The 107,146-nt window shown below is 38.1% G+C and overlaps 7 protein-coding genes, 1 long non-coding RNA gene and 2 pseudogenes across 10 annotated transcripts in view; 5 read left to right on the forward strand and 5 right to left on the reverse strand.

The window, feature by feature from the left end:
• Window positions 1-350: 350 nt before the first annotated feature.
• Window positions 351-4,291, reverse strand: LOC132155058 (actin-related protein 2/3 complex subunit 5-A-like). The gene is made up of 4 exons (XM_059563831.1): window positions 4,049-4,291; window positions 3,437-3,508; window positions 1,633-1,809; window positions 351-894 (listed from the first exon to the last, which is right to left on the reverse strand). The coding sequence occupies exons 1-4, from the start codon at window positions 4,187-4,189 to the stop codon at window positions 832-834; spliced, it is 453 nt and encodes a 150-aa protein (XP_059419814.1). The 5' UTR covers window positions 4,190-4,291; the 3' UTR covers window positions 351-831.
• A 3,651-nt stretch (window positions 4,292-7,942) lies between these two features.
• On the reverse strand, window positions 7,943-18,567 carry LOC132155054 (cytosolic phospholipase A2). 2 transcript variants are annotated; one of them, XM_059563826.1, is made up of 18 exons: window positions 18,401-18,567; window positions 18,091-18,191; window positions 17,571-17,652; window positions 17,333-17,481; window positions 16,597-16,710; window positions 16,450-16,487; window positions 16,211-16,355; window positions 15,965-16,101; window positions 15,523-15,745; window positions 14,636-14,750; window positions 13,937-14,074; window positions 12,861-12,950; window positions 12,496-12,561; window positions 11,172-11,411; window positions 9,909-10,093; window positions 9,618-9,807; window positions 8,304-8,461; window positions 7,943-8,216 (listed from the first exon to the last, which is right to left on the reverse strand). In XM_059563826.1, exons 2-18 carry the CDS (start codon window positions 18,121-18,123, stop codon window positions 8,076-8,078), a joined length of 2,244 nt encoding a protein of 747 aa, XP_059419809.1. In that variant the 5' UTR covers window positions 18,124-18,191; window positions 18,401-18,567; the 3' UTR covers window positions 7,943-8,075. The 2 variants fall into 2 exon arrangements, with proteins under 2 accessions (XP_059419809.1, XP_059419810.1); XM_059563827.1 differs by having other exon boundaries at window positions 18,091-18,182; window positions 18,401-18,463.
• Window positions 18,568-20,067: 1,500 nt separating this feature from the next.
• LOC132155055 (prostaglandin G/H synthase 2-like) lies at window positions 20,068-23,440 on the forward strand. The gene is made up of 9 exons (XM_059563828.1): window positions 20,068-20,227; window positions 20,355-20,471; window positions 20,560-20,703; window positions 20,814-21,118; window positions 21,222-21,305; window positions 21,669-21,915; window positions 22,000-22,286; window positions 22,584-22,731; window positions 22,835-23,440. Exons 1-9 carry the CDS (start codon window positions 20,167-20,169, stop codon window positions 23,245-23,247), a joined length of 1,806 nt encoding a protein of 601 aa, XP_059419811.1. The 5' UTR covers window positions 20,068-20,166; the 3' UTR covers window positions 23,248-23,440.
• Window positions 23,441-36,912: 13,472 nt separating this feature from the next.
• On the forward strand, window positions 36,913-41,333 carry LOC132155056 (phosducin-like). 2 transcript variants are annotated; one of them, XM_059563829.1, is made up of 4 exons: window positions 36,958-37,051; window positions 38,135-38,200; window positions 39,558-39,706; window positions 40,529-41,333. In XM_059563829.1, exons 2-4 carry the CDS (start codon window positions 38,155-38,157, stop codon window positions 41,045-41,047), a joined length of 714 nt encoding a protein of 237 aa, XP_059419812.1. In that variant the 5' UTR covers window positions 36,958-37,051; window positions 38,135-38,154; the 3' UTR covers window positions 41,048-41,333. The 2 variants fall into 2 exon arrangements, with proteins under 2 accessions (XP_059419813.1, XP_059419812.1); XM_059563830.1 differs by lacking the exon at window positions 38,135-38,200 and having other exon boundaries at window positions 36,913-37,051.
• Window positions 41,334-43,403: 2,070 nt separating this feature from the next.
• On the reverse strand, window positions 43,404-48,165 carry LOC132154344 (protein odr-4 homolog; the record flags this gene model as incomplete). Its single annotated transcript, XM_059562885.1, has 14 exons — window positions 43,404-43,483; window positions 43,770-43,892; window positions 44,442-44,621; window positions 45,108-45,195; window positions 45,696-45,827; window positions 45,928-45,987; window positions 46,064-46,159; window positions 46,287-46,424; window positions 46,513-46,549; window positions 46,666-46,772; window positions 46,988-47,083; window positions 47,177-47,314; window positions 47,393-47,498; window positions 48,119-48,165. Coding segments are annotated over 14 exons (1,416 nt in total), but the record flags the coding sequence as incomplete, so codon positions are not given.
• An 80-nt stretch (window positions 48,166-48,245) lies between these two features.
• On the forward strand, window positions 48,246-69,592 carry LOC132155059 (nucleoprotein TPR-like). Its single transcript, XM_059563832.1, has 51 exons — window positions 48,246-48,455; window positions 48,956-49,060; window positions 49,148-49,203; window positions 49,299-49,395; window positions 50,199-50,302; window positions 50,424-50,588; window positions 50,685-50,777; window positions 50,870-50,950; window positions 51,036-51,123; window positions 51,607-51,747; window positions 51,892-51,986; window positions 52,074-52,271; window positions 52,368-52,475; window positions 53,049-53,269; window positions 53,391-53,551; window positions 53,643-53,770; window positions 53,930-54,078; window positions 55,056-55,218; window positions 55,298-55,432; window positions 55,518-55,658; window positions 55,754-55,925; window positions 56,012-56,178; window positions 56,270-56,422; window positions 56,509-56,625; window positions 56,730-56,933; window positions 57,333-57,523; window positions 57,629-57,776; window positions 58,085-58,222; window positions 59,003-59,134; window positions 59,290-59,420; window positions 59,524-59,734; window positions 59,836-59,982; window positions 60,906-61,104; window positions 62,315-62,511; window positions 62,748-62,821; window positions 62,951-63,141; window positions 63,228-63,476; window positions 64,712-64,860; window positions 65,218-65,298; window positions 65,373-65,558; window positions 65,630-65,764; window positions 65,973-66,063; window positions 66,717-66,910; window positions 67,029-67,100; window positions 67,201-67,292; window positions 67,360-67,469; window positions 67,947-68,045; window positions 68,135-68,294; window positions 68,370-68,479; window positions 68,935-69,024; window positions 69,341-69,592. Exons 1-51 carry the CDS (start codon window positions 48,305-48,307, stop codon window positions 69,397-69,399), a joined length of 7,029 nt encoding a protein of 2,342 aa, XP_059419815.1. The 5' UTR covers window positions 48,246-48,304; the 3' UTR covers window positions 69,400-69,592.
• A 42-nt stretch (window positions 69,593-69,634) lies between these two features.
• On the reverse strand, window positions 69,635-74,341 carry LOC132154345 (proteoglycan 4-like; annotated as a pseudogene).
• Window positions 74,342-83,364: 9,023 nt separating this feature from the next.
• Window positions 83,365-107,146, reverse strand: part of LOC132155060 (retinoic acid receptor RXR-gamma-A-like) — a 27,435-nt gene continuing 3,653 nt past the window's right edge. Inside the window, exons 2-10 of the mRNA XM_059563833.1 lie at window positions 89,561-89,766; window positions 87,063-87,201; window positions 86,417-86,596; window positions 86,154-86,314; window positions 85,151-85,280; window positions 84,928-85,060; window positions 84,545-84,636; window positions 83,974-84,079; window positions 83,365-83,839 (exon numbers count right to left, since the gene is read on the reverse strand). Coding sequence (XP_059419816.1) covers window positions 83,692-83,839; window positions 83,974-84,079; window positions 84,545-84,636; window positions 84,928-85,060; window positions 85,151-85,280; window positions 86,154-86,314; window positions 86,417-86,596; window positions 87,063-87,201; window positions 89,561-89,766 — 1,295 coding nt within the window. The 3' untranslated portion in view covers window positions 83,365-83,691. The remainder of the gene's footprint in view (window positions 83,840-83,973; window positions 84,080-84,544; window positions 84,637-84,927; window positions 85,061-85,150; window positions 85,281-86,153; window positions 86,315-86,416; window positions 86,597-87,062; window positions 87,202-89,560; window positions 89,767-107,146) is intronic.
• LOC132154231 (uncharacterized) lies at window positions 95,314-96,783 on the forward strand. The gene is made up of 3 exons (XR_009437116.1): window positions 95,314-95,434; window positions 96,022-96,133; window positions 96,575-96,783. It is a non-coding gene; the product is annotated as an uncharacterized LOC132154231 (long non-coding RNA).
• Window positions 100,127-104,152, forward strand: LOC132155338 (uncharacterized protein K02A2.6-like; annotated as a pseudogene).

The following is a 107,146-nucleotide window of genomic DNA, read 5'->3' on the forward strand; positions in this document are numbered from 1 at the left end:
CAGGAGTTCATATAAGGTTAGATTCATCATCCAGCTCTGAACTTATATATAACGCAATGCATGCAAGTAGGATAAAGCAAATACTGATGCTGCATGTTCCACAGAGCAACTGAAAAGAAGCAGATGAAGAAAAGAGTGGAAAGTAAAAATCCTGTGAACGAAAAGTTGATCACCTTCTTAAAGCGATAGTTCATACAAACAATTTAAATACGGTCATCATTTATTCACCTTCATCCAAATCTGTTTGACACAAAAGAAAACCAAGATGTTGTTTGGATCCCAAAGTTCTTCAAGATATCTTCTTATGTTCCACAGTCAAACTGTCTTATGTTCCACAGTCAAAACAAAAAAAATGTGGGTGAGTAAATGATGGCATAATTTTGGGTGGACTATCCCTTTAAGTAAAAAAAAAAAAACAACAACTCCAGAGTACGATCACATGCCACTGTAATAACAAGACTAAAGATTTAGTCATGTGATTACATGTACTGTTTATTCTGTTCGCTTGAGACTTTGCATCAGGACAGGTATGAGAATGTGAAGTATGTGAAGTAGACGAGCAAAGAGACGTTTCCTTTGAAAATAGCTAAAATGTCTGTGCTTAATAACTACTGAGGTCAACAATAACATTTTCTCGTCACCGTTCTGTGAACATGGATCCAAGGTGCTTAACTTCATCGCAAGAAATCCAAATGGGACTGTGATGTTTGATCGTTTTAAAAAAAGGTGAGTGACTGGATATCCTCCAGAGTTTGGCAGTGTGGGCAGAAACCAGGCCATGAGGGGTTGTGCCAGCCAGTCCCTCCGCCAACCCTGCCACGGTGCTGAAGATTACACAGTCTTCCTGGCCGTGAGCACTCTGACAATGGAGCCCACACCACCTGCTGAGAGAGCCTGTACAGACAGAGACCGACACTTAAAGGGGGTAGATCACCCCAAAATTCAAAACAAATTATCAATGAACCACTGAATATATCTGCTGAGGTAATTGCAACAAGAGTTTTCACATTCACATCATCTGAAACTGGTTAGTTCCTGTCATATAAGATATATTTAAGTCATTGTGTACACAGACACTTTTTTGGGAGTTATAGACATTAACCAAACCCTGTCATATACCCCAGAACACTTGGAGTATATTGGACACCATTCAGTGATACTTTTGTGTCTTAAAAAAATTATACTAGTCACTTTTCACTGCCATTGTATGGACGAGTGCAAGTATTTCTTTGAATTTCAACTTTTGTAGTCTGGAAAGGAAAGAAGGGCATATGGCATTAAAACAACACCAGGGCCAGTAAACAATGAGTTAATTTATTCATTTTTAGGTGAACTACCCCTTTAAAAACAATCTATGGTTCCACAAAGAACCTTTAACATCAACAAACCTTTACAGATAGTTCTTTTTATAGTTGAAAAGGGTTCTTTAGATCTTTTAAATGTTCATTAGACTAAGAAAACATGGTTCTTTTAAGTAGTTTTCACTGAAAGGCACATAAAATGGTTCTTTATGGCATAGCTGTGAAAAAGCCCTTTTGGAACCTTTTTTTTAAGAGTGCTGTATTGCCTGAATTCTCATATTTAAGGGAACTATTCCTTTAAATGTATTTTATTAATTGTAAAAAAAGGTACCTTTTCATGCCACTGCAGTAGGATGGCACTACTGTTGTCTGAGGGTTTTTCAAAGCCTTTGTAGATGTATTTCATCAGGAGATCAACTCCAGTCTTATCCAGAGACTGGACAGCCTTTTCTATATCGCTAGTCTTGAAAGAGCTGAGCACTTTCAACACGAGGCCTTCAGCCCGGTCCTGCACACACACACACACACACACACACACACACACACACACACACACACACACACACACACACACACACACACACACAATGAACTATCCTTTAAAAGATATGAATCATGACTCCATTCATTTGAGATTTTTATTAACCTCCAATCCTAAATGTGCATCTAAATAAGCTGTTTACTGTTGTATCTGTAAAGTACTGGTCATCTTATCTTGTTCTACATAAATAAAATTGTCATAGGTGTAACATTTTATCCATGTCATTTCACCATGTGCAATAGTCTTATTCAAAGCCTTAAAATATATTTTATGTTTCTTGTATATAAATGTAAAGAAATTAAGCTTTTTTTTTTTTTGCATTAAGCTTACACTGTAACCGCCAATTAAATTAACGACAAAATATTTACTTTTTTTAAATTAATTTCCAAGATTTTTAAAGGCCAGGAAATGTAAAGGTAAACCCAGTGTTGCCAAGTCTGTGGTTTTCCCGTGGAATTGGGCTATTTTAAAGGGATACTCCACCCCAACATGAAAATTGTGTCATTAATCACTTACCCCCATGTCGTTCCAAACCCGTAAAAGCTTTGTTCGTCTTCAGAACACAATTTAAGATAATTTGGATGAAAACCAGCAGGCTTGTGACCATCCCATTAACTGCCAAGAAAGTTATACTATCAAAGTCCAGAAAACTATGAAAGACGTCATCAGAATAGTTCATCTGCCATCAGTGGTTCAACCCTAATGTTATGAAGCAACAAGAATACTTTTTATACACAAAGAAAAAAAAAGTATTTATTCAACAATTCCTCTCCTCTGCTTCTCTCTACATCACCATAGTGCCCTTTTTGGAGATTATGAGCTGAACGCAGTGAACGTACGCTTTGATTTTAAAGAAAACAGCGCAACCTTGTGGCGCGGCTGACTCAGAAGAGCGTACGCTGCCTGCGTTCAGCTCATAATCTCCAAAATGGAAAACAGAAACAGAGGAGAGGAATTGTTGAATAAAGTCGGTAATTTTGTTTTCTTCATGTACAAAAAGTATTCTTGTCACTTCATAACATTAGGGTTGAACCACTGATGGCAGATTGACTACTCCGATGACGTCTTTGAAACTTTTCTGGACTTTGACAGTGTAACTTACTTGGAAGTCTATGGGACAGTCATAAGCCTCCCGGTTTTCATCCAAAATATCATGAATTGTGTTCCGAAGATGAACGAACCTTTAACGGGTTTGGAACGACATGGGGTTAAGTGATTAATGACAAAATGTTCATTTTGGTGTGGAGTATCCCTTTAACACTGTTGCCGCGGATTGAAGCAATAACAATAACACGATATCTAGCCCCTGAGATGCTAATTTTATCCAGGAGCCATGCCAAAAACATGTATTTTACCCCCCCCCAACACGATTTTTAGCAGGGAACCCCTTCAAATGCGACTGGGCTAGTTTTCAGCAGCAATTGGACGGATTGGAATTGGAATTCTGATGTAATGTGGATTTCTGGTAACCTATAACCACTAGGGGACCTCAGAAAGGACCTTGGAGGCAAAAAGGGTGAGAACGATTGGTAGAATATGATCAAGCTAGAAGTTTTACATAATTGATACTTTGAGAAACTTAGCAGTAACTCACCTTCACATTCTGGTTCTTGGTGTTGATGGGTGGATTCTTCAGTACTGCCTGCAGAGCTCCCATCAGGTTCCCTGTATCACGCGCTAAGGAAAGCACCGCAGGGCGCATGAAAACACGTCTAGCCACGAATAAAATTCACTTTTTAAATACCATTTTACATAAACTATTGAAAGTGGTCGGAAAGTACATATTAGAAGGTGTGAGGAATTGTAAAGCGCCCTCACACATTGCAGTCTTGCAACCGGAAGTCGGTGGCATCCTGAAGTGTTTCTACAGCAAGCTCATTCTAAGTAATTGCCACATCCATAAAATACAGCTTAACGTGTCGCACTTCAAACATTACTGCTGTAATTCTGCAGTTTTAAAAGAGCTGGATCCGCAGTGGAAATTTATGATGAGCATATGAAATGTGCACGTCCTAAATGAATGAAGCGACTGACTAACGTTACCACACCCACGTCTGGACGAGAGGACAGAAATATAACCCATTATAGCAACAGCACACCAGAATATCAAGTGCTTTCATAAAACGACAAATCAAATGATATATTGCAAGAAAGCAGGAAGTCTGAAAAATGGCAATAAAAGTCATGGGTCTGGACTGAAAGGATATGATCTGATGAGAGAATCCACCTCAGCCTCATCCGGACCCAGCTGATTTTCTCCGCCTTCCTCCTCGTCGACAAACTTGTTTTCGTCGTACTCGTCTACATCAACTTTTCTGAATCGATCGGACACTGTGTTCTTCGACATGGCTGGTTCGATTAATCAATCAGAAGATGTCAGTTCATGCAAAATAGTCCCAGCACTTTCAGGAAGCAGCTCGGTGATTGTTGACTTCCGCGTATAAAGCCCCCTGGTGTCAGTGGCATAAATGAAAACTTACAATTGTTATCTCAAGTCTAACTCTAGGTGGCGCCATAGATTGTATAAAAACAGGGTGGCACCCAATCAATCCGTTTTAAGACTTAATTTTAAGATTAATTTAATTTTTTATTAGTTATTGCAATAAATTTGTCATTGGTTCCGAACAGTAGCAAAAGTGCGAAAACTATTATATTATATTATATTATATTATATTATATTATATTATATTATATTATATTATATTATATATTTTTTTACAGGTTAGGTTGTACCAAATGTATTTAATTAAGTTGCTTAAGAAACATAAATGAATGGCAACACTGAAATACGTTTCTGAATATATATACTGCTCTCAATGTGTAGGCAAATGAATTTAAATGAAAGTAATTTCAGTTTAGTTTTTCACTTTATGAATTGGGTGGGACGAAAAACGAATCTATTCCAAATATAACCTTTTGTTATTCGACTTGTTTGATCTGTGAAATTAAAGGAGGTATCTCTTGCATGAGCTTAATTATTCATGCATGAGCATTGAGCAACTGAGTCAGTCTTATACAACCTGACTGTCCTCTACTCATACTCACATTCCTCCAGCAGCCCAGCAGATGGCTATGTATGCTAAATCAAAACCTTTTCAAAGGCGAAAAGAGGCCATGCTATCAAAGTTGCATTTAGCAAGCAATGCCATGTCCTACCAACGTATTAGTGGGGATAATAATCCATACAGGTACATGTGAAACAAAACATCTCCTGCACCTCAGAGCTTACAAGCATTAACACATTATCACATTGTTTTATTCGAATGAGGTGTCATAGACAATGTGTGAAATTCCCTGATAGCACCGAGTTTGGATTCCAGCCTCTAACAGATGAGCAAAACACTTCAAACCATTACATTATTTTCTAAAAGAAGAACCAGTCTCCCTAAACTTTATAGCCTATATGAGAGATACGCTGGACCATTCAGTGCTTGAAACAGAGGAAGAGCATGAGGAAGTGATGAAGGAAGACCAGTAATAACACTTATATCTGATGAGATCTGTTACTATGATTGACAATAGCCCATTCATGAAATATAAGGGGGATAAGAAACACATTTCAACATGAATAATTTCTTTGGCCTGTGAGAAATGTCAGCCCTGCAAAGGCACAAGATGCCAAGATACAATAGATTTGATTTTACATACTATTTAACCATTTCCGTAGTAGTACTAAAAGCTCTACTTTGCTTTTCAGTTAGGGAATTTCTTATTTTCGGTTTACTGTAAGGTACTTTGCAGGAAATTCCCAACAACTACAGTTTTTCCCAACACACGCACATTTCCTCAAATGAGGCACCTTTTTGCAAAACCTATGAAAACAAAATTGTGAAAAAAAAAACAAATCCACAATAAAGTGCGCTTTGTTAGTAGTACTGACAAATGTGTCAGTATCCTGATCCTGATCCAGCTTCTTAAAGTAAACACTGTGTATAATTCCAGTAAAAAATCCTCAAACCATTCATTGGTATAAATATCCTTTTATTACGTTTATGCACGACACTACACTACACAGGCTGGTAACATCACTTAAATGTACATGACACAGATAACTGTTGTGTATACATGATTCATACATTCATACAGAACATGCCCACTTTTAAAGGATCTGATACTTGTGCTGTTCGCAACACAAACAGGAAAGAATGTATAAAAGTAGACATTTATTTTGGACTTAAAGTGCACTCTAAAGCTTAGGTCTATTTTTACCCCACAACCAGTCTTTCTGGTATCTACCTGCCACCTTTATCCTACTGACCTCAGTTCAGTTTTATGAAAAACGTTACCTGCTCTGCTTTAAGCACTTTTTCCCCCCATTTACATTCATTTCAAATGTTTAATTTTGAGATGTCCAAATCTTAAAATGAATTATAAAACACAATAAGCATTCAAATAAATAATCTTGCATACACTTTCATCATAAAGAATGTAAACCAGAGGAATGATTATCTGTGAAGTTAGATCTGTATGTGCCAGTCTGCCACCAATATATGTATTCACAACATGTCCCATCATGTGACACCTCACAAGGAGGTGGAGTCCTGCGTGGGAGGAATAAGATGGCATTTTACCTTCTTCCTTTCAACCCTTGGGCGGGAGACGTCATTTGTAAGCGAAATAAATAAAAGCAGCTGAATCCAGTTCCTAAGCAATGAATCTTTGCTCGCTGAAATATGAGATGAATCCTGTCCTGAAGGCAAGGCTATTGGTCATAGATGCGTCACAGTAGAACCGAATGGAGAGCATTCATTGTTTTCTTATCACATCGGCAGAAACGCATGAAGAACAACGAGTCCTAAGGCTCAGGCCGCCACTGAGACCATAAATTACTCCCAGAACAGTATTTACTGCTAAAATGTCAAGTGAAAACAAAGCTGCCAGTACTTGGCTCCTTGCAACCCGTAGAGAAGTACACAGACAGATTTGCAAGCAATTTAACATGAAGAATTTGCCCACATGGTAATTCAAGAATCGTTTTGAAATTAAGTTGGGAAAAGGTCCTGAATGTTGTAAAGTTCTTTACGTCCCCTGCCCATTGTGTGTCTGTTTATTAAATATTCTGGCTAATTTGATTATGTTTTCAGTGACCAATGAGAGTGTAGTACTCTCGTCTCGCCATACACAAAAACATTTGACCATTTTCAAATCTATTCCATTCCACTCCTTAACATTAATAACCCTGGTTGGTATGAATTGGAAGTCTGACCTCGAGTGCCTTTATCTTTCAGTGGGAGCTGGGGAAATTTAAAGTGGTCTGGAATGCAGCATAAAAAATGAGCGTGTAAAAATATGGAGCCAAAAGAGTCTCAATAAAGATAAATGCACACACTACATTGACATATGCACACACAGGATTCATACATGCACACACATGATTCATAAATACAAACACAGGATACACAAATGCGCACAAAATTTACAAATGCACACACAAAATTTAAAAAGCACAGGAGTTTCACAAATGCATACACAATTCAGAAATGCACACAAAATTCAGAAATACACAATTCAGAAATGCAAACAACATTTACAAATGCACTCAAGATTCACAAATGCACAGGACAAGATTCACAAATGTATTTCTGATGCACACACACATATATCTTGATTTACAAACTGCTTGCGGTCTGTGAACTTCACTGCATTTTTGTGTGTGAATTTTGAGACTCCCCTGACTTGGCTCTACACACAAATGATCCCCCACGTGGAGTGCGTTCTTGTGATTGGCTAAAACAAGGGAGATATCTGATTGGTTGCAGATCATTCCCTGTTTAAAAAAAGGCAGTGAAGTTCACAGACCGCAAGCAGTTTGTAAATCAAGATATATATGTGTGCATCAGAAATACATTTCTGAATCTTGTCCTGTGCATTTGTGAATCTTGAGCGCATTTGTAAATGTTGTTTGCATTTCTGAATTTTGTGTGCATTTCTGAATTTTGTGTGCATTTCTGAATTTTGTGTGCATTTCTGAATTTTGTATGCATTTGTGAATCTTCTGTGCTTTTTAAATTTTGTGTGTGCATTTGTGAATTTTGTGCGCATTTGTGTATCCTGTGTGTGTATATGTGAATGTTGTGTGTGCATTTATCTTTATTGAGACTCTTTTGGCTCCATATAATAAGGTCAGTCCAGTCTTGTCTGATGAATCTGCTCAGTGATTCTCATGAAATGAGAAATCAGCACCAGTGGACCAACACAGTCTCAGCTTTTGCATAGCTTTTTGCAGCTATCTGTTAGGTGTGTCGTTTTGCATTGCTGGTATCTCGTTTCAGGAACTTCTTGTTTTCAATTTCATTGAGTAACAGGGAAACGGAGCAGCGTGAGGGGTTCTCTCGTCGCTGCAGAATGCTGTCTTTAATTGCTTCTTTTATAACCTGCAAAACAAAAGAGTCATGTAGAATGAAGACCAAAAACTAATTGCAAAAACTGTATGAATTAGAGTTTGAAGGAGGAGAACTGACCTCGATGTTGTTCAGCGTGTTGAACTCCATGAGGTCATGAAGCCTCCTGAAGGCCTGGTTGGAGTATTGGAAGTTGAAAGTGGAGAAGGGAGAGGCTGGATCGTCGAAAATGTCAAAGTCTGCAAACTCTATCTCCTTGTCTGTGTCTCTAGGAACTCCTTCAAGAAAACAGAAGAGAGAAAATGATTAAATCTGACCATTTTCCCAAAGAAGTTCACTTGTCAATAACACATTTTTGATAAGTGACCTAAAAATAGTACAGCATCTGATTCACTTTACATCATAACATTTCTTCATTTGAAAAAAATCCCAGCATCCTAAAACATTATTTATTTTTGGGTTTAAATGAGCCTGAATCCCTGCATTTCAATGCTGTCTCAGTCATGTGGACCCCTCTGTATACAGTACAATACAAAAGATAGTTTGGGGATGGCTGACCAAGGCTGCATTTATTTGATCAAAAATACAGTTAAAACTTTTTTTTTTTTGTGAATCTGTAAACACAACTGATGAATCAGATTGAACTGAACATACAGTAGGAGCCATAGAGTCTGGATCATAGACTGAATTAGTCACTACTTCGAAGAATAGGCTGGAATGACTCACTCACTATTTTAACCTTAAAGGGTTAGTTCAGCCAAAAATGAAAATTAAGCCATAAATGACTCACCCTGAAGTCATCTCAGGTGTATATGACTTTCTCCTTTCAGACGAATTAAGTTGGAGTTTTTAAAAAATTGTCTTTGATCTTTCAAGATGTTTGATGTCACTCAGCGGATGTTGCACTCCATCGGTCCATGAGAAGTTTAATTTAATTTCACAGTGGGTGAACAAATGCCTCCTGGATCGAATCTATGTGTTTTTGCTAGAAAAATATCCATATTCAAAACGCAATAATCAGTTTAATCTAGCTTGCGCTTAAAGTTGCAAACGAAGCAGTTCCGGGCGAATGATGTATGAGGTCAGCGTTGCGCATGCGGCGCTCAGAAGTGACGCACGTGGAAACACAGTGGAGAGATCAAAACAAAACAACTGTCACTAATTAGAAGTACAATATGAGGATTTGTAAAGAAGAATGTAGAATGATTTCCATATAAGCCGATATAAGCCATGCGTGACACACTTTTTTATAATGGATGAGCTTTCTATTAAACTTATTATGGACTGATGGAGTGCAACACCCGCTAAGTTACATCAAACGGTTCGAAAGATCAAAGAAATGTTTTAAATAACTCCAACTGAAGTCGTCTGTAAAAAGAAAGTCATATACACCTAGGATGACTTCAGGGTGAGTAATTAATAACCTGCTCTCACCTGGGGCTTTAAAGTTCCGAAAGTTGATGTTGGCCAAGACAAAATGAATGACAGTGGGGCAGCTCTTTTCTCCCTTGTTGGGTTTGAACACATAGCACTCTTTCAGACCCTCTCGGTCAAATACTTTCGAATCGATCTTAGGGAATGGCAGCTTATTCATACGGGCCCATTTTTCAGCTAACAGTAGCTCCTAACAGACAAACAAGTACGCAAGTGGATGATATTAAAGACATTTATAATGATATTCTTAATATGTACATGTCATGCATACGCTTCATGTCAGACATTTACTTTGAATGGTGGGCTGGAGTCACTGGGCCTGGCTGAGAAGTCGAAGGAAATGATGAGGTCAACTCCTCGCTGTGGCCGCAGAATGAGAGGATAGGGCAGGTTAAAGGTCAGACCGCTGTCCACTATGTGGATTTTCTTACTCTTCACATCTAAGGGCTCATAGATTCGCTCAAACTCGTCAGGATCTGCAGGAAAGATTCATCTTTTATCACTGTGGTTTGCCAATGACATATAAATGTACTACTGGATGAATGCCATCTCCAAATTTCACCGAGTTGTTTCTGAGTAAAGACAATTCTATGCAACAGTGTCATCATTTATTAAACATTACTTATCTCTTATCTTTTCTCCCACACCCAAGTGTGAACAGGAAGTAGACATGCAGTGCCATTATTTTCAATAATGATAAATGAGAGTCTGCCTTCATTATCAGTGTGATTAACAGAATGACACATAAATGTAAAAAAGCACTCAAAACTGTCTTATCACGATCACTAATCTTGCTGCGACATGTTCTGCTTCCTGTGTGATGCTTCTGTATATTTAACCTCTTGGAGAAAATTCAATTTGCAGTGGGTGTGTTGGTATTTCTTAGATGTATGTAGTTTTGAGAGTTGACTAACTAACTTCCTCCCACTCAGACACCAATAACGTTTGAAAGCCCTTCATCAAGTCAAGTGGCACCTGACCAAATATCAGCCTATTGTTCCACCTACAGACCGTCACACCCATTTCTTTTAACTGCATACTTCACAAGACCAGGTTAAGTAGAGCTTTTAGGCACTAAGAAATATACAGAGTACGATTCTGCTTGTAGGTTTGAATCCTGTGAAGGGCGATCCTTGAATTCTCACTACTGTGCCCTGGATCAAGGCTCCTTACGTTTGGTTGTACTGTGAGTCAGGGGTTTTTAAAATGGGGTGTGAAGACCCCTAGTAGGTGTAGGAAAAATATTTTAACTGTTAAAAAAAAAAAAAAAAAAAAAAACCAGAGTGAGTTTTTATAAATAAAATTGAAAAACTATAATTTTTCTATAATAATATTTCATAATCTAGATTAAAAATGAAAAGCTAAATTAACAATAATATATATATATTTTTATAAAATCACTTTTATAATTTCAGTTTTCCTCATACTGTATAATAATAATAAATTATATATATATATATATATATATATATGCAACTTTTCTAATTATAATAGCTTTTCTTTTTAAGGAGGTTGCCTTGACATCCAAATGTATCGAAATCGGCTAATTAGTACCTGTAACAGCATCAACCTCTTCATCCACTGAGTTCTGGTGCATGAGGCCACTGAAGGGAGAGAAGGGCAGGGTAGAGTTTAGGTTGAGTCCCAGCATGAAATTGTGCACCTTGCCGGCACGGCCCTCACGTGTGGTGAACAGGGTAGTGTCTCCCATTATGGAGGTCAGCATGCGCTGAACCCAGCTCGCCTGGGCATGACGCTGCCGCTCATCTTCTGCCTCTGCGCTCTCTGTGCCTCCTGGATGAAAGAGACAGAGACAATCAGTGATTCCCTGGCTCCTTTCCCCCCAGATTTTTACATACTCTGCTAATATTTTTTTACTTATTAAGAAATGTATTTTCAGTAATGTATCAGAAAAACATACTTATTTATCTTTAGTGTATACAGTTGTTTTTTTTACCACTATACATTTATTAGGTTTTTAATCTGCAATAATAGCTGGAAATTGTGCAACTATGATGTAACGTAATGAAGCTTATGAATACTGTACATACACACAATTTTACTGGAAAATGATGGGATATGGTGTAAAACATTAGAGAGTTAAACATGTTACCTTAGTAACAATTTATATAAATAAACCATTAGACAACTACATAATGTTTCCTTGGTAACAATTAAACAAACAAATAAATTCATTAATAAAAAGACAAAATCTTGGAGACGTTGCCACAGTTCTTCTGGATTGAGTCGGTCTCAGTTTGTTATTCCAAACAGACTGATGATGATGATGATGATGAGATCAAACCTGTGTGTGGAGCACTGGCTGTTTGTGCATAATCTCACTGGATTATTATAATGAATGGCCAAAAAAAAGTTTGGAAATGTGAAATGATATTTTCCTTCTGACACACTACAGCAAAACAGAAATAACTGATTTAAAACCATTTTTTAGGGTGAAATAAACTAGTGGCCTAAGACCATTGCACAATACGGTGTTAAAATGTAGTTTATTGCTGTTTAAAAATGAATTTTCAAAATCATTTCAGTGTCACATGATCCTTCAGAAATCATTCTAATGTGCTAATTTGTTCTGTTATGATCAATTATTATTTGTGCTCAATCATTAATAATGTTTCTTATTATTATCCATATAAAAAAAATAAAAAATCAGCTATATATTTTCTGGAAATCGTGATACGTATCACTTTTCAGGATTCTTTGATGAATAGAATGTTTTTTCCCAATCTTATAAAGCCTCCAATCTCCGACTCCAAACCTGTCTTAAAGTTGAGCTCTCAACTGAACTACTGTAAGTGTGTGTTTGAACGAGAGAAAGTGAAAAAGAGAGAAAAAAACCCATCAGGGAGTACTTTCTCACCCCTTTGAGTTTCCTCCTCGTTATCTGCTGAATCATCACCCACAATATGCTCGGGTTTAATTTGCTCTGAAAACAGAAAAGGCAAACACTTTTAGACTGATATTGGGGTTTGACTGAGGTCACACATCAGTAGTGTGTAGACCAGTGTGGCAGCGCACTAATCTTATCATTTCCACGCTAAAACTGTGCACTCATGCAGTAAATGTGTTTGTGCCAGAAGAACAAGTAATGGCACATTTCAACATGTTACAAGGATACAAACTGACAATATGATAACAATCTAAGCTGGCCTACATTGGCTTCTTTTGAAATGCGGATCTTAAAGTTCTTGGTCTCTGATAGCAAAGAGATACAATCTTCCTCACCCAGCTCCTCCTCCATTGTGCTGCTACTGGTCGTCTCCTTCACCCCCAGAACCCGGTTAAACAGGATGGAGAAAGCACTGCCCCATACACCTGCAGCACGTACACTTTCATTAAACATGCTACGGCAAACAATACTTGGAACCGATATTCTACCAAACAGAATAAGGAAGGATTATTAATTCTAACTCTGACCCTCTTCAATGGAGAAAACTTTCTTGAAAGGGTGCAAGATGTTTGTGCAAATTAGGTGATCTCGATTCGACATAAGAATCATTTATATAATGGGTTTCTCGTAAGAACGAAGCATGAAGAGTGGGATATTATCTCCGCATTTTCCAGCCTTTTATATCTCAATTTCCATGTGTTTGCTTTGAACAGCTGTCGGTAGCTGCTGCTGTTGTTACGTCATCCAAAATCTTAATGTGAGAAGGACAATCAAATCAAGTTTTTCACTAAATGTATTGTATTTACGTTTTTCATTTATTCCTGGAATAAATAAGCTGAATTTACAGCATCATTACTCCAGTCTTCAGTGTCACATATTCCTTCAGAAATCATTCTAATATGCTGATTTGGTGTTCAAGAAACATTTATATTATAATAGTGTAATATTATAAATGTGTTTACTGTCACTTTTGATCAATTAAAAATTATCCTTGCTGAATACATTTCTTAAATTAGTTAAAACAATAAATACATAAAAAAATATTACTGACCCCAAACTTTAAAACGACACCTAATTTTTTTTTTTTTACAAAACATATTTTAAGATAAAAAAAAAATAAGTAAAAAAATACCATGCAGAGATGTTTTTTGGTGGCACAAACAAATTGTCGAAATGATTAAATGAGGGATTCAATGAATTACTTCACTGAATTAGTTCAATGAAATAACAGATTGAATAGATTTTGAAATGAATCCAACTTTATATATTTGCAAACCTATTGGGAATATTTTATGTATTGTTGGGAAGTACGAGTAATCACACATTTCATGAGTAACTGTACTTCAGTATCCAGTGACACTACATGCATACTGTGGGGTTCTGTTGAAATTCAGAGCAGTCCCAGTCTTACCCATGAGAAAATGCAAGGGGTTCTCCTCATATTGTTTAACAACGCTGCCCATGAAGAACTTGCTTCCAAAGAGCCCTGGAGACATGAAGGTGCCATATTTGGCCATGCCAATCTCATACGGACTGAACTCCACCCAGTCTGATTGAGACAGAGGAAACAAACCCAATATTATTAAGTCAAAATGACAAAGGCATTTTTATATATTGCACTGCACTACCAAATTCTACTTGACTCAGTGACTCATGTTCACACAGATACAAAGAGTAAAGCGCAGTAAGTGACTCCCATTGAACCGACAAATACTTCCACTTAAACATCATCATCTGTTTAGTTAAAATCTCTGATCCCATTCATCAGAAAACAACCTATCCACACAATGACTAGTCTCTAAAATGAGTGTGGGAGGAGCTGGGAAAGTTCATAATGACTTCACAGCGGGTCAATCATTAGGCACCATAACAAATATTTGCATGTTTTCTACAGTATTAAACAAATGTAAACAAATCCATAGAGTTCAGCTACCATAAAGGCTCTGAAGCAGTCTTATACAAATGTTTACTATTTTGTCAGTCATTACAAATACGGACAGTTGCTGTGTCTTTCTCGTTTCTTTTTCAGAAGAATTTTTCAATTCACACAGTAATCGATACCAATTGAGCTAATAGCAACTGTTAATGTTTATGTGAACTGTGATCTTACCGGCGAACATGAGCTCAGAGACATCAGGTTTGACGTGCAGACAAGTGAAGAGAGGAAGGGGGCTCTGACCTTCATTAATCTTCGTCTGCATGGAGCTCAGTTTAGCGTCCATTCTCTGTGCAACACACACACACACACACACACACCTTAATGATCAAAACTTTTTCCTTTAGGTCTTCACAGCATCTGTGTCAATGTATGTTAAAAACCGATATTGACAAAGTTTTTTTACATAGCATTTTCTAAAAGGACGGTAGCAACAGTATTGTATAATTAAAGGAACAGTGCATCTTAAAATGAAAGTCTCATCATCATTTACTCATCCTCATGTCGCTCCAAACCTGTCTGACTTACTTTTTTTTAAATGGAACACTGAAAGTTTAAAAAGTTTTAAACACTTTGCTGGTCCGACAGGATTGTTCCTCACACTAAGCTGTTGTATAGCTTTTGCATGTATATATCTGACACTTTTAAAAGCTCCAGTCTGCATTAATTGTAACTGTATGGACAAAAACAACAATTAGTCTCAAAAATTCCTTTTTTTTTGTTCGTAGAGGAAATAAAGAAGTAAATGATGACATTTTTGGAGCCATTTCTTTTTTTCTTAAAGTAATAAAAAATATATTAACTGTAGTGTACATTCATAAATACTGGGGCTACTACCTTCCTGTACTGAGAAGTATCTTCCTGTTTTACAAGGACGCTCCTCCCCAAGAGAAGGGTCTATTTGCATTGGGATGCATAATAGAGAGACAACATACAAAGGAGTCTTTGTACTTGAACAAACTACAGTGTATAAATAGAGTACAGTGGAGTTCATGCAGTTCTTGATGCCCTATTGCAGTAAAAACCCTCAATAACCCAGTCTGTATCGCCACATATCTCACCCCCGGAATCAGAGTCTCTCCGATCAACATCCCGAAGATGTCAGTGAAAGTGACAGGCTGTCCGGCCGATTTCTTCTTCCACAGTGCTTTGACGTAGCGATTGATGTTTTGGGGCAGGAGCAGTTTGAGTGGGCTATTGCTGACTCTGTTCATCAGCTCCTTATTAATATCCCCTGGGCCTTTAGCGGGAAATTCAGGGTGCGAGTACAGCATGGACATATACCTGTGCGAATATAGCCAATGTGGATGTTAATGAGATGTTCTTCACTTGATTTTTTCAGAACTGTTCACTGAAAGGTTCTTAGGGGAAGCCCAAAATGGTTCTTCTATAGCAACGCTGTGAAAATCTCCTTTTGGAACCACTGGTATTTTTAAGTTTGTAGAAGTCTTTGGGATTTCTGTATCTGTTTTAATCAAAGAAATTGGAACGACTTTTACTGACCATGTTGATCCAGAAAGTCCTGCCACGTATGTTGCACAGTCAAGCACCCCAGATTCATACAGAGCCTTCATTACACCAGAGAAGCCAACCATGGCACGGAAACCACCTCCAGAACCCAAAATGCCGATGGTGGGAACCTGAGCAAAAATAGAGCCGCTATCAGAAAGGATCACTCTCGCTAGAGATACGATTCTTTTTTTAGTACAGCACAGTTCATAAGGCAGTTTTTGTGGTTTTTAACTTTACCTCTCTAGGTGAGGCTGGAAGGAAGCGAGGGTTTTCCATTTTAAGAAGCTTCTTGATGCTGAGCATAACTCGGTCCCTGCGCGTCTGCATGAAGAGTTTCTCCTGATCGCACAGAGCCATGCTGAAGCGCAAGTCTGTGGACGCACTGCACAAAAACCACTCACTTCCAGTCCCTTATTCAAGCTAGTATGCATAAAATTTGCACATATGTATAGAAATAAACATTTCTTCATACATACCACACTTCTAAGAACAAGTCGAGGAACACTTTTGTCGTCTAGCAAAAATCAGAGAATAATAGTAAACAGCAAGATACTGAAAAGCAGTAACTATGAATTCAGTTCATGGCAGGTTGATAGTGTTACCAAAAACAAAAAAAACTTTACCTTGCCAATAGGTAGGGTCACGTGCTCCATCTGCCCCACTTTGAGCTTTGAAAGGGAATATTTAGCTGAGCCCAGGGTTTCATCCATGACATAATTAGCATCCATCAGTGTCATCTAAATATAGAGCATTCAAACAGCATTAAAACAAAGTGCTGATGTATTTCCGAAGACTTTTGAAAATTCAATACAACTCTTTTATTAATACTGCATTAGGCCATGCCATATAAACCAACAACAGCACAGGAGCACGTTTCAAGCAAAACTTTTCACAAAAAGAAATCATTCTAATATGCTGATTTGGTGTTGACAAAATTACTGACCCCAAATATTTAGTCTAAGTAATAGTCTAGTATAATATTAAGACAAAAAGTGTTTGGAAACGTTGTAGCTCCGAGGGCCCCTTGTGTAAACTTGAGGAAATCGGACTTCCTAAACATCTGCTAAATATCACATGACACCTGCTGGTTAAAAGTCATTGCAAAGGCAGCTGGGAAATGTGAAATCAGTCTAGTAAAAAGTACAGTGTAATTTGTCAAGCAGATACTTGATTTGATGCTGTTATCTAATTCAAAATAATTTATAGATTTTAAAGTGTGACTTAAGTCGTACTTTTTGGGACCACTGTATTGAATCAGGAGATGGTAATAAATACAGTCAAGTATTTAGAATAAGGAAATAAAGCTTTTAAAGGAAAGTGTAAAATAAAAAATAAGTAATCGGAGTAGAAATCTTTCACCCCCAAAACATTGTGTTGATTGGGATCCAGTATGAACTCAAATGTTTCATTCCATGTCGGGTTAATGTCATTATTTATGTGGCGTGTTCGTTTTCTTGACTCTGGTGTGGTTGGAATGGACAGCTCCACATAAGGGTCAGGGGTGTCCACTGTGAACCGACACACAATCACTTAAGTACAAACACTCATTCGAGGATTTATTTAAATAGCAAGGAACACAGTATAAATATATACTCACATAAATCCCCAAATGCTCCTTTCGTCACATTTTCAGCTCTCGCCACATTTACCTTCAATTTATGAGAATACTGATGCTCAACCTGCACATAATGAGATCCACAATGGCAAGAATATTAAGAGCAGTAAAATATGTATTTATGTATAAAGGAAGCTCATTTTACTGAAGTAGGAAATATACATTATGTGATTCCCAAACAGTGAATGTGTCTCGAATTTCATAAACTCAGCAGCTATCTGTATGCAAATGAATCCAAACACAACGCAAAAGAGCAGCAGATTTACAGTTTTCCATTTCTAACTTCGAGACTAAATGTGAAAGTGACGTGACATACAGCCAAGTATGGTGACCCATAATTGGAAATGTTAATGCATAATGACAATATCAGCGAATAAATTAATTGGTCTTAAAAATTTAAATAGATCTTTCAAAACCTCAAATTACCGCGTCAACAATAGTGATAGTGATAGTGATAGTTCAAGAAATGCCTCTCTTGACTTGGTGAAACGTAATGACTTACTATGATGTACTGATAGGGGTCTATGGAGGACATTCCGACAGCAATGTGGAGGTCAGGAAAGACACTTTATTTCAAGACAGTCCGGGAAACATCTGTAAACTCTGACAATAAAAAAAGAGGAAGAAAAAAACAACAACATACAGTCTACGCTCAAGCGGTTGAAACATGATAAGCTGAGTTTAACGCTCTGAAACCTACAAGTTCGCCTTCACAGAAACTGCTTAAGAAGGATTTTGTTGCGTAAGTCATACATGCGTGGGCACTAAACGTTTTACGACTTTACAGAGAAATGAAACAAGCAAGAACTTACCATAGCTAGTGGTGCAGTGATGATGGACCCTTTCCGACAAATAGTTACTTCAGGAAGCCAAAAGGAATGCGCAATTACTGCGTGGACTAAATATTCATTCGAATCGTTCATTTGAGTCTGTTCATTGCAATGATTCAATCGAACCGACTCGCACAAGGTTTGTAAATGTGGGTAAAAAGTTGGAACTATACACATCGCATCTTTTCACACTATTTTTTAAACTACTGAGAAAGTTTCTCTGCCAAAACAGCAAAGCTGACAGAGTTTTAATTTGACTAAATGCACCAAACTGGACCACCAAAATGTACGCTAAAAACAACTAATACATAAACGTGATTGAAAACATCAGTGATAATATCAGTATTGATTATCTAATGAACCTTAACCCTCTCAGGCTCAAATTAAGTTTTAGTAACTTAGTAACTTTAGTAACCTTTAGTAAAGTTTTTAGTACTCCAGATACATAAAATATGTATCTGGAGTAATAAGGTTTTTAGTTTTTAACTGTTGCAAATCAGCAACACCTGCCTTGAGAGGGTTTTAAACAAGAAAGCGTTAAATCGATGACTTGAATGAACGTTGAATGAGTTTCCTGAACCAGTTCATTCAAACGAATCGATTCTCTAAAATCAGTCGATTTCAGGGCGGACCCAAACTCTTCCCCCGCCCCTGCTTCTCATATTTCACTAGGACTGACTACGACGGGAATTATTTTAGCGCTATGTTAATATTATATATATATATATATATATATATATATATATATATATATATACATATATATATATATATATATATATATATATATATATATATACATATATATATATATATATATATATATACATATACATATATATATATATATATACACACATATATATATATATATATATACACACACATATATATATTTGTCGTTGCAATTAAGTGTTCAGGTTTTCATTTAAGATTATGATAGACTGGTTAAATAATAAAGTATTAAAATGATCACAGAATGTAAGATTGCAAATGAATGTAATAGTGAGTGACACATTATCTGAGAGGTGGCGCTCCTGAGTTATTCATGCTTTCATCATCACTGGAATCCCCGTATTGTACACATCTCTGCCGGTGTCTGGTTTGGAAAAGTACAGAGGTTACAGTTCTTTTCCTCAATTTAAAGCCATTGCTAGTTGATCAAATGTATAATAATTATAATAACAAATTATAAGCTAATAATTTCACATATTTTGGAGGGACATTTGAGTAGGCTTTGTTATGAAACCTGAACATATATAGGTCATTTGGCTAGTTGTAAATATGAACATAGATGTAATCAAGATTATCTTTTTTATCAGTTTTTTATTTATTATATATTTGTCATTGTTTTTACCAATAATAATTTGATCAATAAATAGCCTATTTCAAATTAATAAATGCTTTATTATAATAAAAAAAATTGCAAACAACAAATAAATGCAATAGAAAAAAGAGGACTATGAAACTAAGTTTTCAGAGGCCTAATAATAAATTATTCGCTAGCCTACTTCTTCCTGAATATAAAATGTAAAATGTGCAACATATTGAGAAATTCAGTCGGTTCATGACGTCACAAACCTTCCATGTTTTTTTTTTATCTCCAACATCTTGGAAATTGCGCAAGCATATCTCATGCTCAAGGATTTAAAAGGCACAGGAGCGCATCCAGGCACTCACATTCTACTCTCTCAACCAGATTACGCGCTTCTGCTTCGGAGTAAGACATTCGACATACAACTTCTGGAATGAATAGACTGATTTGCCTGGTCTTACTTTCAACCTTTTGGATCTTTCCCGGTGAAGGATGTAAGTTAACTCAGCTTTAGCAATGTTAGACTTACATGCTTCTTTCAGAGTTTTGATTGTTCTACACAAATTCAGTCTAACCATGCGTGGAAATAACATTTCGTTTCTTTATGACTCTTTCCTGCAGACGACCCATGCTGTGCACAGCCTTGCCAAAACCAGGGTGTTTGTTTATCTAAGGGTGCTGATGCTTATGAATGTGACTGTACCAGGACAGGATATTATGGTGAAAACTGCACTACCCGTAAGTCTGGCAATGGATTTTTACATAGATGAAAGTTTTACATAAGGGAAAATGTGTATACTCAACACATTTTTTTTTTGCCTTACAGCCGAACTTCTAACATTTGTCAAAGCAAATCTGAAACCAAGACCAAGCATACTGCATCATATTTTAACGCATTATAAATGGATCTGGGACATCATCAACAACATCTCTTTCCTGAGAGATGCTATAATGAGATATATCCTGACATGTAAGTTAAAATAAGTCATTTTGAAGTGGATTCATAGAAAAACTGAACATAATAATAATAATAAAAGACTAAATAAATGTATAAAACTATACTTCTTTCTTTTTTTACAGCAAGGTCTCATTTGGTCAACAGTCCACCGACGTACAATGCAGATTATAACTACAAAAGCTGGGAAGCGTATTCTAACTTGTCCTATTACACCCGCACCCTCGCCCCATTGCCCCTGAACTGCCCTACACCTGATCTCCCAAATGCAAAGCAGGTGGTGGAGAGGGTGCTGGTGAGGAAACAGTTCATCCCTGATCCACAGAGGACCAGTCTCATGTTTGCTTTCTTCGCCCAGCATTTCTCTCACCAGTTCTTCAAGTCAGACTTTAAAAAAGGACCAGCCTTCACCAAAGCCCTGGGCCATGGAGTAAGTACAATTCATTAACCACTGTATTTGGGGAAATTTGACAGCCCATCCAACGTGTATAAGGAACTGCAATGCAATTTCTAAAGGTTCTCTAATGGTTTAGGTGGATTTGGGGCATATTTATGGAGAGACGCTGGAGAGACAACACAAACTTCGTCTATTTAAAGATGGAAAGCTGAAGTATCAGGTTTGTGGACATCAAAACCGCACCCCAAAATGACAATGCTGTCATCATTCACCCACCCTCATGTTGTTTCAAATGTGTATGAATTTCATTATTTTGCAAAGCACAAGAGTGCATTCTGAAGAACCATTTTTGTCCATACAATGAAAGTCAGTAGGGACCAAAACAACACTGGACCCCATTGACTTTCATTCAAGGCATTCTTCAAAATATCATCTTTTATGTTGACGAAAGAAAGTACAGGTTTAGAATGCCATGAGGGTGAGTAAATGATGGCCCAATTAAACTAATATTTTAAAACGGCCAAAAGTATTGCTTGTCGTTTTAATGTGAAAACTTAAATGGAAAAATGTATTTGACTCTTAGGTTGTAGATGGTGAGGTGTATCCTCCGTTGGTGAAGGATGTCCAGGTGGAGATGCACTATCCTCCTCATATCCCAGAAGAACAAAGATTCGCTGTGGGCCATGAGGTCTTCGGTCTGGTTCCAGGTTTGATGATGTATGCTAGCATTTGGCTTCGTGAGCACAACCGTGTCTGTGATATCATGAAGCAAGAGCATCCCGACTGGGACGATGAGAGGATCTTCCAAACCACTCGTCTCATCCTGATTGGTGAGTCTTGGTCGCATCATAGAAAAAAATACAATCTTCAAAACTTTGTAGAGGGATTAAATATTCCAGATTTTTTTCTCCTAGGTGAGACCATCAAAATCGTGATCGAGGACTACGTTCAGCACTTGAGTGGCTACAACTTCAAGCTCAAGTTTGACCCAGAGCTTCTCTTCAGTGAACGCTTTCAGTACAACAACCGCATCGCATCCGAATTCAACACTCTGTATCACTGGCACCCGCTGATGCCCGACAACTTTCAGATCCAGGACCAGGTCTACGGCCACCACCAGTTTGTGTTTAACAACTCGATTTTAACCAAACACGGCATCCGCAACATGGTGGAATCCTTCACCAAACAGACATCTGGAAGGGTGAGTTTCACTTACAGACGGAAAGCTTCTCAGAGAAGTCTCATGTCGTTCCAAATTACTTTCTTTGTTTCTTCTGTGGAACACAAAAGAAGATATTTTGTAAAATGCCATAAAATGAGAGTTACTGGGGTCCAGTGTTGTTTTAGACCCTATTGACTTCTATTCTTTGGACAAACAAAATATCTTTTGTGTTCCACAGTCATGCAGTTTTGGAACAACATGAGAGTGGGTAAATGAAGACGGATGTTCATTTTTAGGTGAATTCTGCTAATGTTTATCTTTTTTTTGTGTGAACAGGTTGCTGGTGGACGTAACCTGCCTGCTGCAGTTCAAGGAGTGGCTGTTAACATTCTGGAGCATTCCAGACAGATGCGGTACCAGTCTTTCAATGCCTATAGGATACGCTTCAACATGAAGCCCTACTCGTCTTTTGAGGAGATGACAGGTAAGATAAACAGTGAATATCACTTAGACAATTGAGAACTGAAGAAAAAACCCTACTATGTGACCTCTTATTTAATTGTAACTTTTTCTGTATGGTAAAACAGGAGACAAGGAGCTGGCAGCTGAAATGCAGCAGCTGTATGGTCACATAGATGCGGTTGAGCTGTATCCTGGCCTTCTTGTGGAGAAACCCAGACCCAACGCTGTGTTTGGGGAGACTATGGTAGAGATGGGAGCCCCCTACTCTCTGAAAGGGCTCTTGGGAAATGCTATTTGTTCTCCTGAATACTGGATGCCGAGCACGTTTGGTGGGAAAGTTGGATTTGACATTGTTAACTCAGCGTCACTGAAGAAGCTGGTGTGCTTGAATATCAACGGGCCCTGTCCGATGGTGTCATTTCAGGTGCCTGATGTGAAATATCAGAGTTCAGAAAACGTGAATTCAAGCTCAGTGCACTCCACACCAAATAATATGAATCCAACGGTTGTCTTGAACGAGCGAAGTTCAGAGCTCTGAAACATTTTGAAAGCCTCATTGCTTTCACTATGATACTTGATGTTATATTATTTATTTATTTATGTATTTAAATGATTTATTTCATTATGTATTTATTGTTTTGTATTTTGTTATTGACTTGCAAAATGCATTGGACATCCAACTGTTGCTAATAATGCACATTTCTTGAATAAAACATTTTGATATTTTGCTTTTTATATATATTTTGTCATTTCATTGTCAGTTATTCTTCTTCAAACAATTACAATGACTCACAATTTAATGCTCAAGCATTTAGCTGAAAAAAAAAGATTAATGAAAAACTCAAAGATTTTTTCAAAAATAAATGAATACCACTTTAGCGAGAATGCATTAAATTGATCAAAAGTGACATTTATTATTTATTTTCTATTTCAATAACATGTCAAATAAATGTGAATTTTTCAGATGCTGCTAAAAAAATCAGCTTTGCCATCAAAGAACTAAAATATATTTGTAAAATATATTAAAATAGGAAATAGTTGTTTTAAATAATAATAATAATAACGAGTATTGGTCCTTTTTACGGTATTTTGCAGCTTTGGTGAGCATAACAAACTTCAAACAAATTTTAAAAATCTTTGCTACCCCAAAATGAACAGCTATGTATTTAAAAAGTCCTACAAATTTTGTCCAATCTCAAAAACTGGACAACAAAATGTATTATGTGTATGATAATACATGTATCATGTATTTGTAAGTGTGCATTCTGCAGAAAACAGATTATATTAAAATAATTGTTTTACTGTTCTCTAATTCTATGGATCGTGCTTAAGTTATGATGTATCATTCATTCTTTGCTTGGCTCTGTAATTCCTGTAACTGCTAAACTTTTCTTACATGACTTTTACTAAAAGACTTTCGAGTGAAACTGCTGAACTTAAATGAACTTGCAAAACAGTCGGTCTGCCAAAAATGAAGCTGCATAAAAAAGTGAAACTCAGTGAAGCTCTTGAGCCAATAGTGATTCAGCAGATCCAACGTCCTCATGATTTTAAAAGACGTGATGCAAACTGACTGAAATGAACCCAGACAAAATAACATGGTGCCACTGAACTGAGTCAACATAAATGGTCAAGCTCCATAATAATCAAGCTGGAAAAACTCTTTTGTACTTTTGTAGTGGGGCAGGAAAATTTGGCATTGGCAACCGATCTGGGGAAGTGGTTTAGTGGTTTAGTTTACTTTTCCCAGACAACAGGGCGAAGCTGAAATGCAGAAGACTGCATGTTCTCTGTGAGAAGAAAGATTCTTTTTTAATACATAGATTTAACATATAAGGGAAGTGTGCACAAATACAATGTTTAGTTTGGGCTATCTAAATATAGACTGCTGACTGAAAAAAATCTCATGGCATCTCATTTATGCTATCTGAGGAAATGAAATGACATTATTGTGCTTAACCTCCTGATTTTGAAACTGCTTATCATAAATCAACAAAGTGAAGTAAATGGTAAAACTGTTTGCACTACAACCCAGTGTGTTCATAATTAAGATAATACATTAAAATAATATGGTAATAAACACCAGTTTGCAATATCAAGCAGCAAAATGCTTTGCACAGCTAAAAATAGCTGGAAGTGTGTGAGACAGGAAGCCAGACATATTTAATTTACAAATGGCTGCACCCACTCTTACGTAAACGTTTTATTTTATTTTATTTACGGGAAAAAAATTAATGATGATTTATTGTTTTTTATTGTTTAGAAAAAAAGCAAAGACAGATACATATGAGCCAATTTCACTGCAATAGAGATGTGTCTGACAACCATAAATGAAAAGAATGCAATGCTCCAAATAAAATAAATGAATTGGAGAAACTGGGTTATTGTACTGAGACAATTCTTTGGGTGTTACTGGGAACAGGAAAAAGGCTCTACAAGCACCAACATGCCAAACAAAAAGCTGTTGAAAAATGTCTTTTTCACTGGTGTGGTGAGCCAAATTACCTACCTGACAGAAGAAAGTGAAACGGATATTTAGTCTAGGTGAAAAGAAGAGCAGAAATCACAAAGGCTTGGATTTCCACCACACACAAAGTTCATAAAGGTTTACAAATCTGTGATGCAATTTAAGTTACGAAATCCACATGCTCACTGCACGTGTGTTCAAATTCGTCAGACCTAACTCAGGATTTGGTTTAGCAACAGTCTCCATTGTGTTTATTGTTTAAATAAGTCATTAAAGGGATAGTTCACCCATAAATGAAAATGTACTCATCCTCAACCTGTTTCAAACTTATGAGTTTCTTTCTTCAGCGGAACATAAAAGAAGCTTGACTTCCACAGTATGGCCATGGGTGTAAAATACACAGGGGATGTGGGGGACTTGTCCCTGCCACATTTAGTTAAACATAAATCCATCCCCCGCACTTTTTTAGGGCAAGTGTGTTCATGCAGAGGTAACAAGATAGTCTATACATGACCTGATGTTTTATTCATTTACAAACCTATTACTAAAAGGCTATCTGAACAGTATGGAGTGCTAAACACTCTCATGTGTATGTTTCATTCATACTGGAAGCAGACGGTGCTTTTGTGCAGAAAGTCCAAAACACGTACACATAGAAGTAATAACTTATGACGTGCCAGGAAATTCCTAATATGGACAAAGGTAGCTATTGCTGCTTTGTTGAGACAATAAATTCACGATTGCGACAATATATGGTTTATATGTGTTTTTTAAGCAATCTCTAATAAATAAAATATGTATAATGCAGTGCTAACTGACAGTTTAGAAATGTCATAAAAATGAAAAATTGTGTTTGTAGAATATATGTGTGTTTTGCTCCCCATGCCCATATTTGGTCCTTCCTGTTCCTGTCCCCGTTTTGTTAATTTGATTCCAGGTGTTCCCTGTTTATTTCTATTGATCCCAGGTGTCTTGTCATGTGCATAAATAGTGTTCCCTGTATTTAAATCAGCGTGTGGTATTGTTTGTCTACATGAGTTTTCCTTGTTATAATTAAACTTCTCTGGCTTGATCGTCTCCCCTTGTGCCGCACTCCACTCAGTAGGAGACCGTGACAGATGTCAAGTATTTCATTTCTTAGTCAGTTAAAAGTAAGAGCTAAGAAAAATATTAATAAATGAAACCCGTAAATTAGACAAAAAATCGATTACACATTACATATTACATTTGTAGCTTATATATAAAAAATTTATAAGCATGTGATACAGTCATAAGCATGTTGACACTATGATTTACACAGTATGATTTGTATCCATGGCAACATACACGTACATCCCAGATGTTCACATTCACAGATTCTGGTTTAGATCAATTCCACCTGAAGCTCACTCAATACACTGCTATTACTGTTCACAGATTGTGAAACAGATTGTTTATAACAGGTGAGTATTAATTGCCATCAGACATTGATTTAAAGTTTCTGTTTGGATGCTGTCAAGGACAAGAATCAGGTGTAAACATGCCTGGTTGTCTGTTATTATCTTCTGTTGGACATTGGCTTGCCATAGAAATGTGTTTGGAAAATATTGCTGAGCCAGTGTGAAAAAGATATGTGAACATGAAGGCCTTGTGCACGAATGATTCGATAATACATATTATGTAATTGTAATATATATATTTTGTACAAATATATTTTCATAAATTAAAGGAACAACAAATATGAATACAAAGCTCTGACTGTTACTTCACCTTTCAAATGAGGTAGTAGATTCAATTTAATGGGGTCATTAACTGCATTTTTTTAATTTTATTATTTTATAATGTTCCCCGAGGTTCACTTGTAATGTTAGTGTGATTTAAAAAAAAAAAGATTTTAGAAGTAATAGGCTATTTACACACACACACAGACAGAGAGAGAGAGACTGCATGGATCAGTGAGGCTGTTTTTTTACTAAACATTAAAAAAAAAAAAAAAACCTTTTTTTGATACGTTTTAATGAGTTGATAAGTTTTCAAAGACTTCTCTGTCATATGATGGTTGTGCATAATCATCCCCTCTGTACAGGTGGTCTGAACGCTCACTTGGTGTCTTTTCCAGCAACAGATGTTTCCATTCCCAGTCTTGTGCCAGATTCCTGTTGTGCATCCAGCCAAAGTGCCGACCCCAAATGCGTAGACAGAGACAAAACCCTAATTCAGAAATTCCAGCTCCACACGCACAGACCATCAGGTTTAATGAATCATTCTGTCTTCTGGCTTGACTCATTACAGAAACAAAAAGTACAGTAATCAGAACAGCTACAATCCGGTTTACAGTAAACCATGAGTCAGTGGAAGAAATATGTTTAAGGATCATTATTTTTGTTTTCCTTACAGGTAAATAGAAACAACAGCCGGTGTAACAAAGCAGATTTGTGGCATTCACAGAAAGCCCTTTTATACTTTTTAAAACTGTAGTGAAACAATTCGACTTAAATGTTTGTGTGAAAGTGATCAGTGACATCACTTTGAGCTGCGCAGTGGGAGTATGAGTTGATTTAATCGAAGGAAGAGATCTTGAGGTTTACACTCGGCTCAAAACAAATAAACAGAACTGTGTCCTTAGCCACAGGCCTTGCTTAAGCAGTTTTAAAAAAGTGCCGGATCTGAGCTGAAGAGAATTGATAATCTAGATAACTTTTACCCTAAAAGCCCTCACATCCGGTAAAAACACACCCACTCACTCATCAACTGGGTCTGCTTTTTATGAATCAAACCAGAAATGCAAATATTGAACTGAGAATAGAGACTGAAATGCAACTTATAAGTAACTGAATTGGAGTAAAAGAGCTGGTCAATATCTAATTTTGGTGACTATATTACTTAAGACATTGTGACTGATTTCAGGGATGTATATAAACAGATATAAGAAGTGTACACAGGTGTAGAGGTCTTTGACCACTTCATTTTGTTTTGCTTCACTCTGTATATTTGGCTTATAAACAATGTTTCTTGTGGTGGTGATACTACTTTAAATGTCCTGTTTCCTGTTCCTGTTTGGTTAATTCAAATGTCATAGGTCATTTCCAAGGCTCATATTACAACAATTATTAAAAAAGAAAAATTGAAATCAACACCAAATAGCTACTCTAATAAATAGTTTCATTAAATCATATTTTGAGGCTCTTAAACTCTTAACTCTCAAATGACCTCAACCTTAAATATAGAGGTGCTTCTATTTAGTGCTTTCTTATTTAATACAATTTGAGTAAAAAAATAATTGAATAAATTATGTAAATATTTTTCAAAATCCTTTTTCTTTCAAGGTTTAAATTAGATCTCGAATCCCTGATTGTCAGTTTGAAACTCACTGAACTGAAGTGTATGAATGATTTAAAGGTCCCATTTTTCATGCTTTTTTGAAGCTTTGATTGTGTTAACAGTGTGTAATATAACGTGTTCATGTTTCGCATGTAAAAAAATTATTAATTAGTATTTTTCACACAATTCACCTATCTGTATACCGCTGTTTTCACTGTCATAAAAACGGGCTGATGTCTTCCTTGTTCTATGAAGTCCCTCCTTCAGAAATACGTAACGAGTTCTGATTGTGCCAGTGGTTCCTTTGTTGTGATTCGACAGTAGCTTAGCGCACGCTGCCATCCTGGAAACGCGATTGGGCTAGTTTTGGACTAGTTTTGAGAAGCAAGTGGGCAGGATTTTTTTTGAAAACCTGGCAATCCTGCAATACTGCAGTTGATTTTTCCTATTGGATGTTTATGGTGGTACGTGACGTAAGCGGTGGCAGGTGACGTAAGCAGTTTCCAGCTCACCACGCCCCTTGGTATGAGCTACCATGCCCTCGGCAGTATAAAACCATCTTGTTTCGTCAAAATCACTAAAGTGAGTCAGGAGTTGGAATTGCGAGTATTGAAAATAACCAGGATAGACTATTATAGTATCTATCTATACTTATTTAGATTATTTCGTGTAGCCTATGTAGTTAATTAGCATAGTTGTTAGTGGAACGTTAGTATTGTTAGAAGCATAGTTAGTAGCATGGTATTGCATCAGTTAGGATAGCTTCAAGTTGGCGTAGATTTATCTGTATGTAGTACAGTGGTCAGGATGGTACGTATGTGTAGTGTTACTGGTTGCGACAGCACTGCTGGACTGCATAGTTTTCCAGCAGACTTTAAAATTAGGCGCCAGTGGTTGCATGCACTTGACCTGGAAGACCGCGAGTGCCCGCCTAGAGCTGGAGTGTGCAAACTGCATTTTACGCGGAATTGCTTCTCCAACGCAATGGAGGAGGAAATGGGCTTCGCCACACAGCTCGTGTGAAAAGCAACGCGGTGCGTTAAGACCGCAGTTTGAGCCAGCGGCTCGAACTGATATGGCTCAGGCCACAGACACCTCGACATCCTCCACTTCAGGTGAATGTGGGGGAGAAAAGTCCTCTACTTCAAATGAATGCTCTGTCGCAAAGCTACTTGCGTCACTACAGTCACTCTCAATTTTAGCCACTCAGACAGCAGCTGTCAATCATTCCGTCACTGCGGTTCTCAGGTTCACGCCCCACGCACTCAGCCCCGCCCTCGGTTCATCCCCTCTATCTCCGCTGTGCTCTGCCCACTTTTCAGCATTTTTCAAAAATTGCCAGTGGGTGGAGTCAGGCTCTGACCAGGGGTTTAGTTACCCTTTAACAAAGCTAAACAGTGTTGCCCTTTGTGTAATAAGTTACAGAAACTGTTAAACGGCATGGCGACATGGCGACAAACACAAACGCAACTCTTCCTCTTCTCAGTCGGAGCGCAACAAGACCACGCCCCCTTTATTGTGTATTCATGTGGGCGGAGGTTAGTCAAAAAACTGTTTTATTGACGTCATTACTGCAGGAAGTAGAGGGATGTAGTCCAAACGGGTCGTTTTTTGTAGGCGAATTCTGTTAAATAAAATATCTCGCTTGGCATTGAACTTTGAGCTTTAGGATTTTACAGATATTATTTATACTCTAACAACAACATTACACACTAACTAAAGTTTAAAACATGGGATCACGAAGAACGGGACCTTTAAACTATGAACTTTTATGGCCTTCAGCAAGCAACAATGACTTAACTGGTAATCATATAGCAATGTTGCCATTAGCTATTTTTAAAAGAAGTATTGTGAAATGCTGTGTGTTGAGAAAAGTGTCTAGTCTGTTGTCTTCCTCTGAACTCATACAGTGGGTGAAACTCAACTCATTATCAGAGAGAACCTGCTGGTGACCTGAAACCTATGTGTATGACAAATTTGATAGTCTGTCAAAAAGAAAAACTACATGATGATGTCGTTCTACATCTTAAACACCAAATTAATTTATGCCAGAACTGTCAAATCTTGTGCATTAATCATTAATTTGTCATAGTTGCGGTCCAGTGATGTCAGTACAAAACTAAATGATGTGTACATTTTCACCTGTTATACTTTACACAATCACAGTGATGTTACTGTTGAAATCTATGATGTAGGTGATCTGTATGTGATAATGACAGCTCTGTTACTGCTTTGCATGTTGTAGCCATTCTGTGACTTATCAATCATTGTTTGTCATACAGTAGGTGTTGTGATATCATGTTAAATCTCATTTCGTGTTAAATGCGTGCTAGATGGATTTGACAAGCACAATATTTGAATCTCACAAAGATTGTACTCCATGTACTAATGGAGATGTGCTAAAACAAAAAACAAACAAACAAACAAAAAACTTTTAATTAATCTCAGACATGCTCACAAAAAGTAAACTGGCACAGAAGTTATTTCATTTCCCTCTAGTGAAACAGGAGTTATTCCCTTGAAGATTAGCCCATGTACATAAACTTCCATTTGCCCTTATGAAAAAGAAGTTTATTCAAGCGTGCTATTAGTACTTCTTTTAAACAAAAAAAATAGGAAAGTATGCTTTTAGTTTACTTTTTATGTACTTTATGTAATCCTCAGGAATATACTTAAAATGACATGTAAGTATACTAGACTTATACTTACAAAAAGTTTAAGTATATTTGAGCTATACTTGTGCTCCTAGAATCCGTGTTTTCTTTGTTATACGGTAGAGAGCGCTAGTACACATGTTCTGCACAGAATTTAAAGGGATAGTTCACTTTCAAATAAAATGTTGGTATGTTTTAGCTTACCTCAATGACATCCAAGATGTAGGTTTCTTTGTTTTTCTGCAGTATTTCCCATTTTGATATTTTTAGGTCAAACCGTTCTTGTCTGTGACTCATATAATGAAGGTCTATGGTCACCACCTCAAAGAGCATGCACAGAGGAGTCCAAATTAAACAATTCCCCATCGTAAGTACATTGATGACCTAAGACACGAAACGAGCAGTTTGTGTAAGAAAGCGAACAGTATTTATATCGTTTTTACCTCTTGTCAGTGATGGAGTACTCGAGTCCTGGACTCGGACTCAAGTCCGACTCGAGTCACTATTCTTTGGACTCGAGTCCAACTCGAGACTCCATTCTCTGGACTCCTGACTCGACTTGGAAATTTTTACATTTTAAGTACCTTTAAAATACAGTGTCCTGTAAAATCCAGGATATCCATGGCTTTTTTCTTCAGTGGAAAATAAATTATGTTTTTTAAGGAAAACATGTCAGGATGTTTTCTTCATATAATGGACTTCAATGCCTACCAACTCAGTTGGTTGCTATTGTTTATATAATGGAAGTAAACACATGCTTTTGATGGCGTCGTAAAGCTGCAAAGTGTATATGTCATATCAGTAAATAAACTCCCTTTGCAATCGTGACGGTGTAATTTTTGTTTAATGTAGAACCTCTTTAATACATTTTATCAGTTCTTTTGAAGGTCCCAGAGTGGAGACATTTAGGCACTGGGAGCTCGAGACTTGACTCAGACTCGAATACGGGACTCGAGCTCTGGTAATGGTGACTCGACTTGGACTCGACTCGGACTCTTCTTTGGTGACTCGGACTTGGACTCGACTCGGACTCTTCTTTGGTGACTCGGACTTGGACTCGAACACTGGGACTCGAGACTCGACTTGGACTCGACAGTTGGTGACTCGACTACAACACTGCCTCTTGTACACAACCACGTCCAGCTGATCTGAGGGCGCGAGTGCTTACTGATGTGACGTGCGCGCGTGCTCTGGCTTAGTCTGCGCAAGTGCGGAAAGCGCCCGAAGTGATCTCTCGCGCATGAACGTCACTCATTGTTTACTGTTTACCACACGATACACCAAAAATCTTCACTGTCTGAAATATAATGCAGTAATTGTAATTAATTAATTTGTTTATAATGCATCCTATAATCGTTGTGATTATAATAAAAATACAACACATTACTCACTCTATTGACAGTGTGCCATTGGGTCCCTCTGCCATTGGATGTCGCCTCCAGTTTATACGTGGCAAACTAAACACAACGTGCAAAACGCTGTGTCTCAACAGCGGAGAAAACTCAGGATCTTCAGTCAGACAGGTGTGTGATGCGATACTGTCAATGTCCTCGTCGTCGTCTTGTAGTTGTGGCCTTGCTATGTTCCATTCATGACAACATACTGTATGCTCTCCACTTCTGTTGGCATCTCACAACACTTGCTACTAAAACACCACCAATTTTGAGGCTTGAAGACGTGCTGCTGCAGCGGATCGTTCCTGAGTACTTGATCTGTGTATTCTGGTTCAAATAAATATTGTTGTGAAAAAAATGAAACATTGTCTATGGATAAATTGAAATCGTCTTCCATTGTTATTTTCTGTACATCTAAATATGTTTAGATCTTCACAGTGAAAGGTAACACTTCCGAAATCTCTGTGTAAACCATAGACAGTAAGTGTAAACAAGGGCTGCATCCGAAAACTGAAAAATGCTGCCTTCGGAGGTCGCATTCCAAGGTAGGAAGGCATCAAGGCACGTCCGAAATCAATGTCAGCTTCATTTCCTGTCTCCTGAGATGCCTTCATCTGGCCGGTTTTTGAAGGCAACATAGATGTATCCTTCGCTGCATTCGATATTCCACAATCCTGTGCGTTCCATTCTGTGACAGTTGAGCCAAAAAATAAAGATGGTGTCTGAAAGTTGCGATCGGTGGTCAGTTTGTGTGTAAATGTATGTTTCTGAACAACGTTTTCCACTTTTTATGTAATTTCTAGCAAGAAATCAATATTGCAGTAATGAAATATCCACTTAGTTATCACCAAATCTCTCTATATTTTGCCGTAGATCATTAAACCATTACTCTGCCTCAGAAGCCTGTCCGAAATCAGTTTCATGAGGTGCCTTCGGGCAAAAACGCTGCCTTTAAAGTCACTGCCTGATTAGACAGCAAGGCAGCAAGTCACCTGCCTAAGTTTTCGATTGCAGCCAATGAGTGATGTTCATGCGCGAGAGATCATTTCCGGCACTTTCCGCGCTTGCGCAGACTAAGCCAGAGCGCGCGCATACGTCACATCAGGAAGCACTCGCGCTCTCAGATCAGTTGGATGTGGTTGTGTACAAGAGGTAAAAACGATATAAACATGATGGTGATGGTGATGATATAAATGTTCATTTTCTTACACAAACTGCTCGTTTCGTGTCTTAGGTCATCAATGTGTACTTACAATGGGGAATTGTTTAATTTGGACTCCTCTGTGCATGCTCTTTGAGATGGTGACCATAGACCTCCATTATATGAGTCACAGACAAGAACGGTTTGACCTAAAAATATCAAAATGGGAAATACTGCGGAAACAAAGAAACCTACATCTTGGATGCCCTTGAGGTAAGCTAAAACATATCAAAATTTAATTTGAAAGTGAACCATCCCTTAAAAAAAAAAAAAAAAAAAACAAGTCAAGAGAGAACTACTAGAACACTGATATTTGTATACTTGCTACATAAAGTATACTTAAAAATATACTTGAACTTAAGTATACTTTATAAAATAAACGATGTAAACTACTTTTTGGTAAGGGTATCCATAATTTTAGGATCAGAAAACGATTTTCTCAACTTAATCTTACTTTGGTGTAAAGGTAATTATAAATCATTTTTAAACTGGAGAACTTAAGTGAAATATATTTTTCTTTTACATTTGCAAAATCTCACAAAACAACATAAAACATTCAAATCAATTCAAGCTAAGTAAAGTCACCTTTATTTGTTTAGCACTACATACAATACTGATTGTGTCAAAGCAGATTTACAGTGTCAAACAGGAAAGTACTTTTTGAGTACATAACAGTGAGTCATTTTCCCTAAAGCTAAGTAAGTTAAGTGATGATTCAGTGATGTCATCATCCAGCTCTCTTCCAATAGTGTCTGTGCAATCAGTCAAGCGTCCCCAACTAAGTAAGTCAAAGGCGACAGTGGCAAGAAACCAAAACTCCATCGATGACAGAAATAGAGAAAAAACCTTGAGAGAAACGAGGCCAGTTCTCCTCTGACCAGATGAAACCAGCATGGCGTGGATTATTTCCAGGTCAGATTGTGCAGAGGATTCCTCTGGTTCCTGTGGTCTTGTGCCAATGATCATCAAGGTGACAAGGTTTTAGCAGGGTTTCTGTCTCTAGGGCTCATCTTATTTGACATGGTCTCCACTGACATTCGGGGCTGTAGAGGTCGTCTCAGGACAGTGCAATATGCATCCAAAACATCACAGCAGTTTATGGCAATTATTAAAAAGATTTAAACTTTTATTGTACTCTCAGGGCATGTTTCTAAGATCATATACAGTACATTTTATTTCGATGTGTTCAGACAATGTCAAAAAAGCATCCTTACTTCCTTTTTGTCGCTTTTACCATCCAGTTTGGAATATTAAAAATGTTTTAATAATTTTTTCCTTTATGGTCTGAAGATCCTAATCAGTTTGCTATATTTCACAACATAAACAATATATATATATGAACCATATTTAGTTAAAAAAAATCACATGGTTACTAAGTCATACGGAAGTAAGCATTCCTGGTGGGTGAGGATTACTTAAAAAAATCCAGGACAATCCAGCACTAACGTCTGTTTAAACTGTCATTTCCGCTGCAGATTATGATAAAACCATATGAGGTCATCCTGAGAAACACTCACACGTGTTGTTGTTTCAGTGTAGAGCAAGTCTGCCTGGATTGTAAAAACTTTCACTTCTTACACAACAGGCTGTCTGACTCCTTTAGCTGTGCCGGCCCGTGTCAGGTGCTTCTGGACTGCTGGTAACACAGTAACTGCATTACTATGGTGGTTTATGTTTTAAAGTATAAAGCAGATTTGTTCACATAGTTTGTTTTATTATAACATTATAGAATTTCATAATAAATATGGTTATAAAATCTAAAATACAAAAATGCTTCATATGGTTGCTGAAATGTTATCACATTTGAAATAATTTTAAATGTCTGGCAACCACAGCTGCCATATTTTCTTTTAAATCTAACAGAATAAATGAACATTAACATGCTCAGTTTTTTATATGCACATTATTATACCAAAGTTTGGACACAAACTGAATTTATGCTTCTCATGGACCTGAAAGACTTTTTATTCACATACATCTAAATGCTTTATATTTTATATATATATATATATATAATTACCTCATGAAGTTGAGGTTAAAGTAGAATAGTGTGCTCAAAGCTGTGATCTATGTACTGTAGGTCATAGAGGTATTTGTTTATAGTAGACTTATCAAGAAGAAAAAGTTAAACAATGTGTTATGCAACACAGTACCCAAGTACTAAGTGTGTCAAATAAAGGGCGTAAATACCCCGAAGAAATTATTGTGCAAACAGCTGGTTGGCAGATTGCCCTGCTTAGATAAAGCATGAGTCTGCTAATATAACATAATACTGTAGTTGCTGGGAAATCTCTCTGCTGCCCATTCAGACAGCAGCTTATGAAACCTTTAAGACATTTTAATGGATTTTACCACCATCTGGTGATGCATGAAAAACTAAATTTTTGCTAACTGTTTCCTTACTAATTTACTCTTTGTGTCCCATCGCAGAGGGTGAGAGAATGTAAAGTAAGCTGAAATTAGATAAGGACATGGAACAACATGTTAGAATCACACAAGTCATGTGCAGACAGGAAGGGATCAGTCTGTACACCAAGTACCTTACCCAGGTGTCATAACGCTTCACATTCATGTCATGACATGATTTTTAGATATGTAATTGCCAGCAAACTTTATGAAGATGAAAAACACATTATGAAATTACGGTCCCCATACCATTTTCAGTTATTCATTATAGCTTGATAATGCTAAAATTAAAACTAAATAATACAATAAAATTTCTTTAATAGAGAATGTCCTCACAAAAAAATCTCAGAATTGTTTAGTTCAGTTAAACATACTAGTTACTACTAAACTAATTAAACAAACCTAACCTAAAAACACTTATCACACTAATGATAACTTAAAAAAACACATCAAACCACTAAATAAATGTTTAATCCTTTCAACATAAAGGACAACTAAACGTACAGATCCTCATAATTTCCCATGTTTTGACCAACCACATAAAATGAAATGATTCAAGCACAAGGGATTATGGGTATTCCCACCATGCCAGACACATTGCTTCTCCAGTAGATATTAGGTGCCACAATACAGTTTTATAAGCTTTACTGAAAGCAAACCAGAACTGTTTAATTTACAGGTAAATACAGTATTGCAGTGTGTGTGTGTGTGTGAGACAAACTAGAAGCTGGATTTCTTGAACTGTAAGTGCCAGGCTGTGCTTTGTCTATTTATGTCTCTCTGTGACGGGCTTCTTTAATTCCTCTACTGTAACTCCATTACATCACACCGTATTATTTCTCAGATGTAACCATGATGTCCATGGCATTATTATCAGAGACAGTACACAGCAAAGGCAGGTAGTCAAAGCAAACACTCAGGTAAGAATGACATTCCTCTGACTATTCTGTTGTTTACTATACATACTGTACATTAACACTAACAGATTGCAAATATTGAAATGCGTAATGATCACTTAAGCATGGTTTTTCTGAGATACTGTAGTTCTTTCAGGTGTTATACTGTATATACAGGATGCTCAAACAATAGAAAAAATAAATAACCTCTTGAACAATATATTTCACATAAACAACTGCTGAGAAATATGTTTCTCGTAAATAAATAATGTTTAATTATGCAGTTTTTGGTGTTTAGGTGTATAATACTGCAAAAACATATCTAAATCTTGCCTTCGATAGACCTGCTGTGCATGAATCCTGCAACTAGCACTTTTGCTAATGGAACTTGTTGATGTGAATGAAAATCTGAGGTAAAATAGAGGGATGACAAAGCAATCTGAAGGAGCTGGATTGAACAAGATTACTTCTGACGTATTTCTGAGTATGTCTTGATCGTAGAATCCAGTTGATCAGCACAATTCTTTGCTAAGATCATGCACAATGGTAGTGTTCTGTGAAAACCACATAAATGCAGGTGGTTTGTTAAGATTGAGATGCTCAACATATTCATATACCATATTCAGGTGTGTATATGTGTAACATTAGTATAATATTAAGTACATAAGTACAGCACTTTAAAATGCAAGAAAACAGGAGCACTGTGGGCAAACCCATTAGTCACAACAATATAATCTGATCGTAATTCTAATCCAAGAAAGTAATCTGCTAATTCCGCCTCAACCTGGATAATTGTAACATAATCTGACAGTGTCAAGAGCTCATGCAGCAGAAATAAAATCTAAATTGGTTACATTAGAATAACTGCACAAGTGTAACTGATTGTGACATAAAACTTCCCATTTGTTTGTTCATCTCATATAGTCTGGAAATATAAAATGGAGTGAGAAAATATCAACCAGGGCAGGTCATTTCTTAGAGGAGTTGCTCATTATGGGCAAATCCAGATGGAGCAACAATTTATTATTATTCTTCCATCCTTAAACTGAAACCACAAGCACAAATAAATTAATAAAGGCTCATAGGAACTGTAATTTCTATCATCAGCTCTCCTAGGAGGATTCATCATGTCAGGTTCACCTGAGATTGAGGAACTACCAGCAACACAAACAGGTGAAAAAAGATTGAATCGGTGATATTGAAACAAAGAAAGATCTAGGTTATAGAGTATCACTCTGATTGCAGAACACATCCTGCTAACATCCCTTACGAAAAAATAAAGTTTCATTAAGCGTGCTATTAGTATACTTCTTTTGAACTAAAAATAGGAAAGTATGCTTTAAATTTACTTTTTATGTACTCCTCTTTTATTTAAGTATACATTTAAGTATACTTGACTTACACTTACAAAATTTATATATATCTAAATATATTTGAGCTATACTCCTAGAATCTGTGTTTTCATTATTATACAGTAGAGGGCTCTACTGCACATCTTCTGCACAGAATTTCCAAAGAAACACAAGTAAAGAAGAAAAAAGAAACACTAGATTGTAACAAATGTAATCTAACATGATTATCTGACATGAAACAGCATCAAAACTGTAACGTTGTGGAATAAAATGTAGATGTACAGTCAAGCTAAGGTGTTGATCGACTCCATCTACATATTGATTGTCATTCTGAATCCAATTCATAGTCTTTTTTTCAACTTTTTGTTCAAAATGTTATTTCTTTATTTTTTTATGAAACTTACCCACATTAAAGTGTTTTAAAAAAGAATGCAGGAAGCTAGAATAAAATTGTTTTGTTTACAAGCAGACCCTGTTCTTTCCTTGGATGTTTTGTATGTTCAGATATTCCTATAACAAAATATATATAAATTAAAACCTAAATAGGGACATAGTAGTATACATAAAGTATGATCTACAGTTCACTTAAATAAAACTTATGAGTATACTTGTAGTATAAAACTACTAAACTAGTAGTTTACAAAGACTATACTTTAAAGTGTACAAAGTATTTAATTAGTAAACTATCAGTATACATGTAAGTTCACATTTAGTATAATTGTAGTACAAACTATGAACATAGAGGTAAACTAGTTGTGTACTCAAAGTTTGCTACTGTCATACTTAAAGTATACTTAAAAGTATATTTTAATATACTAGAAAGTGGGCCAATTTAGTCCCAAGGAGTATTGAAACAGTACACTTACAAGAATACTACTAGAACACTGATATTTGTATACTTGCTACATAAAGTATACTTAAAAATACACTTGAACTTTACTTAAGTATACTTAGTAAAATAAATGAAGTATACTACTTTTTGGTAAGAGATCTATTCATTATTCACACTAATGATGAGGTAATACTGGAGATTTCCCTCATTATGCTGTGATACACCCAAGATTAGCTGTAATTAAAGGCTGCAGTCTGGAAACTGATTTCAACTTGATTTATCCAACAACCGACTGACTAAAAGGACAAATTCAGATCTTAAATGACTAAAAACCATTGCATCTCAGGGCCCAAAGGTGTGATCCATGACTGGAGAAAGTTCAAACTTGAGAGTGAGGACCATGAAAGCGTCCCTTCCAACAAGAGAGAGCTCCTCAGACAGATGTCCAACCCCAAATCCAGTAAAGACGACACCCAGGAAAAAGTCTTGCACAAGGTAACAGTGAAAAATTCCCAACTGACATCTACACAAAGATAACAAGCACAAGAATGTGAGTCGTTTTAATTCCAAACCCATCCCATCATTATAGCATACCAGTCAAATGCACACAGCTACTCATTCTGTATAATTGATATTTTCCACTTTTTAAAATGATAGTGAAGTCATCAAAACTCTGAAATGAGGTCAAATTATGCAGTGATTAAAACAATTTAAGTAAATCTTCCTGAGGTAACCATAGTGCCTAATAAATTGTGTTGACTACATTTCTAACGGTTTTTAAATAAATGTTTTTACATTTATTTGATCGACAATAAATATCTGTGATGAAATTATTCTCATATGCTGATTTGCTACTCAAGAAACATTTATTATTATTATCAATGTTGAAAACACCTGTGCTGCTTAATATTTTTCCATGAAAACCACAATATGTATTTATTTAGTCATTGTGGAAACCACAAAACATTTTTGAAGGATTCTTCGATGAACAGAAAATTCAACACAACATGTAAGCGAAACAGAAATCATTTGAAACACTTTTGATCAATTTAATGCGTCCTTGCTAAATTAAATTATTAATTTCTTTGTAAAAAAAAAAAAAACGTAGTGACCCCAAATTGAATTGTGAATGCTTTTCCTTCAAACAAAACAGAAAAAAAGAAAGGAATTCATACATAAACACAATTTATAATGTACAATTAACTAGTTTTTTAAAGATAATCAGAATCATTTCAGAATCAATTCATAGAAGTTTGTCCAGTATTTGCTTCGCACTTTAATTAAAATTGGTGTGTTGCTTTGTCTGCCCACATGCAGATGAGCGTTCAGGAGTACGAAATGATCCAAGAAGAGGATGAAAGGTGTCTGCATAAGTTTCGTAGGCAGTGCATGCAGGAGATGCACGAGCACCTGAGTTTTGGGCCTAAATTCGATGTGGTGTATGAGTTGGATAGTGGGGAGGCCTTCTTGGATGTCATCGAGAAAGAGCACCACCTAACTCTAGTGGTTGTGCACATCTATGATGATGGGATCAGAGGATGTGACGCTCTTAACAACTGCTTGACTTGCCTGGCAGCAGAGTATTCTACTGTCAAATTCTGCCGAATCCGAGCATCTGCCACAGGGGCAGGTGAGCGTTTTTCAGACGACGTTCTGCCCGCTCTACTGGTGTACAAGGCCGGAGAGCTGCTGGGCAACTTCATGTCTATCACAAAGCACCTGAATGAGGAGTTCTTCGCCCTGGATGTGGAGAACTTCCTAAATGAGTACGGTCTGCTGCCAAAGAAAGAGTTTGCAGCTGGCCCCGAGGGGGACGAGAATGCTGACGTGGAATGATCGAGGAAATTCAAAGGGTGGAAATGAATTACATTAGTCAACCTTGTTTCAGAGATAGATCTGAGTAGTAATGACGCTGTGACTACTGGGCCATGACTCCAACAAACACACACACCTGTAGCACGTGATTTACAGCAGTTAAATACGCCAGTGTTATCAAAGGCATACATTCATGATCATTTCATTTGCCAGCGTTCCCACAATTTTTGATGAATGAGTTTCCATTCATTTTCTATGCCCTTTATAGTAATTTGTGATGACTTGATAAGGATTTTTTCAAACCATTTAAATTAAGATCAACTAATTCTGACTGATTTATGAAGCAGTTTTTCCATGAACAAACTATGGACAAGTTTTTTTTATTTATTTCAAATTAACTCTGCATTAAAAATGCAGGGTTTGCACAAAAATATTAAGCAGCACAACTGTTTTCATAACTGACATTAAGAGGAAGTGTTTTGTAAGCATCAAAACAGCATATTAATGATTTCTGAAGGATCATGTAACACTGTAGTAATGGCTGCTGCAACTTCAGCATTGCCATCACAGAAATAAATTACACTTTAAAATACATTAAAACTGATTTGTTAATTTTTTGCTCAATGTGACTGTTTTATTGTATTTGATCAAATATTGACATTGATCAAATAAATGCAGCCTTAGTGAGCAAAATAAACTTTTTTCTTTCAAAATATAGACTCAAAATTAAATTTCTCTGACATGTCTCTGAAATCTTCTGAGCATGCTTAGGATCAAACTGTCACACTGTACTTGTCCTCCATCATGTATCGAGCTGCTATCTGCTTAATGAATAAATTATATGAGAAAAAAATTGTGATTTCATATGTTGTAATGCTGCACTGACACCAGAGTGACTTCAATAAAAGACAGAAAGGCCGAGCACACTTCTCACACCTATGTCTTCATGACTAGTTTTGTGCTACAGATGCCATTCCAGGTAAAACGTGTCCTGACATGTACAGACTAACTCACTGGATGACTGTGTGTATTAGAGAGCATTCATGTGTAAGTGCTCGTTTGAGGGTGCAGGGGAATGTGATTTAGGTCAGCGTATCATTGTTAAACCTAAATGACTTTAAGGATACAACATGATGATTTTGGTACTTGGACAGGGGTCCAACAATTATGTTTGATCTGAAACTTGAAAAAAAAAAGAGAGAAAGAGACAGTCTATTACTGACATGTAGAAATAGTAAAGTATGTACCACCAGCGGGTCCATGGTCTGAAGAACTTTTAAGACCCTTGATTTAGAAAAGAGGAGTGTCATTAAAGGAATAATTCACCTCAAAAGTTAAATTCTGACATCATTTATTCAGCCTCAGGTTATTTCAAACCTGTATGAATTTCTTTTTTCAGTTGAACACAAAAGAAAATATTTTGAAAAATATTGGTTACGGAAAAAATACTATGGAAGTCAGTGGGGACCATCAACTTATTATTATTATTTTTTTTCAGAATATTTTGTGTTCAACAGAAGAAATAAATGTATACAGGGTTGAAACAACTTGAGGGAGAGTAAATGATGACAGGATTGTCATTCTTGGGTGAACTCTCACTTTAACTTATGTGTGTGTGTATGTTTATATATGAGTTTCCAGCAATTATATATCAAGCCAAAAGGATTTTCCGTTCAGTTAAACTTAAAATAAAAGTTCCTTTATGCCTTTAATGCTCCGACGGTACAAAAGCCAAAAGAAACTGGTTTGATAATGACATGACAAATGGCACATTGATGATATAAAGGAAAACCACAAATGTGCAGGATGACAACAACTCTGTTATTAATGTGGCATGAGTGAAAACATGCCACCAGTGAACAGTCTTCCAACAAAGAAAACTAGAAAAAAAAAAAAAAAAAAAAAGAAAATTTTATTTTCACTTTAACTGGTATATTATTTCTCAATTAAAATGTTTAAAATATATATTGATCTAAACTATGTGGCCATAAATATGAGAACTGCCTCTTTAAACTAGCAGGTTTGTCTATTCCACTGACTTCAATGCAACATTCGAAATTTTCATTCTGGAGAATTGTGTGCTGACAACTTTGTGGCAACAGTTTGTGAAATACACAAAGCCATTTCCATAAAGAAATGGATTGATTGGTCTGAACAAAGCTTACCACCCAAAATCAGACCTCACTGATGTTTGTCTCTTGATGAACATTTAATTTTAAAAGAATGGCTACAGAATGAATCCATCAGTGGGCATCAGGCTGTGAATGTTGGAGACGTTATAGACATAGTATAACATTAAGATTTGTCTAGACTCAAAAAGCCAAACCTACTGATCATAATGGAGTACTCCACATACACTCACTCATACAAACAGCTGCTATTTCCATTGTCATTCATTAAAATACAGTAGTGATGCGGCTGTGGCAAGGAGAGCAACGGCTGTTGTTACGACCACACCTGTGTGTTTGAAAGAGAGAAAGAGAGAAAAGAAACAGGTCACAGTCATCAGGTCGGTGAGAACAGACAAGAATTATAGGAATCACACCAAGACAAATATGGTCACATCAGCCCAAATCAAACATGGAGTCACTTATACAGCGTATTATTATCATTAACTATATCGTTGAGCCCCAATTAATACCATGATAGAAAGAGAATTGCTTATTGTATGAATAAATTAGTTACTCATAGAGAAATAGAGAGTGATCTTTATGAATAATTGTGACTAATGTTAAGCACTTACCAGCATAATATTGGTGGGCTTTCTGATTGTTAGGATTTTCAGCTTGGACTTCTGAGAAGACATGCTTACTAGAAACATCACTGGGGCTTTCATTTATCTCTGATCCAGAAACATTGTAAAACACTGGGGGGGGACACACACAAATGTGCAAAAAATGTCATTACTAGGTACTAGGTTAATACAAGGGATCAGATAGCCTGCAGCTAGTCAAATTACCTCTTCCACATTCTTCCTTTTAAACATACATGGAAACCATTTGAGGGCAAACTTAAACTGGTCTGAACAAGAGGCAAGGTGTAGCTGGCTATTATTTTGGAGGAGAAAGGAGGCAGGGTGTGTCACAAGAGGTCTGTTTGCACCCATTTTGACAAGGTATGTTTACCTTTGGTATTCTATAAGTCACACCTATACACATTCTTCACTGTTTAACAATAAAGCCCCTACAATACTTGTGTTCAGTCATCCCTGAATCCTAACGACTCTGCAAGGACTTGCTCTCCGTTCCACAATGAGGTCCACTTAAAAAAAGCCTAGAGGTGATACAAACCATTACCATAGTGCAATTCCTTAAGTACTGGCATCTCATTGTTTAAATAAGCCATCTTATAACACGAGAAACTCAAATAAAGTGAGAGAATTAAAGAACCCTAAAGTCACTTATGGGAAACATACATTGTTTGCCCTCCAAACTAGCATCGATGTCCTCTTCTGGCGCTTTGCAGTCCATCATCTCTTTCAGACGCTCGGCCACATCTGCTGTACTTTCATCTGGGAACATGTAGTCACACACAGACAGGCCGGAGACTGGTGCAAACACACGCCGAGGAAGAGCCTGCTGCCCACTGCACAGACCTGGAGAAACAATATGGGAACATATGCTTGAATTATTAATACATTTATTTTTGTACTACGTACAAAATTAAAATTAAGTCACTCAATGAAGAGTATGGTGGCAAACTACTGCCATCTAGTGGTCAAAGGTTTGTTGTGGAATGGATAGTGCAGCCAAAAAGTGAAGATTCTGTCAGCATATACTCACACACTCATGTCATTCCAAATTTGAATGACTTTCTGTCTTCTGTGGAACTTAAAACAAGATAAGTTGGTAACCATTTTTATTTCCCTCTTCAGTTATATAGACACAAATGCAATGGAATTCAATGGGAAACAAAAGGGTTACTAATATTCTTCACAATATCTTATTTTATGTTCCTCAGACGAAAGAAAGTCATAAACATCTGGAACGAATTGAGGATGAATAACTGATGACAGATTTTTTATTTTTGGGGTGCACTATGCCTTTCAACAGCACACGTAAGACATGATGGACCACTGTACCTTTGTGACTCCCGTCATTTATTAAAAGATCCTCCAGAAACATCTCTACTCTGGAGCAAACCGTGTTTATGATGTCTCTTTTAATGGCCTACCAGTACAAAGAGAATATAAATCAGTATTAATCTTCTAAAAGAAAGTAAATAACACACACACACACAAAAAAGTGTATTTAGTCAGCTTTCTGATTATGACAAATATGTCTGAAATAATTTTCATGCAACGGCTGATAACCGATAAATGAATAAATTATTTTGTCTAAAACAAATATTAAAACAATAAGAAATAAAACTCCAAATGAATTTAGGCATTACAACATTATAATGTACAGTATATAAAAAATGTATTTACTTTGAGATTTGCTACAGATTACATTTAAAAGCATTATTTAAATATGAGTTTTTGAAAGATTTTAAGTGAGTGTTAGATAATGGCGATGGTAACCTAAAAGTAAAACAGGGGAAATGAGCACTAACAATTAAATACTCAATAATCAGTGTATTTGATGTATATCAAACTGTTTCAAAACAATATGGTAGTGATATATTGCACATCCCCAAGCATAAAGCAGTATGGATAGACTTGAATGACCCGTGCTGCGTGTCTGGCTTTGGGTTTGTTGTTGTGGATGTAGGCCCTGCAGTGAACCACCCCTCGAACCTTCACAGAGCCACTGCACACCTGAACCAGAGCACTGCTCCGCTCATCCAGCTCTGACTGTTCCTGTCACATTGACATACCTGTTATATATTCGAATATATACACATATATGGCCCTTGGATAATCTTCATCAGAAGACACTATTATAAGAGAAGCCGCTCACATCAGAGACAAAGATCCGTGCTGGAAGTGTCTGACGATGGGTTGCTTTTGGGTTCTTTTTCTGAAAGGGACAAACATGTACCTCAGCTCAAATGAAGAATCAGTATAACAGAGGAATGACAGAATTAAGTTTGTACCTGTCCTGATACAAGGTCAGAGTCATCTAATGCATGTCTACCATTTATGAGACAGCAAGCAGCCTCAATCTGCTTAGCCCAGCTCCTAAGACCATCCTGGACAAGGGAGGCAAGGGAAGATTAAACTCCCAACATATCAACCTATTTTCAAACTACATTCGACACAAAATCCCACACCAAAAAAACAAAAACACTTCTCTTGTTTTCCATGCACCCATCTCACCTTCACGCACTTGTCTGTGATATCAGAAGAAGATCCTTTCACAGGGATCTGCACATCCACCTCAACAGAGCAGGTCAACATGGGCCAGGATGATGAGACACCTGTCTGATACTTCCAGTCTGCTGGCTTGGCAGAACTCTATAAATACAAAATAAATAAAATACAGCTTAATACAAGACTATTTGCCACTAAATTCCAAACTTTAAGACAAAAAATTGTCCCTTACCTTTGGATCTTTTACATCAAATGTTTTGCAGACAGTTCTGTACATTTTAAGTCAAGGATCATGCAAACTTGTGTGGTTCATACAGAATGATGCTTTTAGATCACGGATTATATAATTATGTAGGGTAATAGCTGGAGGGTGTGTGAAGGATACTTCTTTGTTTTGGAGCAGATATGCAGGACGACTTGATCAGTCACATCCTCCTCTGACAATTCCCACAACCTTCCCTTAGTTATGTATTTATCCATGGCAAATATAAGCTACGTAAAGAGAACAGCACAGAAATAAGTGCTTAAGTGATGATGGCCTACTAGATAATCTTTAATAAAATAAGCTAAAATGTGGTCCGGTTCATTTTCTAAATTATTGGTAAAGTTAAATTATTGGAAATTAAATTATTGAAAAAAAATTACTAATACATAAAACAATAAAAACTAATTAGCAGATAAAAAAACAACAACAACAAAGTCCATACTCTTTTTAATGCATTTTGGGCATCTTTGGGGAGTTCAGGTGAGGTTACTAAGAACAGGCCAAGAATACAAAGACCTCCTGGTAACATACGGGACACCTAGAATAGGGAAAGACGAAATCCCTAATTGTACAACTTCAAAGTAAAACATTTCAAACCACTATGAAAGTGATAAGACATCAGGGTAATCACCTGCTTGGCATGTTCTGTGACCCACTCCACATCAATGTCATCCAGTGGGCTGACCCCTCTCGAAGCATTCGGCTGCCCCTCGCTCTCCCTGTGAGGAGTCTGCACAGCCAGCACCACAAAATCTCTCTGAGGAGAGGACTGTGAAAAGATAAGGTAAAGAAAAATAGTAGTGTGTGTACTGACATTAATATATATAAATGAGTTTAGTATCCTTACTTGACCGGCCAGGAGTCCGGTCACACATGATCCAGCAGCTGTCTGAATCCCAACAAGATAGTCCTCCACAGCTTCATCTACAAAGTAACTCCTACCCACCCTGCCGCTAAACATGCAAAAAAAAAGTAATAATGATAATAATGCAATAATGTGCCATATTAACCTGTTTGCAACTGCAAAATAACTATCAAACATGTTACAATTCCAAAACAGATGCAAATTAATGTTATCCCTTTATACTGCGTTTCAATATATCATAAACATATTTACAATTGGACAAGTGTTGCTGCTGTGTTTATATATATATATATATATATATATATATATATATATATATATATACATTTTTATTACTACTTTTCTTATCTGTTAAGTGCAAATGAGAATTTAAATGAGTGTCAAACTATTTAATGGCAGTAAATAACAGTGAAAGAGGAACAAGTTTATTTAGTCAGCCTTCTGATCATGACAAATATTGTGTAAAATAATTAGCATATTATGACCGATAACCAATTAATATTATTAAATATTACAATTCAATACAAAAAATACAAATAATTGTTTTGAATCACACATTACAACATACAGTATGAACACACACATCAAAAGTCAAACATCTGCAAGGGTACACTTCTTTAAACACATAGAAAATAATGACATTTTAGGAAACATACAATATAACGACAGAGCAGCGGAAAATATAGCAATAAAACTCTTTAAACGCACCTTGAGATCACGTTCACTTCTTCAAGCAGCTGCGGACCATCGTCGCAGCAAATACACGCTTTTCATTTCAAGAGACCTGATTGGACAATACGTCTGTAGGTCCTTGCTGCCTATGGTGCTTTGCGGCTTGAGTTTACGACGTAAGGGCAGCTAACCGCTAATGCTAACTTTAGCTGCGTCGGAGAGATGGCGGCACTTCTTCAGCAAGCGCTGGAGAGAACCGAGATAAACAAACTGCCGAAAGCGATTCAGAACAAGCTCGAGAAAGTTCTGTCAGAGCAGCAGACGGAAATAGACTCACTGAAATCCCAGCACGAGCGATATAAAGCAGACTGCGGTGAGTAACAGTAGCAGGCGGGCCAGAGTCATTCAACAGCTGTGTGCCTTAAACACTAGTGTGCTGCCTAACTAGACAGCATGTTTAGGCATCATACATGCATTTGTACTGATCCAAGACTTTGAGGAACCGGTTGTCTGCTTCATTATTCTTGAATGGCTTGTTCTGCACAAATGAGCTACCGAGTTGTGTTTACTGCAAAATTAAATATTAAGATGTAGTGGCACACCAAAAAAAAAAACCAACAACAAAAAAAGAAACGTGTGGACCATGTTTGTCTGCCCCCCCCCCCCCCCCCCAGGAACTTTATGTGCGTTATTGATCATCTCTCTAGATGATGAAATAACTAGAATGCTATATGAGCATCTAAAGCCTTTCTTAATAACCTTAATCATAATGAATAAATTTTTAACTGTCCTTTCTCTCTAAATCAGCACTCTTGATCATGTCAGTATGAATTGTCCCAGTAAAAACATGTTGCATATTTTTTTAATGAACAGAACAACAGTACTTTAGTCTTGAGAAGAAGCTAGCCGAGAGTCAGGAGCAGTTCTTGTCCCAAAGTAAAGAGTATCACAGTATTAAGGAGGAGAACGGCCGCCTCGGTAAGTACTGTGCATTATGTTTTTAATATGTGGATTGTGTTGATTCAGTGTTGCTGTATAACATCATGTGTTTGATCTTTCTTAAAGTGGAGGAACTTAAGAAGCTAAAAGATATAGAGGAAGAGCAGGGGACAACACAAGCGGTAACAACGAGTCTCTCACCTGTCATGCTTCATATGGACCTTCATATTTGAGCAGTTAAAGATGATGCAAATATCTCAATGTTTTTGCATTTCAGAGTAAGCCTCCAAGAGCCAAATATGAAATTGAGGCAGAAAACAGAGAGCTCTCACGGTTGCTTGAGAAGAGATCTCAAGAAGTGGAAAACCTCAGCGGTACGAGTTATGACACTGTTATATACATTAGTGATCAAGGTTGTCATCGACTTTGGAGTTTAATGGCATTAACCAAACTGGATTGTTTAGATTACTTAATCGAACAACATTTGAGCACCTTTTAGTTGCTATTAACATTGTACCAAAATGCAAATACATGTGAAATTTCACAATTCTCAATACCATAGCAAAAACTATTTTGCTTTTGAGCTCTGTTCTTTATTTAAAAAGTTAATATTAATTTACATTACCGTTCAGTAGTGTTTGGGGTCATTAAGATTTGTTTTATGATTTTGAAATTAGTCTTTAATTCTTACCAATATTGATATTAAGAACAAACCATTTTGAAACTAGTTTAAAATGTAATTTATTCCTATGATGCAAAGTTGAATTTTAAGTAGCCATTAGTCCAGTCTTCATTGTCCATACATCTTCCTTGAAATCATTCTAATCTGCTGATTTGCTGATCAAGAAACATTTTTTCAGTTTTGAAAACAGTTGTGCTGCTTAATATGTTTTGTGGAAAGTTCAGAAGAACAGCCTTTATTTGAAATGGAAAGTTTATCATGACCTTTGAACATTTTAATTAATCTTTAAGCGGTAGTTTAAATGCTAGCAAGTCAAATTAAAAACAGTGGAATGTAGCCATTAAGTATTGTAAATGTTTTTTGGTTTTTATCAAGTAAACAGAAACACTGATTGCGCACGTGTGAAGTTGAGTTGGTACTTAGTCCTAAAGTAACCCTAAACCAATGCTTTTGACATCCAGAACAGCTATAATGTGTCTTAACGTTATTATACAGAGGATCTTAAACGTCTCAACGACAAACTTGTGGAGACCAACACAATCAAGATGGAGCTCCAGCTTAAACTGGATGAACTTCAGTCTTCTGAGGTTTCCATTCAGGTGAACAGTGACTCTCATTTATCTGACATTCTGTCTCTACAATGAAATCATTAATCTGATCATTGAGTCCATACTTGAAGTTGATTTTTTTAAAAGGTTTACTGTAGTCTTTTCTCATCAGTTTCGTGAGAAGCGAATGGAACAAGAAAAGGAGCTCCTTCAGAACCAGAACACATGGCTGAATGCAGAGCTGAAGAGTAAGACAGATGAGCTGTACACATTATCCAGAGACAAGGGCAAAGAGATCCTGGAGCTCAAGTGCTCTTTAGAGAGCAAGAAGGAAGAGGTGTGAGGCACTTTTGAAACCTTATTTATCAGTTGAGCTATATTCTTATTAGATCACTTATCTGCAACAATCATATGGACTGTATGTTATAATCAGGTGACGAGACTTCAGGACCAAGTGAACACGCTCAAGAAAAACAATGACAACATGCAGAAGAGTACTGAGGATCTCATGAACAAACTCAAAGAGGTTCACGATTACCTTCTTGTTCTAACGTAGTTTACCATTTCACATGAAATGGAAATTAAATAATGGTTGCATTGTTTGTTGTCTATTTTCAGGCTAAAGACCAGCGGGCCTCCATGGAGGAAAAGTATCGCAATGAGCTGAATGCTAACCTCAAACTCTGTAATTTGTACAAGGTCAGTTAATGTTGATATTTGTTGTGCAGGCTCCAGTGTTATTGTATGATATATTTAATATCTGAATCCTTTTGTGTGTTCTCAGAATGCAGCAGCAGACTCTGAAGTTAAGAACGCTGAACTCAACAGAGCTGTAGAAGAGCTCAACAAACTGTTGAAGGAGGCGATGGAAGGTGTGAAAATGAAATATTCTTCAGTTAATTCATATATTTATTTATTTTGTTCATTTCTGTGTCTCAGACATTGGAGAATGGCATTATCTATCTATTTGGTATTTTATATAAAGTTATATATTTTTGCACAAATTTTCACTTAATTTCCTCTTTTTTTTCATATAAAAAAATAAGATGAGATGCTAAGATTGTAGCAAATATTTCTGTTTCAACCTTTACAATGGAAAAAGGAGGTTGAGCGCATTGCACTGTGTTATATAATACTTCGAATACTGTGTGTAGTATATTGCATTCACAAAATTTGCGCACAGTATACATATTATAAACTGCAGATGTTGTAGTATTGTAGCATGCGTCTCTGACCATCTATTTTCTTGTTTTGGGTTTATTTGCTAATTTTCGCTCATTGCTTCACATTGAATGTTGTGCCGAGTTTAGATGCTATGTGGTGCTAAGCAGACATTCTGCTTCTTTCATCTACAGCCAATAAAGGCACAGAGAAGAAGCTGTCAGAGCTGCAGAGCGTGAGGGAGAAAGCGGAGTCTGATCTACACGAGAAGGTCAGGCATCTGGAGAAAGAGCTGGAAAATGCCAACACGCGACTTGCAGACTTTAAAAGGAGAGGTAATGAGCAGAAAAACAAAACCGGTCTATGTTTTAGGTTTAAGAATTTATTCAGTGTAATTACATTTAACTTTTTATGGGAAGATTTTAGGTAAAATCATGTAATTGTGCAAGACTTCATTCTGTATTTGTGTACTTCAACAGGCGTTCCAGCTCTCACAGAAGAGGAGCTGACAAACCTCTCCCCGACTGCAGCTGCAGTGGCCAAGATTGTTAAGCCCGGCATGAAGCTAATGGAGGTATAACAGATGTTTATCACAAACTTATTCAGAATTTTGTGACACTGTGTGTATCTTTCTGAGTAACTTTTCTATATTCGCTCTCAGCTGTATAATGCCTTCGTTGAGGCGCAAGACCAGCTGCATCTTGAGAAGCTGGAGAGCAAGCGTGTGCACAAGGTTCTGGATGAGATAGTTCTGGAGGTGGAGAACAAAGCTCCCATCCTGAAACGTCAGAGGGAAGAATATGAAAACATGCAAAAGTCCATGACCAGCCTATGTGCCAAACTGGAGCAAGCTATGAAGGTTAGCACATATTTGCTATGAAGGTTTGCACAGAAAAAACACGATGGTAATTCGACCATTATCACATTAATCTGTGTCTTTTCTCTTGCATATCAGGAGGTCCATCGACTCCAGAAGGAGACAGATGAAGCCAATAAGAGATCTTTAGGTCTAGAGAGAGATAAACAGAGATCAGAGAGACAGTTAGCAGACATGTCTGAACAGGTAAGCCACACACTGTCTGTCTGTTACAGTAAACATTGAGATGTAATACCTAGGGGTGTTGAATATGTATAGTTTACGATAATATTGAAATTGTGGTGCCTTAACGGTGCACATTGTCTCTATGCGATATAGCCTAGTAGAACGCAGTTATAGTGATCCTAAAAGGAAATAAAGTGGGGCAGAAATGCCCCTGTATGAATTTGTCTCTATTTCTATATGATTTAGTCAGTAATATCACACAAGCAAGTGTGCTGTTTTCCCAAATATCAGCACGATTAGAAATGTGATGTTTATTGAACTGTTGTATAAAACCTATAAATTATTATTGTGAGTTACTTTTCAGTCACAGTGTTGTCAGTATTATCCTTTTCTGGTCTATTTCTCAAACAAAAAGTATGTCCAACAAAGCTGCAACACAAGAACACACAAAAAACATTTTGTGTCTTCGAATCTTTTTTTTTATGTTGTCAGTATCGCACACCCCTATAAACACCTAGTCTCAGCCCCAGACGGCATAATAATTCTAATAGCAATCTACATTCCACAATTTTTCTGTTTCTTTCCATGATTCAGGTACGTGTGCTGCTGGTGGAGGTGGAGGAAGCATGTGGTAATCAGGTGGTGCGTGAGGATGTGAGCTCGGCTGTGAGCAGCAGCTCTGAGGTCCAGGGCTCACGCCAGGCGGCTTTCCGCAGCATCCAAGAGCTCCAGCAGCAGAACCAGAACATGCTGGCCCAGATCAGAGATCTGGAGGAGCAGAGGGAGAGAGACCAGAACCAGGCGAAGACTGCCAGGTACTGACCATCTACCTTACATTAGTGTTCATCTTAGAAAAGATCTTCCAACACATACATAGCCCTGCTATTCTGCAGTAACACCATGGAAATCAGTAAAAAAAAAAACACGTTCTCTCAGGCAAACCGAGTTGGAACAGAATCTAGAAAAGTTTCAGAAGGAGCTGGAGCAGATAAAGGAGCAGCATAACCACCAGAAGCAGCTGGCTGACTCTGCCACCCGGCAACGAGACATGTACCGTATCCTGTTGCAGACAGCGGGAGTCGAGCTTCCACCACAGGGTGAAAATTAACTCTTAATTAATTTTTTTTTTTTTTTTTTTACCTTTTAACCCAAAGTGTTCACTTCTGTGTAACCCGTGGTTGTGTTCAGGTCCAGACGCTGGATCTCAAGCCACCGCTGCCAGCAGGTCAGGACCCATGGCTACCAGATCTACACCCCTGAGGGCTGCAGCTGCAGAATCTGTCCAGGCAACTCAGGCCAAAGCAGCACTTAAACAGGTTAGACATATTGACTTATAGAGGTTTGGAATTACATAAATTTGAATAAATTATTAAAATTTTCATTATTGGGTAAAGTAGTCCCTAAAAAGGACTCAAACACAAATCTCATTTGGACATTCTGTATTAAGCATTAAACTGAACGTTTTCTCTTCATAGCTTAATGATGCCTTTACAACATATAAAAAGGAGAAGGCAGAAAACGACAAGCTTCTGAACGAACAGATTGAGAGGCTTCATGGTCAAGTGTCTGACCTGCTCTCACAAAAGGCTAAACTCTCCTCTCAGCTGGAGTTTGCCTTCAAACGGTAAGCACAACTTTCCTGAAAGAACTCTCTTTGCTGGCATTATACATTTTAAGTTGGATTTGAATGTTTTTACCTCACTCTAACCTGAGCAAAACAAGGTAAAGCCATAGCTACATGTATAGGTTGGGCGGATAGACGATGCTGATGGCTGATAGACATCACGATGTTGAGCTGGCATCGCGTTCCCCATCCGCTGCATACCAAATACTGTGTTCTGAAAGAAAATGATGTGTAATACTGAACCTGGAAAGGGAGTAAATACGTGATGGGAGGAAAATATGTTTCAGTATTTTCTCTTGCAGTTATATCATTGGGCAATTAAACTGTATATAAATTGTATAAATATTAAATAGGTGAATCAAATTGTTCTTGATATATAAAAAAAAGCTTACAATGAAAACAGACGGTATGTTTCAGAACACAAAACTAGCTCCCCAATTCATGAATGAATTATTCTTTTTCCACCCCTCTGAAATGCCTGTTTGAAATCCAGAGACTTGTGATGATTCTCTTCGTCATGCCCCTCAACATGCATTATCATCGAAAGTAATCAAGGAGGTGTGTTCTATATAACTCATGTTTTTCCCGTTGGGCTCAAACATATACGCTCTATCACAGCACGTCCCATCTTAAGCATCAAAACACACAGTAGGCAGTAGGTGTTTAGTTCCATTTCTGTAAGGCGTAGCGTCCCTTGAATTTGACTGTTTTTCACAAAGAGTGACAATGAGGATGGGAAATTGTCATTTTTGGAGGTATTGGACCTTTTTTGGTGCAAAAACTTTATGAATACATAGCTTTGTAACTATATATTATGAACTATATAAAACCATAAAACACAATGGAGGTATTTCGTATTGCTGTATTTCAAAATACAAATCAAATTGACAAAATTGAACATTTTGAATAGTTATTTCATTTCAGATTCCAACTTACATTTGTAAAGGATTAAATAGTACTGAATTGGCCCCTGGCAGGTATGAGATGCTTCAGGACAATGTGAATGGCTTTAGACGAGAGATTGAAGCCCTACGTGAGAGGAATCAAAAGATGACTGCCACTCATCAGAGACATGAACAAATCATTCACACAATGACTCAAGATCTAAGGGAGGCCAATGAGAAACTAGTCATGGCTGAGGTGAGCGAAAGTTCAATGCACTGAATAAACTTTTAGCAAACTAGATCGCTACTATTCAGATTAATTTTTTTTCTGCCAGTTGCGTGTTGAGAACATCCGGAAGGAAAAAGACATTCTGAAGCAGGTGGAGAACAGACTGGCCCAGGAGAAAGAGTCCATCCTGACCGAGCAGCGGGGCCAGAACCTCCTGCTTACCAACCTCAAATCCATTCAGGTACAGTTTGTCTACCTATCACTACCAACTTTTTATAAATAACTCTTTGCTTTTTTTTTCTATTAACTTCCTCATTGTGTCACAGCTTACCATGGAACGCTCTGAGACGGATACCAAGCAGCGCTACAATAACCAGATTCAACGTCTGGAGAAAGAGATCGTCCAGCTTAAGAAGAAGCTGGAACAGGAGGTGGAACAGAGACACGCACTGGAACGCCACCAAGATGTAAGCTTTAATATTAGGGGTGACTTTCAAATGTCAACTACTTGGTGAAACTGTCTACACCTGAAAGACTAATTTCCTTCATTTCTGTTGACTAGACTCAGCTTCTGGAAGCTAAGAAGCAGTTGGAGACACAGACAGCACTACATCAGAAGACTAAAGAGCTGCTAAGAACTGCTGAACAGCAGGTCACCTCCATGAGGCAGCAACTGAACAACAACGAGAACCAGAGCACAGCTCCTAAGCAGCCTGTGAGGACGTTACCCAGAGGTAAACATCGAAGTTGGAAAATGAAATTGTGAGTGTCATATTTTCCAGTGCTTTGTAACTCAAGGTCATGTTATGTGCAATTTCAGCTCCTGGTGTTCCTCAACAAGAGGTGGATGAGCTCCGTGCATGTCTACAGCAGGCCGAAGAACAGAACTCTGACCTGAAGGAGCGTTTGAAGAATACCAACACCAACCTAGAGCAGTACAGATCCTTGGTGCTCAGCTTAGAGGAATCTGTAAACAAAGAGAAGCAGGTATTAATCTGCTTCATCCTGTCCAATTGTTTTTACTGCAAGTCCTAAGTGGCCACAGTACAAACAAATTTGCCCAATGTTTCATTTATAGTTGGGTGAGCAGGCACGGACCTCCACTGACAGCCAGCTGAAGACAGCACGAGAGTTGAACCAGCAGCTGGAAGCCCGGCTGGTGGAAGCAGAAAAGGAAAAGCTAGAGCTGCAGGAGGAGAAGAGGAAAGCTGTGGAGAGCATTGAAGAACGGGTATGGAACGTACACGGATGACACGTCCATTGTTTTTGGAGTTTATCTGAATAGGAAAGTTCTGAGGATTGAAACCAATTGTTTAGGTGAAGGAACTGAAAAGGAGCATGACAGACATGCAGACAGAGCTGCAGGATGCCCTCCAGAGAGCTGTGGAAGCAGTGGCCCAGGAACAGAGAGCCACTCAGGACAGCAAACTACAGGCGAGTGTGACACTGCTGGATAAAAACAGCGAATTGTTTTTTCACACAACTACCCACTGATTTTCTTCGATGTTTAATCTCCCGTGTCTTATTTTGGGCTCCAGGCTAAACTGGCTGCAGAGGCTCAGAATAAATATGAGCGAGAGCTCATGCTGCATGCTGCAGATGTGGAAGCCCTACAGGCCGCCAAGAAACAGGGACAGCAGTCAGTGCAGACCTTGAAGCAGCTTGAGGAGAAGGCTCAGAAAGCTGCATCTGAGCTGCGTCAGGGCCGTGTGGACTGGGATCAAAAAGAAAAGAGACTGAAGGTAAAATCAACTGGTTGGCAAAGGTAGAAGAATTTAGTAAAAGGAACTGGCTTATGCATAAAAATGTTAGAGAGCCTTGGAGATCATCATAAATGAAATACCTGTGTGCATTTCTGAACACAAAAGATATTTTGAGGAATGGTTATAACCAATCGGTTTTGGTACGTATCAGTTTTTTACTTAAATTTTTTTGTCCAGACCATGGAAGTAAATTGGAACCGAGGCGGTTTAGTTCTCAAAATCTTTTCAAAATATCTTATTTTGTCTTCCATTCCAAGTTTAGAACGAATTCAGTAAATGATGACACCGTTTTTCAGTTTTGTGTGGACTATCCCTTTAGCATAACAGCCTTTGTAGAGCTCTTGCTTGGTTGACAACTTCTATATTGTTTCTTTTCAGGAGGAACTTTCTAAAGAACAGAAGAGAGCCGAGGAGCTGCAGAAGCAGAACACCATGCTTCATGATCAGATGGAAGACCTGAGCAGCAAGATAATTGCCTCCACCCAGCAGCAGACCGCTAGAGAGAGCAGTCTGAACATCTCTCTGAACGAGGAGGGCAAATCTCATGAACAGATCCTGGACATTCTCAGGTAAACCCCTTCATCAAGCGCAACCCTCTCAATTAAAATGCCTTGGGGCATTTTAATGATTTTAATGATTGGGGTAATACTCATGTGGCCTTTCTTTCCCAACAGGTTTGTACGGCGGGAGAAGGAGATAGCTGAGACCCGGCGAGAAGTGGCGGAAGTGGAGACCCTGCGATATAAACAGCGCATGGAGTACCTGGAGGGAGAGCTAAAGGAACTGCAGGATAGCCTGAATGTGGAGAGGGAAAAGCTACAGGTCCTAAAAGTTGTTTCAAACAGTTTTCCCAAACTTTCTCCACATTTGCTATTGGTTGGACTAACTGAGAGCTCCGCCAGAAACTTTTTTTCCAACAGTCTTTATATATAAATATATTTATTTATTAGGTTTTTATTTTGTTTTTATATTTATTTATTTGTAGGTTTTTGTTGCTGCTGCATTTTTAGGTTGGATAAGAGACAACGTTTCACATCAAAGATGTTAAACACGTCACCTAACTTGATCTGATTTAAAAAAAAAAAAACAAACAAACATATTTTTCAGTCAGTTAACATCTCTATCTGCAGGTAGCAACAAAGACCTTGACACAGCAGGAAGACATAATGAAGCGGATGGAGAGTATGAGTGCTCTGACTGAGACCAACAAGATGCTGAAGAATGAGAAGAACAGACTGGAGCATGAACTACAACAGACTCAAGCAAAGGCAAGACTTTAAGAGCACATTGTGTGCATCACTTCTTAGGACCATTTACTGTCTTATTGATTAGTTTAAGAGATCTTCAGAGGCCAAGAGTCAGTCTCTCTTACAGGCACCTTCTTTACAATTTAGATATAATGTCATTTTAAGAAACAAGGTAATTGTTTATAGTAATTAGAGGCTTTGCAACATGACTCAACCAGTGCACCGGGGCCCACTAGAGGGCCTCAACAATCATCCAAGGAGACCACAGGAGTCTTAAAAGTATTTAAATTAATCTAATTCTAATTTAAAAACACAAAGAATCAATATATAAACAGGAACTATATTTCTTTTGCCTGCTCAATAACAATGGGCTTTATTGAAGAACATTCAGTACTTAATTATGGAATCAGAAAATGATTAATATATCAGGACTCCTAGATTGTCTGAAAAGCATAGTTGTCATTACAGTAAAAATCTTGAAAATATTTATATATAATACATGAAGGGTAGTCTTTCAGATATTGTGTTGGACAACAGGAGGGCTTTAAGTCAAAAAGTTTGAGTGTCTTATATTTGTTCTAAAACAAGTCAATTATTCATGAAACATTACTCCCCTATAAGTAAGCTTTAATGTAGAAGTCCATTTATGTGTTATTGCAGATATATCTGTTCATATTTGTGTATAATATATTGTATATTTGCTTAACTATCATATACCCATATATATAAATATACCCATATGACTGGTTTTTTGGTGCAAGGTCACATATGTATGACATTGATTGTCATATGATGTTGTAGATGCGTAAGCTGGAGGCAGACATCAAGCCCCTGCAGGACTCCAATGCTGAGCTGAGTGAGAAGAGTGGCATGCTACAGGCTGAGAAGAGACTCCTGGAGGAGGACGTCAAGCGCTTGAAGACTCGAACACAGGTCTCACTGTTCACGCATGGATTTCTGTACCTTGAATGTAACATGTAGAATCTTATATTAAACAACACCAGTATGTTTGGTCCGTTTAATTCAGTCAAACTTGACTGGTAGTGTGGTTTTCAGTATCTAACTCTGTAATTTAATTGGTTGTGCAGCAACTGCTTAGTCAGCAGAAGGACAGTGATCAGGAGGAAAGTAAAAGGCTTAATTCTGAAAGGGAGACCCATCTCAAACGCATCCAGCAGCTCATAGAGGAGACGGGGAAACTCAAGAATGAGGTGGCCAGGTCAGTGTGCTTGTTTAAATCATTTAACATTTTAAAATGTAAGAATTTTTGTTGTTGTTGTTAGTTTTAACACCGCAATCTTCATTCCCTGCCTGCCAAACAGGAGCCAAGCTTCAATCACAACAGCTCAGAGCCAGGTGCAGAACCTGCAGGATAGCCTTGGGAAGGTCACCACTGAAAGAGACAATCTGAAGAAGGAGCTGGAGGCAAAGAACATGGATATCCAGGAGAAACTCAAAACCATCACGCAGGTCAAGAAGATCGGCCGTCGGTACAAAACCCAGTATGAAGAGCTCAAAGAACAGCATGATAAGGTACATCACAATTTATGGTGGTTGTTCTTTTTTTCATTTTTACTAATTGAAGCAATGAAAATGTCCTGAATTAATCGGAGTCTGTCACATCTCTCTGATAGATGGTGGCAGAGGCTGCGTCTAAGCCAGCACAGGAGCATGAAGACCGTCAGGCCTCAGTGCAGGAGATTCAAAACCTGAAGAGCTCACTGAGTCAGACACAGAACAGAACCTCAGAACTGGAAACTCAGCTTGACGGCATACAGAAGGTACTCATTTAAGACTTATTGTGCTTCTCTGACAAACAAGTCTACACATAGGTTGGATAAACTATTATGCGAGATGCTTCTTTTCTGCATTGGTATCTAGAGAGGCTAAAAATGTGAAGCCCTCTATTGGATCAAGCAGGAATAGCCATATATTCATGCTGAACAAGTTCATGAACACAAGTTAGTAGAATGTTAGTAGAACATTAGCCTTTTACCGAATGTGTTGACCTCATTATGTCTGAAATGCATTGTAAACCCATAAGATCAACCGTGAACAAACCTCAGTTGTTCATGCGGAAGCTTGAATAGACTCGAACAACAAGACACACAAGAACAAACCTCATTGGTTTGAGCTTCTCTGTAACATATTTGATGTAGCCTGTCTATGTATGTTGATCATTGCTTATATGTGAATAAAAGGCTAATTAGAGATTTCATTTTTGAGTGACTGAATTCTTTTTAAACAAATCAAAACAGTTAATAAAGTTGCTCAAAATGAATGCTTTTACAGATCCACAGTTGTATAACCCTTTAGAGCACTGGGATGTCCAGTCTTGTGCTGTAAAAGAACAAAGCTCACAATCCCAAACATCGCCATTGTGGGCTTCTCTTGTTTGGTTCACGTTATATAACTAATAAAAGTGTTTAATCCAGGAAGTGAGATAGTAATGGAGTGTTATATGTTCATTAACTTTTGAGACAGTGAAGTGTGACGTTAGTTTGATGGAGTGAGATGAATGTTTTGTGGGGTTTAGTGGGCTTTTATTTTTTATTTTTTGAAAGTTTAAAGAGTTTTTCTTTTTTCGGGTACTCTTGTTGCTTATGAAGTGTTTGTTGACTTCATAAAAGTGATGAAGTGAACAAACTCAGTGAGACTGTCAGCAGTGCATTCAAAACACATGTGGTGATGTTTGTGTGTACAGACGGTGCAAGAACGTGAAGCTGAGGTGAAGAGCCTGCAGGAGCAGCTGGCACAGGTGCATCCGGAGCTCAGCCGTCTGAGAGCAGAGCTTCAAGAGAAGAGTAACCTGGAGGAGCAGCTCCGACAGCAGATAGCTGATAAAGAGGAGAAGACCAAGAAAGCCTTCATGGGTGCCAAGCAGAAGATCAACCAGCTCAACAGTTAGTAAACCAAAACACATGACAAGCACACTTTAAACTTTTTGATATTCCTATGGTCAAAAGCAGTTTAGTCCAACCAGATAATCATGACCATTTTTTACAAGTTAATGATTTAAAGGGGTCATGAACTGAGAAACAAATTTCCCTTGATCTTTGACATCTTTTTAACAGGTCAGTGAACTATAAAAAACATCCTGTAAGTTAAAAAACTCAAAACTTTCTCATTAGTTTAAAGCAGCTTTTATTGAAACCAAGCTCAGAAAACAACTTGTTTTGGATTGTGCCACTTTATGACGAAATAGTGTGGCTAAGCCCCGCCTCCGCAGGAGAAGATTTATGCCTGCTTCTACATCACTGCCTCTTTAGCCCCGCCCACTGATAAACACTTGTAGTAGGTGGAGAGGAAATACTAGAGAGATGCAAACACAGGGTTACTCCATTTAACAGAACCATACAGATGACATTACAAGATTTTAAGACACTGCAGTGTAAGTTGTGAAAAACAGTCTTTGAATTTCCTTCCTCGTGATCCTAACATATCTAGATCGAATGCCAGCCCTGCTGCATCATGTCGCAAATGAAATTCTCTTTCAGGTCAGAAGCTGCACGAATGCCTATATGTCAGAAATTGAGCAGGACATTAGTTTACTGTCTGGGATTTGCTGTCAATCCATTCTGCATCCAGTGTTAAGGCAGATTTTCAGATTATAAACGGGTTCTGTTGTCTAAATTCACGTTGCGCCGTATGTTTCCAGTGTAAAGGAGCACCAGATCGTGTCAGTGAAACACTGTTTGTTTGATGTACTTTGCTATGGATTCATTTTTGAAACAAGGCAGTATGATGCAGACTTTTCAGAGAAACTTAAAATAAATGATAATGCAGCACTGAGTCTGACTAGAGTGGATCCAACAGTAATTGTCACAACACATAAGTGTGAGTAAATGTGTTTTTACCACTATTGTATTGTCTTTTTATTGTCAATTTTCAAGATTGTCTGTACCAGACTGTTTTTAATCCAAAATGACCCATGTTATTTTCAGAGTACTTCACAGCAGTCCATCTGTTATTTTAATAAACAAATCTTTTAGCCAATCATAGCAGTGCTCTTTAGGATGCAAATGTCCTTCCCTCTCCCTAGCAAGTAGCTTTATTTACATCCTACATCCAATTGTCTTACATCCTAAAATCCCTACATCCAATGTGTTTTAGGTGCAAAGGAGCAGCTGGCAAAAGAGAATGAGGAGCTAAAGCAGCAAAGAGAGGAGCTGGAGGTGAGGATGAGTGCGCTGAAGTCCCAGTATGAAGGCCGGTTGAGCCGGCAGGAAAGAGAGCTGAGGGAACTCCGTGAGCAACAGGAGAGACACGGAGATCAGAAAGATGAAGCTCAGGAGCCTGGCCAGAGCAAGGTACAGCACCACAAATGCACTATTCTCGGAACATCGTATGTAGAAATACTGTGTTATGTATGTTGAAACATATGTATGAATACTATGTGACTCTTTTTGGCATTGATGGGTTTTTACTATTGAGTTTTATGTATCTTACAAGAGAAATCCTATTCTTTATTTACTAAATGAAAGTATTTAAGTAAATGTTTAAGTATTTGTCCTCGGTAAAGATCAAAGTACTTGATCTGATCCAGGTTCAGGAGGCACAGAGGTCATCAGATGCTCGCCAGATCACTCTCAAACCCACACCTGCTGCTGACAGAGGAAGGTAATGATTCATATCCACCTAATTTTGCAATGCGGAAGCAATCTGTTTTCTGTGAATGTGTAAGACTTTGCATCTTTTATTTTTCTAGTGGTTTTAAATATTGTCTCTCTCTTTTCCATCTGTTAACAGTGCCAGTACATCCGAGCCGCCCACTGCTAACATCAAGCCCACACCAGTGGCTGCTGCTCCCAGCAAGCCTTCACCAATTGCAGGGAGTAAGTCTACCCCTAGGGCAAGCATCCGCCCAATGATAACACCCGGACCTGTGACCACGCCCACAGCCACAGTCATGCCCACAACACAGGTGGAAACGCAGGAAGGTATGGGTGGAGTTCAGGCTTTGACATCTGACAGGATATCCGTATTAGTGCATAAGTTGTAAATTGTCATTGTTTTTTTCCATCAGCTCTCCAGTCCACAGAGAGTCCAATGGAACATGTGACTGTCTTCGGCAGCACCATCGGCTCAGTGCGTTCCACCAGCCCTAACATTCAGACCACACAGCCAATCCTCAGCCTACAGCAGACCCAAGCCACTGCCTTCGTCCAGCCCACTCAGCAGCAGACCAGTCCGGAGCCAGCAACAACCATTATGGAGGCAGTACATAGCTCACAGATGGAGAGGCCATCCACTTCCACTGCTGTCTTTGGTTCAGGTACAAAGAACAGTGAAAAGGTCGTAAACATTTGAAGTCATAGGATCTAAATGTACACTGTTTACTAGGGCTGCATGATTAATTGAATATCACATTCAATTAATCCTGCAGCCCTAGTAAACATGTCATGTGCATCTTTTCAGTAAAGCCTTTTCTGTAATCAGTATTAAATCTCCATCACATGCTTTCACATGGAGCAGCATTTACTACACAGAGCTGTAGTTCACTGACAAGCTACGCAAAATCACGTTCATAATCGCAGACTATATATGATCGCGATAATGAAATCAAAGATATCGAAAGCTGTTTGCGTAGCTTGTCAGTTAGCTACGGCACTTTTTGGTAAATGCTGTTCCATCTGAAAGCACATGAAAATAACAAATAATAAATTAATGACATGTTTTTACTCCAAACTCACTTCATAACATCAGTCGAGTGTTTGAAGTAAATCTTTCTGAGATGATGTGGTTTCTTACACAGTAGTGCTGTAAAGCGATCAATTGCATCCAAAATAGGTTTTTGTTTGCATAATGTGTGTGTTCTGTGTATGTTCTCTGTATATATATAATACACACATACAGTATGCATTTTGAAAATATATTATGTTCTATTTATATTCATATACTTTATATTATAAATAAATATATTTAATATATAAACATTTCTTTCTGAAATATGTACATGCATGTGTGTATTTATATATACATAATAAATATGCACAGTACCCATACATATATTATCTAAACAAAAACTTTTATTTTGGATGTGATTAATCGCAAATAATCGTTTGACAGCACTATTACACAGAATAAGGCACGCAACATATTTCATAGTATTCTAAGCAGTGATAGAGTGCTTAGACTGTTAATTAGTATTGCATTATTATCATACTTTATTATGATAAACAATTTAATAAGATTCACTCTGATAAACCATATATTAATTTTGATTAATCGTGCAACCCTACTATTTACGTTCATACCTGTTTTTAGTCTTTAATTGATTTATCTTATTCCATAGAACAATTTTTTATTTTTTTTAAAGAAGTTGCTTTTTGGCCTAGGTCAGCGATAATGTTAACTAACCAAATAGATCTAAATCGGCTTTTATTTATAATTTGGGAGAAAAATGGTAGGTATGAGATTTGATAAATATGAACTGTTTTTTTCCCCCTTACTTTTTCACTGACCTTTATTAATATGAGGTTTCTGACTAACATGTCATTCTTCTGCCAGTGTCAGCAACTGCAGGCTCATCTGTGCCCAAGCGAGGGCGAGAGGAAGAGCAGGAGAGCTCCACCGAGGTGACTGACACCACACAGGACGACTCCACCCACCAACCCATCACAAAAAAGCTCCGTATCATAAGAAGAATAGGCCTGGAGGTGAGCAGTGTACGTACATGAGCAACTGTCATCTTGTGGGAGTGGCTCGTGTTATTAGTTGAGAAATTAGTTTGATTTATACTGGCAACTTATTTTGTGAAAGAGATTATAATATACACTGATCGCACTGCATATATGCTTTTGCTTGAAGCCAGTGAAGTCATTCTGATACAAACAGACACCACATCTTTCTATTTAATTACCCAGTCTTTACAAGCTCTCAGTACATGTAAAATATAATTTCTTTGTTGTAGATGCTGCACTTGTGTTGCTGAAAACACTCACTGTGGCTATAACTTTGGCAATTAAAAATAGACACTTTTGATTCTATATCATCCTGCAATCCTCTTTTTATAGGATGCTTCAGGCACTGAGGAGAGTAATGATGCTATGGGTGAAGCTCCAGGAGAGAGCCAGCAGCCTCCTGATGCCAGTGAGGTAACAGTTTAACCTCAACCGCTCATCCCAACAATGAACAGCCAGCGCACTGACTGTCTGTTCATCTCTCACAGGAAGCATATCCCGTGTTAGGTGAGGGAGACGAAGAATCTTTGTCTCAGTCTGTCCCGATGGATCAGGTGAGTGAGTCTCAGATCAGCGGACAGGACTCAATCGAGGAGTACAAGCATGACGTCATCATCATAGAGACTGATAGCGGCACTGAGGAGGAAGAGGAGGAGCAGGGGGAGCCTGGAGAGGTCCGTGTGTTTCTCAGAGAAGCAGAAACTGTGTCATTAGCAGCGTTTATTAACCTCCCTTTATTCTGCAGTATGAAGACGATGATGATGCAGAAGATGATGAAGATGAAGATGGTGATGGAGGGATGGCAGAAGCAGCAGACGAGAGTAATGAAGGCAGTGGGAGTGCGGATGCCAATGATGCCTACGAGGGGGATGAGGCAGAGGTGACCCCGACTTTTCTAACCCTCCGATGGGTAAAGCTTCTGTTGTAATGAAAGCCAGTTGGCTGCTAGAAAACAAGTTGTTCCAACAGTTAGTGTGATTGCATCTTAACTTTTGAGGGCTTTTTATATATTTTTATGGTAAGTTTCTGTGAAATGATTGTGCCTACTTTTGGCTGGTTGTTGTGATGTGATTTTGTTGTGTTGGCAGGGTGATGGGGCAGCTGATCCAGACATTGACAACGAAGAGAGTCAAGAGGCATCCGATTCAATCCAGAAGCAAGCGGACTCTCAGAGCAGTGGTACAAAAAAACACACACTACTGTACATTTGTATTTCATGCTGATGCTTTGATACACTGCCATTCGAAAGTCTGGTCCGCTGTGACTTCTTAAAAAACATGTTTTTGAAAGAATTTTCTTATGCTCAGGAATGCTGCATTTATTGGCTCAAAAATACAGTTAAAAAAGTATTTTTATTTTAATATATTACTCCTGTCTTCAGTGTCCCATGAATAAATCATTCAAATATACAGATTTTTTTTATTATTATTGTGATAAAAAAAAAAACATATATTTTTTGTGGAAACTGTTATACTGTGATTCTTTGATGAATAAATGGTTCAGATATTACAAAAAGAAAGAAGGACATTGAAATTTATAAATGTCTTTACTGTCACTTTTTTTTAAATCAGTTTAATATGTCCTTACTGATTAAAACTATAAATTCCTTTATAAATGCACTTATAAAAATTAAAATAAAATCTTATTGACCCTAAATGTTTGAATGTTAATGTATGCTTTAACACAGTTTCCCTGCATGTTCAGTCCACTGAGACCGTCATGGAAAATGTACAATGAAGTCTAGACTATGAAAGTGTGCAATATGGTGCGTTTAGGAGTAAGTGACAAATCTATGAATATTGAATCAGAGTAACTCTTATGTGTGTTCACAGGTGAAGCTAGTGTTAGCACCCTTGAGTCGTTCCCTGCTGAGCCTGTGAGAGATCACCAGCCAGTCCCCATCACCACCACCACCACATCCTGCCTGGGCCCACGGCTTCCCCAACCACCCCGGAGACCACATCACACCCCACCCCCTCGCCTCAACATCCACCCCGTCCCTGAACTTGGACCCCCCATCATGCAGGTATATAGCCCATGTCCCATACTTTGAAAGCAGCTCAAGCTTGTTTCCCTGGACACTGCATCAATTAAATACTTTTTATATCACATAATTTTGATGACTCTACTATTCTTTTGGACAGAGACAGTCTGGACAGAGCAGACGGCCCTCGATGGGTCGTGCACCCCAGCTCACGCCTGGAATCGGAAGCATGGTGAGTTAACTCTGTGTGTGTGTGTGTGTGTGTAACCAATATAAACATCCTGTGTCTTGAGTGCTTCATAATTTCTGACAAAGTGTTTTGGTTCTTTCAGCAACATTTCTTTGACGATGATGACAGAATGGTTCCTAGCACTCCCACCCTTGTGGTGCCACACCGTACAGATGGCTTTGCAGAGGCCATTCAGTGAGTCACAGCAGCTTTTAATTCATTTATAGCATGAAGGATACATCATTAAACATCTCGATCTCAGTTCCCCTCAGGTAGCTGGAGTTCCTCGCTTCCGTTTCGGCCCTCCTGAGGATATGATGCCCCAGGCCAGCTCCTCTCATTCTGACCTGAGCCATCTGGCCACACTTGGAGGTGACATTGTTTCCGAATGACCTCGACTACATGAGGATAACCTAGAGTTTCTGGTTTTAAGCCATTCATGTGCTTTGTGAAAGTTTCTATAGCAACACTGAACAACGTTTTTACAGTATTCATTACTTAATCATTTTATCATTTAGTTGTACACTACTGTTCAAAAGTTTGTGGTCTGTAACATTTTTGCATATTTTTATTTTTTTATATTTTGTAGAAAGTCTCTTGTATTCACCAAGGATGCATTTATTTGATATATAAAAAAAGAAAAATAGTAAAAATATTGTGAAATATTAAAACACAAAACTGTTATTTTAAATTGTAACTTTTTTTTATAATATTCAGAGTTTCGAACTTGAAAATAGATTTTAAATTTTTTTTTATTAGCTGAAAATGAATAATTGTAGTAATTCTAGTTAATATTATAATTACTGTGAACATTGCGTAATCCCTGGCATTCCTCCTGTCTTTCTTCAGGGTTGGGCATGTATGAAAGTCCTCTCTTCCTGCCTGCTCATGAAGAAGAGTCTGGAGGCAGGAGTGTCCCCACCACCCCTCTACAAGTGGCTGCTCCAGGTGAGCAGCTGGTGGAAGTCATGTCAGATTTGTTTGGCTGATGTTTTAGTCAAACCTAACTGCTCTCTTCCTTTCATTCGTCTTGACAGTGACCGTATTCACAGAGATTCACCCCTCTGATGTGTCGGAGACGGCCTCTCAGTCGGTTCCCATGGTCAGCACGTCCACCACCAGTCTGAGCGCACCAGGAGAAGCTGTCCCAGGGGACGATGGAGATGACGTTTTTGTGGGGGAGGCTGAGAGTGAAGGGTGAGTTTCATGCTTCACTTCAGAGTGGCTCAGTTTTTTCAGGGGAGCTGTAGTAATCGTGTTATCTGTGTGAAGGGTGAGTAGTGAGGCATGTCTCGAGGGCCAGTCAGAGCTGGAATCTGCACAGCCGACCGATGATGCAAGCATGCCCTCCACTAGTCAAGAGCCCACGTCCAGTTCCGCAGGTACACACCATTTCACAGACTTGCTGCTTTGTTTTTTTGTTTGTTTGTTTTTTTACTACTTCTGGATCTTTAAATTTCTCTATTATAATGTCAAATTAAATCTGATCTAATTGAGTCTAAATTTAAATAAATGTTCTTATTTTGTTGGGTTATAAAGTTGTTGTGCGTTATAAAGGGGAGGTCTAATTGAAACATTCTGATTTATTTACACTGTTAAAGAGTTGGATTTATTATTATAAACATGGCCAAAATTTCTAAACTTGAGTTGGACGTATGACAGTATTTCTGTGCCAAATACCCTACATCAGGGTTTGTACCAGTTTTTGAAGGTTTATAGAGTATGGGGGGTGATCCTTTTTCCAACTCGGTGAATCACCAACTTCTTTTCTATTCTTTTTCTTTCTACCCGTAAGTATTTGACCCCGTTTATCACCCCATTTCTCTTCCTCTTTTAGATCCCAGCACCAGTAGTGGTCAGGCCAAACCTGCGAGCCGGCTCCTTCCTCAGCACCAGCTGCCGCGCAGGAACCAGATCATCAGGAGAGGTCAAGAGCCCATGCTTTTACATCCATCCTCTTACTCATACATAAACTCCCAGTATATCATCAGTCACATTTCTCACAAAAAGCAACACAGACTGGTTTTTAAAACTTTTCTCTCTTTTTTTTAATGAAGCAAAGATTACGTGAAATGCATACCGAAGCTTTTCATTTGTCAGTTTTGTGCTTGATTTGTATAATTTGGTATAGTTTCTTCTGTGGTAACTGACGTTTGAATAGCTTTGGATGTCTACAAAGATCTTCAATGTAATTAGATTTGGTTTGTCTGGGTCTGTATCTCAATTCTTTTTTTTTCTTGCAGGCGGTGGTTTTCCTCGTGGAAGTCGGGGTCGAGGACTCAACAGAGGCACCCCCTTCTAAATCCACTCGCCTTTCACAGCGTCTGCACAGCAGAAACACGGATTCAGAGTACCCAGAATCAGCCTACTGCAGTTTTACTTTAATATTTTCTTTCAGTGTGTTTTAAAACATTGGTTAGACTTATTTTATATTTTGTGAGTAATTATACTGACGCTATGTTCAATGGTTTTTGCTAATAAATGGAGAATCTCTCCCGCCATGTAGTTGTTAGTGCTGTTTGTTTCATGCTGGTCTTTCAGGCGCAGTTGAGCCACTTGCTGATGTCATTCTGCTGGGAGGAATGGCTGACGGGCCGTCAAAGTGGGCAGATCACCGCTAACCTTGAGGTTTAGGACTTTAGCTGTAAATCACAGATAGTGTTATTAAATGCATCACTTTAAATGTACCGTACTGCTTCAAAGAAACCAAGATGAGACTCGATCAGTTACACATTTCACACTCAAATCCTCTCACAAACGGTCTTCACATTTAATTACAGTGGAAATACTTGTGTTGCAAGACTAAATGTTGTCACTTACGCCAAGAGAGAACAAAGTCATCGAAACCACCAGTCTTCCTGGGGTTAGGCATGGACAAGGCTGATGTCACGGGGGTCGGGAAGCCCTTCATTTTGAGCTTGATGTTGATCTCCCCTGACAACTGCATCTCTGGCAGATTAGAACAACAGATTAGAATTTTTCTGCTGCAGCCTTGACGTTATCTAAAATGAATACTACTAAAATCTTTCCATTATTTGAAATAAAATATAAATATTAGATGAAAATGTTGCTTTGGTAATTAAATGGAATAAAATGCAAATGACTAAAATTGCAATAAAAGTTAAGTTGAAGCTAAATAAATATTTAAAAAATATATTAAATGTAAACTGAAAATATGAACGCAAACTGAAAATAAAAGCAAATTTAAATCAATAAATGCCATTATCACAAATAATACTTAACCGTTTAGTTGCTATAATTACATTTTATATATTATTTTCAGTGTATTGCAAGGCCATTTTTAACAAAAATCATTAAGATTACCAGCTTGTTTTGGAATTTTGTCTGAATTTTTGGATCTCTTTCCACGGCAAGCTGGCACACTTCCAGAAGGAAAAGATAATTTCTGAACTGTGCCTCCTAATTAGAAAACATAAATTAGGATTACTTTTCTCATTTGGGTCATTTCTAATTATTCTAACCAGACACTGAATTAGTTAATACCTTTCTTGAAGAAGTACACCGACTCCAGCCTCTTTCTGGTAGCTGGCACTGGAAGAGCAGCAGTGATCTCACCGGTGAGCTCACTAAAGTCCTGGGCCACAGATCTGGGATATCCAGGCTCCACAACACCATTCTCCAAACTCCCAATAGTTTTCACCCTTAGTGAGAGAATATTTACAGTTCAGTGGATTTTCAAGTGTTGCAAACACAGTGATGGTTTTCCATGTCCTTCAGTACCTTGATGATGTAGGTCTTGCTCTCACAGTTGCAGCGTGTGAAGGCCGTGTCGATGGGAGACGGGATGCCCAGTTCTTCAGTGATTCTACCAGCAGGACCGGCTCTTCTAGTCTTGGGGTTCAGCAGCCAAAAGAAGTGACCTGAGATGGATAGCACTTTTCTTAATTAGTGTTATCATAACAAATCGCACAACCCACAACAGTACGTAACAGTACATAAAGAAGTTGTACCTCTGTGGTGGTACCATCAATGACAAGGCCACTGCAGAGATCAGGGTTCGAGTTTGCATCCTAAAAAACAGAAATGAATGGTTCAAATATATTCAGATTTAATTTACACTTTTGCTCAAAAGTTTAAAATATTCAAGATTGTAATGTTTTGGAAAGTAGTCACCTGTGCTCACCAAGGTTGCATTTATTTGGTTAAAAAACAGTAAAATATTACAATTTAAAAAAACTTTGCTATTTAAATGAAATGTAAACAGTAATTTATTCCTGTGATCAAAGCTGAATTTTCAGCATCATTCCTCCAGTCTTCTGTGTCACATGATCTAATATCTAATATGTTGCTTTGCTGCTCAAGAAACATCTGATTATTATTATCATTATTATTATGTTGAAAACAGTTTTTGCTGCTTAATCAACATCATGGTTTCCACAAAGCTCTCAAGAAGTGATAATTTTTTTATTGATATTAATAAGACTGATAATAATAAGAACCATTTTTAATAATTAAGCACCAAATCAGCATATTAAAATGATTTCTGAAGCATCACATGACACTGATGACTGGAGTAATGACTCTTGAAGATGAGGCTTTGCCATCACAGGAAGAATATTGTATTAATATTTCACAGTATTGCTGTTTTTCCTGTATTTTTCCCCAAGCAAATTCCAAACCTTTGACCAGTGGGGTATTTTAATGAATCGATTGAACAGATGTATATAACATGAAAGACTGACACAGTATTTTCTATTGTGTTTTATGTGGTTAAATAGATTTGAATTACAGAATACAACTAGTTTCGAATATTTTCCATACATAGGTGGTAATTACAAGGATGTGATACCTGGAGCTGCAGGGCTGCTGGCCTGGGCGATGTCTGCAAGAGTGCTGGGTTTACCTGCAGCAGAGGCAGGTCCACTGGACGGCCCATCACCTTGTCCACTGATGGAGAGGGACACCTGCACTGGGATGGGTAGAGGGTTCCCAGAGGAAGGTCCCGCTGCATGTAGTGGTCCAGCTGCAGGATCCGGACCAGATTCCGGCAGTAGGAACCCAGAAGGATTGGAACCAATGCAATATGTAGTTTGGTTAATATTTTGATCATCAGCTCACATGGTAATGTCTGTAGATTTGAATTAGTTGCATCTTTCCTAGAATAAGTCAAACCAATTTTAGTTTTAATAGGTTAATTATTTTTAAGCAAACTCATAAAGCTGTTACCAGGTATGTCAGAGGGTGTCCGAGGAGCGAAGAGGCTGATGTCCTGGGACAGAGGGCCACCAGCAGGAAGTGATGCAGCATTAGATGGAGTCATAAAGTTATTCAGTCTGGTGACTGAAAAAAATAAAATAAAAATCCATATACATTATCATTCAAAAGTGTGGAATCAGTAAGATCTACAAAAAGTTTCTACAAAAATATCAAAGAGCACCAGTTTTCAACATTGATAAAAATAATAAATTACGGTAAAAAAAAATTTGATACCGAAAACAGTTATTTTAAAAAAGTAATAGTATTTCACAATATTACTATTTAACTGTTTATATAATGAAGACACAAAACTTACCATCTCTCATGAGATCTGGGCTTTGCTGTGCTGTGAGACATGCTGCCACACACTCCTCAGTATAATCTGAAAAACAGCAAATAAAAATACACTTTTTCATTCTCTAATCAGAAGTTGATACAAAGTGAGAGCTACAGGGGTTCCAGTCAGACTGGATCACCAGCGGATGTCTGACTTAATTACACAATTCATGCTCCGTTTTATTTTCTGCTCCAACCTTTGTGCTAGTGATCCTCTTCAGTAGTCTGTAAAATACAGTTTGTCTTTAATATCACATGTACCTGTCAGAATGCTTCTTAGCTGCTCCGAGGGGCTTCAGATCAGACTTCTTTGGTGTTGGGTGTTTTAGTTTTGGGAGGGACAGTTTGGTCTTTATTTCTAACATGTTGCAACTTGAGTGAATGATCTTATCCTAAAATAACCTCTACAGCATCTACAGCCAATCAGCACTATAGGGGCTCCTCAACTTGCTAAAAGGGTCACAATCACGCAAAAAAAAAAAAAAGATTAAAATAAATATATTAAAATTATACCTGTTGGTTTGTTTAGTTTCAACTGGGAGAGAGCATCTGATGAAGACGAGAATAAAGTAAAACAGGAAGCGAAGATAACTTCGAAGATAAATAAAAATTAGGGTACAACTGACATTTGTCAATGATCTTAATTAATTAGTAGCCTATATAGTGAAGTAATTTTAAGTAGAGTTTTATACTGGGGGTCCCTGGGTCTTTAATATATATATATATAAACATATTATATATATATATAAAATAAAAAAAGCCAAAAAGAGTGTTGTGTCATACAGCACTGCTCGCTGTAGTCAGGGCAGCAGGAGTTGTGGCGCGCGCAGTCTGAATCGCACTCACACTGTCGGAACGCCTCTCCACAGCGACCTCTACAGGAGTCACCTGCCAATTACACACAACATCTTAACACTACACAACCGACTGTTTCGTATTTGATACATTCATTTCTAAGGCTTCTAAATTAGGAACATGACCAAACCTCTTCGGATTAAAAAAAAAAGAAAGAAAGAAAAATCACGTTGAAATATCATTAATGAGTATAAGGCTTCTGAGGAAAATGTCCCCCCCCCCCCAAATACACAAATAAATAAATAAAATAAAATAGTTTTGGCCCTAATTGAGTTATTAAAATAAATATATTAAAGTAAAAATAATTATATAATTATATATTATATACTATATTTAATAATATATCTATTATAATTATATAAAAATATTATATACAATTGTTATAGTAATAAAAAAATAATAATTTAAATGAAAAAAGAAATGAATTGGGCCAGGTAGTGGAGTACATGCATTAACAATTATCCAGCATTCTAAAATAAAGTACTTATCTGAGTCACTACATAAAATCATAATCTTGATTAATTATTATTCAAATTTCAAAAACTGGTAGACTGGGAGATGGTATGGTCTTACCAGCAGTGCAAGCATCCTCAAAATCCTTGCAGCACTCTCCATGGACAAAACAGTTGTAGTTACAGATCTGCCCGCGGGCGAATTGCTCGCCACATCTGCCCACACAACTGCCTGCACACAACAACACAGGCTGAGTCCATCAGACCTCACCAGGACCAAGATGGACAGATCCAGAAATGATCCGACTCACCTCGAGCAGCACACAGTGGCAGGAGAACACAGGCTATTGCCAGGAGAAACGAAACCAGAGCCGATCCAGCCATGATAACCCTCAACAGAACAGATCACACTGATTCAAAAACACCTGTTTGTCTCAAAAATACATGATATGATCACAAAACACTGAAGTTTGTTGTTTCAAAAAGAAGCCATTCATTATGAAAGTCGTCTGCATGCAGAGAAGGACTTACCAAAGGGAAGCGTCTTTCTGAGCTCACCTTGTTCTGTCCTTGTGCGCTTTGACTCTTTTATACTGTATGGCAGCTGGATTTCTCCTGTTGGCCAGAAACTTTAATTAAACACCACAGCCCAATTAAAGCATGATGATGTAAAGACTAACTCCCCCCCCCCCCCCACACACACACACACACATACACACTGTCAGCAATGTGTCCACAGAAGAGTCATTGACCTCTTTAAAATATCCATGGATTTCAATGTTCCACAAATGGGATGAATTTATTATTATTTTTTAAATATTATTATGGCTATTAAAATTTCAGTGTCCAGTGCTTCTGATACTGGGTTACAGTGCATGAAAGCTCATAATGCGGTCAGCTTATGGGTCAAAATGAAGCTCTTTAATCAAATTCAGAGAAACCAAGACATGTCACTGCAGAGGTCCTGAACTATTCCCAAACTTGATTTAGTTGACACAGATGGTGTTTGACTTTTCTAATGTGGTCACGAAAATTAAACTACGTACTATTGACAAAAGGCCCCACAGATTTCTCTTGTAGTCTTGAGTCACTTGATTTGAACCAAGAGTTGGTTTCATGTAGGAGGTCATGGTCATTTGAGTGTTTTGTGATTGTTTGGGTGGTTGGTTATTATGCATGTGTCTCAAATAGCTGCCAACGCTGATTCATAAGCTGAACTGAGAAGGACGTTGGAATAATGATCTCCTAATACCCAAAATCAAACCAAATCCAACAATGCAGTCATTAAAAAAATCTATATGTAATAAATGTTTTGGCTTTTCTCTCAGTTCCTGTCACAATAAATTGATCACGCGCTGTGAAGAAAGCGAGAGAGAAAACATCCTCTTAATGGGAAGTGGTTTTTGTTCTGAAGTAATGTCTTTCAAATGTTAAAGCAGTGTACCACACCTCCAAACACACTGCAGTGATTATTTCTGTCTTCTGGTTTGGAAATGCGCTTCAAAACTCAACATTGCCTCAGGGACCATTGAGACGCATTAGTCCACGTGTCCACAACAATCAAAGTCAATAGATTTTCTGTTCAGAAGCTGTTGTTGTTAATAGTCTGAAGAAAGTTATAGAAAATTAAAAAAAAGCAAAACCCTGGAGACAGATCATGTTCTCAAAGTGTTTTTGTTTATGGTTTAGAAAAAGAGACTTTGAGGACCACTTTTGGGCCACTTCATTCAGTGTCTTGCATCATTATATCGCTGTTGTTCTAGTGCTGTTCCAGCTCAAAGGTGTTGTTGACACTGGTACTTTGAGGTTTGCATCATGCTTTTGATTGCTCAAGCACAAGAATTTGTAGACCTTTTATAACTAACCATGTAACCTGCACATAAAAATTCTGTTGACTTCAAATGTGTTTAAAAGAAGTCTCTTATAGCACCAAAGATGCATTTGCTCAAATAAAATATAAAAACAAACAACAAACAAACATTAATATTGTGTATATTAGTGTTATGTTTGAGTCTACCAAAGTCGAGTCCAAAATGGACAGAGGTGGACTCAAGTCTGAGTCCCAAGTCTGCTAAAAGTTGCACTCAAGACTGGACTTGTGTATGTTAAAACATTTTAAAATAACAATTTTCTACAGTAATATATTTCAAATTGTAATTTATTCTTGTGGTCAAAGCTGGATTTTCAGTCATTACTCCTGTCTTCAGTGTCAAGTCAAGTCAATTCACCTTTATTTATATAGTGCTTTTAACAATACAGATTGGGTCGAAGCAGTTTACAGTATTAAATAGAAAAATAGTGCAAATATGCAACATGACAATTAAACACTCAATTTTCAGTTAAAGGCGGTTCATCATTGAATTCAGTGATGTCATCATCCAGCTCTATTCAATTTAAAAAGTATCTGTATAATCAAGTCGACGATATTGCTGGATATTAAGTGTCCCCAACTAAGCAAGCCAGAGGCGACAGCATCAAGGAACCAAAACTCAATTAGTGACAGAATGGAGAAAAAACCTTGGGAGAAACCAGGCTCAGTTGGGGGGCCAGTTCTCCTCTGACCAGACGAAACCAGCAGCTCAATTCCAGGCTGCAGCAAAGTCAGATTGTGCAGAAGAATCATCTGTTTCCTGCGGTCTTGTCCCAGTGGCCGTTTAGGAGACAAGGTCTTCATTGGGGATCTCTGTCTGGGGCTCATCTAGTTGTCCTGGTCTCCGCTGTCTTTCAGGGCTGTAGAGATCCTAGGTGCTGATCCACTATCTGGGCTGATCCACTTTTATCAATTTTTTTTTTTTTTACAGAAATTAGCAGTAAGTAATTACTCGTCATCCAGTTTTTTATATCAACTATGCATTCTGATAATTTTTTTAATTGGTATGTTTCGCCGGGCCATGAAGAAATATACAGCTGAGTGTCAACAGCATAACAGTGAAAGCTAACCCCATGTTGCCTGATGATATCGCCCAGGGGTAACATGTAAAGCTTGAAAAGTAACGGCCCTAGTACTGAGCCTTAAGGTAATCCATACTGCACTTGTGATCAATATTATATCTCTTCATTCACTGCTATGAATTAATGGCAGTCAGTTTAGTATGATTTGAATCATGCTAATGCACTTCCACTAACGCCAACAAAGTGTTGTAGTCTATGCAAAAGAATGTTGTGGTCAATAGTGTTGAATGCTGCACTAAGATCCATTAGGACTAATAGTGAAGTGACATTCAGCCAAGTATGGTGACCCATACTCAGAATTTGTGCTCTGCATTTAACCCATCCGAAATGCACACACACACAGAGCAGTGAACACACACACACACTGTGAGCATACACCCGGAGCAGTGGGCAGCCATTTATGCTGCGGCACCCAGGGAGCAGTTGGGGGTTCGATGCCTTGCTCAAGGGCACCTAAGTCGTGGTATTGAGGGTGGAGAGAGAACTGTACATGCACTCCCCCACCCACAATTCCTGCCGGCCCGGGACTCGAACTCACAACCTTTCGATTGGGAGTCCGACTCTCTAACCATTAGGCCACGACTTCCCCCTAATAGAGAGATACAACCACGATCAGATGATAAGAGCAGGTCATTTATAACTCTAAGGAGAGGAGTCTCAGTACTATGATCCGAGGTTGGTCTGTAATTAACTAGTTCTTTGGGGTCAAGTTGTGTTCTTTTAGTAAGAGGCTTAATAACAGCCAGTTTGAAGGTTTTGGGGACATATCCCAATGAAAATTGTGAATTAATAATAGTCAGAGGAGGATCTAGTACTTCTGGAAGCACTTCTTTTAGGAGCTTAGATGGAATAGGGTCTAACATAAATGTTTTGGTTTAAATGATTTAGGTTTCTACAATTCTTCCACTCCTATAGTAGAGAATGAGTGGAGTTGCTCCTCAGGGGATCTAAAGCGCATCTGATGTGATGCTGTAGCTGACGGATGCATGATTACAATTTTATCTCTAATAGTATCTATCTAAAATGCTAGAAAAGAGAGAGCCCATAGTTTCTGTTACATCAACAGTACAGTAACATGTTGAACTATTTTTCTGGATTAATCTTGAGGTATAATGGGATTTCAAAATTGTTGTTTAATAAATTTAAAACTGAGTGGTGACTGGGCATTTTCAGTGGTGGCCCCAAAGTATTTGAATAGCTTCCTTTATATCTTAGACTTTTACCTACATTGGGTTCTTTTAAAAGAAATTTGAAATTGTATTTATTAGAGTTCACCTATGGCTCAACTGAGTAAACAAAGTGGATCTCTTTCTTTACTATGATGTTTGTTTTACTTGCTTATTTATTTATTACTATTCTTTCCTTCTGTGCTGTTGGTCTCCTTTTTACTAGTTACTATTGTACAGCACATTGGTCAACCTTGCATTGTTTTAATTGTGCTCTAAAACAAACAAACAAACATTATCAAGTTTTTTTCTGTTGAATATGCTGAGGAATTGAGATAAACCAGGAAGATTACTTACAGTCTTTTGTGGTAGAAGTGATGGTTCTATCATACGTGTAACAATAAGTAGAATTGACAGTTTTAGGTATATGAAGTTTGCCCAAGACTAGATAATGATCAGAGATGTCATTGCTTTGCTGCATTTCAACACCGTCAACATCCATTCCATGTGACAGTATTAAATCTAGAGTATGATTTTGACAATGAGTAGGTCCTGAGATGTGTTGTCTAACACCAATAGCGTTCAAAATATCTACGAATGCTGATCCTAATGCATCTTTTTCATTATCAACATGGATATTAAAATCACCATCATCTAAAACTTTATCTGCAGCCAGCACTAACTCGAATAGAAAATAAGCAAATTCTTTTATAAATTCTTTATAGTGCCCTGGTGGCCTGTATGCAGTAGCCAGTACAAACATCACAGGGGATTTATCATTAACACTTGTTTCTCTGAATAATGTTATATGAAGCACCGTTACTTCAAACGAGTTATACTTGAAGCCTGCCCTCTGAGAAATACTAAAAATATTTTTATAAACTGTAGCAACACCTCTCCCTTTACCTTTGGGATGCAGCTCATGTTGATAACAATCTTGGTGGGTAGACTCATTTAAAATAATGTAATCATCAGGTTTTAGCCAGGTTTCTGTCAAACAGAGCACATCTAGGTTATGATCAGTGATTATATCATTTACAAAAAGCGCTTTTGTAGAAAGGGAGCTTATATTCAGTAAGCCAAACTTTATGACATGTTTTATATTTGTTGAACATCAATTAAATTGTTACTCTTAAATTTGTTTGGATGTTTTTTTGTATTTTCTAGTCCGGGGAACAGACAGTCTCTATAGTGTGATATCTAAGTAAAAGAATATCTATGTGGTGAGAATTAACTGTTTTCTGTGATGTGAGGCGGCTAGCAGATGGTCGGTTTAGCTTGTCTGTCTGCTTCCTGACCTGGAGAGCATATTACAGTGTCTGATATCGTACTTGCAAGTTCACACACCTCTTTAATGTTATTTTTAGTGATCTTAGACTGGAGAAGTTAAACGTCATCAAATAAAACACTTTTAATATGCTGATTGTATGATGCAAGCCCAGCAGGAGGACTGCAAGCTGTTCCGGAGCTGGCTGGATTGAGAGGTTCGGATGTAGTCGGATTTCCCCAGTCTCATCCCTGCCGCTCACATACCCCTTTCCAAGATGGGGCCCGCGAGGCGTTCTTGGACCTTTTTGAGAAGACGGCCAAGGCATGTGAGTGGCCGTCAAGCAGCTGGCCAGTGCGGCTGATTCCGCTGCTGGCGGGGGAAGCCCAGAAGGCTGCCCAACAACTGCCCATCCAGAACCTCCTGGTATACGCAGACTTGGGATGAGCAATCCTCTAGAGGGTCGGCCACAGTCCTGAACAGCACCAACAACACTTCCGATCATTGGAATTGGCGGAATAGGCTGACCCTTTGTCTCAGCGCAGCGGCTCCAGGACTCGTGCCGCAAATGGCTGTTCGCTGGATCTGGCCATCCAACTGGCGGAGGACCAGCTGGTGGCGTGCTCCGGGGTCGGCGAATCCCTGCAATCTCTCTCTCTCTCTCTCTCATCCCCTACCCCTCTCTCTTCCTCTTCCCCTAGACCCTTTCCAGCTCCACGGACCCGGTTTGCTGTGCCACCGAGTGCCTCCCCCCACTGGAGGACGGGAACTGAGGCTCCAGCCGGGCCCTGAGGCCCCACCCGGCATGTGGGGGCGCCCTATCCGGAGGGGGCTGAAGAAGCTCCTACCGTCTCCTCACGCCCATTCCTTGACACACTTCCTGCCACTAGGGCGGTGGGGAGGCCTGGGCCTGCCTGTTGGCGTTGAGGGGATCCGGGCCATTTCGTGGATCGATGCCCGTTAATGGAGGTGGGGAAGTTGGTCCGGATCCCGGACGACCCACAGGCCGCCCCCGATCAAGCCGGGTTATACCAGATACCTGTGAGTATTAAGTGGGGTACTTATCTGGCTTTGGTGGATTCAGGTTGCAACCAGACCTCCATCCATCAAAGCCTGATACAATCTGGGGCATTGGAATTAGGGCTGCATGGTTAAGGTGAGGTGTGTACACGGGGATATAGTGGAATACCCTGTAGACTACGCAACACGATATCTTGAAGCAGTGTATTCGAAATTGGACTTGACAAAAGGATATTGGCAGATCCCCTTATCTCCCATGTCCAAAGAAAAAACAGCCTTCACCACGCCGTTTGGTTTACACCAATTTGTGACACTTCCTTTTGGGCTGTCTGGGGCCCCGGCCACGTTCTAGCGCCTCGTTTTACCCAGGTGAAGGCTGCCCTGTGTGGCGGGCCGCTCCTGAATTCTCTTAACTTTTCTCTCCCTTTTCTGTTGCAGACTGATGCGTCGGACAGGGGGCTGGGCACTGTCCTGTCCCAGGAGGTGGAGGGGGAGGACCGCCCGGTGCTTTACATTAGCCATAAGCTCTCAAAGAGAGAGACTAAGTAAGGCACCATAGAAAAGGAGTGTTTGGCCATCAGGTGGCCGGTGCTCATCCTGCACTAATACCTCCTGGGGCGGGAGTTCACCCTCTGTTCAGACCACGCACCCCTGCAGTGGCTCCACAGCATGTAGGACACCAACGCGCGAATCACCCATTGGTATCTAGCTTTACAGCCTTATAAGTTCAAGGTGATTCACAGGCCGGGAGTGCAGATGGCTGTGGCTGACTTCCTCTCCAGGAATGGAGGGGGGGTTGGCTTGGTTCAGCGAGGTCTGCGATGGGAGAGAGAGCGGGAAGGACTAACACCCGGGTCTCGTTGCAGTAATGGGCATGGGGAGACGGGATATAAGCCAGTCGAATGCCGACAAGGAGCGAGAGAGCTGAGGACTCATGAGGGACGGAAAGCAGAAAAGCGGAAACTGGAAGCCGGAAATCAGAGAAACGTTGGAAGATAGCGATTGAAAGTGGGTGCATGTGGCGCGATTGTTTTATTTTGTTAATTAAAGTCCTCACGAACCTCAGACAGCTGAAGCTTCTTCCTTCCCACACACAATTTAAATGCATCCTTGCTATAAAAGTAATAAAATAAAATAAAATAATAATATTTGGAGGTGTATATACTGTATTCTCTCAGAAAAAGAGGTACAAAAAATTTTCACTGGAGCTTTACCTTTTCAAAAGGTACAATTTTGTACCTTACCTTATTTATCCCTAAAGGGTACATATATTGGTACCCAAATATTAGCAATTTTAAAAAAGTTGGAACTTGCCCCAGTGACAGCTTTGCACATTTCTTTCTGAGATTGTATGTATAAACCCCCTAAAATAGCCATAAATATATTTAATATTTTGAGTTAATTTATAGTTATATAAACCTCTTTTCATTTCTCTATAAGTATAATGTACTTGAATAATGAAAATACATATAAAGAGTTTGACTTGACTATACAGTGAATATCAACAATCATAATTATTGTTTGGTATCTATGTTTTTGAATGTTATATTCACCGCCATCACTTTGCCCTGTTGATTATCATAAATGTGACAAATGAGGCATGTGACTGAATCAGATGAACTCTTGTGAAACTCTGACATGAAATATTTGCTATTTTGTGAAGTGTCTGTTTAATCAGGAAATCATATAATCACATATCGTTATGACATTTTTATCAAAACACATGGACACATAAAATGCATTTTCAGCTCCATAAATACAATCAGTCTAGACACAAAAAAGAGACAGATGAAAGAAGCACATTTCATTCATGCCTGCTGAGAAACACATTAATGGTGTTCCTTTCCTGCCTGCTCCAGACATTTTACAAGTGCTTTTTAATTGTAGGGGGAAAAATAGCTTCCCATCCAGTGAGTCACAGATTAATTGATTTAGATTTAGAACAATCAGACAGACGCGAATAACAAGACACCTCACTTACATAAAGTTACCGCATGGGGGCTCATAATAGAAACTAAATGGATGTTTTTCATTATCACATCAAATAATTAGTATACATATTTTAGTTGGTTTACGAGATAGTTAAAATGTTTTTATAATCAAACAAATAACTTTCAGAAATCATTCTAAAATACTGAATATTTATTTTCTCTTTTCAGGATCCTTGATAATGAGAAAGTTCAAAACAACAGTTTGAAATATAAATCTTTTGTACCAATATAAATGTTTACTGTCACTTTTGATCAATTTAATGCACTGTTGCCATTAATAACCATATTAATTATTTTTTTTCTTTTCGTTTAAGTACTTTACTTTTGAATGGCAGTGTATTCAAAATATACAAAACAATCCCAAATACAAATAAATATATTGAAATCATACAATTATTATGATATTGAAGTGAAAGTGAAAGTCATGACATTTGCCAAGTATGGTAAGCCATACTCAGAATTGGTGCTCTGCATTTAACCCATCCAAGTGCACACACACAGCAGTGAGTAGTGAACACACCATGAGCACTGGGCAGCTATACATCCAGCGCCCGGGGAGCAACTGGGGGTTCAGTGTCTTGCTCAAGTGCACTTCAGTCATGGGTATTGAGGGTGGAAGAGAGCACTGTTCATTCACTCCCTCCCACCTACAACTCCTGCCAGCAACAAGACTCAAACCGGCGACCTTCTGGTAACTAGTCCAAGTATCTAACCATTAGGCCACAGCTGCACCATTATTGTTTTATAATTAAATACATAAATTAAATATATAAATATATTATATTAGTAATGATTAATATTATAAAGATAAAAAAAATATAAAAAAACAGCAGAGAACTAAATAACAATTTCTTAAAAAAAGAGACCTGTGTTTGAGAGTTTTATTTTACAGCTCTTAGCTGTATGTTTATCTTTTTTTGCTAAATTATTGAATTTAGGTAGAAGTTGTATGTCTCACACCGCATCTCTTCCATTGAAGATCATTCAAAATAACACAACAATAAAACAACATTTTAAATGATTTTTTTTAAATATATTTTTTATTTCCACAATTCTAAACTCATTGCTGGTGACTGTTTATACAGTTTTGCTTTGAATTAAATATTTTCACATTTAGTTTCTGCAGCTATCACAGATGGCAAAATCTATGTACAAAAGAAAGGTTTACAGTACTCTTACAATTTACTTCAACAGTGTCTCTTTCTTTGAAAATACCAATACAAATCGTTTGTGTTTATTTGTCTTTCACATTGTGCTTGGTACAAAATAAGAACTTCTTTTTGTTATAATGTATATTAAGTGTGCGCTGGGGAATATTTACATGCAGTAAGACTTGTGTCATGTGATTTGATGCGGCGCTTCTAGCATCTCCATGAGGAAAGTGTCTATAGGTGTGTCTCCGATAAGTTTGAAGAAGAACAGGTGCTCCAGGCACTTCAGTCCTATGGAGCGCAGAGCGGGCAGACGGAGGAGCAGCTTGGCAAACCTGAGTGAAAAGAGAAAAAGCACTCAGACTCCATCACTACACCTGCATGTGTCTGTCCACACTAGAAATGAGCCAAAGAAGAACAGGAGTGCTGTTGCATCAATAAAATATCAAGGTGGCAGAGCGGGAACTACCTGCCGGGCTGGTCGGGGTTGTTGTGTTTGGTGTAGCCCTCCAGTGAAGCATACACTTTTTCCCGTAATGCCTCGACCTCTGACGGGTTTGACAATCCTTTAGCATCTATAAAAGAAAACCTTTTAAGGGCACTGCCACACACTGACAAGCTGTTGTAAAACACTGAATCAACAAAAGAAGACTAAATCTTGTATATAATTATAATAATCAATAACAATAAAATATAATGCAGTATATTTAATAATCAATAATATAAATGCAACAATAAAATATATAATATTAAATATGAATATCGTTATATTTTATATATCTTTTTAAAAGATCTGTTGCAATGATCAATTATTTTTTATTAAATGCTTCTTACATATCACTTCTCCTAAAATTCTAATGCCCCTATAAATTCTATAAGAATATATTTTAGATTTACTTAAAATATCTTTTTTTTTTATCATTTTGATATAAATAACTGCAATTCCAAAGTGTAACACTTGTTCTATTAATTATAATAATGAATTAGAAGTCAAAGGAGTGTTTAGATTCGATTTATTAGTTGCTCAGGAGAGTCTTTACCGGGGTTAAAGAGGACGATAGCTCTTAGACAGCCCAGCTCCGTCTTGTCCATCTGCATGTCCTTCATCTTAGACACCAGCTCTGTTAATACCCTGCAAACATTATCATGTATTTCGATTGGATTTACAAGGATTCAATTATACAATATAAAAAAATCTAATTGAAATTATCATAAAACTAAAAAAGTTAATTAGACAACGTCATGTTAAAATCCTCATTGAATGGAAAATCTGTACATACATGCACTTGATGCTATGAAATCTTTTATGGTTTGGTATTTTTGTTATAACTTCACACATTGTAACTGTGGCTTAAACGTCCATATCATTTTGGAGGTAGGGTACGTGCATCTAGGAAGGGTTTGAGGAGTGTTGTGACCTGACCTGTCAAATATAGAGCCGACCCCTGCGCTGTGAGCACTGCTGCGGTGGACATGCAGGCCAGTGGCCAAAAGGATCCCATCTTTAACCGTCACAGAACGGTGTGAGAATGAAGCAATGAGCAGCTCGTTCCAACCTAAACACACAAACACACACACACACTGACAATGAGAGTGGCCCGTATATTCTACAAACACAATTAACATCAGAATAGAGGGATCGTGACCTGCTCGCAGCAGGATGACCTGGTCATCCAGAGGAAGGTCAGAGAAGTGCGGGATTCTCTTAGCCCACTCCACAAGAGTAAAGAGCTGCTTGTCTGCAGCCTGGCAGATGTTGGTCACTGGGTCATTTGTCTGAGAATCAAAAATATGTACATATTTATAAGTATCGACCATTGGCAAGAAAATCTAACTAAAAATGACATCTCTCTAATATCCCAGTTTCTTCTTGAGTGCAGTAATTTACTTTAGAGAAAATGGAGAATTTCTGATTTAGTATCCTGCTAATGATATGATAACTTTAGTTCCTAATAATGCACTGTTAATTGAACAGAGATGACATAACTGAATTCAATGATGAACTGCCTTTAACTATCATTTTTTTCATTATTGACAGTTTTCCTAATGAATGTTGTTCAGTTGCTTTGACGCAATGTATTTTGTGTAAAGCGCTATATAAATAAAGGTGACTTTGACTTTGACTGTAACAAATCCTGTTTCTTCATCCTTAAAAAAATATCAATTTCATTGAGAAGATACAATTATTTTTATAAGTACACTATCGTTTGAAAGGCTTTTCGTTCTTTTATTCATCAAGGATGCATTAAATTGATCAAACATGACAGGAAAGAAATTTATAATGTTACAAATTATTTCTTTTTTAAGTAAATGCTGTACTTTTGAACTTTCTTTCCTTCAAAAAATCCCGAAAAAAAGTTTTAGGTTTAGGCAAAAAGGCTGCTTTCAACATTGATAACAATAAGAAATGTTGCTCGAGCATCAAATCAGCAAATTAGAATGATTTCTGAAGCATCATGTGACAATGAAGACTGGAGTAATTGTTATCACAGAGATAAATTACATTTTCTCATATATTAACATAGAATACCGTTATTTTAAAATATATATATTGTGTATATATTATGTCAAATATATATTATATATTTTTTTTTTACAATATTACTGGACATCACATAGCTTTTTGCAGAACTGGAAGAGGTGTCTGACCGAGTTGCCTGTGCTGGACTCAATGTAAGCGTCAGTCTTGGGTTCCACTGCAAGCTCAGCATCCAGGATCTTCTCCACTGGCATTTCCTCATTAAAGCTGCTGCTAGACTCCACCTCATTATCACTCTTTTCCCGACCGCGCTGCCTCTCTTCCTGCACCGCTGTACACACAGAACATTTCTACTACTTCAAACAATAATCCACAAACAAAAAAATCCCTGCACAATTCATTTCTGACTGTCTCTTTCATTTGAGTCACTCACCTTCTCTCTTCATGCCCATGGCTAGACACTTCTGATAGCGGCAGTACTGGCAGCGGTTCCGCTGGCGCTTGTCTATCTGGCAGTCTTTATTTTCTCGACATGTGTATGTAAGGTCTTTCCGGATGGTTCTCTTGAAGAAGCCCTTGCATCCTTCACAGCTGTGAACACCGTAATGTTTCCCTGTAGGTAGATAAAGATGGTATATTATCATATCATTTGATAATAAATTATCTGTCTTCAAAGTGATAGTTCACTCAAAACCTCTGCCATCATTTACTCGCCCTCATGTTATCCCAAACCTGTATGACTTTCTTTCTTCTGGAAAATGAAAGAAGATATTTTGAAAGAAGATGTAAGAAGATATATTGTAACCAAACAGTTTCGGTTTCCACTGAATCCCATAGCATGGACAAATAATACAATGGAAGTCCATAGGAGCAGAAACTTTTGGGTTAAAAACATTTGTCAAAGTATTTTCTTTCAAGTTCCACAGAAGAAAGAAATTCATACAAGTTTGGAATAATATGGGTGGGGGGAGTAACTGATGGCAGCGTTTTAATTTGTTTCTGTGAACTATCCCCCTCAGGCTCCAGGAAGTCATAACTAAACATGTACTTGTGTGCGGGGGCTGTATGAGCGCACTCACCTGAGGATCGGTCTCCACAGATGGCACAGCTGTGTTTGGACAGGGACCCCGGGCTGCTGCAGGAGTAACTGCCCGGTCCCACCAGTCCTGGAGGAGGTTTAATGTCTTCTGAACTGCTAACACTGTTCATAGAGTTCATCTGCAAGGACAGAGAGAGAAACAATCAACAGAATAAGCTTGTGTGTGTGTGGTTTCCCACCACCTGAACAATCAAATTGTTACACAATGAGCACTTCCTTTTTGGATCATGTGACTTGATTCCTTTGAATGTTCCTTTACACCATTTGCATTCACTCTATGTCTGCTCTATTAGACATGTAATGTTTAAGTATACAGTTTTCCAGATGTTAACATGGTTGAAATGCGACATCTGAAACTATGGAATATAGAATTTAGAGTGTTACAATAAATAAAAGTAATAATTACAATGAATGTCCATTGAGCTTGTCTTCACCATTAGATGGCAGCAAACGGTCATACTCAACATGGCAAGTTTTATGAGCGGAACAAGCTCATGTTCAAGAATAGTTCAGATGCTGTTATCGAATTAGACACACATACCCAGAGAAAGATAGTAAGGTCAGGGAATGGAAACTGAAAACAAACCAACTAAACCCTAATGGGCTTTTAAAAACCTGAACTCTTTTGTGCATTTTTTTTTTGTGTGCATTTTTAATGATGCTGGGAGCACTGCAATTGTTCGTGCATATTTTTTAATAATTTTGTCTTTTCCCAAACTTTGCAAAGCAGAAGTATTTAGCTTTCAACTCAACAGTGCACTAATCTCAGCCTTCAAACATAATACACAACAACCAGCTCCTGCCACATAAATGCTGTATAATTAATGTATTCAACAAGCTCGTGAGTTTATTTGAATAGATTTGATAGTTAAAAGTTGGAGTCAGAGCACAAAGCAGAATACAGTCAGACCTGAATGTGAACTTACTAACTGATCTGAGCTTATGCACCTCAGATTTTGAGTGAACATTGCAAAAATTATCCACAAAATAATTATTTTTTCACTCAAAAATGCACTTAAGGTGGTTCCTCTATGATTACAAGTCAATTAAACACTTTTAGTGCTATTAAGCATCACTAGGAACATCCATTACAAGAAGTAAATAGGGTCAGTTTTGATTTCAGGTTGACATAAGCAATCAGAAATGATACATTTGTTTCTTTCAAACAGTAAAGGCAAGTCATCATGCAGTTATATTCACACAAATGTTAATTTTGAGAGAGCGCTATCCTGAAACGGTGAGCCATTCAGTGAGACAGAAAGATGCTCAGAAGGTGATACACAGCAGTCACCATCACGTTCACTCCTTTTAATCTGCTGCCTATAGCCCATATATTATTTAGAGCACTTGGCCCTCACTCACGAGAAGCATTGCTCTATAAAGGCATCCCTACTTTTAGGCAAGACATTCACACATGACGCTATTTACAGCTAATAGTATGGCAGGTTTCCACAGCGTTCTTGAAGTGTCGCATATTGCGCCCGCTGTAGCGCAGGTTCAACGCAATGATATCTTTCTCCATGTGAGCCAAGGTTATACTAGGGTTTTCTGTCGCGCTACATTAGCTCTTTTTAGGCTAGACTAAACTGAATGGGCTGTTCTCCCTTAGGCTGGAAGGAGGCCCTGCAGAGGAAAGGAGAAATGCATTAAAAGAGCTTTCTGCATTTGTCTCGCTGACTCACTCTTGCAGCAAAAGTTTCTCTGATGCATGGAAGATTGGATGTCCCAATATCCCTTCCGTGAAATAGCACAAATGATCCAAAGCAAAGAAAAGAAAAAGACTGTGCTCATTAAACTCAGAGGTGGTAGCTCTCTTTTAGAAAGGATATGAGAATGGACAATATTAAATATGAATAATTTAATGTCATTTTTGCTGTTAAAATCTAGCGGACCTTATGTTGAGACTTGTGATATAAGTACTAGTGTCTAATAGACCAGCCTTTTGGACTCCAAGGCGCCTGGTTTTCAATATTCAATATTCAAAGGCCTCCAATATATTTCAAGTTTTATTTTAATCTATGAGCACTCCTAGTTTCTGTAATATTTTTAAAAAGTAACTACAGTAAATGAAAGTATAAAAGAATTACATTTCGGGGTTTGTTCTTCAGTGTTCCCAGTGTTTTTAACTAATTACTTCAAATGACTTTGCCACCACAAATAAATGACCAAATCAGCATATTAGAATGATTTCTGAAGGATCATGTGACACTGAAGACTGAAGTAGTGATGCAAATAAATGAAGCTTTGCTATCACAGCAATAAATTACATTTTAAAATATATATAAACAGAAAACAGTTCTTCTACATTGTAATAACTTTTCTTTTTTTTTTTTATGTATTTTTATCAAATAAATATAGCCTTGGTAAGCATAAAAGACATCTTTCAAAAACATTTTAAAATCTTAATTATTCCAAATGTTTGCCCCTAGTTGAACCACTTCGACAGACACTCTTTCTCAGTCTTTCTTACTGCTGTACCTGTGGACTGTTGAGCGCTACATAGCCCATGTTGGAGGTAGTGGGCATGGAGGCTGAAGGTGAGCCCAGGGAGGAAGAAGTGATGACTGAGTATGGCGACCCTAGACCGTTGATGATGGAGGGGTGATGGTGGGACACCATGGAGCCGAGAGGAGGCTGGGACGGAGGAGAGCTCAGGTGACCATGTGTTACCTGCAAAGAAGAACCTGAGAACAGAAAGAGGGGATTAGTCTGTATCCACCATCAACAGTAAATGCAACTGGAAATTAATATGAACAGCTTGTACATCTAAATATTTGATTTAAACATATATTTTTTTCAATATTCATATTAAAATATATATTAAAATAAATGCATTAATGATCATTCAGATCTTAAATACATATGAATACGTGGTTGATTCGTTAATGTTTTAGAAATATCTTTTCTCAACTAATCTACTATATAAAGACAGAAAATGTAATGTGACAGTTTGAAATTTTCATGCTAGAAATGCCGTGAGACATCTGGGGGCCATGTCAATGATGGGAGTAATGGTTGGTGGCATTTGCACAGTAGTAGGGGTCAAAAAAGTGACTAGCAGTGACTGCGAGCACTAATGGATCATCACACATCAAATTTCAGGTCTCTCACTCATTGGTCTAAAATGTACACATGTCCATTATTTATACATTATATACATGAATATGCATGAACTGTCTGTAACTTAGCTAATGAAAGGCTACTAGCAGCCAGACGAATAATCAGACAATATTTGGCCATTTTGAGATTAACATACCAGTTCTAACATATTTGTGTATTTTGAGTAAATATTATGTAAAGCGTACATGCAATTTGTCATACTTAAATTATGTGTGTGTGTGTGTGTGTGTGTGTGCTCTTGTTTTTGTGACATATCAGGACTCAACTCTGTATAATGACATGGGTATGACACAGGTATTACAAGGAGAGGGTGACTTATGAGGACATAACCCATGTCCCCATTTTTCAAAATGCTTATAAATCATACAGAATGAGTTTTATTGAGAAAGTAAAAATGCTTGGTTGTTTGTTGGTGAAGGGCGATATAATATACAGTTTGTACAGTATAAAAACCATTACGCCTATGGGATGTCCCCACTTTTCACAAAAACAAACGTCTGTGTGTGTGTGTGTGTATGTTCTCCTCTCAAGCGGTAGAGCATTGCGTTAGCAAGCGCAAGGTTGGGGGTTCGAATCTTAGGGAACACATGTTAGGAGAAAATTGTTAGCTTGAATGCAATGTAAGTCGCTTTGGATAAAAGTGTCTGCTAAATGCATAAATTATATATATATAATATTGTATTTATATAATATAATTGCATAATATCTAGATGCCTGCATTGGTCATTGAAAAACCTGATGTAACACCCTTTCTTTTTGAAAGAGGTTAAAATGGTAGAATGAACAAACAAATCTCTTAAAATAGCAATTTCACTTTAAATATTAAAACCAAATAATCAAGAGGCCTATCATGCAAAGGAGATGCCGTTTTAGACCTTCGCATTTTTCACACCACAATAAATACATATTAATTTTAACATTCATGTTACAATCAGCCACATGCACAAACTCATTCCAAATTCAGCCGAACATCCCAATAAACCATTTTCACTCACGCTCACTGTATTTTAAAGGCATTATTGAGTGGTAGTTTTCCAAAGATGACTTTGTTGTGATGCCTGCTGTTCCTCACACTGAAGTGGCTCTGTGTCTGTGACATGCCCTGTAATGCAGTGGATGACCAGTGGGAACATTGTAAAACCAATCCTCAGCACCCACACTTACTCAAGTGTGCCCTGGCTTGATTCCGGTGCTATTAATGACCTCTAAATGTCACATTCTGATCAGAAGGAACATCTATCCTTGGAAAGCCTGGGTGTGCATGTGCAAAGCCACAGTACTTTATTTAACTTGAATCCTCAAAATACAATTTTAAAAGGTCATCAGAATTTGTGCAAGTTTTCTGAACAGATTTTATGATGAGCCATTTCTGTTTTTAGCCTCAGAAAATTGCTGTAAAGCAGATTTGTTTTTTGAACATCATAACCTTCTATAAAGCTTAACAGATCACTAATGTATATTTAGAAATGAATGTTAACAAAGTTGAATGTTGAAATTTTTTTTTATTAGCAAGTATGGTTTAAATTATTCAAAAGACTTTCACATTTTTAAAGATTTCTATTTCAAATAAATGCTGTCATTTTGATCTTTGTTCATCAAAGATTCCTGAATAAATTTATCATGATTTCCACAAAAATATGATCAGCTGTTTTCAGCATTGTTAAAGGGTTAGTTCACCCAATAATCAAAATTATGTCATTAATAACTTACCCTCATGTCGTTCCAAACCCGTAAGACCTCCGTTCATCTTCAGAACACAGTTTCAGTTATTTTAGATTTAGTCCAAGAGCTCTCAGTCCCTCCATTGAAACTGTGTGTACGGTCTACTGTCCATGTCCAGAAAGTTAAGAAAAACATCATCAAAGTAGTCCATGTGACATCAGAGGGTCAGATTTGGTCCAAAAATAGCAAAAACTATGACTTCATTCAGCATTGTCTTCTCTTCCATGTCTGTTGTGAGAGAGAGTTCAAAACAAAGCAGTTTGTGATATCCGGTTCGCGAATGAATCATTTGATGTAACCGGATCTTTTTTAACCAGTTCACCAAATCGAATTGAATCGTTTTAAACGGTTTGCGTCTCCAATACGCATTAATCCGCAAATGACTTAAGCTGTTAACTTTTTTAATGTGGCTGACACTCCCTCTGAGTTCAAACAAACCAATATCCCGGAGTAATTCATTACTCAAACAGTACACTGACTGAACTGCTGTGAAGAGAGAACTGAAGATAAACACCGAGCCGAGCCAGATAACGAACGAACGATTGACTCATTCTGACCATGGACAGCATACCGTACACACAGTTTCAATGGAGGGACTGAGAGCTCTCGGACTAAATCTAGAATATCTTAAACTGTGTTCCGAAGATGAACGGAGGTTTTACGGGTTTGGAACAACATGAGGGTGAGTTATTAATGACATAATTTTGATTATTGGGTGAACTAACCCTTTAATAAGAAATGTTTCTTGAGCAGCATGTTAGCATGCTTACAGACATGTCATGTGACACTGAAGATTGGAGAAATGGCTGCTTTAATAATATTTAATTTTTTACTGTATTTTTTATAAAATAAATGCAGCCTTTGTTTCTTAAATGGGATGTGGTACTTCTGAATAGAAGTAATCATTTTGTTGATTATTCAGCAAATCTGTATGACAGAATGATAAGCAATAATTTGTTTTGTAGTGGAAATTATGGAAGATCAATAGTCACTTAAAAGGGGTCATATTACGTTGCTAAAAAGAACATTATTTTGTGTATTTGGTGTAATGAATTGTGTTTATGCAGTTTAATGATAAAAAAAACACATCATTTTCCACATACTGTACATTTTTGTTGCTCCTCTATGCCCTGCATTTCTGAAACGTGTCGTTACTTACAAAGCTCAACGGTCTGAAAGACGAGGTATACAGTGATTAGCAGAGATGGGACCAAGTCACACATGTGCAAGTCTCAAGTAAGTCTCAAGTCTTAACCTTCAAGTCTCAAGTAAGTCCCAAGTATTTTTTTCTTGGGCAAGTCAAGTCAAGTCAAGTCACAAGTTATGTCAAGTCAAGTCAAGTCAAGTCCTGTAGTAAGTCAAGTCCAAGTCAAGTCACCTTATTATTGTAATTTTACCTGCAGAATCTGATCTTAATAAAGTTAAAGACAAGATATAAGTAACAGTAAATTAAAATAATTTGGATTTGCATTGTAAATACTCATGTTCAGTAAAATACATCATGGAATCAAACAAAATTGTAACTTCATAAAATTATTTATTTTTCACTTCTGCCAACAGAAATGTTTTACATTTTCAACATTGAGTCCATAAAACAAATAACAGCTAAACATCCAACAGACTCCTCTCTGAACACCCCCCCCCCCTCTCTCTCACTCTCTCAAACGATGTGACGTGACGTGACATTCGGCCAAGTATGGTGACCCATACTCAGAATTCGTGCTCTGCATTTAACCCAACCGAAGTGCACACACACAGAGCAGTGAACACACACACACACACACACACTGTGAACACACACCCGGAGCAGTGGGCAGCCATTTATGCTGCGGCGCCCGGGGAGCAGTTGGGGGTTCAATGCCTTGCTCAAGGGCACCTAAGTCGTGGTATTGAAGGTGGAGAGAGAACTGTACATGCACTCCCCCCACCCACAATTCCTGCCGGCCCGAGACTCGAACTCACAACCTTTCGATTGGGAGTCCGACTCTCTAACCATTAGGCCACAACTTCCCCTCAAACACAGTTTACATACACTGTAAGAAATGATTCTGTGGTCATGTAGATTTTAATTAATGTTTTTGGTTAAAATGTATTCAATATAATTGTGTTTTTGATTTTGATGCAAATATTTAATTACATTTTAAATAAAAATGGTTGGAATAAAATCTACCCATTGTAGTTAAATAAAACTTAAGCATTATATTTATCTAATCCCAAATGGAGAGAATATTGAGTGAATTCAAATTAATGTAATCAGGCTAATTTTAATTGAAAAGCACTTCCTGTCGAAGTGCGCCTTTTTATTTAAAAAATGCATCAGGCCTAGACATTTGAAGACATCAAGAAGACATTTGAAGAGAGTAGGCTACAGACAGTGAATGTTCGTTTTCTTCCACATTGCTCATCTTGCAAAATTTAAGTGGTTGACTTAGGTAAGAAAACTTATTTTGTTATCACTGGGCTAGTAAGAAGAACGCATGTAGTGGTATATTACAATATAAAATCACAGAAAAAGAGACTCGGCAGCAACACAAAGTTGGTTTCTGTTGGAAGTCTATAGTGTAATGTCGTTGCGCTATAATATGAACACAACATTATACATTTTGGAAGAATTCTTATGTATCGAAGTCAAACTTTTATTTTGAAGGATGTGGGTTACCTTTTTCTCTATCATGGTTCCTAGGTCTTTCGCTTGTTAATATCATATCCTCAGTATGTTTTTATGAAATTGCGTAAATAAGTACATTGCGTTTAATTTTAAGGTTCCGTAAAGCGGAATATTTGGGGTTATCGCTGGAAGAGCATCTTATATTTCAGACTGCACTTGACGCAGTTCCGTTGGCTTTACTTCTCGTGTTTGGAGCTCGTCTTCCCGAGGCAGGTAACGTAACTTCTCTCTTTGTTTCACTGTTTTGTTGCAACTTGCAATTGTGAAGTTAACTTAGCTAAATCCACGTGAAGTCAGTCTATTAACAGTGTTACGTTTAAGAGCCGCAATTTTATTTCTCTTCATGCATAAATCTGTTAATTTTAGTGTGGTAATCTTAAATTGGCACAAACTCTCTCATTTTACAGCTAAACCGTACACTAAAAATGTAAACAAATACTCATACTTTGATTAATAATTTGTCTAACATGTTTTTTTTCTCCCACAAAGTTTCAATTATGTCATTAAAATCTTTAGAATTACATCTAACTCTTCCTCATTTACAATTCCAGAATGTATAAATTGGCAAATATTGTGGAAAAGGACTTCAGTACTCAAAGTAGCCTACTAAAAAAGTATTGAATGTTACACAATTTATATGAGAGAGGTTTAAGAGGCTAAGAACTGATGTGATATCTTTGTTGCCTTTGTGTTTCAGATCAATGCAGAATTTCTGTACTGTACTTCTGGTACTGAAATTTATTTCTGTTTTAGACCGTCACACTCCCAAGCTACTGACGCTATTTCGTGCCAAAGATGGAGCACTTGGAAGAAGACTGGAGATCATAATGGAACTGCTGCAGGTACAGTAATTTTCAAAATTAAAAGTAGCTTTGTTCCATAAGATTTCCAAATTATATGAATAAGGACATCAAACTGAATGATAGACAATTGTCCTCCAGAGCTGCTGTACTATTTTAGAAAAGGAAAAAAAAAAAAAGCTCCCAAGAAAACCCTTTTTAACAGGGTTAACCCTTTTTAATACCTCCAATTGCTCACTGTGAATCCTCCGGATAATTCACTGTTGTATTCACACATGGGGTAATTCAGAAATGACACAGACTTTGTACTATAGAGCTGTCCGGGTTAAATCCATTTAATGTCAGATTCGAACATTCTCCTTCAGGTGATGTCTTTATAATTTCAGGCTTGCAGTGCATGTGTGGAAGGGCTGATGGATTATCATGAAATCATAAACAGTACATTTTCTACTTAAAAGCCATTATGAAGCTCTGCCTTGTGGTCTGACGAAGCTTTATACATTAAGTAAAGCAGGCATGTAAAGTACGATCAGAATTGATAGGTGTCATGTGTTTACGTTTCTAAATTAAAGAAACACGCAGTTGTTTTTTTTAATTTTTATTTTATTTTTTTGTGATTGACTTATCAGTTGGTGAATTCCTCCCCAGCACTCTTCGATTGAGAGGACCAGAGAAGTTGTTCTTCGGTATCTTATAGAATACCTTGGAGAACAAGGGGGACATCTTATCAAAGAATTCAACGTAGGTGAACTTAATTTACATTGAACTTAATTCAAGGACCATATTTCCTTAATTCCTCAATTTGGTGCTTGATCTAGATATGTGACCTTTATCTGTAAATTAAATTAATGATCATTTTTTTCAGAATTTCTGTGATCTGAATATTTTTTAGTAATGAATCGTGTAGGTCTTAAATTTACTTTTTTATGGTCTTAAAATGTCTTCAAAAGGTCTAAAATATGACTTATTGTAACTTGCATGAACCCTGTACAAAAACATCAAAATAGAGAAGAAAACAAAACAAAGAACAATTTGACACCAAAGCCTGCAAGAAAATAAAATCTAATAAAATAGATTTATAAGCTATGAAAACAATAATGAATGTTTTTTCTAGTAATGTAATATGCTTGCAATATATTTCTAACAGTTTTATACTAAGACAAAGACAATTTCATGTTGCAGGACACTGAGAACTTGGAGGAACTTGAACAGCTCATAATGGCCATTACTGTGACCCCAAAGCCTGGAGCTTCTACAAGCAACAGCCCAAAGATCATTGGGATCATCATAGAGGGCGTGGAAGTCATCACAGGACTTGGAGATATTGCAAGGGCTTGCTCTGTCCTCCTTGGCTTGACCTATGCGCTGAATCTAGATTATCCCAGACAGCCGAAGTATACCTTTGAGGTGTTCCAAAAAAATTTCTTGGAACTGGATGATTCAAAGCTTTCAAACAAAGTCCAGTCCCTCAAGAGCAAACTTCAGGCTTGAAATGCACATTTGAAAGTGCTATGTTTGTAAGTTGGCACTGATTTGTCCCAAAAATGTCGTACATTTCAATTGTTTTAAATTCAAAGTACAAATGTATTTAACTCTGTTCAATTTGCACTTTTATTATTTATGTTTTGGCAAATGCCATTATGGAGTACTTTTCTTTAAGATCTTTATTGCTCCTTTTTTTTTTTCCTTTAAGTTGAAGTCAGCATTTTGTCCTTTTCAAAGTTCTGCAAAAGTTTGATACGCGTGAGCAAACTTCTGGCTTGAAAATGAGACTGTGGTTGCAGTGTACATGTTTTGCTACACAATGTTTAGCTTCTACAGAGCTTGGGAATTGCACATCTGAAAGTGTTATGTTTGTAAGTTAGCACTGATTTGGACTCTTATCCCACGAATGTCAGTGAGATTTCTAGTTCAAAGTACGAAATGTTTATTACTCTGTACAAATTACACTTTTCTGCTTTTTTTTTGGTACATGCACCTCTGGAGGATTTTCCATTAAGATCATTATTGACCCAATTTAGTGGGGTGTGAGGTGAGAAAGCATGGAAACAGGTTTATGGACACATCACCATTCTGTATGTCATTTATTTTTTGTTTTTACAAAATAGTTTAAAGTCAGCTTTCTGTCCTTTTCAAATGTCTGGTTTGAAATGCAAGATCCAACTTCTGGCTTGAAATGAGACTGTGGTTGCAGTGTACAATGATTTGCTACAATGTGTCTAAAGCACAAAAGTGAATTGTTAATAAAATTCTTATTTGAGTATTTAAGTTTCGTACTTTCTGGGCCATATTATTCATAAGAAAGGAATATTTAGATTTAATTCATTGCATTGATTAAATTCAAATCAATGTGCAGATTAATGTAGATGATGATTACTCAATTATGATATGTAGAATCAAATTAATTTTTATTAGTACTATTTACACATTAGGGAGTTTATCCTTTTCAAAACAACTCAATATTTATGTTTAGGTTATACTTAATTCTGTGCTGTTTTCTATTCAAATCTACTCATATTAAATGAATAACTATTAAGGGTCTCATTTAATTAATATTAACTCAATACCAAACCTTGTGAAATTTAATTAATACTATTGTTTGTAATCTGTTGCCTCATTTTTATTGAGTAGATATGGTGTATTTTTTCTTACAGTGTACAACATTAAACTTTCTTACATTTCTCCTCTCTCTCTCTCTCAAGTTCAAGTTCAAGTTGCTTTATTGGCATGACATTTGAGTTACAGTATTGCCAAATTTAGCATTTAGATACAGAATAAAATATGATTACAATAAAATACAATAAAAATAGCAGCAGCAGATAATATTTCTAATATTAATAATAGTAATTATATAGAATTAAGAATATAAAATAAAACAGTTGAATACAATAAATGATCCCTTTCGTATGGTGTGTATGGTGTATAAATATTTAGCAGCTATTGTGACTGCCGTCTCATTCTCTCCAAGTATATAGAGTAGTTTCTCCGAGTCATTTAGAGACAAGAATGAAGGATTCAAAGCTTCAAACTGTGGGAAGAATGTTTCTCTTGTAGTGCTGTATTTGGGACAGACAAGAAGGAAGTGTTTCTCATCCTCTGTTTGATTCAGCTCACAGTGTTTGCCTCTCTTCTCTCGGTAGCCAGGATCTTTTATGTCTACCAATCTCTATTTCCAAATCATGATCACGGAGTCAATATTTTGAAAGGATTTGTCTTTCTTTTAATTGCTTGAGTGATAAGTAATTTGCCAGTTTTGTGGTTCTGTTTAGGGCCGAATAACACTGGAGTTTGGTTTGGAGCTCAAATTCATTTTTTTCATTTTTCATCATAATTATACTTCAGCTTTTTGTCAACACTCTCTCTCTCTCTCTCTCTCTCTCTCACACACACACACACACACACACACACACACACACAATCTCTCTCTCAGAGTACATCCGTAAGTCATTACCTCTATTACAAGGTATTGCACTTGCAAAATATAAGATTCGAGAGTCTTGTCTGCAAGCCGAGCACGATGTGGCCTATCCCACCATGTATGCGCCACCGGTATGCGCGCTCATAATGGAAGCAACGCGGTCGCGACGCACACGCGGTGCGACACGCTCGACGCCTCAGGGGCGCAACTGCCCGAGCGCTTTGGAAACAACGAGAAAGCGGCGCGACTAGCGATTTCCACGCGTTTTTAGGCGCGAATTATTGACGACAAAAGCGATGACCCTCAGTACCCCTCAACCTGAGATGTTGATGTGATGTCTGATCTAAGTGGGCGTGGTCTGCGTAAGGTAGAGAGGGCATGACTGATGATGTCATGACATGACAACGCAATTCTCAGCCTGCGCTCCAGCTGAGTAATCAATTTTATTTTTTTAAAATAATTTATATATTTTATATTCAAACTGAAAACATAATGTGATTAACACTCAAGTCATTCAAGTCATCCTGTCTCAAGTCAAGTCAAGTCCCGAGTCTTTAACTTCCAAGTCCGAGTCAAGTCTCAAGTATTTTATTTTTTGTCAAGTCAAGTCACAAGTCTTAAAAATAGCGACTTGAGTCGACTCGAGTCCAAGTCACCAAGTCCCAAGTCCCCATGTCTGGTGATTAGCCATCTATCCAGTGCATTGTGATTAGCCGAATACCTCAAGGGTGTGATGGAAATGTTATGCCCCTTACCATACTGTATCGTCTTGTCCCGGCGTGACAAGACAAAACCAATAAAACCCATTACAAACAAGGCATTTGTTGCATCCAGCAGGAACGCGCTGTGTAAACATAAAACCATGTCTGCATTTGTGATCATAGAAACGACAAGAGCTACTCTACAGTACACTGCTCAAAACTCGCATTTGCATCATCAGTGGCAAATTCTTTAAATATTAAAATGTACTTACAGACTGTGAGTCAGAAGTGCCAGACTATCCTTGCAAAGTTGGAACTGCCCCACTTTATAGAAACAGACACAGACATTGTAGGCTACTTGTGATGTATTTTGGTTAATTCAATATTACCGGTTGCCACTGGAGGGCGCTCCAGGTTTGTTGTTGTTGAGCTGATGCTGACAAGCAATAAATGAAGAACAAGTTGCTTCCCTCTACTCTCCGTATGTCACGTTTGTTCCCGAAAGAAGTAAATATAATTAGTGTTATACTAGCATATTGATGCAGACATAACATAAATTGGCGACGAGCACAAAGTTCCCACTGCCATTATCAAGCTGGCGATCAAGTGTACAGCATGGCTGCAATCATCGGACATGTTGAAGCATTCGATGAAGCGAGGGAACAATGGTCCACGTATGTAGAAAGATTTGGGCATTTTGTGGAGGCGAATGACATCAGTAATGAGAAAAAAGTATCAGTGTTTCTCAGTGTTATGGGGGCACCAACATACGGACTGTTACGCAGTCTCATCGCACCAGCTAAACCTGGGGCTATGGATTACAATGACATTGTGAGCACATTGCAAGCACATTTTACCCCCAAGCCCATTGTAATTGCGGAGAGATTTCGATTTCACAAACGAAATCAAGCAGAGGGTGAGAGTATCGCTCAATACATGGCTGTGTTGAAGAGATTAGCGGAGAACTGTGAGTTTGGCGATAATTTGAATGACGCGCTGCGGGACAGACTGGTGTGCGGGTTGAGTAGCGAGTCAATACAAAGGAAGTTGTTGACAGAAATGACTCTCACGTACCAAAAGGCTGTGGACATAGCGATGTCAATGGAAGCTGTGTCTAGGGAATCACAGCACTTGAGTAACGCATTGAAAGTTAATGCAATGTCCCTATCATCAGCGTCGTCCAGAGAGAAATGTTACCGGTGTGGGAAGTCCAATCACATGGAAAGTGAATGTTTCTATAAGGAACAACAGTGTCACAATTGTGCCAGGAGAGGTCACATTTCACGGATGTGTAAAAGTAAGAAAATGGGTGACAAAGGACCTAAAACTGCAGTCAAGGGGAAATTCATGAAAAATAAGGATCAGATGAAGAAAAGACGAATTCATAAGATGGATGTTAATGTGGAAAGTGACGATGACACAACCTCAGATACTGATGCTGAGTTGACACTGCACAAAGTGACAGCAGTACTTGATGATACTTCACGAGTGAATAAAATGCAAAACTCAACGAGTTTAATGTCATCAGTGATGAAAGTGAAACCTAAAATTGAAGGGCTGCCGATAGACATGGAAGTGGATACGGGAGCAGCGGTTTCTCTCATTTCAAGTGAACTGTACAGAGCTAAGCTGAGCCATATTCGATTGCACCACACAAGTATTGTACTTAAGACTTACAAGGGTGAAGTAATTTCTCCAGAGGGTGTCATCAAGGTGCGCGTGAAGTTGAACAAACAAAGTGCTCGACTACCCCTGTATGTAGTAAAAGGTGATACGGCGCCACTTTTTGGGCGAGAATGGCTCCGTAGAATTCGTCTTAACTGGCGTGAAATTAAAACGGTGAGAGCAGTACACCAGACAAATGAAAAGACTCTGGATTCTCTCCTAAAAAAATATGCAAAAGTGTTCAGTGATGACTTGGGAACATTCAATGGATTTGAAGCGACCTTAAATCTGAAACCATGACATCAGCCAAAATTCTTCCAAGCACGTGTGGTGCCATATGCAATCAGACCTAAGGTGGAAGCAGAGTTAGACCACCTAGTGAAGCAAGGAATTATTTCACCTGTTCGGTTCAGTGAATGGGCAACCCCCATCGTGCCAGTAGTCAAGAAGGGTGGCAACGTGAGAATTTGCGGAGACTTCAAAATAACCGTAAACCCAGCACTTTGTGTGGAACATTATCCGTTACCACGGATTGAGGATTTATTCGCATCATTGGCCGGAGGGCAGCGATTTAGCAAGCTAGATCTATCGCACGCTTACCTGCAAGTGCCAGTTAATGTGAACTCCCGCAAATACCTCACGATAACTACTCACAAGGGCATGTTTTCGTATAATAGATTACCTTTTGGAATAACATCGGCACCTTCCATATTCCAAAGGGGGATGGAGCAAGTACTTCAGGGGCTACCATACGTGCATTGTTTCCTGGACGATATCCTGGTCACAGGAAAAGATGATGTTCATCACCTGGCAAACCTTGAAGCAGTACTGAGTCGGCTGGAGAAGTTTGGCCTTCGTGTGAAACCAGAGAAAAGCGAGTTTTTCAAGAGTTCGCTGGAGTATCTGGGACATGTGATTGACGCAGCAGGACTCCACAAGTCTCCAGACAAGCTGCGTGCTATTGCAGAGGCACCAGTTCCAGTTAATGTTAGCCAGCTTCGATCTTTTCTGGGACTGATAAATTATTATGCAAGATTTGTTCCGAATCTAGCCACAATTCTTCATCCATTAAATGCAATGCTGCATAAGGACATTAAATGGAACTGGGCTCCGGAGTGTGAGAAATCTTTCCAGGGGGCCAAAGCTAAATTGTTGACTCCGAGTGTGCTCACCCACTATGATCAAAGACTCCCAGTTCGTTTGGCTTGTGATGCTTCACCCTACGGGGTAGGAGCTGTGCTCTCCCATGTGATGCCTGACGGTCAGGAGAGACCGATAGCGTTTGCGTCTCGAACTTTGAGCAAGTCGGAGCAGAACTATGCACAGCTAGAACGTGAAGCACTAGGAATCATTTTTGGAGTCAGAAAATTCCATACTTACCTTTACGGACGCCATTTTACCTTATTGACTGACCACCGTCCACTTACTACCATCCTCAGCCCTAGTAAAGCCACTCCATCCATGGCTGCTGCGAGACTCCAGAGGTGGGCTCTTTTACTTGCAGCACACAATTACACAATCCAGTATAAAAGTGGCAGCGACCATGGAAACGCTGATGGATTATCCCGTTTGCCATTGCCTGTGTTGCACAAGGACAAAAAGGATTCAGTGGATACTTACCTCATTAACCACGTGGAAGCTCTACCGGTGTGTAGTGCAGACATTCGCAAAGGAACCAGAGCAGACCCTGTTCTTTCTCGTGTGGTGGAGATGGTGTCCTCGGGGCAGTTTCCATCCACCAAGGACTCTGATAATGCATTGACACCATTCATCATCAGAAAAGGGGAGCTATCTTTAATGCAGGACTGTTTAATGTGGGGACAGAGAGTTATTGTTCCACCCAACCTTAGACAAAGAGTCTTGGAGGATTTGCATGTGGGACACCCAGGTGTAGTGAAAATGAAAGCGCTAGCACGAAGCTACATCTGGTGGCCCAGTATTGACTCACAAATTGAAGAGAAATCCAAAACCTGCTTGTCATGCCAGAAAAACCAGAAATCTCCCTGCCTCTCACCTTTACATCCTTGGCCATGGCCAGGAGCTCCTTGGCAGCGTATTCACATCGACTTTGCTGGTCCATTTGAGGGGCGGATGTTCCTGGTGGTTGTCGATGCTCACTCAAAATGGCCAGAAGTTCACGTGATGGATTCCACAACATCATCTAAGACCATTCAAGTATTGAGAGGCTTATTCAGTCGTTATGGCATACCTGAAACTCTGGTAAGCGACAATGGCCCACAACTGACATCAGATGAGTTTGGCTCTTTTCTAAAAGCGAATGGAGTGAAACATGTGCGCTCTGCCCCATTCCACCCCGCCACAAATGGGCTAGCGGAGCGTTTTGTGCAGACATTTAAACGTTCTCTGAAAGCTTACAAAGAGCCAATATCATTGCAGCAGAGACTGGATGCCTTCTTGCTACAGTACAGAAATACCCCACACAGCACAACCAGAGAAACTCCTGCTATGTTGTTCTTACATCGCAGATTGCGAACACGCCTGGATTTACTGAAACCTAGTGTGGCTAATGTTGTTGATCAGGCACAGAAGACCCAGTGTTCTTACCGGTCTGTTCACTCCAAACACAGAGAGTTTGATGTCGGTGACTCAGTGCTGGTTCGGGATTATCGACGCGGAGAGGAAAAGTGGAAAACTGGTACTGTTTCCTCTCAGACAGGACCAGTGTCCTATACTGTGGAGGTGGGAAATTCGCAAATCTGGAAAAGACATACTGATCAGATGTTAGGCTGTCATCCGGAAATTTCCGAGGCCACAGAATTACCTCAATCAGTGGACATTCCGCCGCAGATACCAGACAATGCTGGACAGCAATTGTCTTCGCCGGTCAGTGAAACAAATATGGGTGCTTCAGACCAAGGTGAAACAAAGCTCTCGGAATTATCCAATATTTCTTCTCAAGGTGTTAGGAGGTTTCCTGTTCGGGTCCGCAAACCACCTAACAGACTCAATTTGTAAAGTGTTCTTGAGTAGAGACATTTAAGGTTTGGGCAATTCAAAAGGAAAATATATATATATAAGACTATGTTAGATCTGTGTTGTATACCTCATAACTGAGTTTGCATTCATCTGAAGTGACACCAACTAACAGTGTTCAGTTACATAAGTGTTAACGTTACTGTCATACGTTATGTTGAATTCCTGTGTTTTGATAATTTGGGAGATATGGGAATTTGATTAAGAGGGGAGAAATTGTGATGTATTTTGGTTAATTCAATATTACCGGTTGCCACTGGAGGGCGCTCCAGGTTTGTTGTTGTTGAGCTGATGCTGACAAGCAATAAATGAAGAACAAGTTGTTTCCCTCTACTCTCCGTATGTCACGTTTGTTCCCGAAAGAAGTAAATATAATTAGTGTTATACTAGCATATTGATGCAGACATAACACTACTCTCACAGTAAACAGTCCTCGTCCTCTGTAAAATGTGCTGCACACATCTGAATATTTGGGTTGAACTTTTCTGGAACAGTGTTGTAAATACGACTTAACCACTGATTTCTAGTTGTGTCCTCTTTTGGAAGGCCAAATAAAGTAGCTTCTCTTTCACGACGAAACAAACAAATAAACAGACTGCATTTATATAGCACTTTCAACAGACACATGGCCATCCAAAGCGCTTTACAAGTTGCCTCACATTCACACACCGACGGCAGTGGTATCAGCCATGCAAGGTACCATCCAGCTCATCGGGAGCAGATGGGGTTAGGTGTCTTGCACAAGGAGACCTTGACACTTGGAGCCGGGGATTGAACAACCAACCTCCTGGTTTGTAAACAACCTACATGAACCACTGAGCCACTGCCACCCCTACAACATCTCCACAACATCTCCACAACATTATGCAAATCTTCCAACATCATGAATTAGACATGTTGGGGTGTGATAGAATGAGTCGTTTTAGGTAGTTAGGAGTGGCTGACTCCTAATTTTCATAAAGAATATCCCTTTGGATTTGAGACTTAGTCTTTTTAACTATACATATCTTCTTCATGCACCAAGAGCTTGTAGCACTCCAAAGAGAAAGGGAAAATTTAAATGGCATCATATGACCATTTAATCATTCAAATATTCAACAACACCATGTAAAGTCACATGTGACTGCCATTGCTTTTCTTTTTTTATTCTTCAACAGGATTGTGGAGTATACATTTGTCTAAGAAGTGTATTGTTAGTACAATTAAACTTAGTGTGGATTTATAATGGACTATGTATAGAAGTTCATCTATATAATGTTAAGGAGCCTAAGAAGGCTTTTACACTGGGCTCGTTTGCTGCAGTCCGAGCCCGAGTGTGATTGTTCCCGGCGCTGCCTGCAACGTTGGTCTGCTTTCACACTCAATAGTTGTAACGAACCCAGGTGCGTTTGCAGTCACCTTACTTCATTGCAAATGCACACGGAATTCGCATGGAGAACACAACGAGACTGAGCATAGTTGTAATTTTTTTGATATTTTGGTGCTATTATGCACAGCATGATAATTAATTGTAATTATTTAATTTTAATTAATCTAATTTTGACTTTAAGGAGTGTGTGGAATCAACCTCAGCTCTCTCATGTGTTGAGGAAACAATGATATCAACAGTGTTATGCATGCGCGGGATACTTTACTTCCTGAACAAGTGCGCACCCGAGTCCGTGTTGCTTGCACATTCACGCGAACCGCGCCACAGATTGAGAGCAACCGAACTCAGACCACCTTCTCCAGGTAGTCTCGGGTTCGGTACCTCAGTGTGCACCAGGGTCCGATGACAGCATTTACATTAGCGATTTTTCATGCGAACCGTGCCCCGTTTCGCACAAAACTGCCAGTGTGAAAGCCCCCTAGGAAAATGAATTAATCTCAAAGAAGACTCTTTGGGAGTGCTTATCATGAAAATGTAAAATATAACTGTAATTAGGCTGAAAACTAATCTGAAATTCAGGTTAGTCCCCCAAAATCATTTGAAATTGCATGGAAACAAACCTTGAGATGATTGTATAGTGTTTAAACCAAAACACCTAGACTTCTATCTCAAAAAAAGGAAACCTTGACTTTAGGACAGAGAACATTTTGTCTTATTAGCGTTTAGCAAAGCCTTGTTTAAGAACATGAAGAAAATCGTGGTTATTTGATTGTACTCCCTGCCTTGGACATAAAACATTTCAGGACTGCCACTTTACAAAGAGAGAAGAATTTCATCAGTCAAAATTGAACTACTTTTTACAACCAGATCACAGAAAACGTAACTATCCCCTAAATCTGTCAGTGAGATATAAACAGATCATATACAAATCTACTAATGATGAGACTGCAAATTGAGCAACAAAATGTACCAATGAGATCCTAAATCGAGTTACAAATTGCCATTATTGTTCTGTTTTGGTACCGCCATGACCTGCTTTGCAATTTTGACAAACTGCAGTCAGTTAATTTATCTGTTCATCTTTTCAGGAAGATAGATATACACACTATGCTGGAACCTAAAGTATGTTCTCCTGGTAAATAAGGGGGTGAGGCTGGATTGAACAATCAGCCCGGGGATGTGTGGCGGACTGATGCTGGATTACCTACTCAGATTAAAGAGATTATCATCCCGTGGCTCACAGGGGAACTGCTTTATTGATGCAAGCCCAAAATCTGATAATAAGGTTAAGTTCTAAATGTCAGAGAAGGAATGTGTGTTGATTTGGCTTTTGTGGTAGTGTTTAATAAATCATCCTGAATGACAAGATCTAAAAAAAAAAAAAAACCTTCACATTCTCAATGGAAAGTTCTTTGTTTTATTCAGCAGATTTTTCAGTGTAAAATTATAATAGATAATACAGAGAGCAATATAAATTAGTAAGTAAAGAAGCTGTATACATTCTATCTAGGAATAACCTTGGACCAGAAGTGACACAACCAAGAGCATGGATCTGGAACATGGTTTGTCTCTGAAACTGTCCTTAGGAGAGACTGTCATAACTGGGG

This window comes from Carassius carassius, chromosome 12 (genome assembly GCF_963082965.1).
Source record: "Carassius carassius chromosome 12, fCarCar2.1, whole genome shotgun sequence".
Classification (NCBI taxonomy): domain Eukaryota; kingdom Metazoa; phylum Chordata; class Actinopteri; order Cypriniformes; family Cyprinidae; genus Carassius; species Carassius carassius.

What these genes read in the sequence shown, in the direction of transcription:
- LOC132155058 (XM_059563831.1), bottom strand. Translation starts at nt 4,189, where the DNA reads ATGTCGAAGAACACAGTGTCCGATCGATTCAGAAAAGTTGATGTAGAC. An exon ending in CCAAGAACCAGAATGTGAAG is followed by an intron (nt 1,810 to 3,436) that starts GTGAGTTACTGC and finishes GTGTGTGTGCAG; the next exon opens with GACCGGGCTGAAGGCCTCGT. An exon ending in TACTGCAGTGGCATGAAAAG is followed by an intron (nt 895 to 1,632) that starts GTACCTTTTTTT and finishes CTGTCTGTACAG; the next exon opens with GCTCTCTCAGCAGGTGGTGT.
- LOC132155054 (XM_059563826.1), bottom strand. Translation starts at nt 18,123, where the DNA reads ATGTCCTCCATAGACCCCTATCAGTACATCATA. An exon ending in AGGAGCATTTGGGGATTTAT is followed by an intron (nt 17,482 to 17,570) that starts GTGAGTATATAT and finishes GTCGGTTCACAG; the next exon opens with TGGACACCCCTGACCCTTAT. An exon ending in GACTTGTTCTTAGAAGTGTG is followed by an intron (nt 16,356 to 16,449) that starts GTATGTATGAAG and finishes GTTTTTGTGCAG; the next exon opens with TGCGTCCACAGACTTGCGCT.
- LOC132155055 (XM_059563828.1), top strand. Translation starts at nt 20,167, where the DNA reads ATGAATAGACTGATTTGCCTGGTCTTACTTTCAACCTTTTGGATCTTT. An exon ending in CACTCGTCTCATCCTGATTG is followed by an intron (nt 21,916 to 21,999) that starts GTGAGTCTTGGT and finishes TTTTTCTCCTAG; the next exon opens with GTGAGACCATCAAAATCGTG. An exon ending in CCAAACAGACATCTGGAAGG is followed by an intron (nt 22,287 to 22,583) that starts GTGAGTTTCACT and finishes TTGTGTGAACAG; the next exon opens with GTTGCTGGTGGACGTAACCT.
- LOC132155056 (XM_059563829.1), top strand. Translation starts at nt 38,155, where the DNA reads ATGTCAGGTTCACCTGAGATTGAGGAACTACCAGCAACACAAACAG. An exon ending in ACTACCAGCAACACAAACAG is followed by an intron (nt 38,201 to 39,557) that starts GTGAAAAAAGAT and finishes ATTGCATCTCAG; the next exon opens with GGCCCAAAGGTGTGATCCAT. An exon ending in AGGAAAAAGTCTTGCACAAG is followed by an intron (nt 39,707 to 40,528) that starts GTAACAGTGAAA and finishes GCCCACATGCAG; the next exon opens with ATGAGCGTTCAGGAGTACGA.
- LOC132155059 (XM_059563832.1), top strand. Translation starts at nt 48,305, where the DNA reads ATGGCGGCACTTCTTCAGCAAGCGCTGGAGAGAACCGAGATAAACAAA. An exon ending in AGAAGTGGAAAACCTCAGCG is followed by an intron (nt 49,396 to 50,198) that starts GTACGAGTTATG and finishes GTTATTATACAG; the next exon opens with AGGATCTTAAACGTCTCAAC. An exon ending in GAACCAGATCATCAGGAGAG is followed by an intron (nt 69,025 to 69,340) that starts GTCAAGAGCCCA and finishes TTTTTCTTGCAG; the next exon opens with GCGGTGGTTTTCCTCGTGGA.